The sequence below is a fragment of the Thamnophis elegans genome, chromosome 5, assembly GCF_009769535.1.
Source record: "Thamnophis elegans isolate rThaEle1 chromosome 5, rThaEle1.pri, whole genome shotgun sequence".
NCBI lineage: Eukaryota > Metazoa > Chordata > Lepidosauria > Squamata > Colubridae > Thamnophis > Thamnophis elegans.
In genome coordinates this window covers 100,634,315-100,736,607 of record NC_045545.1, presented here as the reverse complement: position 1 = coordinate 100,736,607, position 102,293 = coordinate 100,634,315, and the positions used below count along the sequence as shown (strand labels likewise).

The 102,293-nt window shown below is 58.6% G+C and overlaps 8 protein-coding genes across 9 annotated transcripts; 6 read left to right on the top strand and 2 right to left on the bottom strand.

Annotated features, from left to right (window-relative positions):
- The first annotated feature begins 948 nt into the window (after positions 1-948).
- LOC116509300 (protein-glutamine gamma-glutamyltransferase E-like) lies at positions 949-12,767 on the top strand. Its single transcript, XM_032218412.1, has 13 exons — positions 949-999; positions 2,471-2,629; positions 3,016-3,237; positions 3,593-3,711; positions 4,314-4,442; positions 5,967-6,144; positions 6,883-7,018; positions 7,957-8,060; positions 8,950-9,195; positions 9,782-10,078; positions 11,026-11,183; positions 11,359-11,492; positions 12,545-12,767. The coding sequence occupies exons 1-13, from the start codon at positions 993-995 to the stop codon at positions 12,693-12,695; spliced, it is 2,040 nt and encodes a 679-aa protein (XP_032074303.1). The 5' UTR covers positions 949-992; the 3' UTR covers positions 12,696-12,767.
- An 11,668-nt stretch (positions 12,768-24,435) lies between these two features.
- Positions 24,436-33,205, top strand: LOC116509506 (protein-glutamine gamma-glutamyltransferase E-like). The gene is made up of 13 exons (XM_032218656.1): positions 24,436-24,442; positions 26,554-26,727; positions 27,174-27,416; positions 27,702-27,820; positions 28,233-28,361; positions 28,446-28,626; positions 28,738-28,873; positions 29,941-30,044; positions 30,155-30,397; positions 31,079-31,375; positions 31,650-31,807; positions 32,677-32,801; positions 33,043-33,205. Exons 1-13 carry the CDS (start codon positions 24,436-24,438, stop codon positions 33,203-33,205), a joined length of 2,079 nt encoding a protein of 692 aa, XP_032074547.1.
- An 11,118-nt stretch (positions 33,206-44,323) lies between these two features.
- TGM5 (transglutaminase 5) lies at positions 44,324-51,588 on the top strand. Its single transcript, XM_032218655.1, has 13 exons — positions 44,324-44,333; positions 44,430-44,609; positions 46,292-46,528; positions 46,851-46,969; positions 47,121-47,249; positions 47,370-47,547; positions 48,055-48,193; positions 48,855-48,958; positions 49,047-49,286; positions 49,969-50,298; positions 50,379-50,539; positions 50,671-50,804; positions 51,252-51,588. Exons 1-13 carry the CDS (start codon positions 44,324-44,326, stop codon positions 51,586-51,588), a joined length of 2,298 nt encoding a protein of 765 aa, XP_032074546.1.
- A 665-nt stretch (positions 51,589-52,253) lies between these two features.
- CCNDBP1 (cyclin D1 binding protein 1) lies at positions 52,254-57,205 on the bottom strand. The gene is made up of 10 exons (XM_032217946.1): positions 56,877-57,205; positions 56,709-56,773; positions 55,251-55,332; positions 54,946-55,042; positions 54,708-54,781; positions 54,482-54,558; positions 53,757-54,010; positions 53,456-53,516; positions 53,277-53,323; positions 52,254-53,093 (listed from the first exon to the last, which is right to left on the bottom strand). The coding sequence occupies exons 1-10, from the start codon at positions 57,148-57,150 to the stop codon at positions 52,922-52,924; spliced, it is 1,203 nt and encodes a 400-aa protein (XP_032073837.1). The 5' UTR covers positions 57,151-57,205; the 3' UTR covers positions 52,254-52,921.
- A 448-nt stretch (positions 57,206-57,653) lies between these two features.
- On the top strand, positions 57,654-64,763 carry DDX27 (DEAD-box helicase 27). Its single transcript, XM_032217944.1, has 21 exons — positions 57,654-58,160; positions 58,249-58,371; positions 58,469-58,528; positions 58,678-58,822; positions 59,995-60,044; positions 60,359-60,448; positions 60,872-60,977; positions 61,062-61,235; positions 61,331-61,481; positions 61,610-61,709; positions 61,907-62,048; positions 62,138-62,291; positions 62,372-62,453; positions 62,539-62,716; positions 62,824-62,930; positions 63,314-63,416; positions 63,508-63,602; positions 63,690-63,819; positions 63,923-64,013; positions 64,301-64,375; positions 64,459-64,763. The coding sequence occupies exons 1-21, from the start codon at positions 57,753-57,755 to the stop codon at positions 64,472-64,474; spliced, it is 2,580 nt and encodes an 859-aa protein (XP_032073835.1). The 5' UTR covers positions 57,654-57,752; the 3' UTR covers positions 64,475-64,763.
- Positions 64,764-67,076: 2,313 nt separating this feature from the next.
- On the bottom strand, positions 67,077-69,099 carry SNRPB (small nuclear ribonucleoprotein polypeptides B and B1). The gene is made up of 7 exons (XM_032218154.1): positions 68,987-69,099; positions 68,745-68,896; positions 68,521-68,632; positions 68,059-68,211; positions 67,784-67,922; positions 67,461-67,586; positions 67,077-67,251 (listed from the first exon to the last, which is right to left on the bottom strand). The coding sequence occupies exons 1-7, from the start codon at positions 68,987-68,989 to the stop codon at positions 67,214-67,216; spliced, it is 723 nt and encodes a 240-aa protein (XP_032074045.1). The 5' UTR covers positions 68,990-69,099; the 3' UTR covers positions 67,077-67,213.
- Positions 69,100-69,258: 159 nt separating this feature from the next.
- Positions 69,259-78,523, top strand: ELMO2 (engulfment and cell motility 2). 2 transcript variants are annotated; one of them, XM_032217605.1, is made up of 22 exons: positions 69,259-69,384; positions 71,142-71,272; positions 71,431-71,471; positions 72,162-72,234; positions 72,331-72,381; positions 72,535-72,716; positions 73,330-73,429; positions 73,518-73,669; positions 73,760-73,838; positions 74,031-74,066; positions 74,315-74,365; positions 74,559-74,681; positions 74,770-74,889; positions 74,970-75,074; positions 75,173-75,281; positions 75,739-75,875; positions 75,982-76,145; positions 76,231-76,343; positions 76,440-76,547; positions 76,676-76,758; positions 76,873-76,950; positions 78,251-78,523. In XM_032217605.1, exons 2-22 carry the CDS (start codon positions 71,192-71,194, stop codon positions 78,449-78,451), a joined length of 2,187 nt encoding a protein of 728 aa, XP_032073496.1. In that variant the 5' UTR covers positions 69,259-69,384; positions 71,142-71,191; the 3' UTR covers positions 78,452-78,523. The 2 variants fall into 2 exon arrangements, with proteins under 2 accessions (XP_032073496.1, XP_032073497.1); XM_032217606.1 differs by lacking the exon at positions 76,440-76,547.
- A 119-nt stretch (positions 78,524-78,642) lies between these two features.
- SLC35C2 (solute carrier family 35 member C2) lies at positions 78,643-82,326 on the top strand. Its single transcript, XM_032217607.1, is given in 11 exon segments — positions 78,643-78,743; positions 78,822-78,981; positions 79,075-79,138; positions 79,234-79,306; positions 79,412-79,504; positions 79,506-79,580; positions 79,669-79,717; positions 79,720-79,752; positions 80,833-81,008; positions 81,355-81,478; positions 81,574-82,326. Coding segments are annotated over 11 exon segments (1,077 nt in total). The 5' UTR covers positions 78,643-78,644; the 3' UTR covers positions 81,705-82,326.
- Positions 82,327-102,293: the final 19,967 nt, after the last annotated feature.

Here is a 102,293-nt window from a genome sequence, read left to right as displayed (position 1 = left end):
TAAGCCAGCTAGGCGACCGTGGGCCAGCCACCTCTCTCAGCCCTGTGCAGGAGGCAATGGCCAACCACTTTGGAGAAACCTTGCCAAGGAGACTGCAGTCACAAGGACTCTCACAGGCAGACAGACAGACCGCTAACAAAGGAGTCCATAAGCGGCTAAAATGTTAAATGGATTTCTTCACCCCTCAGAGAAAGCCAAGAGATGAACTGACGTTATAACGGGGGGGGGGGGGGATTTTGAGAGAGAGCCAAATCCGAGGATGGGCTCCTCTCCCAGCTTGGCCTAAGGTGGCCGCCCGCTGGCTGGTCCACGCCGAGAGGCAGTTGGGTGGCTCTGCCACTTGGCCTGCAAACAGCTGCTCCTCCCCCATCTGGCTTGTGATCCGGGGTGGGGGGTGGGGGGGTGTTGCAGAGGGTCCGCTTCAGAAGATCAGCTGCCACAGCCCTGGGGCCGGAAGGATCATGGTGCCAGGAACTGGGCAGGGGGCTTCTTGGCCCCAGACTCAGAAGGGAGCCCTTGTGCACCACCTCGTCTGCCCCACACAGCGGCGGCGGCTGCCAGGGGGAGAGCAGGATGCCCCTGGATCAGGCTGGCCACGCGCTCTCTGGGAGCCCCTTCTGCCTGGAAGGCCAGTGAGGCTGCCCGGAGCCTCCTCTGCCAAGGCGATCGGTGCAGCTGGCTGACTCACCCTCCCCGTTCCTCCTTGGCAAGTGACTCCCTACTTGCACCCTTTCTCAGCCTCTCACTCATCGGTGAGAAGAAGAGCCGCCCGTGTCTCCCCTGCCCTCCTCTTGCATCAGGGCAAGACAGACGTTGCAGCACCACTGAGGTGACCCAGCAGCCTCACCCCCTGGGCAGGAGGAGAGGGGGGAGGGGGGGGAGGAGCTGCCAGTCGCCCTATATAAGGTTGTTCCCAAATCCCTGGAGCTTCATCTGATCCCAGAACGTTGTCCAGAGACGTCCGGAGAGCAGCTGGGAGAGCGCCAGAGACCATGGCTGGTGAGTAGCAGGCAGGCTGAGCCCGGGGACCCCCAAAAGGGCTCTTAGGACGCAAGGCCTCTTTCCAAGGACTGGAGAGCCCCTCACCCAGCAGACCCGATGCTAGGCTTGTCCGGCGCACCCCCGGCCCCCTGCCCTTCCCCACCTGGGGGCCTGGAGGGCCTTTTCTATTGCCCCTGCACTGCTGGCACAGAAGGGAGGGGAGCAGGCGGGGGGCACCCTTTGGGCAGCACAGCCCACCCTGGAAGGAAAGGGGCTCGGGCAGAGCGGTTTCAGCACCCACCTGTCTTCCCTGAGCTCCGTTCCGCAAGGGCTGCCAGCCAGCCTGAGCACTCGAAGGAGCTCCAGGAGCTGAAGGGAAGGAGCCCCATGCCACCACTTCCTGCAGGACTTTGACCGGGCTGGTTCTCTATGCAGGACATTTTGCCCGGGGCGGGGCATGCTCGCCAGTCCAGAGCGAAGGGGACACCTGCAAAAGGCCCGCAGTAGCTGGGAGGAAAGCAGTGGCAGCCGGGCACAGCACCCTCCAGCATGCCAGCGCTTGCAGGATGGGTTGGGCTCGGCTCTCAAGACTGAGTCTCCTTCCTTTGGGGCGCCTTCCTGGCCCGGTCTAAGTTGAGAGGAGTCTGGAGAAGACTGTGGGGAAAAGGCTCCTGCCTCAGCAGGGCTTGGGGGGGGGCCCTTGGGGGCCTGCCATCCCATCCCCCCTCGGATTTATCTCCAGCTTTTAGTGGGCAGGTCCAGAGGGCTCTTAACGGGGCCTGGAGGATTCTCCGGACCGATTCACCAGGGCTGGGGAGTTGTGACTGATGGTGCCGGAGACTGCGGGGACTCCGTGGCCCCCAGCGTCACGAGCAGCCAGTGCCAAGGGAACCGGCAGACAAGCCCCGTCCCGGGTCCAGAGGCTGCTGGTGTTTGTCTGTGGGTCTCCTCCTCTTCCCCCCCTCCTCCCCCTCCTGCCTGGGAAGGTGTTTCTCTTCCCAGACAGCCCCGGGCTCTTCCTGCGTGGCCCTTCCGGGACCCTTCAATGCTGCTCTCCGGGTTTGCTTTTGGGCCACTGCCTGCCTGTCTTCCGCCAGGATTTCTCCACAACCATCCTGAGCATCAGCAAAGGCGACTCGGATCAGATAGCCAGTGGTGCCCAGAGCAAGGTCCAGGGGACTCCTGCCGCCCATGGGAGGCCCCGGCAGCCAGGCTCCTCGGGGTTCAGCAAGTCCCTGAGCAAGAGAGGCCCTGATTCTTTGGGAGGGATGGGGGAGGTCGTCCTTAATTCCTCTGGCTGGAGTGCTGCAGGTTCCTGTGGGGACCAAAGCAGTGACTAGCTCCACCCCCAGTTCACACACACACACACACACACTCACACACACACACACACACACACACTCACACCGCTCCTATCGGTGGCCGCTCGGTGAGGGGGGGGAGGGGGCAGCAGCAGCCCAGCCGTCTCTTTTTCTCTCCTTCTTGACAGCATCAAGCAACATCGACTGGAGGCAGAGCGAGAACGCCCGCGAGCACCGCACCAACTCCTATTCTGGCACCGAGCTGGTGGTGCGGCGGGGCCAGGGCTTCTTCGTGACGCTGAGGTCGCCTCCAGCCACCACCGGCCTCACCTTCACCGTGGACAGAGGTAGGGAGCTCCTCCTTTAGCCGCCCTGAGTCTCTCGGGAGTAGGGCGGCATACAAGTAGAATAAACTACTAAAACTACTACTAACTCATTTCCCGGCTGCTTACCGTTTCGCCCTCGGCGCCCCCGCCCCTCACCAGGCTGACGGGGACTCCCGGAGGTTGCCTGCCCAGCCAGGCGAGTCCCTCTCAGGCTCTGCGGGGCGCCCACCCGCCCGCACCTGGCCCCTCTGCAGCCCCACCACCCCCGCCGCCGCCGCCGCCGCCGCCTTCTGCGGGATCCGCGCTCCCCGGCCGAGTGCCGTCTGCAGCTGCAGCTGCCGCCACAAGGGGCAGCCCCCCCCCCCGCCCCGCTGCCTCCCCTGAGCGGTGGCCGCTTTCCCTTCCAGGCTCGACCGCTGCCCTGCAGGCCAAGACCCGCGTGGACTTTGGGGTCTCCACTGCCCCCAGCAGAGGCTCCTGGAGCGCGGTGCAGGTCTCCGGATCGTCGGTCTTCGCCATCACCAGCCTAGCGAACGCTGCCATCGGGCGCTACCGGCTGGGCATCAAGAGCAGTTCCGGCGTCTCCGTCCTGGGCACTTTCGTGCTACTGTTCAACCCTTGGCTGCCAGGTACCGAAGCAGCCTGGCAAGGGGCAGAAAGGGCAAAGCTCAAAGCTCTGCCAGCCTGGGCAAGGGGCAGCCTCTATTCTAATGGGCATAGCAAAAATGGAACCTTCTCCTGCACCCTTTTGCCCCTCCTCACTTTAAAAGAGAAGGGGGGCTGCCCCCTCGGTCTCTCCCGGTGGCCTCTGGCACCCCCTGAATGCCCAGGTCTTGCCTCTCAATCAACGAGGCGCTTCTCAATGCTTTGGGGCAGGATTTGACCACGGGTGTGGGGATGCTGTCCAAAGACTCCGCAGTCCCCACCTGCCCCCTGGGGGAGAAACCTCCCACCCCCAGTCACTGTGTCTGCCTTGGTTTTCAGAGGATGAAGTGTTCATGCCAGACAATGCGCAGCGCCAGGAATACGTCCTCTCGGAGTTTGGGGTCCTCTTTGCAGGGAGTGCGAACCGCATCTCTCAGTTCGGATGGAACTATGGCCAGGTAAGGAGAAAGGAGGCCTCGTTGGGCTGTAATTTCACATGGGATCCTGGAATCCTTTCCTGAATGGAGCCACTCAATTATTTCCTCCGTCTTGGTTGGTCAGCCCTTCTGCACTGGCCGCCCTTCCCACAGCCTCTCCTGGTGCCCCCCCCCCCCCCAGTCTTGGGCTGGAGGGAATCTTACAACAGCTGGGAAGCACTGTGGGAAAACAGTGAATCCACCTCCCCCCCCCCTGCCGACTAGGAAGAAAGGACATCCCCCCCCCAGCACCTAAAAGGGCCCTCCCCACACCACCCCAAAATCTCCATTCAGGGAGCTGGCAGGGGGAAGAGATGCAGGCTTGGGTGGCAGAGGAATTTCTGAGAAGATCCCCCCCCCCCCCCCAAAGGAAGGCCGGGCTGAAATGAGAATCCTGCCCATCAAAGCTGGAAGACTGGAACTCCACCTGAAGGTGGTTCCAGATGACCTTCCCCACCTCAGGAATCAGCCAGTGGCATCCAAGCTGCCACAGCCACTGTTGCCACTAATTGTGTGTGTGTGTGTGTGTGTGTGTGTGTGTAGGGGAGGGGAATTGCCCGCCTGATAGCCTCCTCTGCCAACAGTTCCAAGCCGAGATCCTGGACATTTGCCTCTTCGCTCTGGACCGGAGCTTGAGCCACCGCAAGGATCCCACGGCTGATCTGCGTCGCCGGAATGACCCCAAATACGTTGGACGGGTGCTCAGCGCCATGGTATGAACGTCCTTGCATCCAGCCGAGATCATGAGAAAGCCCCTTCAGCTCCCCCCTCCCCTGTAGCCCAAGGGACGGGGCAAAAACGATGCCTCCTTTTGGAGGTGAAGGGCAAACTGAATGCTTTGCAGAGCCCCCCCTCCTCTTTCCCCCACATCCCCCAATTTCTCCAGCTGGGATTTTAGCAGAATACCATGGGTGTGTTGTGCCAACTTAAGATATCCTTTCCCCCCAAAGCGAAGGGAACTTTTGACCCACAGAGCCTCTGGCAGTACCATTCACAGCCATCGGCTGGCATCTTCACATGCTGAATCGGGGATGACCCAGCTGGATGCCAAGATCCCTTTCAGCTCAGATCCCATTTTCAGATCCAGGGGACCTTGCTTGGCATTGAACTGCAGCTCCCCCCCCCTCTATTTACCACCCTGAAAACAGGCTCTGCAAGCCCAGCCACACCAGAGGAGGGTTGCTCCTGGTTCGGCCCAGTTTGGATGAACCGGTAGTGGCAGCTGGACGCTTCTGCGCGTGTTCAGAAGCGTCGCTCGCCTGCACGAGAGAACCAATGGTGGAACTGGTACAAACCCGCCACTGAGCCACCCCACTGCTTAGACAGCGCCTCAGAGTCACGTGTTGAGGCCCTGCTTGCTGTGGGCTTCCTTGGGGGGCGTTGGGATGGCCACATCGGGACCAAACGGCCGAATTCTGAATCTGCCCCCGGGGGCATCCCCCAAGGGGAATCCAGAGAGGAGGAAACCAGCCTTCCGGTGTGTCTCACACTCCCTCGGGGGGGGGGAGGCTCCTTTGAGCACTCCCCCCTCCATCTCCAGCCCCCAATGTCGGCCAAGGGAGGCTGAAAAGTCCAGGTGGCCCTTTGAGTTTCAGGTCGTTCTGGTGGCTCACCTGTCAGGCTTCCACTGCAGGAGTCCCGCCCTGGTGGTAGAAACCAGAAGAGAGCTTGTTCCCCTGTTCATTCAGTTGGGGCCCCTCAGAAGTGAATGTGGCTTTGGGTGGCAATGAATGTTGGAGAAATATAGGAAAAGCAGAAAGACCCCCCCACACACACACAAAAAAGGCCTTGCACATAAAATAGCAGCTGGGTAAAAACAGATCCCTCCACAACCATCAAACTGGCCAACAGAAAGGGTCGACCCCCCCCCCCCTGAAGGACCAGGCCTTGGACACCTGACAGAAGACCAGCAAGATTAGGACAAATCTCATCTCGGGGAGGATGGCACCTCCCTTTGGATAGCAAGATGGCAGCGTGTAAATGTAATTATGAAATGAAACAAATATCTGGAGCCATGCCAGAGGACGCCCCTGGGCAGACAGAACCCGGGGCGTCCCTCCTCTGCTGGACCTCGCGGGCGATCGGACGTGGCTGGGCAGAAGCAGTCCCCCCAGAAACCTGGCCCCGGCCACGAAGGGCAGCCCGGAGCTGTGCCAGGAGACAGACGGGCCACCCGTGCAGCTGGTGAGGCGGAGCGGCTTCCCCACAGCGGCTTCTCTTGGTGTCCCCTCCCCCAGGTGAACAGCAACGATGACAGCGGCATCCTGCAAGGAAACTGGAGTGGGAATTACGAAGGGGGGGAGAGCCCCAGCAGCTGGACGGGCAGCGTGGACATCTTGCGCAAGTGGAAGAGCTCTGGCTTCAGGCCCGTCCGCTACGGGCAGTGCTGGGTCTTTGCGGGGGTGCTGAACACAGGTAGGCCTCCTGAGAAGCGGGGAGACTCGGGGAGTCTCTCCCGGCAGACGCTGGATCTGAGGCGGAGGAAAGGCCACGTGGTCTCAGACCCAGGGTGGTCTGGAAGGGCTGAATCAACCCCACGGTCCTGCGGTCCCCTTTGGCTGCCCCAGGGTGGGGTGGGGGGCAGTGGAGCCTTTCCCACTAGATGTCCAAGGGGGGGAGCTCGGATGGGGGAAGAAAGAGCTGCTGCTTCCACCTCTCTGGTTGCCCCCCTCGGGATGTGCGGCCGGTGGGCCTGGCTGCGGAAAACCTTTAACTCCCATCCTGGCCCATCCCGTGGAGAGAAGGTGGGCAGGGCCTCCCCTGGCCTGGCCTGGCGGAAGAAGGGCAGAGGAGATGGGCAGGAAGCCACGTCCAGAGGGGGCATGGAGAGGAGCTGTGGAGGGACGGGGGGAAGGCTGCCCTCTTCACTTCTTCTGATGCCCAGGTGGGGTGGGGAGCGATGAGCAGTGGGAATAGTGGACCGTCGTTCCTCTCCTGCCCCCTGCCCCCCAGGAGCCAAACCCTTTAACTCTGGCCAGGCCATCCTCAGGCACCTCCAGAGCCCTGACCGGTGGAAGCTGAGAGGCCGTAGCAAGGAGTCCATCCTATGCCCGCCCTCTGCCTCATGGCACCCAGCTCGGCCTCTGTGGAGGCTGTCCGAGAAAGTGCGCCTGCCGTGGAGACAGTCTCCGTCTTGTCTCCCTCTGCCCGCAGTCCTCCGATGCCTGGGAATCCCCAGCCGAGCCATCTCCAACTTCAACTCTGCCCACGACACCGACATGAGCCTCACGGTGGACGTTTACTACGATCCTGAGGGGAACCCTCTGAAGATCGCCTCCGACAGCATCTGGTAAACTTCCCCCCCTCTGGGCTCCCCCCTCTCGTTCCTAGGCCCCAGGTGGCCACAGCTGGCAGGGGGGACGGCCAGCCACCCAACCCCCTCCTCCCATGGCTTCGTTCCTACCTGGGGGGCAGCTCTGGAAGAGGAGCGCCTGATTCTCTCTGCCACGGTTGGCAACCGGCTTTCCAGGAGTGGGGCGGGCAAGGGAGGAAAGCCCTTTGCCAGAACAAAGCAGGGGAGCTGCCTCGGCTGGCAGTGAGCCCAGGTAATGTGGCATGGCAGGGCTCTGTGTGGTATGAAGGCCCCGCTTACTGCAGCCGCCATCGGGGACAAACCCTGCAGAGGGACCCAGAGCCATACGGTCTTTCAAGAGCCTCCCCCCGCCCCCCCCAGCCTCCTCCCCCCCCCGTAAGCCTCATTCGATCATCCTAAGATTTCCTCCCTGATCAAAGGCAGGCTGAGGCCTCCTCCCACCCCCATGCCAGCACAGGTATCCCCAGAGAACACCTGCCCTCCTCCTCCCCCTCCCCCTCCCCTCAATGGTGGGAAAGAGGCACCCACTTCAGAAAGAATAATGGCCACTAGGGGGCAGTAAAAGGAGATGAGAGGGAGGGAGGGAGGGAGGGAGCGCTCCCCCTCCCCTCCTCTCAGGTCATCCTTTGCCCAGGGGTCTTGACTCTGTGTGGAAGCAACCTGGACAGGCCACCACCACCCCCTTTTCCTCACTTCTCCCCCCCCCCCGGCCATGCCCCCTACAGACTTCCTTCTGGCCTGTTTTCTGCACCCGGTGGCGCCTGGGCAAGAAAGCTCCAGTTAGAGGCTGGCGGTCTCTGTGGGGAGGCAGCCCTGAGCGACCCTCCCAGGGAGCCCATCCTGCCTCTCTGGGGAAATGGGGGAGGGGCCGCCTGCGCTCATCCCTCTCCTCTCTCCCTCCCGCTGGCTGGCAGGAACTTCCACGTGTGGAACGAGGGATGGTTTGCCCGATCTGACCTTGGGCGCACCTACAACGGCTGGCAAATCCTGGATGCCACCCCCCAGGAGAGGAGCTCAGGTACGAGGGGGGAGGATGGCCCCGCCTGGCTCTCCCTGGCAGGGCGGGGTCAGCAGCAACAAGGAACCCGGGAAGGAAGGGGCCTGGGAGGTCTTCTAGTCCAACCCCTCCTCGCTCATGGTAGCAGCCAGGGGTTAACAGAGGGGAGGCCTAGGTGGGAGCCGCACCCACTCCCCCCCCCCAGATGTTGAAATGTCCTAGAAAGAGGGCTTGGGGCAGCAGGTCCGGCCCAGGGGGAATGCGCAATGGGTCAGTCTGTGGGACTCCCCCCCCCACTGGTTCCCCCCAAATAACCAGCCATCAGGCCACGGCACTAGGTTCTCCTTAGTTGTTTTGAGGGGGGTCCCCTAAGCCCCCTTTTCTGTCATCCTTTTGTACTCCCTGGCTCTGTAAACCATCCTTGGCGATCCTGCCCCCTGGTGGGCAGAAGGCAGCATCCCGCATCTACGCGCAGGACGGCCCTTTATGCTATTATTCATTAGTTCTGTTTGGATGGCTGCTTATGGCTCCCCCTGGCGACGCTGCACAGCTAACCACTTTTAAAACCCTCGATTCAAAGCACCTGGGTGGATATCCTGGCAGCTGAACCAAAGCCAACCTCGGCTAATGAACTTCGGAGGCTTCCTGCAGAGCCAGAGCCGAGCAGGATGCGGCCGCAGGGAATCCTTCATTCCCAGATGCCGTATTTGCATTCCTGTAAGGAGAGGCTATTCCCTGACGGAGCCACCTAAGCGAGTAGCTGGCAGCGCCACCGCCTGGAGTTGCCGAGGGGTTTTCTGCTGCCCGGCTCCTGAGGACGCCAGCGCTCACCAGGCGCTCTGCACCCAGCTCCACCATGGGCATCCCTCCCTCCCTCCCTCCCCTTAACCCTAATGGTCTCCTTCCCCAGGCATCTTCCAGTGCGGCCCAGCTTCCCTGATGGCCGTCAAGGAGGGAGACGTGGACCTGGTGTATGACACCCCGTTTGTCTTTGGGGAGGTCAATGCTGACCGTGTCACCTGGCTCTACAATCCCAGGACCGGAGAAAAAAAATTGATTTACTCAGAGACCAAATCCATCGGCCAGAACACCAGCACAAAAGCTGTGGGCAGCTACTCCCGCCGGGACGTCACCGGCGAATATAAATACGCAGAAGGTAAGGCCGATGAAGGGGGCGCCTTCCTTCCAGCTTCACATAAATTGGGTGCTGAATCTGGGGGTCTGAAGGCTGCAGGGTTAATGCCGGGCATAGAGATCACACCTGCTGCAATCTATTCGTGCATTTATTACATTTATATGCTGTAGCCCTCATTGATGAGGCAACTCCGGGTGCCTTGCACGGAATAATTAATAAAGATTGAGTAATTAAAGGGGTGATTAATGTTCTTGGTGAGTCACCAAATCTTTGCATTGTGGATTTTGCCACTGAAGCTGACAGAGGGCCGAAGGGCAAGCCGAAACCCAGCCAGTGGCGGCAGAAGCAGCCGCAGAGCGAAAGCTTCCCAGTCACGCTGCCTTCTGCTCACGAGAAGCTGGCGGAGCTGCCAGGGCAGGAGGGCCTCTTTAGGCAGCGGTGGAAGCCAGGGCCGGCTTGTCCCAGCCGGGAACAAGTGATCCTCAGCCCCCTTTCCTCCCCTGGCCCAGACGGGCAGCTGGGTGGTTCAGACCCCCGGAAATCGAGGCCTCTTGGCACAACGCAGCCTCTCCTGGCACACCCAGACACCGCTGTGGTTCCCTCTCAGGCTCGGCCAAGGAGAGGGAAGTCTTCAGGAAGGCCCGTAGCAAGCTGAACCTGGACATCCTCTCGGCCACGTCTACCAAGCTGCCCGAAGCAGAGAAGCCCATCTCGGGGAAGTTCAAGCTGGAGAGCCCCCCAGAGGTCGGCAAGGACGTCAGCTTGGTCTTCCAGGTGACCAACTTGGCTTCGGAGCAGAGGAAGCTGACGGCCAACATGACCGCCTGGTCCATCATCTACACCGGGAAACCCATCGGCGAGGTCTGGAAGGACACCCTCAAGATGGACCTGGGCCCCCAAGAAGGTAAGTCCCAGGGAGAGCGGCAGGCTTGACCCCCAGCTGCAAGAGGGCGGAGCCCACGCCTGACCCCCTTCCTCCACCCACCCCCATAGTGGACCAAGAGGAGAGAGGTGGGTGAGTAAGGTGGCCAGAGGCCTTCGAGGGCTGGCCCTTGTGCCCGGTGGCAGCAGTGGCTCGGTTGGCATCCAGCCCACGACCAGAAGGGAGGCAGCATCCCAGCCGGGACCAGCATGGCGCTCTTCCCCTCTTCCTTTGGGTCGCGGCCTGCCCCACCCACCGATGGCCACAACGAGGTGGACTGCTGAGCGTTTGTCCCCCACCTGCGGTTGTGGGCAGGGGCGCAGTGGCCAGGAAAAAGGGCCCAGAGCTTGAGAGCCCCAGGACCTTCGCGGGGCATCAGGCGCCTTGCTGGGTCAGGCCTTCCTCCTTTCGACAAGGGGCTGCCTCGGCACGCAAAGGCGCAAAGGTCGTCCCGGGGGGGAGGGGCGCAGCGGGGCCGGGCAAGGTCTTTGGGCCGGGAGGTTGGCAGCTGCTGGGCTTGAGATTCAGGACTGCCCTCGGTGCCCCTTTCCTGTAGGTGGGCATCCTCCCTTCTGCCCTGAAGGAGAAATGCACCTGATCCGGAAGGGAAGATCTTTTGAGTTTTGGGGCTTCAAGAATTGCAGGCAGAGAAAAAAAAGGACTTGAGCCCTGAATGACTAAACCCTCCAAGGGGGGCTTCGCGCAGACTTCACCCTCCCCACCTCAGCAGCCGCCTTGTGGCAGCTCGAATAAGCAGAGGCGGCATGGCGCACGCACGCAGCCGAGCAGCTCCTTTCAAAGGCAGCTCTGGGGCACCCCTGTGCGTGGGCTCACTCCCCAGCAGAGGGGCACTGGGGAGGCGGAGAGTGGGGAGGGGCTGCCAGGCGGGTCCAGCTGAGAGACAGACACGGACGGACTTTTCCTTTCAGAGAAAAGCTTTCCTATCAAGATTTCCTACACCGAATACCAGCGGCACCTCACCGCAGACAACATGCTCCGTGCCACTGCCCTGTGCCAGCTGGAAGAGGGGCAGGACACCGTGGTGGAAAGAGATATCACCCTGGACAACCCCTCCATTGCCATAAAGGTGGGCTGGCTCAGTGGGGGAGGGATGGCCTTGGCCAACAGCCCCCTCTGGCTGGGCAACGGCCAAAGCCGGCCACGGCCAGGGGTGGGGGGTGGGCGAGCCACGCCTGTGGCTCCTGGGCTCCCGCCAGGCCTTCAGGGGGGCTGGACTCACCGGGCTCTCTGCTCCGGGGCAGGTGCTGGGCCAGGCCAAGGTGGGGCAGGTGACGAAAGTGGAAGCCAACTTCACCAACCCTCTGGATGAGGAGCTGAAGGAGTGCGTCCTGCAGGTGGAGGGCAGCGACCTGCTGGCAGAGAAACTCAAGATGGAGTAAGTGCCGGGAGGGTCCGGGGGGGGGGGTTGCGGGGGGCAGGGGTGAGCGGGGTCCAGGTGACGGCTCTGCTCTGCCAGAGAGGAATTTCCAATTACACACCCCTGACTGTTATTGGGGAGCTTTGGGGGCTTTGCTGAGGGTGGAAGACGAGGTCAAACTGAGCGCTCTGCCTTTTTCAACCGTGCCACAAAGGTTGTGGAGGGAAGGTGCGCTGCGGACGGGGAGCCTTCCATCCACTTCTGCCCAGTGAGCCCATAAGCAAGTTGTGCCTGCTGGGGCTTCAGTGGGCAGGAAGCCGGCTTGGGAACAGAACAAAAACGCCTGGAGGATAATGGGCTCCGTCTGAAGAGGCCCAAGTCCTCCTCTCTTTGCCCCTGAGGTCACAGGTTGCTAGGCCAGGTTTGGCTTCAGCCGCCCATTGTCTCTGGTGCTGGTTTCCATGGCGATGGGCAGCTTCCACGTGGCACCCTTTCATCTCCCCCCCCACACACACACTTCCAGGTCCCCTTTTCCCAGGCTGAGCCGTCCGCTCCTCCTGTGGAACAGACCGGGGGGGGGGGCTCTTTTTTGCTGGAGGTGCCTTAGCGGAGGCCGGATGGCCCTCTGTCGGGGATGCTGCCAAGCTGGGCAGGGAGGTGGACTAGTTGGTCTCCAAGGTCCCTCCCTTCTAGGAGGCCGTTGCCCCTGAGGGGGAGCTTCCCAGCTGAGAGTCCACTGCTTGGGCTGCAGGGTTGAGGCATGTGAAGAGCTGGGCCTGGCCATCAGGTGGCTCTCCCTCTCGGGCGGAGAGGCCTTCCCCAGGTCCTTCCTGCGTCTGTGTGGATGAGGGCTCCTTGGCTCTCGGCTGACCCTCGCACACTCTTGCCCACACCCCCTTTGGCTTTGGCCTGCCTCCAGGCCCTTCCTCAAACAGTGGTGCTTGTGATACAGAGAGTAACCAGCTCCTAGGGAAGGAAAGGCATGGGTGGAGGGCCCCTGCCCGGTGCTCCAAGCCCTTGGATGCTTCTCAAGTGCAAAACTGACCAGTTCCCTTGCTGCTGCTTTGCAGGGTGCCCCCCTTAAAGGCCAAGCAGAGCTCACAGATGCACTTTGAGGTCAGTCCCAGCAAGAGCGGGACGAAGCAGCTGCTCGTCAACTTCTCCTGCAACATATTCCAAGACATCAAGGCCTTCGAGACCGTCACGGTGTCCCCCAACTGAGCTGTGAGGGGGAAGAAGGAGGCCGTGATGCCGAGGGAGAGCCTCCCGGTGCAACCAAGTGCCGTTTTGTCTGATTAGCATACACCAAATAAACGTTTTCTCCCTGTATCTGAAATATCTTGACTCCTCAATGCAGGTAAAACCTCACTGTGGGGGCCTCACAGCCATCCTTCCTTTTCTTGCCAGAAAGTTCCCAGCTTGGCCAGGAGGAGGCCTGGACTCTGTACATGGGTAATCTTAGACGGCAGGTTGATGGCTGTGGCATCCCTGCTCTCTCTTCTAAGAGAGAGGCTGTGCAGGACTCCTTCCTAAGTGTGTCCCTTGCTCAGATTTGACATGGAATTTGGCAGCCTTATAAATCTGACAGAAAAATAATCCTGAAGCAAGCTGGCGTGCTTCTATTATCCTGGTAGCACTAGGAGGAGAAGGCACATTTTCTATTGGACAACTAGCTGAATACCCATGCTCCGCTAAAAAAACTATGTGATCGGAGTTGATAAATTGACACTTACAGCTTGAAAATTAATGAGAAGTTATGATTGGCCTCTCCCCTTCTCTCCCTCAGCCTTGCTCCACAGAAGCCTCCCCTATCTGATCCCCTTCTCTCCCTCAGGCTCCTCTCCACAAACTCCCACCCAGCAGGCCAGATGAGTCACAGGCTGGCCATGCCCACCTCCAAGTGGCTGTCGGAACAGAGCTACTTTCAGGCTGAGAGGGGGAGTAGAACACCTAACTCCTTAGCATCCAAGCATGTTAATAATAATATAAAAAATACTAATGATCTGATGGTCATTTTAAAAAATCCCTTCTAAGCGAGCACCTAAAAGCCAAGAGCAACATACGAGGTGGCGCAGTGGTTAAATGCAGCACTGCAGGCTACTGCTAGATCAGCAGTTCAGCGGTTCAAATCTCACCGGCTCAGGGTTGACTCAGCCTTCCATCCTTCCGAGGTGGGTAAAATGAGGACCCGGATTGTTGGGGGCAATATGCTGACTCTCTGTAAACCGCTTAGAGAGGGCTGAAAGCCCTATGAAGCGGTATATAAGTCTACTGCTATTGCTATTGCTATACGTGCCACATTTCATGTTTGCAGGCTTTACGATTCTGGAGATTTCGTGATGCGGCGTGAGTGGTTTTTGCTTTTATATATAAAGATAAAAGCCCACTCCCTAAAACTGGAGACAAATGAGCAAAGCCCTTGTTAAGTATCCGTCCCCTTAATCCGTACCTCTCTTCCCCCTGCCCACGTGGAAGATTAGGGTTGGGGCACAAGACATTTCTTAGGAAACATCTCTTTATTTGCCTGGCTTAACTCCAGCAACTTCCAGAGGTATCCAGGTGTCCTAGTGGAACCCACTTAAATATGAGCCAGCAGTGTGTTGCAGCTATCAAAAAGGCCAATGCAACCCCAGCCTGCGTTAAGAGAGGGATAACACCGAAACCACACAAAGTACTAGTACCGCTTTATACTGCAATTGTAAGACCACACTTGAAATGCTCCACCAGGTTAAAAAAATGCCGAGACCATAAAAGTGTGCAGAGGAGAGCATCAGAGATAATAAAGGGTCTGGGGGCTAAACAGATGAACGGTTGAGGGGACAAGGTCTGTGTAGCCTAAGAGAAAAATGGGGGAGGGAAGAGGGGAGCTGTCCTGCAGAGGCGGTTGAGCTATTCTCCAGGGCATCGGAGGCAGGACAAGAAGTAGGGGAAGAAGCTTCTTAGAGAGAGGTCCAACCTGGAAGTGAGGAGAAATTTTCTGACAGTGAGAACAATTTATCAATGGAAGAGAAGTTGCCTCCTGGGCTGGTGGGTTTTCCATCACTGGAAGTTTTCAAGAACAGAGTTGACAACCATTTGACCAGGATGGTACAAGGCCGCCTTCCTTGAGCAGGAGGCTGGACTACAAGACCTCCGAGGTCCCTTCCAACCCCAGGATTCTATCTTCTATTTGGAAATAAAAAGCCTTCTGCAGGTGCACCACCCACTGCCTGGAAAGTGGCACGCTAGGTAGCAAAAATACAGAGACCACCCACAAAATGTAGCCTAACCCTCTCCTTGTATCCCTCCCGGTACAGCCCTCACCAAAGCCCCTACAAACCCACAGACAGAACTGAAGCCTTTTCTCAGAGTCTTCAAGCCCCCCAGAGGACAAGCTGTGAGATGGAGCGTCCTGTGAGGAGAGTGTCCAGTCCTTGGCCTCCCCCAGGCGAAGCCAGGCCCACCATGTGTAGGTCACTTCCCCAGGCAGCAAAGTCCGTAGACCCTCCGTCACCTGGGACCCAGGCATTTCTTCCTGGCGTCAGACCTCGGCTGGAGGGAGACCTGTGGACAGAGGCAAAGGTCACACCATACTGCCTCCCACATCTGGAGGACAAGGAGCAGCCGCAGGTGGGCCGTTGACCAGGAAGGGGCCGGTGTGGCTGCTGCTGGCCTTCCAGAGGCCACTTAATTCTTCTGGGATGACAGGAGAGACTCTGCCAGATTCACACATCAACAGCTTTCCTTTCAGATTTTGGAGCTCCCCACAAACTGCTTCTCAGTCCCCTTACTCCGTGGTGAAATCTACCAACCTTTGCCACCGGTTTGCAAACGTGAGCACGCTGGGCTGGATTGAAACTGATTTCAGTTACTGGGTACAAGAAGGGGGGAGGAGGGGGGAAATGTTTGGGAAAGGGTTCCTATAGGCTCCCCCTGTTTGGTGCAGGCGAGACCAGTCCAGGGAGCCCTGAGTGGGTGAAAGGAGGGAGGCCACCTGAGAACAGAACCAGCAGCCGGGGAGCAGGAGAGTCTGGGGTGACAGGGGGCAAAGCTTTAAAGGGAGAGGCCTCTTGTCGCTGGTGGGCGAGGGCAGAGAAGGCCGAAAGGGGGCTTGGGGAGAGCAGCAGCTCCAGGATGAGCTCAGAGACCCTCCTCCTCCTCTGGGTCTCCCACTGGTTCAAGGCAGGGGGATCAGCTGACAGGACCTCCCCCTCCCCCCCCCAGAGAGCCCGGTGGGGACGGCTGGGAGTTTCCCTTGGGGACAGGTCATCGAATTCAGGTGTGGCGCAGCCAAGAAGCCGCCCGGCTGTGCTTTCGCAACGCTTGCCTTGTTATGGCAGCATTTGGAGGTGGATGACTGGGGCAACCTCTCCACCTGGATGCCGGTTACGAGGCTACTCCAAAAGAAATTATCTTGGTCTTGGGAAATTTAATGGTAATTTGGGCAATTGCGAGTGGCCTTTCCTGGGAAGTGGCGGAGTGGGAGGTTGCCTGCAATCCTGAGCTTCCTTGAAGGAAAATGATGATCTCAGCCCTTCAAACAGGTTCCACAGCTGGTTCCTGCAGAAAGGTGACGGATTAGAGGAAGAAGGGAGACGCATTTTGCCTGCTTCCCTCAGCTCTTGGGTGCACTCCTCCCACAGCCTTAATCCCACTGGCTCCTTCATCCCCTAATTGGTGTGCAAGGTCAACGGGAACGTGGGGCTGCGGAGGCTCTCCGGAATGAGATGCAGCAAGAGCCCCTTTCAAGAGGCAGGGACAGACGGGGTGGAGATGCTGGCGGGGAGCAGCAGACGCCCCAAGAGCAGCCCGCCCGGCGGGAGAGGCCCCAGGTGTCTTTCTCCAACTCGACTGAAACTGGGCTGCCAGACCAGATGAGCTGCACCAAAGGACACTGTGGTCAGCGTTCCAGGACAATTGTTAGGGAAGTGCCCCCCCCCCCCGAACCCTCTTTTCTTCAGGACACCAGTCAGCCGAAGAGGAACTAAGCAGCCTCTTGATGAGGGGCATGGAAAGGTTGGCTTGAAGCTCAGCATTAAGAAAGCGAAGGTCCCATCACTTCCTGGAAGATAGAAGGAGAAGAAATGGAAGCAGTGACAAATTTTATTTTCTGGGCCCCCAAGATCATTGCAGGTGGTGACAGCAGTTATGAAAAGATGTTTCTCCTTGGGAGGGAAGCCATGGCAAACTTAAGACAGCACGTCACAAAGCCAAGTCCTCACCTTCCCAGCAACCTTCTCTCTAGTCAAAGCAAGCCCCGGTTTCCCCAGGAGTCACGTGTGGCTGTGACTGTTGGGCCACAAGGAAGGCTGAGCGCCAAGAATGGATGCTTCCCAATTGTGGTGCTGGAGAAACGGGCCCCCAGAGCCCTTTGGAAGGGCAGGTCCTGGAGCTGAGGCTCAAATGCTTTGGCCACCTAAGATCTTAATCCTTTCTTTCTTTATTTTCAGACCTGCCATTTCACCAACAATTTAGGCCCTGTTTCTTTTGATTCTTCTAAAATAAAGACTAAGTCACCTGCATATGTTATGGAAAAGCAAAAATGAGAACTAATCAACAGGCTAGACATTCAGATTACAAAGAAAGTAAAATATCTAGGGATTCAATCAACAGCAAGATGTGTAACAATAAAGGAAGATAATTATTAGAAGTTGATACAACAAATTAAGGCAGATTTGAAGAAATGGAAAAACTATTGTTAATAGGAAGAATAGCTACACTCAAGATGGATATACTACCAAGGCTATTATATCTATTTCAAACAATTCCAATAAGGCTGGGGAAAAATACTTTGAAGACCTGAATAAACTAATTATAAAATATATTGTATTTTTCGGAGTATAAGACGTACCGGAGTATAAGACGCAACAAGAGGCAAATTTTAAAAAATGTTTTTGCACTCTGCAAACCTCCCCAAAATGGCCCATTTTTCACAAAAACAGGCCCGTCTTTTTTTTCTCAAAAAAAGCCCTTAGGAGGCTTGTAGAGTGCTCCTGGGTGTGTATGGCAAAAATGAGCAAAAAACAGCTGGTTTTTGCAAAAATGGGCTCATTGTTTTCCCAAAAAAAAGGGCATGGATAGCCTTTAGGAAGCTTATAGGGTGCTCCTAGGGGCTGGGGGGCAAAAATGAGCAAAAAAACAGCCCGTTTTTCATTCATTTCTGCCCTCCCCAACCCCCAGGAGCTCTTTGAAAGCCTCCTAAAGGCTATGCACAGCCATTTTGGTGAAGAGGGCAGGGTTTTGGGAGGCAAAAAATGCTGTATTCAGTGTATAAGACGCACCCAGATTTTCAGCCTCTATTTTTGCAGGGAAAAGGTACATCTTATACTTCGAAAAATATGGTATCTGGTAAGGGGAAAAAAAGCAAGAATTAAGTAAAAACTGTTACAGGATGCAAGAATGAGAGGAGGCTTTGGATACCAACTTAGGAACTATATTACCAGGCAGCGGTGTTAATGTGCATGAAAGAATGGATTGCATTGAGAAATACAAGATTATTGACATTGGAGGGACATGACCTGCAATTGGGTTGGCCTTTTTATGGTATGGGAAAAATAAGATACATAGGTACTTTCAAATACATTATATAAGAAATGCTTTACTGTTTATTTGGGAGATAGTTAGAGAACAACATTACTTAAAGAAATCAGTCTGGCTTTCAATGATGGCAGCGTTAATACAATACAATAGCAGAGTTGGAAGGGACCTTGGAGGTCTTCTAGTCCAACCCGCTGCCTAGACAGGAAACCCTATACCATTTCAGACAAATGGCTATCCAACATCTTCTTAAAGACTTCCAATGTTGGGGCATTCACAACTTCTGGAGGCAACTTCTGTTCCACTGGTTAATTGTTCTCACTGTCAGGAAATTTCTCCTCAGTTCTAAGTTGATTCTCTCCTTAATTGGTTTCCACCCATTGCTTCTTGTTCTACCCTCAGATGCCTTGGAAAATAGTTTGGCTCCCTCTTCTTCGTGGCAACCCCTGAGATATTGGAAGACTGCTATCATGTCTCCCATGGTCCTTCTTTCTGTTAAACTAGACATCCCCAGTTCCTGCAACCGTTCTTCATATGTTTTAGCCTCCAGTCCCCTAATCCTCTTTGTTGCTCTTCTCTGCACTCTTTCTAGAGTCTCCACATCTTTTCTACGTCATGGTGACCAAAACTGAATGCAGTATTCCAAGTGTGGCCTTACCAAGGCATTATAAAGTGGTATTAACCCTTCACGTGATCTTGATTCTGTCCCTCTGTTGATGCAGCCTAGAAGTGTGTTGGCTTTTTTGGCAGCTGCTGCACACGGCTGGCTCCTATTTAAATGGTTTACCCACTAGGACTCCAAGATCCCTTTCACAGTTACTACTGTTGAGCCAGGTACCACCTATACTGTCCCTGTGCATTTCGTTTTTCTTGCCTAAATGTAGAACCTTTCTCTTTTCACCATTGCATTTCATTTTATTAGATAGTGCCCAATGTTCAAGTTTGTCCAGATCCTTCTGTATCTTAAACCTATCTTCTGGAGTGTTGCCTATTCCTGCCAGCTTGGTGTCATCTGCAAATTTGATGAGTTCCCCAAACTCATTTGATGAGTTTGATGAGTTCCCCATTTATTCCCTCATCCAAATCATTGATGAAGATGTTGAGGAGTCCTGGGCCCAAAACAGAGCCTTGGGGTCCTCCACTGCATACTTCCCTCCATGTAGATGCAGTTCCATTGAGGACTCCACGTTGAGTGCGGTTGGTCAGCCAGTTACGAATCCATCTGGTGGTGATGCTGTCTAACCCACATTCTTCTACTTTATCTAGTAGTAGGTTATTAATAGGGGAAATATTGTAAGATATAAAGATATCATGACTGAAAAAGGGGAACTTAAAACTAAACAAAATCTAGAAAAACAAGGAATAAATATAGATTGGTATACACAATTGCAAATGCAATCTAGATATGCAAAATAAGCTAAATTACATGTTTTCTATACAGAATTGACAGAATAAGATAAGATATTAACAGGAACAGAAGAGAGGATGATAAAAAAAACTATCTACTGAGTATTAAATTAGAGGAAAAAGAAGTGAAAGAAACAATGGTAGGTTGGGCTAAAAACTTTGGTTATACGATAGAAATAACTAAATGGCAGCAACTATAGGATAGAAATTATAAATTAACAATGTCAACTGCATATAAAGAGAATTTGTATAAGATGTTTTAAAAATGGCATTGGCCACTGGCAAGACTGGCGAAGATGTTTAAAGACAAATCAGCTAAATGTTGGAAATGCCACCAGACACTGGGCTCGTACTATCACATGTGGTGGACCTGAGCAGAAGCCAAAAAAAATTGGACTAAAATGCATGCGTGCCTGGAAAAGATGATAGAACATTGACTTAAAACCTGAATGAATGTTTGCTGGGGATTTTACCAGAAAATTATAGTAAAGAAAATGTATATTTGATTATTCTTGATAAAACAGCAGCTAGGGTTGTATTTCCACAAAATTGGAAAAGTGAAGAGATCCCTACAGAAGAGAATATGATTAGGAAAATATTGGAATGTGCAGAAATGAACAGATTGACACTGGCTATCAAAGAGAAAGAACAAACCGATTACTATACAATTTGGGAATCTTTTTACTGGTGGTTAGAGAATAGACATAAGAATTAATAAAAGAATTAACAAAAGAATTAATAAAATAAAAGTAAAAGAAGTTATCTAAAATAGAAAATGTATTAATAGTCACTATAACTAATAGAGTTTAATAAATTACAATGGGATTGTTATTAGATACTTAAGGAATTGGAAATTAAGCTGATGAGATTAAATAATGAATAAGATTGTATATTTTAATGTTGGCACAAAATATTTATACCCAGATGACATACTGGTTAATGGAAAATGTATTGTTTATATAAAAATCAAATAAAAAATTTTAAAAATAAAATGCTTTGGCCACCTAATGAGAAGAGAGGACCCCTCGGAGAAGACCCCGATTTTTGGGAAGACGGAAGGCAGAAGGGGAGGGGGAGGGCAGAGGAGGAGGAGGAGGAGATGGTTAGATGAAAGTGGAGGACGGGGGGGGGGGGGAGCGTGCTGTGGTCCAGGGGGTCCTGAAGAATTAGAACCTCCATGAAGTTTTATATTGTTCATTGACCTCCCCGCCCAAACAGTTATTGTATAAAATAGTAATAATAATAATAATAAATCCTACTTTAACTAAATAGTACTAAGAACACTGTTCACTATTTCTTCTATTCAGGCCTGTTCAATTCTCAGAAACTGCCCGGATGAGTCCCTGCAATTTTCTTGGCCAGGTTTTCAGAAGCGTTTTGCCTCCTTTCTAGGGCTAGGAGAGAGTGACTGGCCCCAAGTCCCCCACCTCACCTCATGCTCAAGGTGGGACTAGAACTCACGGTGCCTCCTGGTTTCTAGGCAGACACCTTAACCACGACGCCACACTGGCCGTCTTGCCAAGGGCCGTAACAGCTGATCAAGACAACTATGGCTGCTGGCTGTCCCTCCATCGCGGCTCAGGATGCCTGGCTGCCAACCCCCTCCCTTCGGACGAAGCCCTGCCAGGGAGCTAGACACAAAGCCCCAGACTTAATTGCCCTCGACCAGCCTTTCCTCACTTGACCACCGCCTACTGACCCCCCAGACATCCAGGGGCCCCTTTGGACTCCCAGACTTTTACAGCAGTCTTCCAATATTTGAGGGTCTGTCACCGAGGGTGGGGTGGGTGGGCAAAGAAGGCAGGACAAAGAGCAAGAGGATAGGAAACCGTCAAGGAGGGGAGCAGCCTAGGAACAAGGAGCAATTTCCTGACAGTGTGGACCATTAATCCGTGGAACGGCTTCCCTCCAGAAGCTGCAGGTCCTTCACCATTGGAGGTTTTGAAGAAGAGATCGGACAGCCACCTGTCTGCAGTGGTTGAGGGCCATGATGGCAAACCTTTGGCACATGTGACAGAAATTGCATGCAGAGCCATCTCTCTGGGCATGCCAGCCGTCGCCCGTTGCTCTTCTGGGTTCTGGCGCACCAGCCGGCTGGTCTTCATGTGTGCGGGAACGCAGGGAACCGGAAGAGCAGCCACTGGTGTGCATGAACACGCAGGGAAGATGATCCTCCGGTTTCCGGCACACGCATCATGCCTACTGGTCAGCTGGTCTTTGCGCATGCATGCATGCCAAAAACTGGAAGAACAGGTGGGCGGTGCTCATGCGCACGCCAGAAACCAGAAGATCATCTTCCTAGCGCCCACATGCGCACCAGGCAGCTGCTCTTCCTGTTTCCTGCACGTATGCGCGCCCCTGTCTCAGCACTCAGTGCTGAAAAGGTTCTCCAGCGCTGGTATAGGGTCTCCTGCTTGAGCAGTAGATTGGACTAGCGGACCTCCAAGGTCCCTTCTAAGGCTGCTATTCTGTTAAATCAACTCCTTGGGTAGCCCCTTCAACTCTTGGGGGTCGATATTGACCACTTTGGGGGACCCTCATATAGAGGAAGACCGAGGAAGTGGTATACTTGGACCTCGCCTGCTTTGTCTTCCGCCTGACAGCCTGCCAGGTAGCTGTGTCAGGCCTCCCCAGGCCCTGCCTGGAGGCTTCAGTGGTAATAGACTTAGGGGGCTAGAAGAGGCCCCTCCAAAGGATCCCACTTGTCCTACTCATCCTTGGAGAGATTTTGGATGCCCCCCCACCCCCATAAGGGAGATGATGGGTGCTGGGAGAGAGGGAGCAATTGGGAAGAGGGCCTGGATTTCGGGGCGTCTTTGGGGCTGGGTGACCTACCAAAGGGAAACTCTGGATTCTGGCGTTCCAGGCCCCTGGCGGCTCTGCCTCGTGGCCCCCAGAGGCAGGTGGAGCCCTGGGCCGCTCTGGATGCCCCAACCAGGCTTGCAATGGAAGGAGGCCATAGCTGTCAGCATCCAAGTATTGGGAAGAAGGTCGTGGCAGCTCTGCTGCTTGTCTGGAAGCCGAGGGAGGGGAGGAAGATGGCTGGGCTCTGGGGGCAGAGGATGGGGCACAGGGGAGCAGAGGGCAGGGGGACGGAGGGGGTGACTATTGGAGATGGCATTTCCAGGAGAGGAATCGCCCAGCCTCCCACAGTGACTCAGAAAGCAAGGCAGGGCAGATGCCAACTTCCTTCCCAGAAGGACCCAGATCCGCATCGGACCCATTAAGTGGGGTGTGGAAGGAGGTTTGGGTTGCCCAACTGTGGCAGACTTCCAGGAACCAGCCTGATGTTTAGGTGAAGCCAAAGTGTTTTCCTGTGAAGTTGGCAGGAAATAAACAAGGACGAAGCCACAGCTCGGCGGCTGAATTCCCAAACTGGAAAGTCAAGCCAGGCAGATACCAAGGAGAAACACCCTCGGGAGGGGAGGGCATGGCCAGCTGAGGCAAGCAGGTCTACCGGCAACAAAGGGGTGTGTACGTGTGTGTGTGTGTGTGTGTGTTTTGAGGCGGGTGGGGGCAGGGGGGAAAAGTCCCGGGACTTTGCAGCACAAAGGTGCAGCTTATGGCTCGAAGGAGCCCTAGAGTGGGAAGGAATTACTGGGGCTGAGCACCCCACAACGGTGCAGATAATGTGGGGGTGGAGTGAACTGGCATCAAAACAACACCCAAAACTGCCTAAGCACCAGCTGGAGGAGGAGGAGGAGGAAGGGGAAGGTGTTTCCTAGAGGATCCCACCTGCAAGAGCACAGCTGGGTCCACTGCAGAAAGCGGTGAGTGTCCAAGAGGCAGTTGGGGGGCAGAGGGCATGTGGGGCCAGCACCCCTCCTGTCTCTCCCTCACCTCAGATGGCTTGGTGTGAGAAGCCAGTGGGAGAAATCAGCTGATGCTGGAAGCAGCTCTAGACTGAATGGACACAGGAGAACCCAGTGGAGTAGAGGGGAGAGAGAGAAGAGGGGGGGTGGGGAAGGAAGGAAGGAAGGAAGGAAGGAGAAAGAGAGAGGGGGCGGGAGGGAGGAGAGAGAATGAAAGAAAGAAAGAAAGGGAAGGGAAGGGAAGAAAAACTCACCTCTGTTTGGGTGAAGGTTGGAAGAGAACTTCTTTCTGGTAGAAGTCAACCAGGAAAGGGCCAAATCAAAACGAGGACCTGGAGGACTTTGTGGGCAGGGAGAAGTTCCCTCAAGCTGCCAGGAGAGAAAAGTCACCCGTGCTCAGGCCCCGCAGCCTGCAAGGGACTCTTGGACCCTCCAGTCCACCCCTCAAGCCCCCCCTGCCCCGCTCCCCCCCCACCCCAGGCTTTCAGCTCAGCCAGCTCTTCCCGTTCCTCCCAAGGCCACGGAAGCCCCTTCCATGAGAAGGCCAGGCTGAGGGGACAAGGGAAATTGGGTGGGGGGAGGGGGGGAGAATGAGAGGGGGAGCCGTAGAAGGGTATTCGTGAGCCAGGGGAATCCTGAGGCCCGCTGAGTGACCTTTGGCCTCTCGTCCTGGCCTGGAGCAGGGCTAATCACAGTACGACTCGGACCCCCCTGAGGCTCTCCTGGGACGGGGAAGAGGGGCGGCCTCCTGAGCCCCCAGGGGAGAGGAGGACGGGAGGGTGTGGGAATGAGAAGAGGCCCCAGAGCAGAAGGATAATTGGGTAAATGCAGCCTCTGCGAAGTGGCCGCCGTGCGAATGGGCGCACCTGGGCAGGTGCCCCTCCGCACTTCCTCCTGCAGCCTCTTCCTACTCACCTGCTTCCTTGTCCTGTGCGGGGGAAGGGTGACTCTTGGCCTTGGAATCCCGCAGAGGGAATCCAGTTCGGCATTCCCGCAGCAGCCGAGAATGCGCTTCCTCTGAGTAAAAAGGACGACCTCGCCTCCCCCGGCTGCACCTCCCACTGGAGAGGAAAATTGGTGTTGCGCCTATTAGAGGAACCGGCTAATTACCCTTGGGTCGTTTTATAGGCATCAGCAGGAGCTGCCTGGCATCTCACTCGGGCCGGTGGATCGCCAAAGGAATGCGCCAGCGTCTCTGGCTGAAGTGCTGAAGAGAAGAGGCAGCCATGGCAGGTGAGTGTGGCTGGTGGCCTCCCTTCGCGTGGCTGGCCAGGAGAGAGAGAGAGACAGGGAGCCGTGGTTTTGCCCAGGGAGTCTTCCTGGCACCTCTGGCTTTGACGGCCGGTGAAGGGGCAGCGCTCCCTTAGCAGATCCGAGCCCCAAGGGAGTTTTTCCAGCCATACCGGAGGCTGAAGCTGCATCAAGTCTGGACAATCAAGGAGACCCCGGGAAGACAATAGGACGGGACGGCATTAGGAGAAGGAAGGGATCTTGGGGGTCCTCTAGTCCAATTCCCTGCTCAAGCCGGAGAACCTATAGTGCCATTTCAGACAAGGGCCTGTCACGAAATCCTTCTAGCCCCCATGGGACATGAAGCCAGGCTGGCTCGTGGCACTGCCTTCTTCCCGAAAAGGGACTCTAGCCGCCCAGGGTGCCCTTGTGCCATGGGTGGTTTGGCACTGCAGGCCCGGGATGGTTCTCTCCTCCAGTGTCTGTCCCCCCCACCAGCCTCTCCAGGGACCCCTTTGGGGCAGAGGAGCATCCCAGCCACTCAGCGGGGCACGTGCCAGGAGAGGCGGGGGAGAGCTGCCCTTCCTCCGGGCTGCTGCAGCAGTCAGTCTCCTGCTCCCTCCGGGGAGAGCTGCCTCAGTGGGAGGTCAATTCCTACCTTCCCTGCTTTTGGCTTTCCTTGCCTGGGGAGCGCTGGGGGGGGGGGGGGGAGGTCAGAGCAGGGGCAGCAGGCAAGGGTCTTGTGGAGACACACAAACACACAGCCGGCTTCTGGACCGCTTTCTGGCGGGGTCTTCTTGCCAGTTGCTGCCTGCCCCCTGCCAGATGCCCATGCCCCCCCACCCCCACCGCAAAGGGCCCTGAAGATGCCTCTGGGGGGGATTTTCCATGCCAATTCCGCCTTTCTCTGGAACGTCCCCAGGCAGGAGGGGTGGGTGGGCCACGTGCCTTCAGCCCCTGCTGCTCTGGGGAGCCGATGCTCTGGTGGGCAAACGTTCACCAGCATCTCAGCCTCCTGCCCCTCACCAGGGTCTCCTTAACGCCACGGGACCCGTCATGTCTGGGGCCAGAAAACCCGAGGGCTGCCCTTGGGAGAGACGCCGTTCAGGGACAAGCCAGAAGCAGGCCAGGCAATTGCTGGAATTGATGATACGTTGCCTTATCTGCTAATTGGTTTCTGTTACAGCTTTTCCTATCTTCTATATCATTTACCGCAATTATATTAAATTTCTATACGCCACTGGACTCCCGGTGGCAACTTTTAACAATTGTTAAAACATATTAACAAGCAAAAAATGCAAAACAAAGCCAGCAGAAGGCAAAGGAACCACGCGGGCAAAGAAATCCAGAGGAGAAGGAAAAGGAAGGAAGGGACCCCCAGATTTTGTGTCTGTCAAAGGTTGTGTATTTAGGACACCATAAGAGGGGGACCTCGGAGGTCTTCTAGTCCAACCCCCTGCTTGAGCAGGACACTATATCTTATTATTATTCTTGTAAGTTTTGTATACATGTCTGAGCAAAATACAGGCGGTCCTCGACTTACGAAAGTCCATTTAGTGATCATTTGAAGTTACAACGGGACTGGGAAAAAAGGGACACGACCATTTTTCACATTTACAACCATTGTAGGTCACATGATCAAAATTCAGAGCGCTTGGGGCCTGACTCGCATTTACGACGCTGGCAGTGTCCCAGGGTCACGTGATCCCTTTTGTGACCTTCTGACAAAGTCAATGGGGGAAGCCGGGTTCACTTAACAACCATGTTAATAACTTCACAACTGCAGTGATTCAATTAACAACTGTGGCAAAGAAGTTCATAAAATGGGGCAAAGCTCACTTAACAACTATCTCGCTTGCCAACAGAACATTTGGCTCAGTTGTGTCATAAGTTGAGGACTACGGTGCAAATAAGAACGATTACACTCGGCTTGTCCGCTCCCCTTCCTCAGGAGGTTTTATCCCCCAGGCCACGGGAGGGAGGGGGGCTCAGAGGGGAGTCTCAGCACACGCACGCACACGCACGGCCCACAGAACCACAAGGCAAGGCCTGGAGGCAGCCAGCAGGCGGCTCTACTGATCTCCTGGTGGTCTCTTCTTCTTCTTGCTGCCCAGAGTTGGTCCCAACGCAAATCAACTGGCTGGTGCCCAGCAATTCTCAGGCGCATAACTCCAGCTGCTTTGCTACCACGGAGCTCTGTGTCCGCCGCGGACAGAAGTTCGACTTCAAGCTGTACTTCAACAGGGCTCCGAACGCAGGGGAGAGCCTGGCCTTCGTGGCAGAAACAGGTAACGGTCCTGGGCCCTCCCCAGCCCCTCCTCGGAGAGCTCGAGGCCACCGGCAGCACAATTGGGAGCGGGCGCAGTTCTGGGCCGGGAAGCTTACCAGCTCTGGGCTGCCCTGGGGACCTCCAGTGGCCTCCCCCCCAGGGGGATTCCCCGGCCCACCTGCAGATCCCTCAGGTTGGCCGGGACCATCAGGTCCCACCCCTTGCTCGCCATGGACGTCTCCCCCCTGGATTCCCCAGTCCCCGTCCGTTGCCCATTGGAACCCAGCGGAGAAAGCTCCCCACCCCAGCGGCCCCATGTGGAAAGGATGGGGAGGCCTCCTTGGCAGGGTGGGGCTCTTCACTGGGCACCAACTGGACCTTGATGGTGTCCGGCTGTTGATCGTGGGAGGTGGCCTGCTTGACCTGCGTTTTTTCCCACCATGTTGTCTCTCTTGCCCCCGGCAGGTCCAGGCCCTTCTGAGGCCCAACACACCAGGTGTGGGTTTGCCCTCTCCAATGCCCTGACCGGAGGGACCTGGTGTGCGGTACAGACGTCGGGCGACGGCAACTGCATCAACTTCTCCATGTGCAGCTCCTGCAGGGCGGCCATCGGTCGCTATAAGCTGAGCCTGCAAGTGACCTGCGGCAACCACGTGGCGACCAAGTTCCTGGGGAAGTTTGTTCTCCTCTTCAACCCGTGGTGCACAGGTGAGGAGGAGGAGGAGGAGGGGCGCGTGCACCTGCCACCTCTGCCTGCGCAGCCCTTCCTAGGCGGCCGCCCAGCCATCCCCGGCCTCCTTCGGCCTTGAGCTGCCCACAGCAGCGGCCCTGCAGTGGCCGCGGGCCAGGGGAGGCCGGAGCCAGGAGAGCTGAAGGGAGGGTCGGAGGCTCTCCTGGCCCCCGCCTGGGCCGAAAAGAATGGGAAGGGCTTGGCACTCAGGGAGGGGAGGCACAGCAGAGGTGGGGGCCTTTCACCCCCTTTCTCCCTTGCAGGGGATCTGGTCTTTATGGCCAACGAGGCAGAGAGGCAGGAATACGTGCTGAATGAAAACGGGATTATCTTTGTGGGCAATGCCAACTACATTGAAGCTCGAGGATGGTACTATGGCCAGGTCAGCGACTGAGGTAGCCCTCAGGGGTACCAAGGGGCCATCAGTGCCTATGGGGCCCCTGCGATGCGGGCCCTCTACTCCTTTACCCCAGGTGAAGGCTGGGGGGCATCGGCTGGACACTCATGGTGGGATTGCAGCAGGTGTGGCCCAGGGGGCGATGCCACAGAGGCCATGGGCTGCCTTCCCCAGTGAAGGCCTTTCCCCAGGACCTCAGGCTCCCCTGTGGCCCTCAGGGGGCTGCTCTGCATCTGGGGCCCTCAGGGCATCCGAGGAAACCTCCCCAGGGACCTCCGGTGAGGCTAGGGCTCCCTCTGGGGCAGGGGGCAGCACGGAGTGGCTCCTGCCGTGGCTCTCTTGGGGCTGTTTCCCTTGTGGGGGGGGGGGCTGAGTGGTGAATTTTTCTGGGTTCCAGTTTCAGGAGAACATCCTCAACATCTGCCTTCACCTGCTCAACCTCAGCCTCTACCACCGCCAGGACCCGGCGGGTGATGCCTCGCGGCGGAGCGACCCCCGGTATGTGGGACGTGTCGTCAGCTCCATGGTACGAGCAAAGGGGGCACCGGGGGCACCGGGGGCTCGGCCTGCCCACCTCCGTCTCTTCCTGACTGCTTCTGCTGCCCCTTAGGTCAACGGCAACGACGGGGACAACGGGGTGCTGGAGGGCAAGTGGAGCGAGGATTTCGCCCACCACGAGAACCCTTCCCGGTGGGACGGCAGCGTGGCCATCCTGAGGAAGTGGGCACAGGGCAACTACAGCCCTGTCCAGTACGGGCAGTGCTGGGTCTTTGCTGGCGTGGCAGGCACCGGTACGTAAGCCCTGGCAAAGGGAGTGGCCACAGGCCAACCTGGCGGGTGGCATCTGCTGGGCGGAGACAGCTCAGCTTCCCTGGCACATTCTGCGTTCCTCTCCTTTGCAGTCTTGAGGTGCTTGGGGATCCCGACGCGTCTGGTCACAAACTTCAATTCTGCCCACGATTCGAACTCAAACCTGAGTATCGATAAATACTATGATCCTGCCGGAAAGAGCCTCAAAATGGGACAAGACTCCGTGTGGTAGGGACTGGCCGCCTGAGAAGGGCAAGAGGGGAGCTTGTGGGCATTGGAAAGTCCCACACAACCGGGCAGGAACTGGAGTCTCCAGCCGGGAAGATGCTTTCATTTGGCTCTGGGCCGGGCGTGGTCAGCCCACTGGTGGCCCCGGGTCTTGGAGGCTCCACACTAGAGATGTGGGCCCGAAGCACATGGGGCGGCCTTGCATCCGAGTGCCAGGAGAGCGGCTTTGGTCTCCCGTCTCCCTATGGTGGGAGGGGGACTTGCCCCGTCTTTCCTAAGGGCCCCCCAGCCCAGGGCCTTCATACGGCAGCTGGAAGCCCAGAGCCCCCGTCTCTTCTTGAACACCTGAAGTGTTGGAGCAGCCACAACTTCTGGAGGGAAGCCGTCCCACGGAAAGATTGTTCTGCTTCTCCCCTTCATTGCTTCCCTCCTGCCCTCGGGTGCCTTGGAGAATAGGTTGGGCCCCCTCCTCTTCAGGGCAGCAGGGGAGGGGGAGGGGAGGGAGGAAATAAAACTAAAATGAATCAGGAAATACCTGGCGACTCTTCCGCACCGTTTCTTTCAGCCGAGTGCTGGGGGACTTGCGGGGGGGGGGGCTCGGTTTGTGGCTGGGAGGGGTTTCCAGTCCTAAAACCATGGGGGGGGGGCAGAGGGGAGGGCAGCACCCGGCCAGCAGGGAGTGGAGTGGGGTCACTGCTATCCCCCTCCCTGAACTCCCTGGACCATCCAAGCGTGGCCTGCTGTGTGCCAACCCCATTGCCCCTCCCACGCCTACTGGTTCTTCAGGGGGGAGGTTGCTCTCTCCCAAGTGGGCCTTGGGACCAGAGACCGGGGGGGGGGAGCTACACTGACCACCCCCTGAAGCCACTTCCCAGCAAGCAGGCCTGCCTCACCCACCTCCAGCTCTCTTCAGAGAGGCCGGGGCACCCCAGAGGCAGCTCCCTCATTGGGAAGCAGAGGGGAGGGCTGTGGGGAGGGGCTCCTGGACGAAATCCTTCCTCCGGGTCAGAGGCCGCCAGGGCTACCAGGTGTCCAGCCTGGCCTCTCTTCTGCCCTTCCACCCTCAGGGATTACCATGTCTGGAATGAAAGCTGGTTTGTCCGGAGGGACCTGGGCAACCCCTACTGTGGCTGGCAAGTGATCGACGCCACCCCGCAAGAGAGGAGCCAAGGTAAGTCTAGGTGGACGGCCCTCCCCGCCACTGGCTGGAGCCCCAGTGCAACTCCCGTCCTCCTAGCGCCCCTCCTCCTCCTCCTCCTCCTCCTCCTCCTCCTCCTGCAGGGATGTACCAGTGCGGGCCAGCCTCGGTCTTGGCGGTCAAGCAAGGAGATGTGAGGCTGAACTACGACACGGCCTTCGTCTTCACCGAGGTGAACGCCGATATCAACCGCTGGGTCGTGCAGAGCAACGGGAAGCGTGTGAAGGCCTACTGCGACACCTCCTCCATCGGCAGAGCCCTCAGCACCAAAGCCGTGGGCAGCAACCAGCGGGTGGACGTCACCAACTGCTACAAATTTCCTGAAGGTGGGCTGCAGAACGGTGGTTGTAGAGTTGGGGTTAGAAGGAGCACGGTGGTCATCTGGCCCACCTCCTGTTTGGGGGGAGGGATCCAGCAGCCTCTCTTGCAAGACTTCCAGTGAAACAGAGGATGGGGGTCCCCCGACAGGCAAACCCCCCGCCCCCACCCCTCACAGGAAGGGGAGGCTCTGTCCAGCTCCCGCAGGGATCCCACCTGCTTCTCAGGGGTCCAGGGGGGGGGGTGTCCTTGCCGCTCTCCTGCTCAGGCCACAAGATGAACCACTAGTTGGGGGTTGCCATTCTGTCAATATAATTTCCTTAGTTCTATGAAATCATTGCAAGGAAACGGTTGTGTTTTATTCGGGGGTGGCAGCCTTTAGGGCGGGAGCCTCGCTGGGCCTGCAAGCGCTCAGTCTACTTCCGTACCTCCGGCAGGTGGGAGAAGAGTCGGCGGGTTTCGCCCTGCTTCAGTTGCCAGCCTCGGGGCCTGAGCCGCCAGCCTTTCCCCGGAGGCAGCTAGAGGGCCTCGCCGTTTGGGGCCTCTTGGCTCCACCCAATGAGCTTCTGGCCCTGAGCGAGCAAAGTGGGGAGGAAAGAGCCGCGGCTCTCAAAGGCTCCCAGCCCATTTGGAGCATTTGGAGGGAGCTACTGAGCGAGTCCCCCGCCCTCCTGCCCCCCCCCCCCCAGGCTCCACCGAGGAAAGAAGCGTCTATCGGAAAGCCTGCATGGAGCTGTCGGGCTCCAGCCACGCAGAAGTGGCGGCCTCGGAGCTGATGGCCCACCCGGAGCTCTTCGGGAAATTCAAGCTGACTCGGCCGCCGGTGCTCGGCAAGGACGTCAACCTGATCCTCTCTCTCTCCAACCTGTCCGCCTCCCCCAAGACGGTCACCGTCAACCTGAGCGTCTCCAGCGTCCTCTACACCCGCAGGGCCGTCAAGGAGATCCTGAAGGAAACTACCACCCTCCACCTGGGTGGCAAGGAAGGTACCCGGCCAGCCGACGGCACAGTGGGGCATGGGGTCTGCTGTCTCTCTCTCTCTCTCTCTCACTCACATACACCTGGGGCTGAAGAGGGCAGCAGGGCAGGCAGCAGGGCAGGCAGCAGCTTCAGGTGGCCCAGTCTGCGGAGGGGTCCTGGGGAGAACTGGGAGCAGTGGGTGGGTGGGTGGCCTTTGAGTGGTCTGATGCAGAGAAGAGGAGGAAGAGGGCGAGAGCTTGTCCCTGGCCAGGCCTGTGACTGGGCTCTCCTGGCTTCCAGAGAAGCACCTTCCCCTGCGGATCAGCTACGGCCACTACGGCAACTCCCTGACTGATGACAAGAAGCTCCTGGTGACCGCGCTGTGCGATGTGTCCGAAGGCGTGAAGCTGCTGGTGGAAAAGGCTATCACTCTGGAGAGCCCAAACCTCTCCATTGCGGTAAGCACACACACACACACAACCTCTCCACTGTGGTAAGCACGTCTTGGACACACACAACCCATGTTGGGAGGCCGTCTGCAGCCAGAGCTTCACGCCCTGAGCCCGGCTGTGCCCGTCGGTCCATCTCCTGCGCCCCCCTCCCACCCCGGTCTCTGCTTCCAAAGACCCTTCGGGGCCACGTTTCCACCGCCTGGCGTTTCCCAAGGGAGATGCTAGAACTGCTGCTCCGGCTCTCTTCCCGGCAGCCCAAGGAATTCCTTGAGCGCAGCAGACTCGGGCCCTTTGAGCTGCACTGCTCCCCAGCTTGATCTGGCCTGAGCCCTGTCCATGCAGAAGAACAGGCCTCTCTTCCTCCCGAGGAGACCAAGGAAAGAGGCTGAGGCTGCCCGGCTCACCTCATGGCCCCGGGTGAGGCAGCCGACTGGCCAGGGGTTCGGCTGCTTGGCAATTCCTCTGGCTTCCCATAGCCAAACTGCTTCCACTTCCGTCCTTAGCTGGCCCCTTCTCTGACAGGGTCTCATATTTTGGGTCATTTAGAGGCATTTCGGCACATTTCAAAGATGAGAAAAGGGATCGTTTGGCTGCCCTCAGTTTCTGACTCCCCTCTTCAAACCCATTTCCTCCCACTGTGGATCGAGGGGGGGAGGGCTTCCTTTTTTGGGCCCACGCTGTGGTCATGATCAAAGGGCTCCAGACGCAGGAAACGTCACCTCCAACGAATGAAGATTTCCTCCCCCCGCCCCTCAACCCCTCCGCCCTGCCTGGCATCAGAGAGGGCAAGGGGGGGGGGGGCGGGTGCCCCCAAGATCCCTGCTCTGTGGCCCTGAGAAGAGGCACCGGGCTGACCCGCTGCTTTCCCCCGAAAGGTTCCTCCAAAGGTGTTTGCCAACACCCCAGCCACGCTGGAAATCTCCTACGCCAACCCGCTCCCTGAGCCTGTCAAGGACTGCGTGCTGCTGGTGACCCTGATGGGCCAGGCAATCAAGATCAAGTATGTGGGCCTGGGCAGGGGCGGGAGGGGGCAGCGGAGCCTTGCCTGGCAGTTGCCCGAACAGGGCAAAGGGGGGAACACGGCTGGTGACTGGGGGGCTGAGCCCAGCGCCACTCTCTCTCAGCCGACGGGGCCCTGAGCTCTTCGCCTGCAGCAGGTGGCGAGAAGCTCTCACTATCCCAGGGCGACCCCTCCCTCTATCCCTCACTGCCCTCCCCCCTCCCCCCCTCTCTTGCTCCAGCGTGGCAGATCTGGCAGCCGGGGAGCGGTCGAAGATCTACTTTGAGTTCACTCCTCGCCGCACAGGAGCCATGCAGCTGCACGTGGACTTCTCCTGCAGCAAATTCCACCACGTCAAGAGCTTTGTGCTTATGGACGTGGCCCCCGCCGCCGGCACTGCTTAACCGGGGGTCGGGGGGAGAGGGGAGGGGGGAGAAGCGTCTCAGGCTGCCATTAAAGCTTTGTCCAAGCAGAAGAGCTGCTGCTGTGCGTTTATTCCGGAGCCGAGAGAAGGCAGGCAGTCAAGAGCAGGGTGGGGTGGGGGCGCTGGTGCCCTCCCTTCCAGGGCTGAGACCTCAGGCTGGGTTCTGTCCCGTCTGCTCTGCCCCCTCTGTGAGCGACGTTTTTCCTTCCACTTCGGCCAGCTTCCTCGGGTGCTGCTGGAAGATGCTCGGCAGGGAAGCGTGGCTTTATCTCCGGGGCCCTTTCCTTTGGCGTCTCGGCAAATGCTTGCTGTGCAGCCACGAGTGCTGCTCCTAGGTCCACGCCTGCCCCCTCCCTCTCCGGGCCCCCTTCTGCGCCTGGGGTGGAGGGGGAAGGTGGGCTCACACGGAGGAGGGCTCATTGGCAGGGGAGCCTTTAACCTGAGTCCCTGCCTGCCAGGGCCCACCTGCCGCTGCACACGAGGCCCTCAAATCCACCCGCCTTCTGAAGTTCCTCGCTGACCCAAAGCAGGATGGAAAGCGCCCATCACCGCCAGTGTGCTCCTGGTGGGCTTGGGGACGGGGTGCTGCTGAGCCTTAGAGCGGTGACCCCCCCCCCCCCTCGAGGCAACCCCAAGGCTGGTGCAGAGGCTGCTGCTTCTTCTGGACTTTCCTGGCCTCTGGCCAGGAAGATTTGTCCCCAGGCCCTGCAGGGGTCAGGTGAGGTTCAAGAGCTGGGAGCCCGTGGAAGGGCAGACAATACAGGGTCGGCCGAAGTCTTGGCTCAGGGGCCCCACCCCTGGCCTCCAGAGAGCCCCTTCCCTCAACTGCCACAGCCCCCCTTCTGGGCTCCTTGTCCAGCTGAGTTTTTCAACAAATCCTTCATGAAGAACACGAACGGGCCTCCCGCAAAGGCCGAAGGGTCCTTGGTGCCCTCGGACTCTGGTGGTTTTCTTGCAGAAGTTTCATGACCCAAACTAGGTAACATCATCAGCTCAGAGAGCACCTGGGAGCCCCCCCCCCCCGAGCTACAGATATTCCCCTTTATTGGTCCCACAACCGTTACTGAGAAGTAGAAACGGTGGGCAGCCCCACTGCTGAGCTTGCTTGGAAATCTTCCCATCACCCAGGAAAAACAAGAACAGGGTGTTAAGTTTAAGGAGAGCATCCTAGTGGGAAGAAGCTTCCAGTGAGCCGCCCTGGATGCCCTCTTGGCCTGGCTCTCCTCTTCTGCCAAATCCTCTTTGGTCCAAATCCCCATAGGTTCAAGCCAGTTGGGTCAGCAATTCATTATGTAGACGATGTGTACCAGGGTGACAGAGACCAAATTGCACACCGGTATCCGGTCATTTGGAACCTCTTCTGCTTTTTTGGTCCTTTTCTGTGTAACGGAGGAATGGATAAGGACTCTGGGCAGAGTCCTCAGGCTCCCGAGGGGCCTTCACGGTCCATGCAATACTGAACCACCGCAGCTGTTCTTCATAGCCTCGTTTCTCCCAGGAAGAATCAGCAGACAGGTGAGAAGAAAGTCCCCCGGCACATCTGGCCAGCAGCCTGATCTCTCGGGGCCCAACCAACCGCCCAGGGAAGCCCCCTGGTCTCCTAGGAGATGGTACCAGTGGACCCGGCCAGCTTTAGAAGTCAGCCTATCCCACCCCTGGTCCTTGATCCTGGCTTCGCAGGTGGATCGGTGGGATCAGTGCACAGTTGCTTGGACCCCCCTAGCAGTGAATTAGCAACTGGCAGGGCTACAGGCTGCCTGCCACTCGAAGACCCCCTGACCCCCACCCCATTTTCCATTCCAGAGTCTGTCCTTCTCTTCCTCTGAGAGTTCACGCCCTGCTTTATTTTTCCTCTTTCCCCTTCCTATTGCGGCATCTGATAAATCTTCACCCTCCCTTCTCAGCCACAGGGCGGCCTCTCACGGCTCCAACCCTTTTCTTCCCGTCTGCCACGATCTGCCACAAATATGCCCTATTGTTCCCAGACAAGAATGCAGACCTTCAAGGATGGTTTCCTGTTCACCCCCAGGACAAGACCTCCGTGGGTCTCCAGTCCAAGCCGCTGTTCAGGGCAGGGATCCTCAGATCACCCCAGCTGCCCAACCGTGGCTAGAAACCTCCCACCCACCATGACAGACCAGCCGTCATTGCGGGGGGCAGCCTGCCCCACTGCTTCGCAGCCCCCCCTGACCGGAAAGTCCTTATATCAAGTCTGAATCCCTCTCTATAAAGTCTCGGCGGGCGGCTGGTTATTTCCTGCCACCTTCCTGCAGGGGGCCTGTGGAGGGGCTGCAACGGGAGGGGCTGGCTTCCTCTCTTCCTCCCGCTCCTCATAGGAAAGCGGGGAGGGGAAGTGGGCCTCCCGACTGCCTCAAAGGCATCAACTGGCTCGGCTCCCAGGCAAAGAGAGGCATCTTGCAGGACCGGGTGCGCAAGGCAGCCAGGAGCATCTGGAGGAGGAACTATGGGGTTTGAGTGGGCTTCAAAAACTTTTAGCAGGGGCTTCTTTGCCCTGTTGCTGGGTGGGCGTGGCTTCCACCACACGGGGGGGGGGCATTTTGCCCTCCCCGGAGCCTCCGTGCGCACCCTGCACTTACCTGCACCCAAATCAGGCTGCGTGGGGACTCCTGGGAGGGGCAGGGCGGGGTGGGCGGGGCCAGCCAGGTGTGGGATTTGGGGGTTCTCCGAACTGCACAGAATCTTAGCGAGAGGTTCTCCCAAACCCCTGTGAATCCTCAGCAGCCCCCACCCCCAGGCCCATTCCCGGCTGAGCCCACCCAGCACCTCCTGGAGCCGGTTGCTCTCTGCAGCCCCGGGCAGCCACCGAGGGCAGCTGCTGCACGACCCCAACCAAAGAGGGCTTGGCCAGCAGCGTCATGCCAGCCGCCCCCCCCCCTGCCCGTGTGTGTGCCACAAGAAGGACGCCTCTCGCTTAAGCAGCAGCTTTCATTCACCTGCGAACGGCAGCCCCAAGTCCCAGAAGTGGGTCAGTCTCTGCCCTCCGACTGAGGAGCCAGGCTCCTTTCTCTGCCAGCCTCCCTGCGAAGTCTTGCATGGCACAGGCTGGGCAGTTGTGCTTGCACTGGCAGGCAGGCGGCCAGACCGGATGCCCAACCTCTCTGCTGTGCCCCTTAATTAGCAACCTGCCAAATTGCTGCCTGGCTGCCAGTCTCACTGCGGGGCCAAACGAGGCCTCTCCCCCCCCCCCCCACCCCGGTCTTCCCGGGCTTTGCGCCTTCTCCACAGGCACCTTGTGCGCCTGTAGCTGAAGAGCCCCTTTCTCTCCATTCCCAAATGTCTCAAGCTCACCAAGACCCTCTTTTCTGTCTGCTGGATGGCAGCTCTCGCGGTGTGGCTGGGGAAAGACCCTCCCGGACCAAGCAGGGCCCCCGAGGCAGCCCCAGGGGAGCCCCCCCGAGGCATCCAAGAGGCAGAAGGACAAGCACAGAGGTTAGGCGAGTTCCAACACTGTCTCCTCCAGGCCTAACAAGTTCGTCACGTTTTGGGACCTCATTAAGGACCTTTTTCCATTCAGGAGCTCTGAATCAGCCGGAAGAGAAGTCGCCTCCCTTGCTGCTCTCTAACTCTGAAGCTTTAAGCAGCTGCATCTGTTTAACTGGCAGGAAGCCGCCAGAGGCCGACAGCTGCCCTGCGCACAGCTGGGCTCGTTCTTGGGCTGCCTGGAACATGGACTGTGCACACCACCAAAGCAGCCCAGACATTTATTTTGTTCATTTATGTGTTGGATTTCTATCTCCCCTTTGTAACTTTAAGGAAAGCAGGCAACCACAGGTGGCTGGACACCATCAAAGCTGACCCCAGCCAGAGCACAGAACAACTCACAGAAGCAGAGCGATACCAGAAGGCGTGGAGAGACCGCCTGGCCCATGGAGGAGCCAAGAGTCAGACACATCGAACCCTCCTCCTCCTCCTCCGTAACTCAAGGCGGCAACACACCGTATATCCTCCCACTTCCAGTTCGGAACAAGGGAAGGTAGCTTTGGCTGCACTGCCACGGCTGAGGACCAGTGGGCCCAGGGTCCTCCCCTCACGGCAAGCAGGGGCCGAGGCCCGAAAGGAAGAGCTGCGACCTCTGGGCTCCTCAGTCTGGAGCAAAGCGGGTGGGCGGCTACAGCAGGGGTGTGTTCCGCCCGGATCGGGCAAACCGGCAGGAGTGGCAGCAGGGGGCTCCACCCACCCACCCAGACGCTTCTGCACGTGCACAGAAGCATCACGCAAGCACGAGCGAACCGGTAGCAAAATAATTAGACACACACCGTGGGCTACCGTGACCCCTACCCCTCCATAGTTGCTCTCTCTCTCAGCCCAACCCACCTCACAGGGTTGTTGTTGTGGGGAAAACAGGGGGAGGGAGGAAGATTGCATGTTTGCCACCTTGAGTTGTTTATGAAAAAATAAAGGCAGGATAAGAATGAACAGTTTAACCCCGTCTTCACCCTCCCAGGGGAATCCTATGTCTTGCTCTGCCCATCCCTCGAAGTAGCCCAGCCTCAGGAAGGAAGCCACAGCCGGGGGTTGGGGCCAGCAGGCAGGCTGAGGGCCAAGCTCTCTGCACCTTTAGGGGGCCAATCTGCCCGTAGCGATGCGCCAAGAGCAGTGCCACCCCCACCCCCAGGGCCAGAGGCTCCCCCCCCTTCTTGCCAGCCAGCCATGGATCTTTGGTGGGATGAGGCCGATGGAGTTTCCACCCCACCGCCCCTCCCCCCTTTCCTCTAGGTTCTCTTAGCAGCTGCATGGGGGGGGAGGGGGCTTTCTAAGCAAAGCTAAAGAAAGTAAAGAAGCTGCTACCAAGGGATCCCTTTGAGCTGCCTGGCAAGAGGGGAGAAGCACTTTGCATGATCCAGCCAAGGGCTCCAGGGTCTCCTGTGCCCGGTGAACCTTTGTGCCATCCATACAGTGTCAGGGAACCTGCTCTCAACCCTTCCTGGGCACCCAATTTCCTCTGGCTCCGGGATGCAGCCCTCCGTTCCAGCCTGAGGCCCCGGGCTACTCTCTGGTTCCCTTGGGGCCCTGGCTGGCTGTGGGTCTGGGGGCTGGGGAGGGGCTCTCTTCTCAGACTAAGCCACTCAGCTGGCCAGATCCCTTGGTCGGGACTGACATGGGTCTGACTGAGTCCCATTGTCTGGGAGGGGGTTAAGCTTGAGGGAGGGGACAATCTGGCAGTGAGACTGGTCATCTGTGGTGTGGACCCCTGGCTCCCTGCTTGGTCAAGGCCCCCCGTGAGTGTCCAAACAGCGGTCAAGGCCCTTGCAGGAGAGGGCACTCCCACCTGTCTTGCAGGAGGCACCTCCTCCTTCTCTAGAGGCTGCCTTGGGACCCAACAGTGCTGGGCAACCTTTGTCTGGTCCCCAATCTCCCCCTTCAGCCACCGAGGTCCCTGGAGAAGCGGATTCTCTTTTCAGGCGGAGTTCAGGCCGGGGCAGAGCACCCAAGCAGCTTCAGTTCAATCTGCCCCCCCCCCCATGACATGTCATCGTTGACTCTGGATGCAGTGGGTGGTCTCTTGGACGTGGGTGGAGTGGGGGTCTCCTGCTGCATTAGTTGGGGTCCTGCTAGACTCACAGAGCCCTCAAAGAGCAGGTGGCAGTCATGGCCTGGAGGGTCTTTGCACGGGTTCCTCCTGTGGGCCAACTTCATCCTTTCCCAGACCAGGAAGACTTGCTCAGGGCCACTCGTGTCTTGGTTACTACAACACTCTCTCCATGGGATTTCCCCTGAAGGCCACCCAGAAATTACCATTGAAGCAGTAGGTGGCAGGAAACGCAATGCCTGGAGCCCTTAGAATCACCGATGTTATATGCATATTATACCTGTGTAGCATGACCTACAATGGCTCCACCTTTCTTTCTCAGTGCTATTCTAGTGGCTGGTTCTATTCATTCATTCATTCATTCATTCATTCATTCATTCATTCATTCATTGAAAACATTTATACAGCTTCCTGTTTTATAACAAAGCCTGGCTTTTCCGTAGATGGCACGAGGGGGGGGGGCTAGTGATTTGCAGGACTGTTTCTTCCTAAGGACATCCACCTGTATCTGGACCCTACCAGATCAGATTTAGGGTGGGGTGGGGAAGCAAACGTCTGGTCCCTGCCCTTAAATGTTGCCCTCCGATGGGACCCAGGAACCCCACCTTTTACCTGACAGCCCCTGCCCTATGGAGCACCCCTCCACCCTGGATTTCGGCAGACCCCCACTCTTTTAGTCTTCCAGAAAGCACCTGAGCCTTGCCCCCCCCCAAATGTGAGGAAAGGGCGAGATAACCTTAATTATGTGGGCGAGGGGGGGGGGTTTGTAAATACTTTTGGTTCCAGTATTTTTTATTGTATATAAACGTGTTTATCTTTCGTTGTGAGCCGCCCGGAGCGATGATAGGAAAAGTCTTAAATAAACTCCCAGCCGAAGGGAAGGGAAGGGAAGGGGGGGCGGTGGTTCTGTTAGGCGCGCAGCCTCCTTGCCGCCTGTAGAAACCCGAGTTCCCCGAGTGAGTGAAGCTTCCTGGGCAGCCCCGGTTCCTTTCGGCGCCCACGCTGCGTCTCCCGGTGAATCAGCGGCGCTTCCTGGGAATTTCCCCGTCCCGCTGGTGGGCGCGCGCCCGTGTCTGTGTGCGCGTGTCTGTGTGCGCGTGTCTGTGTGCGCGGGGGGGGGGGCGCCTCCCCAAAGAGAAGGTTGGGGAGCGCTGGCAGAAGCCTCGTGGGGGGCCGAGAAGCCCACCAGCCGCTTCCTCGGGATGCGGGAAAAGAGCCGGAGGAGCCGGGCTGAGGAAAGGAAGGGCGGGAGGCGGAGGCGGGGCTCGCAGGGGGACAAGCTCAGCCCCGGGGACAAGAGGGGGCCGGGGAACCTCAAACCGCAAAGGCCCCCGGAGGCTGCTGCGGGGACCGAGAGGGAGCGACCACCAAGCTCCCCCGATTTCCGAAAGTCCCAGGAAGCCTCTCGGGGCAGCTGAGGCGGCCCTGATTATGCGCCGATGGGCTCCTTGCGGAGGCCGCTGAGCCGGCGCTCCGTTTCCTGCCTCTCCAGCAGTTTCTTAATTACCACCCTCCGCAGGACCGGCCCTCCGGCCGCCTCAGCCCCGGGGCTGGCGCTGCAGGCCGCTCGGGCTGCTCCCCTGAGAGGTCCCGTGACTAAGCCCCCTCCTCCACCCAGGGCCACGGCTTGGGCCGTTCCCGGGGTTTCCACGCCGGACGGAGACCCACTCCAGCCCCTCTCAGCTCCTGCCCACCTGGCCGCCCGCTGCACTCCCCCCTCCCACTCCCGACCCAGGATCACGACGCGCAACCGCCTCCCGGGGGCTTCCAGGTCCATGGGAAAGGGGCGCCGGGATCTCGGCTGGTGGACGGTACTTGATCCCCTGAGGGCTCCAAGAAGGGCTCCGGGAGCTCCGTCTCAGGCCCCGCTCAGCCTGGTCCCTTCTGCTTGGCCCACGCCCGGCCAGAACCTGCTGTGCCTTCCTCCTCCTCCTCCTCCTCCTCCTCCAGAGGGACCAGACCAGGGTTCTGTGGCGTTCCGCGTGACTGTAAAATAAAATTGCCCTGAAGTATGACTACCCAGATCACCCTCCCCTTCCTGCTCTGCAAATTTAGCAGCGCCTGGGTACCAGGTTGATCCCTCCTTGCCCTTGCCCCCTCCCAGGCTGGAGCCCCCTACCCTTGTCCGCCCCCTGCAGCTAGAAGGGCAAAGCCGGAGCCACGAGGAGGAGGAGGAAAGCAGGGCCGCTCTTGGTCACCTGGCGTTGTTTGGGACGGGTGCTGGCATTTTGCTTTTGGCCCAGGCCAGCTTTCTCCCAACCACACTCCCCCCTCCCCCCCCCGGTGTAATTCCGTGACCATGGGGCACTGCCCACAGCGGCCCCCATTTCCCTTCTCAAGAGGGCAAACGCAGAAGGGCAGGGAAGCCGCCCGTCAGCACCCTGGACGGCTGCACCACTTTGTCCAGGCAGAGCAACCTTTTGGGTTCCCCTGGCGGAGCCTTGTTTGCGCACCGCCTGCTGAGGCCGCCCATCTCACTCAGGAGCGACCCTGGGCGTCGGTGTGCAATTAAAAGGGAGTCGGCTCCCTCGGCTTTCCTTTTCGCCTCCTGGCCTATTTTGGGACTCCCGGCCTGAGCGTCTCTGGCGCTCCTGGCCTTGGCTCCCTTCCCTCCGCTGGGGAACGTGGCTTTAGGCAGCTCTGGGGGTCCAGACCAGGGGAGGGGCCAACCCCGGTTTCTGCTGGCCTGCTCAGAGCCCACCTGGACTTGTGTGTCCAGCCCTCGTCACCACGAAGCAGAAGGGAGGCTGAGGAGCCGGACGTTGCCAGGCGCAGTGGGGCAACCAAAGGGCTTAAGCCCCACGAACACAGGCAGAGATTATGGGAGGGGGAGACATGGCAGCTCTGCCCCCCCCCTCCCAGGGTCTGTGGTCATTCTCTATGGTGGCTGAGGGCATTAGGAGCCCCCACCTCTCAATAAGGAGAAGCGCCTGTCCTGGAGAGCGGTGAGGCGGAAGCTCAGGAGTCCAGGTGGGGGCAGGGGTCTCTGGGGGCCCCCAAGAAAGACTGGCCAGTCATTGGTCTGAGGTGGATTAAAGACGCCTGACTTCAGTCCCAGGGGACACTCATGCTCGGTAGGTGTGTCTGTGTGGAGGGGGGGGGGGGCACTAGAAGACCTCTAGGATTCAGTGTGACTTCACACTGGCTTCTTGGCTTCTTTCTCCAGGGAATCCTGAAAAACAGGAGGAAGGGGACAGGACCCCCACTTTCTGCACCTTCCTAGGAGCCTCCCCTCTCCTCCCTGCCAGCCAAGAGCCCTTTCACAGCAAGCCCAGCCTGCCCAGGAGGATCTTGTGGCACCGGCTGCTCCCACAGCAAAGGCCGCTGAGGGATGCTGCCGGCAGGGGCATTTTCACCCAGGCCAAGGAGAGCAACGGGGCCCCTTAGACTGGCCCCTCCGGCCCCTCTTCATACCAGACGCCGCTTGCAGGGCTGGACTCCTCTGAGGCCTCGCCCAGCCCCCCCCCCCCCCCCAAGAATGCTGGAGAGGAGAAGGGAAGGCCCGGCCAGCCAGGGGGAGCAGAGCGGAGGGTGACTCACCAGCCAGCCCAGGGATCCAGGGCTGCTGCTGCTGCCATCCGCCTTGGCCCATGTCTGGGCTGGCAGGGGAAGAGCCTGAGGGAGGAGGAGCTGGGCTGCCTCCCTGCAGAAGTCCCAGGAGATGCCAGCAGCCCCTGCTTTGCTGCCCCCATGCCTGCTCTCCGTCTCCCCCTCTGCCCTGTGCTGGAGGAGCTATACGCAGGACTGCACCCAGCAGCACGGATCCCCATGCAGGGGTGTGCCCAGCCCCTTCCCCCAATTTCTTCAGCCAGGAAGGGGTCCAGCAATCCCTGCTTTGTCCTCGCCTGCAGGGCACTGGTCCCAGCCTGCCCTGGCAGTGCCAGTGATGGTCCCCCAGTGACAGACAGTGGCCTGTTCCTCACCCCCACCAACCCCAGCACACCTGTCCCGTCCCTTCCCCTTTTGAGGGAGCACGTGTGGGCCTCCAGCCCAGACCTCATCAGGAGAGAAGACCTGGAAGGGGGATTCCCCTGCCACCAGAGACCTCCCCTCCTGCAGCCTAGCCAAGATCATTCCCCAATCACCTGAGGGGGGGCTCCCCTGCCCACAACCCTGCAAATTTCTTCCTTTGGCACCAGAAGAACAGCCCCACCCACCCTGGCCAGGAATGGGGAGCAAAGGCCACCCTGCCCGACACTAATGACTGCCCCTTCCTGTGCTGAGGGGGAAGGGTCTTCTCTCCCCCTCCCCTCCTCTGGCTGGGAAAGGCTCCTGCTCAGAGCATCCTGCCCGGCTGCCCAGGGAGGATGAAGGTTTTCTGGAGGGGGGGAGTGATGAGATGTAAGACTTTGCTTGCTTGCTATCCGCTGCCATAGTAATAGGGAGGGGGGGCTCATGGTATTTGGGGGGGGGATTACTATGTGCTGGAGGAGTTATGAGAAGGGAGTTTTGTTCTCACCATCTTCTGCGCATTGCTGATGGCTCATGGTTGGGGTTGGTCAAGGTCAACCGTCTCTGCCTACCAGCCGAATGAGGCCTCCTGAAGATGCGCCCCACATGACACCCTTGGGAGTTGCAGATTGGACGTTGGGTTGGGGTAACTGGGGGAGGGTCCTGAGTAAACGTTTGATATGTTGGCGCTTCTTTGCCTCAGATTTTGCTTCACTTTAGCTGTTTTCATGTAAAAGTACCTTTATCTCTACTCAAATGGAGTTGGGGGCTTCCTTTCTTGCATACTGAACGGGGCTGAAATGAGGGCAGGCAGATGGAGCAGAGTCGAGAGCCAGAGGAGGCAGGATGGAGGGGCCCTTGGAAAGCACCCCCAGGCTAGTCTGAGGGGCTGGTGGTGGGGAAATGAGGCTCCTTTTTTAAAAAAAAGGCTGATATTTTATCCCTTGCATTTGTTTTGATCTGTTCCTTCCTCAAGATGGCAGGGCCAGAAGGACCGGCTCCTGCAGGGGCCACTCGGGGCCTGACCTTCCTTGAGCAGCAGAGGAAGTGGGTTAAAGATGCCCCCAGGGGAGCAGTGGGGGTGGAGGGGAGGGACGGGGCCTGGCAGATGGTTGTGGGTCCAGTACCTCAGGCTGTCTGGGGGGGGGGGGGGGACCAAGCAAGCCAAGGTGTCCCCAGCACCAAAAGGGCCCCAAGCATCTCCAGGCTCCTGAGGCCCAGGGACTGCGTGCCCGCTCCAGGGACCGTGGCCCAAAGGCCACAGGGAGCCACGGACGTGCAGAGAGGCTCCTGGCCAGGCTGCTTCGCCCGCAGGGAGGGAGGATGGGCACACACCGCTCAATTGTGCCCCCACCTTCCCTGGGGGCCTGACCTTCCTCTCTCTCACACAGAGGGTGTTGACGTGCCTTTTCAGCAAGTGTGAACTGTGCCCACGCCCAGGCGGTTCTTGGGTGGGAGCTGCTGTGCCAGCAAGTTGGTGACGGAGCAGGAAGGTGAATCGGCCATGCCTGAGTGCCACGCCTGGAGCCTCCTTGGCTCCTGCCAGATGCCACCTGCAGGCATTCGCCAGAAGAGCCCGGCGGCGGCAGGAGCAGCATGGCTGGAGGTAGGGAGGCTCGGCACAGACGGGGGGGGGGGCAGCAGTGGGGAAGGGAAGCCAGTTGTGCCCCATGGCCCCTCATTCCCCACTCTGCCCCCACAGAGCTGCAGCTGGCCTTTGTGGATTGGCATGGCCCGGAGAACACCAATGGGCACCACACGGCTGAGACGAGCAGCGGGCAGCTGGTCGTGCGGAGGGGGCAGCCCTTCACCCTCACCCTCCACTTCCACTCCAGGAACTATGAGCCGGGGTTCGATTCCATGCACCTGGTTGCAGAGACAGGTAAGGGGGGGAGGGGAGAACCCCAGGCCAGGCACCCCTGCTTGTGTTCCAGCCCAAGAGAGCTGCCGCTTGCACACCCGGCCCTGCCAGGAGCAGCTTCTCCTCACCGCAGGGCACTCCTCCTGGGGAACCGGGTCTCCCCCCCACCCCCCCGCAGACCAAGCAGCACAAAGGCTGCTTCCACTCATGGCTGCCTGGTCCAGAAACGGGAGGGGGGCTGTTGAGAGGGGCAGCAGGTGGGTGGTGCCTGCCGCCACATTAATCCCCTGGGCAGAGTCCTCCAGGAGCAGGGAGCAGCGGCTGGGCTCTGCCCGGGGGGGGGGGGGCAGGGAAAACGGCAGTCAAGCTGAGTGGCTGCACCAGAGCTGCCGTAAAGCTTCTAACTACCTGGGACCAGGTGTGTGGCCGAGGGGGAGCGTGGAAGGCTGCTCAGGAACAGGCAGAAGGGGCTGCCGGGGGGGGGGGGCGGCGTAGTGGGGGCTTCTCCCTGTGCACCGAAGGTGAGAATCAAAGGGCCGCGTGAGCTGAAGCTCTGAGGAAGGGCTGGCCGGATCAGCCAGGCAGAAGCCCTCGCAGGAGGGAGGCAGGGAAGGGTCTGGTCCCCTTGGGGGAGAAAGGACAGGATGTCACGGAGGGCCAAACGGGGTTCAAGCTTGATGGACTCGCTAGCCAACAGCCGCCCCAAAGAGTCCTCCACTGGAGTCCCTTGTCACCCTGAATGACCCCCCCCGCCCTCCCCCCGCCCGGCCGAAGGAGCTCCTGGCGCTCAGGGCAACTGTGGGAGTCTTGCTGCTCCCTGGGCGCCTTGTTTGCAGATGCTTTGTTCCCCCGTCAGGCAGCGTCTCCAGCGCTTCTCCCGTGGAACAAATAAACCCTCCTGTGCAAATACGGCTGCTTTGTCTCGCTCACCCCTCCCTCTGCGGAGCCCCAACTGGCTGTTGATGCATTCATGCTTTTATCCTGATGGTGGGCAGTCGCTTGGCAAAGCCATCAAGCTGCTGATTGGGGAATTCCGTCAGGCGGCTGTGAGTTTGGCGGGGGGGGGGGAGCTTGGCCCACTCCCTGCAGTGATCGTCCCTGGGCCATGGCCCCCATGGGCCCCCCCTGCCCTCTTTCTGTGGCTCTTGGCATGGCTCTTACTTCTCCCTGGGGCCTGTAGCGCTGCTCTCCTGAGGCTGAGGAGGGGGACGTGTCCGCTTGGGCCAGCCATCCTGGGGCCACGGAAGGAATTTCCCAATTTCGGCCCTGGCAGAGCTGCCACCTCAGAGTGGGGGCTGCTCAGTTCAAGGGCCAAGGAGGGGAAGGAGACCAGAGGGCAGCTGGGGGCTCACTGACTATCCTTGGGAGTAGCTAGAACCTCCCCCTCCCCCCCATCTGCAAGAGGCAGAGCCGGTCAACGGAATGTTGCCCATCCGGCTGGGCCACTCTGGTTGACTGGCCGCCCACAGCACAAAGGCCCCTCCCTGGGCATGAAATGACCTTAGGGGATGCTGCAAGCCCCTCTTTGCTTAACAGTTCCTGGGCTCCCCCCCCCCACGCTTCTACTGACCCAAGGGCTTCCCTCAAATGAAATGACAAGCTTGGCCCACAGGAGCAGTGAGAGAGATGCGTCCAGGCGCTGCCCGGCCCAAGAGGGCTCCCTCGCCCGACTCCACTGGTGCCCCCTTCTCCCCCCTCCACAGGGCCAGGGCCAGACAGGGCCATCTTCCTGGTGAGTCTGAGCCAGCCGCACAGCAGGGAGGTCTGGAGAGCCAGCGCAGTGCCCAGCGGCCCCCAGTCCACAGACGTCATCGTCTCTGCCCCCGCAGAGGCCCCCATTGGGCAGTACCAGCTGAACGTCCACTTTGACTCTGGCCGGGGCGAGGCGGCGTCCTACCAGCTGGGCGAGATCCTCCTCCTCTTCAATGCTTGGTGTCCAGGTACCAGGAGTGCTTCTCCCACCCTTTCAAGGCCAGAGCTGGCCTCCAACACCCAAACTGAACTGAGCAGGCTGGGCCTGATTGGTCCTCAGAAGGAAGACCACAAGGAGATCTCAGGAGCACCCAGAGCTCTCTCCCAGATGGGCCCTGCGTGCTGCATGGGCAGCTTTGATTCCAGAGGCTCTTGAGAGGCTGTGGTTCGGGGGGGGTTCCCCCCAAAAGGAGGGGGCTTATTTGGTCCTTTCGGGAACCTTAAACTGTCCGGGAGGGCAGGAGAGGAAACGTGAGGAGGACCAACCGCTCTTCTCCCTCCACTGCGCAGAAGACGACGTGTACCTGGAGAGTGAGGCCGAGAGGCAGGAATACGTGATGAGTGAGCACGGCGTCATCTTCCACGGAAACAAGAACTGGATCCACCCGGTTGCCTGGAACTACGGCCAGGTACTAGGAGCCCCTCCTCCCCCCCCCCCCCCGGGCCGTGGCATCACAGTTTAGTGGGAGGCCCACCTTGCTTCCCTCCGCCAGAGAGTCGGCCAGTGGTGCCAGCCGAACTGCCGGATATGCTGGCTCCATCCTGGTTTGTCTCCTGCAGTTCGACGAAGAGACGGTCGGCATCTGCCTGAAGCTGCTGGACAGCAACTTGCAGTTCCGGCACCACCCGGTGCAGGACTCTGCCCTGCGCAGCAGCCCGGTCTATGTCAGCCGGGTGCTGAGCGCCATGGTAAGAGCTGCGCCCTGGGCATCCTGTCCACTGGCAGGGGCACCCGTGTGCCAACTTAGAAGGGGTCCCCCTTCTCCCTCGGGGCTGCAGACTCCCACCTCTTTCCTCTCCCCCCCCCAGGTCAACAGCAATGACGACTCCGGGGTCCTCCTGGGCAACTGGGGCGAGGATTATTCCGGGGGCACCCGCCCCAGCGAGTGGAACAGCAGCATCCCCATCCTCAAGCAGTGGGCGCGCTCCGGAGGGCAGCCTGTCAAGTACGGGCAGTGCTGGGTCTTTGCAGCTGTGATGTGCACAGGTAGGGCCGGGGAACTCACCGCTTGCACGCCGCACCTAGCCAGCCAGGTGGTGGGAGGGTGGCACTCTCCCTTGGTGAGTGCCCTTAACCAATTTCTTTGGGCAAATCCCGGGAGGAGGAAGCGAATCTCGAGATCTTCGCCTTGCCTCCCCGCTGAAAGCCTCGGATGCTGGGACGCAGGCCGGCTGTGCTCACCCAGAAGCTCTTAACCTAGGCCGGCTTCCCAGAGTCTTCCCACCTTGGGCTAAGATGGCTCCCTCGTGCAAGGAGGACTGAGGCTGGCGCTACTGTGGGAACCACTTGGGCACCCAGGGCCCTGTGGCCATCTCCTGGAGTCCCTGCGGCCTCAAACGATGATTGCAAACACTGCAGGGTTCTGTGTTGCAGAGAGCAACGGAGGCGGTGGGAGGGGGACAGAACCCCTTGCAGACACACAAAACAGGCTGGGAGGACGGAGGGAGCTTTGCCCTTCCGTCCGGATGGCTCACGGAGCCCCCCTCTCCCCAGTGATGCGCAGCCTTGGGATCCCAACGCGTGTGGTGACGAACTTCGACTCTGGTCACGAGAAGGATGGCAACCTGGTTATCGACGTCTTCTATGACAGCAGCGGGCAGCTGCTGCCCCGGGATAGCAAGGACAGCATCTGGTGGGTGGCCCCTCGGCCCCATGGCTTTGGGCAGAGCTCCAGGGTCAGGCTGGTCTCTGTGCGGCTGGGCTACCCTGCCGGCACTTAGAGAAGCTGGTGAGGCCTTCAGAGGCGCAGGAGGGTGGGTGGCTCAGAGGAGACCCCTTCCTTGCAGTGGGGAGAAGAGTAGATAAACCTACGGAAAGAGGGGGGAAGAACCGGGGGTGGGGGATTCCGGTGGGTGGCTTTGCCTTCCCTGCAGTATCGCAAGAGCCCTGCCTGCCCAGCCCATAGCCAGAAGATCGCTGGATTCTTGAGCTTCTTGAGAACCACGGAGGGGGCCCTGATGGCAAAAGGAGGGTGGCTGGAGGGCCTTTGGCCGGACACAGCTCCCAAGGCCCCTCCTGCTAGCCCCCAAAGAGCTGCCCCAGGGCCATTCTGCACGGGAGCTCAGAAGCTGCTGCCTGTGTGCTTGAGGCTGAGTTTATGGAGCCCGTTCTGGTTGCTGTGGCCCTCCCTGGTGGCCAGCATGCCCCCCCCCCGCAATGTCTGTCTTGGCTGGGACGGCTGGCTTTTTAGGCTGGCCCAGCACCTCCCCTCATCTCTCCCCCGGCAGGGTTGGGTTTGCAAGAGGGCCGCTGGCTGCTTGAGACGGCTCCCTCCCTCTCTACTTGTATGGCAGGAACTTCCACGTCTGGAACGAGTGCTGGATGCTGCGCAGGGATCTGCCTCCCGGGTATGATGGCTGGCAGGTCTTGGATGCCACACCGCAGGAGTCCAGCAACGGTAAGCGATGTGGTTCCGCTCTGTGCTCTGGCCAGGCCCGGGCAGGCTGGCAGGCATCTCGATCCTTCCTCTCTCTCCCCTTTGGCAGGGCTCTACCGCTGTGGCCCAGCGCCTGTCAAAGCCATCCGGAACGGTGATATCCACCTGCGCTACGACACCCCCTTCGTGTTCTCCATGGTGAATGCAGACCGGGTGGTTTGGCTGCTCTCCGGGACAAGAAGAGAAAAGCTCCAGTGGAATCCAAGCGCCGTGGGGAACTACATCAGCACCAAGGCCATCGGAAGCGAGGAGCGAGAAGACATCACACACACCTACAAGCACCAGGAAGGTAGCTCCGGCCCCTGGAGGTTTACACAACCCCCCACCCCCCCCAGGCCCTGATTTAAGCAAGACCTAACGCCTGGCTCTTTCCCCAGGCCTTGGGCTGGAGTGGGTGACAGAGCTGGAAGGGACCCCCGAGGCCTTCTAGCCCAGCCCCCTGCTCGAGCAGGAGACACTATGCTATTCTGCACAAACGGTTGTTCAAACACTTGAAACCCTCCAGGGATGGAGCATCCACAACTTCCACCGATGAACTATTCTCGCTGCCAGGAAATTCCTCCTTCGTTCTAGGTCGGGCCCCTTTCAGAGCCTCCTGTCCGTGGCTTCTTGCCCTGCCTTCGGGGGCCTTGGAGAACGGGTTGACCCCCAGGCCTTCTCCCGGGTTGCTCTTCTCAGACCGTGGCGCTTTGTAGCCGGCCCTGTAGGCCGCCCAGGGCGGTCACGGAGTTGGGTGACCTATACATAAACCAGATCTGTAGCTGCCAGCCACCCTGAACCATCACCGGGTCACTTGGCAGGGCTAGAACAGGAGGGAAACCCCTCAATCAAGGTTTCAGGATGAAGTGGGGCCGGGGGCAGCTGCTTAGGGCCCCTCAATCAGTCTGCTGGCCTTTCGGAGGCATCCATGCTGGGGACCCCCCCCTCCTCCTCCTGGGCCACCACTTCAGGCAGCTCCTCTCCCTCGGCAGGGTCCCTGGGCGAGCGCCAGGTGTTCCTGAAGGCCCTCACGCGCAGCCAGCCCTTCGGGTCCATCAGAACCAGCACCAGCGCCTTTCCGGCTCTCCAAGACGGCCGGCGCCCAGAACCCCCCATGGGGGCTCAGACCTTTCTCCACCTTCAGCTGGTGGAGAGTCCGGAGGTCGGCCAGGACATCCACCTCACCCTCCTGGCCCGCAACCTGGAGTTTGCCTCCAAGGAGCTGAAGCTCAGCCTGAGTGCCCAGTCGGTGCTGCACAACGGGCACCCCTTGGCGCCCTTCTGGCAAGACACCCTGTACCTGTCCTTCGGCCCCAAGGAAGGTAAGCAGGGGTGGCGGTGGGCGCGGGTGGCTGCGGGGGTGGCCCTGCTCTCTCCCCTGCTACCTGCCCTCCTTCCACAGAAAAGCGCATCCCCTGGGACATCTCCTACCGACAGTACGGCCGGCACCTGCAGGAGGACAAGCAGATCCGGGTGGTGGCCATGGGGGAGGAGAACACCTCCTGGCAGAAGGCCCTGGCAGAGAAGACCATCACGGTGGCCACGGCCCCCATCCTGATTCACGTAGGTGACCTCAAGCTCACTCCCCCCTCCCACCCGCTTCCAGGAGGGCACACGGCTGCCAAGCAATTCTTTGGGGTGGGGTGAGGCCGCTCCTGGCTCTCTAAGCCTTCTCCCCCCCCCCCACGGCGCAGGTGTTGTCTCCCGTGGTGCTGGACCAGCCCTTCCAGTTCCGAGTGGAGTTTACCAACCCCCTGGCCGACGCCGTCAGCGATGGTCTCCTGACCGTGGAGGGGGCCGGCCTGGTCCGAGGCCAAGCCCAGATAGAGTGAGTGGGGATGGGCAACATGGCTCCCGAGGAAGGCTGCGCTGGGGGAGGGGGCTGTTCTTCCCTTTCTGCACCACACAATCCCATGCGCGGGTTGAGTTTGTGTGCGAGCAGCCATGTCTGGACTTGCCCCCCAGCAGATGAGGGGGGGAACTCCACACCCCTTTGGATGCCAGAGAAGGAGTGGCGGAAGCCCCTGGGTTGCCCATCGAGCCTCCCTGGGCCCGGCAGGGAGAGCACAGCCAGCCTGGGCCCAGCCCCAGCCCATTACGGAGGGCAGCCGAGGGAGCGGGTGGAGCACTTCCTCTGGAAGGTGCCAGAGGCTCCTTGGCTGCTGGCGGATTCTGGCCAGGCCTGTTTTGTGCCTCCGAAGGCTCTCCCTCCCTCCCTCCCTCCCTCCTGGGGAGAGCCAGACAGGGCAAGTGGCCCACAGCGGCTGCCCTGGAGGGAGGGAGGGAGGGAGGGAGGGGACGCTCTCGTGTGGGAGGCCTGCTCTTTCCGATGCTGGGGCTGGGGAGTTCCAGGGGGAGAGGGAGAGGTGGCCACCTCTGCCGGAGGGATGGAGGAGACCAGGAGACCGGCACCGAGCCTCTGCCTTTGCCTCCCCAGGTTGGGCTTCCTGCCTGCCGGACAGCAGGCCAGCCTCACCCTCCAGCTGATCCCCTACAAAAGTGGGACGCGGCAGCTGCACCTCACACTCAGGAGCAGCCTCTTCCCCGCCCTGAAAGGACACAGGCAGCTGCAGGTGGCCGAAGACGGCTGGAGGAGAGGCTGGCTGCCTTAGCCGGGGCTGCGGAATTGCTGCCTGGACTCCCCCCCTCCCCCCTTTCAATGCACAATAAACTGACTGTTGCACCGGTGGGGGTCTTTTCTCGGGAGCATCTCCTCCAGGATCCCCAGGCAGAGTCCATGTGAAGCGGGGGGCAAACCTCACCACTGTGCCAGCTGCAAATGAAGGCCCCCTCCCCCCCTCAAGCTTCTGGACCTTTAGCATCTTTGGGCGATGGGAAGGGAGCAAGCGGGGTGGGGGGGGAGATGGGAATGGGACTGGTTGGCGGGGAAACAGCACTGAAGCAAAGGCCGCAGGAGCTACGGGTCTCTCTCTCTCAGCCAGGGCTCCCCCTCCTCCAGAGCCAAGGCTGGGGGATCAGCGGGGGAGCTTGGGCTCCTAAGCCCCCAGGCAGACTCTTCAACCCCCCTCCCCCCAACTGAAAAGGTTGGAGCTGCTTGGCCTTTACTATCAGTATCAGCTTGGCCTGGCCCCTCCCTGTGAGGCTGATGCTGGCCTTGACCTCCTGGATCCCACCCTGGTGTAGCCCCCCCCCCTCCCTCGCCACTGGCTCAGCACTGACATCTGTGGAAAAAAATCAGGTGCTCAGGCATGAAAATGTGCCACTCAAACACTATGCTTTTCCGCGCACACTGAAAACAAATTGGAGGGAGCATTGCTGAGGGGGCTGCACTTTATCTTAGGCTTCATGCCCAACGCAGAAGGCTTCTGTTACAATGCATCAGATGTCAAAGCAGCTCAGGAATAAAGGGAGGGGGGCCCGCACAACAGCTGCCCCGAGCGGCCTCTCTTTGGGCGCAGCGGATCCTGCAGTGGAGCTCAAGGGGGGCATAACCTTAACCCGGGAACACCCCACGCCCTTGGCAGAGGCAGCCATTCCCCACGGACCCTCCCCTGTGGCCGGGGCTGCAGAAGGTTCAACCTACGCCTGGATTGCCCTCTCCTGGCCCCTGGGGGCTGCCTTCCCCGGGGAGCCGCCTAGCAAGGGCAGCCCCCCAGAAGGAACAGACCAGCGGGGAGTCATCCATGTACTCTGGTGGGCCAGAGCCACAACTGACCACCCCACTCGGCAGCTACCGCTGGCCGGCTAGAAAGGAGGGAGTGGGAGGGTGGGGTGGGGCAGGAAACCCGGGAACTGGGTCCTCTGCACGTACCCCGCCCTCCCCACACAGGTCACGGCCTCCGTGCCCCGGGTCAGAGTCTCTCTGGAACCGGAGCCGTGAGCGTGTGTGGGCTTGTGGTAGAAAAAATGAGCATCCTGCAAGCGTTCCGAGCTTCTGGCAAAGAGGCCAAGGGTCCTTTACTGCCCACAGTCGAGGCAAAAGCGCTACGGCTGCTCCTTCGGCCGGGTGTCGCTCGTGCACCGACCCTCCCCTGCTGGGCCAGGGTCTCGCAGCAGGCCTTGGGTGGAGTCCTTGATCTTGCCTAGGTTGTGGTCCACTGCTCCAGCCAGGAACCGCACCCAGCTCTCTTCGGAGGGAGGGCAGACGTGGCTCGTCCTGCAGGAGATGAGACGGCAGCCCTGAAGTCTCCCAGCCCGACAACTCAGGCTCCCCTGCCAGGGTGAAAAGTCAGGGCAGCTGCCTGCCAGCTCGGCCTTGAGGCAAAAGACCCAGAGAGAGGGACAGACAGACAGACAGACAGAGTGAGACCAAGGGCAAGTCCAGAACCGGTTCTCTCACCTGGTGGTTTCCAGCATCTTCATTAGCACCGAAGCCAGTTTCCCAGCCTAAAAAGGGAGGGGCAGGTGAGCAAGGAGGCCTGGCGACTGACACCCTCTCCCCAAAGGGGAAGCCCAAGGGGGCCTGGGGGCTTCAGCCATGATCAACAGGGCTCCTGGGTCCCTCCATGACCAACTTACGTTCAGCCGCAGAGCGAGCTGGTTCACGGGCGGGCAGAGGCTGAGCACCAGTTCGTCCACACTAAAATACAGAAGGCAAAACCAGCAAGGGATCAGCACAGAAGCAGCCAGCACGGGGCCAGCAAGTCTCAGGCAGGCTGGGTCCCGGAGGGGTGACGGCTGGGAAACAGACGCAGCAACGGCCTCCTGCCCTTCAGCGACCTCTTTGGAGGCGGGAGATGCCCCTCCACGCAATGTGGGTCCCACTGCTGCCAGGGATGCCAATGCTGCTCCGCCCGGCAGGGGCCTTGGTGACGCTCACCTGGGGCTGAGCTCAGCCGCAGCCTCGGCCAGGGCATCCAGTTGAGCCACCTGCTCCTCCGTGTCTGCTCCGCCGTGGCTTCTCATGGCCGCCAGCAATTTCCTCAGCCCAGCCTTGGTGGCCTTCACCAGCCCCTTGCAGGGGCCCAGCAGCTGCCGTTCAGCATCTGTCCAAGCGAAGCCGCCGTTCCCTGGGGAGCCCAGCAGTTCATCCTCCAGAGGGTCACCGGGAGAAGCCCCTCCCTCGGCCTCCATCTAACACAAACACAAACCCTTGGCAAGGAGGGCTCCGGCCCGAGGGAATCCGGGCGGCATCCGGGAAAGGGAGGGGGCCGGCCGGGGGAGCCCTTGCAGGAGAGACACTAAGCAGGGGCTGGAACCTTGAGCAAGCAGGGTGGGGAAAGCCAAGGGGGGCCCTTCTGGGCTCAGCCACCTCCGATGCTGGTGACGGCATGAGGAGGATGTGGAAGAGTCACCCTGCACATCCTGAAGAAACCGAGAGGGGCCCCTCTGGGTGAAGGCTTGGGGGAAATCAGCCAGGGCCCCAAGAGAGTGGGAAGCCCTGGGCTCTCAGGGATCCAAGCCTCAAGGCCTCCAACACGCACAGCTGCCCCCTCCCTGCCTCTTGCCAATGGAGGAGGCCTCTCCTGACTTCGCTCTTCCAAGCTCGGGCACTGGCAATCGCTGGGCCCCTGGGCACCCGAGGCGGCTCTCTCTTCTCCCCACCTGCTCCATCTCCTCCAAGGCATCCTTGATAAGTTCCAGGCAGGAGGAAATGGCCAACGTGACGGCTGCCAGGTTGTCTGGGCAGAGAGAACACCGGGTGAGGGGGAGGGCACTCTCTGGGTGGCAGCGAGAGCCGCCCCCCCCCCCCAAGCTCCAACTCAAGCTAGGCCCATTCTCTGGCCACGCACAGCTGCCTTCTGGCCCTGGCTTCTCTCCCGCCACTTACCATGAGGCAGGCGGGAAACCCGGTCGCAGGCCTCCCAGACGCCTCCGGTTGAGATAAGCTGCTCCTGAGACAGACTGCAAGAGGGACAACGGGACAGGGACCAGTGCAGCCAGCAGGCAGCTGGGAAGGCCGAGGCCAGAAAAAGATAGTTGAGGACCCCCCCCCCATGCACTCGGCCCGCTGGGGGCTTTTCTGGGGAGGGAAAGCAGAGGGGCAGCCATGGCGGGAGAAGGCTCACCTCTCCTGGGGGGTCCGAAGGATAACCTCTACGAGCTGAATCATCCCTTCCACCAACTGTATTGTGGCACAGCGGACAGCGTTGTTCAGGGCCCTTCCTGGGAGGGGCAAAGGGAGCTCTAGCCAACTGGAGCAAGAGTCCTCATAACGAGGAGCAACGTTAAGTAAAAGCAGGAGCCTTCAGCCACCACTGAGGAGCTCCAGGCCTCTCCCCAGCTTGAGAGAAGAGGCTGGAAGGGCAACTGCCAGAGCTGATGGCCCAAAGGCTCTTTGCACTGCTCACACGGGGCCCCTCCTCCTGCTCACCTTGGCTCTCTGGGAGCTGGTGATAGACCAAGACAGCTCCGATGGTGGCATCGCGCACCTCTTGGCTCAGCCTCTCGCAAATCTGAGAAGGAACCGACCACAAAGGTTAAACTGGTGCCCCCAACAAGATTGTACCTCTGTCCTTCAAGCCCTGGAGAGGCCCCACTGGGGGCGCCAGTGAAAGATATTCCGTTTCTTCCTTCTGTCCCACCCGAACAAGCAAGATAATTTTAAAATGTAGGATTGATTGGGGGACAATCTCCCTCAAGAGGAAAAGTACGACATCCTCTGTCTCCAGTCTACAAAGCAGTCCTTTCAACAGTTCCAAGAAGGCTCCACGCCCATTTGCACCACTCAGGGGAGCCTGAGGACACAAACCTCCTGCTGGCCTCAACAGCCCTCTCAAAGGATGGAAATGGCCAGCTGCCTGCAAGGAGCATAGATCCTTCCCCTCCATCCAGTCAGAGCTGAAGAAGCTTCTTGGATGAGAAGCAAAACGTCTTGAAAGAAAAACCATAAAGTCCAGTTGCCTCTTGAAAAACAGCCCCTTTGGGACAACCGGGGCCTGGATAAAGGAGAATCTCCATAGACACCAAGATGAAAAACTTCCTCCAACTCAAAGCACAGGGTGAGCACAAAGTGTGACCAACCACCCTGGGCGGCCATTATAAATAAGGATTCTGACATAGGGCTCCCCACAATTGTCTGCACAATAGGTTTGCCTTCTCCTTAACTACGTATCTAGACGCCCTCTGAGGAAGGGCAAGTCCTCCCGCACCGCTCAACACTTCCGAAGGAAGCAAATCCAGCCACCTGCCAGTCTTCACAGTCTCCAAATCCCAGGTCCAATTGGCCCCTACGGGAGGCCACAAGGCCGCCTCGCACCCGGAGTTTGATTTCAGGAGGAGAACTAGGCACCCTTGTGGTCACCATCATCTAAACTTTGCTATGAAAAGATGAACTTGCGGTGCTTGAACAGCTGCCGAATATCCAAAATGATCAGGAACCTAAGCAGGGGATTCCAGAAAAAGCTTTGGCGCAACTAAAAACGCTTCCTACGGTTGGAATACGGAATATTGGCCGGAAATAACGCGGGAAAAGGTGTCCCGAGAACGACCAACTCGAGCGGGCGGAGGGGCGGAGGGGGAAGCCTTCAGCCCAGACCAAGAGCAGCGCCAGCCCCGAGGCAAGCAGGGCTCTTCCGCCGGCACAGCCGCCCCTCGGGAGGACCGCAGCCTTCCCTCCACCGGCTCTTATTAGCCCCGAACACCGCCAGACGCTGCCCGGAGAGCGGCCGCCGAGGCTCCACGGGACTGGGGGGGGGGGGAGGAGGAGGAGGAGGAGCGGGGGCCTCGCTCGCACCACCCGCCGGCCGCAACCGGACTCCTCTGCCCTCCCCTGCGCGCCCCCCCCCCGTCCCCCGGGAAGCCAGCCGGGCGCGGCGGGAGCGGGACCCACCTGGGCTCGGGGGGCGGCTAGGCTGAGCCGCGTGGCTTCCCGCGAGGCGGCCCCGAAGGCTCCGGCTGCCAGGGGAGGAGAGCGAGGCCCGCGTCAGGGAGGCCGGGCACAGGCGGGGGCCGCCCCGACCCTCCCTCCCTCCCTCCGCCGCCGCCGCCGAGCCCGCACCCAGCGCCTCCCAGAAGCGGCCCCGGTCGAAGGCCTCCCCGCCTCCGCCTCCGCCCCGCAGCCCCGCCAGCGCCTCCCGCAGCGCCTCCCGCAGCGCCTCCATGGCCGGCCAGCCCGGGGCGGAAGGAGGCCGGAGGTCCGTCCCCGGGAGAGTCCGGGCGGAGGCGCTTCCGGCCGCTCCGCTTGCCCGGCCCTCCTTCAACTGTAGCCCAGCCTCAACGCCGCGTGATGAGCGGGGCTGACCGGCTCCCCTCGGCCTTTGGGGCTCCCGCATCCCCCGCTGCCAGAGAGGCTCCCTTCTCGGCCACCCTCGGCCGCCTGTTCAGGTCGGTTCGCTGCCGAGTGTGAGGCGAACCCTTTGCGGCTTCCAGAGTTTCACGTTTGGTTTCACGGCGCAGAGAAATCTCACAAAATTCCCCTCTGCCGATGGGCCGCATCGCCCTCGCGGGGTCGAGTTATTCCCGGCTTCAGAAGGCGGCGAAGGCGCGCAAGCGGGGGCTCCGCTTTCCTCTGCCTGCTTTCCCGACTTTCCCCCCGGAAAACCTCCGGTCCGTTTGCCAAACTTTCTTCCCTCGGGACCCTTTTCCCACTTTTGAAGATGGAAACACCCCCCCCCCAAAAGGGGGGCTTTCGTTTGCACGGGGGACGTTTCCGCCCTGAGCGTGTTTGAAGCGGGCGCGTTGTTCTCTGCTCCAGGTTGCCTGGAGGCCCTTTAACTTCCTGGCCTTGTTTCTCAGCGCACAATTCTTACTTCGCGCCCCGAGAGGGTCGCCCACATCCCTTAATTTCCCCCCCCCCCCCCCAATTGAGGAGCACCGGCGAGGCCGCGCGCAAACTCCTCCCCTGCGCCGGTCAGCGCTGGGGATCTGGAAGCGCATGTGGGGTCCTTGTGGGAGCAGGAACCCCGCCCCGAGGGCGCCCACGGCAACCCCGCCGCCCTTCTCGCCTGCCCCTCGGCCGGGGACGCCGGAGAGCCTCGCCCGCCCTGCTCGAGAGCGGGAAGGCGCCCTTCCCAGCGCTGCTCCCCCTCCCCGCCCGCCCGCAAGCCCCTTGAGGGCCCGGAGCTCCGCCCCCGCCCTGCCCGAGCGCTTCCCGGGGCTGCCGCTGGGGGCGCTGGAAGCGCGGGAACCCTTTCGGCGCGTTCGACGTTTCCGGCCGGAGCGAGGGGCCAGAGCACCGGAAGTCGCCTACTTCTCCGCAGCCACGATGGAGGCCGGCGCCGGAGCGAAGCGGAGCCTGGAGGAGCCGGACGCGGAGCCGGAGCAGACGGACTCGGAGTCGGAGGTGAGGGCCGGGCCGGGCCGGGCGAGTCGGTGGGAGGTGAGGGTCGGGCCGTCCACCGACCCTTCCCGCCTCGCCTTCCCTGCTGCAGGAGGAGCCAGCGGCCGCGGGCCGTGGAGACTTCGCGGCGGGCTTCGCGTTCTCCGAGAAGGAAGCCGCAGCAGGAGCGGGCAGCGGGGCCTGGGCGGAGGCGCTGGGGCAGATCAAGCGCAAGGTAGGCACCCGGGAACCCAGGCGGGAGCGGGGAGGGCGGGGGGGGGGCGGTGGAGGCCGCGTCAGCCTCACCTCTCGGCCCTCTTTTGCCTCGGCAGCGCTGCGCCACCAGCTTGGATGAGAAGATCGCGACGGTGAGGAGGCAGCGCAGAGCTCAGGTCAGAAGCCGCTCGCTGCGTCGCCCCAGAAGGGCCTGCCCTTGCGGCGCTTCGCTCCGGGAGGAGGAGGAGGAGGAGGAGGAGGGGGCGCTTTGGGCGCAGGGCTCTGGCGCGGGTGGTTGAGCAGGAGGCCTTTCGCTCTTCCGCAGGAGAAAGCGACCACAGATGGAGAAGCAAAGAGAGAGGGCGGAGAGACCACCCAGGAAAATGAGGCAAAGGCCGGGGACAGCGAGGAGGAAGAGGAGCTGCGGTCGGAGCATTCCTCAGCGGATGAGAGCGTCTTTGCAAAAGCTGGTAACTGACCTTGGCATTGAGGGAGGCCCTGCCAGGAGAGACTCCTCGGTGGCCGGTCTTGGAGGAAAGCGATCTGCTGATTTTTATAAGCTGAGCAATTGCCAGAGATCAAGTATAAGATGCACCGGAGTATAAAACGCACCAAGGTTTTGAAGAGGCAATTTTTTAAAAAAAAGTAGGTAGGTAGGTAAAGGGATAGAGAAAGAGAGAAACAAAGATAGAGAAATACATTAGGTAGGTAGGGGGGGAGAGAGAGAAATACAGTAGGTAAGTAGGGAGACAGAGTAGGTAGGTATGCAGGTAGATAGAGGGGGGAGTAGGTAGGTAGGTAGGTAGATGTTTCCAGGTGTATCTATGTGCTGGAGAAGGAAATCGCTAACAATCTGCAGCACCTAAGACTTTGTTTCTGCTGGCACAGCATTTGATGAATGTAATTCTCATCAATCAGTTAAAGAGCTTTCCAAAAGGGAAAAAAAAAGTTTTTGCACTCTGCTCAACAATGGCCCATTTTTGTTTTTTTAAAAAGGCATGAATAGCCTTAGGGGGGCTTGCAGAATGCTCCTGGGAGGGTGGGGGGCGTTTTCGTGAAAACGGGCCCATTTTTTGTCAAAAAGGTTGCATGCATAGGTTTATGGAGGCTTATAGAGTGCTGCGGGGGCAGGGGGGGAGACAGCTGGTATTTTGCTCATTTCTGCCCTCCCCAGCCCCCAGGAGCTCTCCGAAAGCCTCCATAAGGGTATGCATGGCCATTTTGGTGAAGAGGTGGGGCTTCAGGAGGCAAAAAACGCTGTATTCGACGTATAAGACGCACTCAGATTTTCAGCCTCTTTTTTGAGGAAAAGGTGTGTCTTATACTCTGAAAAATACGGTATATTGTAGGGCATAAAGGACAAAGTCATGATGAAATAGGATTAGGAAATTTGTGGTTCAAAATATTGTACGTTATGTTTGAAGCCATGAGTTATTTGTTCGGGGAATTGCATAATGCATAAGCATCAACTTAAACTGAATTTGGATTTAACAGATGCAGTACAAAGACAATCAGCTAGTACTTGGTATTATTTCATAAACGGTAGATTAATTATATGATCAATAGCTCAATTTCATTTGTTGCGTACAAAATTGCTCTTGTATTTTCTAACGGAAGTACTCAGCAATTGCTTTTTTTATAGATACCCTAAAGCTGAAGCAGCGGTGGAAACGGAAGCATGGCGAAAAGGAGGTGAGCATTAGTGGGGTGAAATCAGAGTAAGTTGGAGGCCTTTGCTCTGTGCAGCCTGTCAGTTAGATAGCCGTTGGCCATTTTTTTTTTGTATCACAAATTAGCTTGGTTTTGAGCTACTGTGCATGTGCTTGATCATTGTGACTTGTTTATAGCTTCAGTGTTGCGCATGTGCCAGAACCACTGATTTGATGGCAAAGAATAGTTAAACTTTGTGCAAAGTGTACGAAGCAGGGCTACTAGCAGAGATCTGCTTCTGTGGAATATGAATGGAGGTTCACATTCTTGTTTTTTTCCTCCGGCCTGGTTTTTAGGAAGCCACACAATTCTTTCAAGAAGACGCTTCGCAGTACGATGATAGTTTGTCCTTCCAAGACATGAACCTCTCTCGGCCCTTGCTGAAGGTATCCTTTTGAAATGTGGGCTTGAGGTGTCTTGTATGAATAAAGCTCTAATCTGAGGTGTGTTGTCTGAAGATCCAGCATTGGGATACGTTGCTTGGTGGGGAAAAAGTCTGCCAGCAGCATAGAAAAGGTGGCTGCTTGGAGTAGAGTGAAGTTCTGGGCCCTTCCCAAGGCCTTCCAGCAGAATAAATCAGGAAAGTGGAAGGGGTTGGAATGGCTATTTTTCAGCCACTTTCCTCTTGGGCAGAGTGCATTCCTCCGATAGAAATGGGAAATGTTAAGTAATTAAAAGATACAAATGTTTAATATGATGCTTAAGCACGAAAGCACTTTGGCATAAGCGCTTTCTAGTGATCTAACCAGGTCTCTACCGGGAGTCTCTGCTTCAGGCGTCTGCCTACTGACCTGCGTCTCTGTTCTCAGGCCATAACCGCCCTGGGCTTCAAGCAGCCTACCCCCATCCAGAAGGCCTGCATCCCCGTAGGACTGCTGGGGAAGGACCTGTGTGCGTGTGCTGCCACAGGAACAGGTGTGTTGCGCCTAGCCAGTGATGGGAATGGGTTTGAAACGACTTCTGGCCTCCTGTGGATCTTAACTTTTGCCTGCCATTCAGGAAAGACTGCAGCCTTCATCCTTCCTGTCCTGGAGCGCCTGATCTACAAACCTCGCCAGGCCCCTGTCAGTCGGGTGTTAGTGCTGGTGCCAACCCGGGAGCTGGGCATCCAGGTGCACTCGGTTACAAAGCAGCTGGCTCAGTTCAGCAGCATCACGGTGTGCCTGGCAGTGGGTGAGTGACCCAGCGGTGGGCGTTTCCATGGGCAGCTTACTGATCTGCTTGTTGTTTGGGAATCGTTGGGCTGCCCGTCGTTTGCATTGTTGTAGGTGGCTTGGACCTGAAGACCCAGGAGGCAGCCCTGCGCTGTGGCCCCGACATTCTCATCGCCACTCCTGGCCGCCTCATCGACCATCTGCACAACTGTCCCTCCTTCCACCTGGGCAGCATTGAGGTCCTCATTCTGGATGAAGCCGATCGGTGAGAGGATGGCCGAGATGCGGGGGCGACTCTCCTCTGGCCCTCAGAGCCCCCTGGCCTGAGCTTTGTGCGGTGGGCCAGGGAGAGGGCTGGCCCAACCTTTGCCTCTTGTTCCCCTTGCACGCCAGGATGTTGGATGAGTATTTTGAGGAGCAGATGAAAGAGATTATCCGGATGTGTGCTCGGCATCGCCAGACCATGCTCTTTTCTGCAACCATGACGGATGAGGTACCTCAGGCGCCTGGCATGGAGGGGGGCGGACGGGGAGAAGTGGGGTGTCCGGTGGGGGCAGGAGAATCCCTCGCCTTGCCTGGCAGGGCTGCCCTGGAGCGGCATCTTCTTCCTGTCACATCTGGAGGGGAGCCTTGGGGCCGCTATTCCTGGGAAGGGGCCAAGGCTGAGGAGCCCTTTCTCCCCTTTGCCAGGTCAAGGATTTGGCTTCGGTGTCTTTGAAGAACCCCGTCCGGATCTTTGTGAACAGCAACACGGAGGTGGCCCCCTTTCTGCGCCAGGAGTTCATCCGCATCCGTCCCAGCCGTGAGGGGGACAGGGAGGCCATTGTGGCAGGTGGGGCTGCTGCTGGTGGTGGTGGTGGTGGAGGCGGCCTCTGGTGGCGGGAGGGAGGCGGCAGTGATGAGTCTCCCTCTGCTCTCCAGCTCTGCTCACTCGGACGTTCCCGGACCACGTGATGCTCTTCACCCAGACCAAGAAGCAGGCCCACCGCCTGCATATCCTCCTGGGCCTGATGGGCCTCCGTGTTGGGGAGCTGCACGGCAACCTTTCCCAGGCCCAGCGGTTGGAGGCTCTCCGGTAGGCAGAGAGTGAGGGAGCGGGGGGGCCGGGGGGGTCGCGTTGGGGGCAGGCCTTTTCAGGGGCTCCGTTCTTTGCAGGCAATTCAAGGACGAGCAGATCGACGTGCTGGTGGCCACCGACGTTGCCGCCCGAGGCCTCGATATCGAAGGTGTCAAAACAGTAAGGCCCCTGCTGCCCCCTCCCCCCCCCAGCCCCCTCCTCCCCATGGGCCTGATGCTCTTTCCTGCCTCCCTTGTACTTGCAGGTGATCAACTTCACCATGCCCAACACCACCAAGCACTACGTCCACCGGGTGGGGCGCACAGCGCGGGCAGGACGCGTGGGGCGCTCCGTGTCCTTAGTGGGCGAGGAAGAGCGCAAGATGCTGAAGGAAATTGTCAAGGCTGCCAAGGCCCCCGTGAAGGCCAGGATTCTCCCCCAAGGTAACAGCCGTGGGGAGGGTTGGGGGGGGGGGCAGGCTAGACTGCCGCTTTGCCCTGAGGGAGTCTGTGGCGGCAGCAGCCTTCCTGTGCCCCACCCCCCCTCCCAGACGTGATTCTGCGCTTCCGGGAGAAGATTGAGAAGCTGGAGCCAGATGTGTACGCTGTGCTGCGCTTGGAGCGGGAAGAACGGGAGCTGCAGTGCTCGGAGGCCCAGGTGAGGGGGGGGGCTCCTGGGCAGAGCGCTCTGCCCACCCAGCGAGGGGGGGAGGGGGGGGCTAGTCTCAGTTTCCAGTTGGGGTTTCTCTACAGGGCTTAATTTAGGAGAAATTCATTCAAAAGAGCGGGGAGAGACCAAGTCCAGGCAGAGAACGACTGCCTTTCAACGCCTGCAGGATCTACCATGAGCAGGGTGGGGGGGTGGGTGGGTGGGGGAGGACTGCCTCAGCTGCTCCACTGGGGGATCAGTAACTTCTTCCCTTTCCTTCCTCCCCCGCTCGCCACGGGCAGGCGAGTCCCAAGGTCCCACCGGTGCTTTGCTTGTCGGGTGAAGACTTTTCCTTCTCCCGCGGCCGCTGACCAGGTCTGCTCTCCTTCCAGATCAACACTGCCAAGCGGAAGCTGGACAGCGGTTCCCAGCAAGCAGCTGGAGGCCCTCCCCGCAGCTGGTTCCAGAGCCAGGAGGAGAGGAAGAAGGAGAAGCGTAAGGGTTGGCTCTGGGGAAGGGCTTGGATCTGTCCATCCAGGCCTGGCCCTGACAACCCCCTCCCCCCCCCCGCTTGCTTTCCCCCCAGTTGCCAAGGCTCTCCAGGAGTTTGACCTGGCGCTTCGAGGCAAGAAGAAGAGGACAAAGTTTGTGAGGGATTCTCAGAAGAAGGTTCAGCCGACGGTGAGCCTGGAGGAGGGAAGGAGGGGTGGCGCTTGGGCCCCTGGCCTCCCCCCACTCACCCTTGCGGGGCGTCTCTCTTGTCGGCAGCCAGAGGAACGTTCCCAGTTTGAGATCTTGAAGGCCCAGATGTATGCCGAGCGGCTGTCCAAGAGGAGCCGCCGGCCCAAGCGAGCCCGGGCCATGCCGGAGGAAACGCCACTGGCGGAAACAAAGGCTGGTGAGAAGAAAACCTCCCTTCCCCTTCTCTAGGTCCAAGGGGGTGCAGAGGGGGGGGGGGGGCTTATATAACCTGGCTTCCTGGCTCTTCTCTCCCCTGGAAGGGCCCAAGCAGCAGCGCAAGAGGACCACATCGGCCTTTGACACGGAGCTCACCAGCACCACCAAGAAAGCCCTCAAGCAGTATCGAGCGGGGCGAGTATTGCTGTCCCGCCCTTGCGATTCCCTCCCTGCGGTGGGGGAGTTCAGGGGGCTCCGGCTGGATGATGCTTCCCCTTCAGTGTGTGGGCCCAGAAGCCCCGCCTGGTGGGTCAGAAAGGGGCCTGGCTGGGAAGTGGAGACAAAAACGCCCAGAAGGCGGCAACAGAGGGAAGGAGGTCTCCTCCTGCCCCTCCCCTCTCCCCAAAGACCCTGGGCGGTTCGGAGGAAATGGCCCCCTCGTCCCCTTGAGGCTCCACTGAGGGCCACACTCTTCTCTGCAGGCCTTCCTTTGAAGACCGCAAGCGCCTGGGCTTCCCAGATAGAAGGAAAGGAGGAAAGTTTAAAACCAAGTCCAGGTGAGGCTCCTGTACACCCACCGGTCCTTCCTTCCTGGAGTCTTCTCTGGCTCTGAGACGCGGCTTGCTTGGTCTTCCTGCAGGTACAGGCGGAAGTGAGCGCACCTGTGAGCCTCCACACAGCAGCCCTGGTGGAATTTGGGAGCCCTTCACATTCGGCCCCCCTGCAGCAGCCTAGCAGTTGGAAACAAGCAGCGGCTGCCGCTTTAGGACTCGGCTGGGGGACTGGACCTCGGGAGGGATGTCAGTTGGGTCTCTGAAGCTTCCCAGGAAGACCTTGAGACCAAATAAACCGTCGTTGACTCACCTGCCTTGCTATGGAGCCCGAGGCTTTTGTGTGATCTTTGCCTAACAGCTATTAAAGGAAGCTCTCTTCATTCTCCTGAAATTTCCAAGAATTTTCAATAGTAACAATGAGGTATTTTGGTAAAATCAGCAGGGGGAAGCTTAGAACTGCTCTCAACAGGTCCGGGCATTGGAGCCACATCCGTTGCCCTGGGATTATTGTGCCCGACTATGGTTTGCAGCTCACCACAAACCGGGCCAGTTTCTTAAGGTTCCTGAGGTCCTTCCCGCCTTAATGGAGCAGCTGGCGCTGTGGGCTTCCACACTTCTTGAGCCCCCAGGATCAGGGCTCTGGCTGGGACGGAGCTCTTTTTGTCACAACACTTGGGGCAGGCCTCTGTATAGGACCCACCCAAAGAGCCGGGGGGGGGCCCTCCCTTCGCACCAGCCCAGCCACGGTCTCCTTTTCGTAGCCAAAGTGGCGCAGTGGTTAAATGCAGCACTGCAGGCTGACTGCTAGATCAGCAGTTCGGCTGTTCAAATCTCACCGGCTCAGGGTTGACTCAGCCTTCCATCCTTCCGAGGTGGGTAAAATGAGGACCCGGATTGTTGTTGGGGGCGATATGCTGACTCTCTGTAAACCGCTTAGAGAGGCCTGAAAGCCCTATGAAGCGGTATATATAAGTCTAACCGCTGTTGCTATTCGTATTGTCTAGGGGCGTGGCCTACTGCCCAACTACCGGACCGGGCGGAGTACCAAAAGCCTATAGGACAATGAAGCAGACCACTAGCTGTCGCTGTCAGTTGCTGGAAATGTAATTCGGGCTGAAACATTTGCTGATATCCATAGGAGTCTTCACCTGACTTTATTGCAAGTCTTCTTCACTATTTTCTTCAGTATTTGGAATTGTTCAAGAATTGTGAACTTTCCAACTATGGCAGCGCTTCAAAATATTAACAACTGGAAAGATAAATCTATACCCAATTGTGGAATGTTCAATGATTGATGTAGGTTGCTTATTAAATGCTGCGGCTTTTAGAACAGCTAAGCAAGATGGGCTTTTGAGGAATTTGATCAGTGGGAGGGGCGTTTGGCTCAATTTAATTTCCCAGAGTTTATGGGGAATGTATCCCTCTGCCACCAGCTCTATAGCTAGTGTGGAATGTGTGCAGGGGGACAGCTGGAGGAGGATTGTGCACTGGCCATTGTTGGCCCAGGAAGTGGGCTGCGCTTGGATGTTACTTCCTGTAACAGAACCTAAAGGCTGAGCTGTAAAGAAACCTTGGTTCTCCCAACATAAACGGACCAATTAAGGATCAGCGCTTCAGCCAAGGCTTTTGTTAGCTACCCAACTAAGCGCCAAGGTCACATCTACAGTCTCTCGGATGAAAAGCTAGCCACTGTGGAAGGAGAGCTCTGACAGAGCTTGCGGGTGCTTAGCAGAAGCTGCTGGACCCTCAACCTGGGGCTCCCACAACATGAAAATTCTGCTTATTTTGACCCCATGGAGTCCTTGTAGCTCTCTGGCCTTGGTTTTCTTGCAGTCATTTCATGTGCACTGAAGACGATGCCCAGTTGGGTCACAAAACATCTGCAAGAAAACCACCAAGAACAGAGAGCACCAAGGACCCCTCATTTCAACCCTGAGATTTTCTTCTATTAGTATTTCAACACTGCTAGCATGGGACCGGCAACCGTTCACCCCAGGCCCAACCCCTCCTTCAAGCTCTCGGGTATTTCAGTACCCAGAACTTCTTCAAGAGACAGATGAAAAATGTGACACAATTATCATGTAGTTTGTTAATTTACAGCCTTGTTGGTATTAAAGCGGGATATGTGCCTGATCTCCAGTGACAGCTTCCAAACATTCTGAGCCAGCAGAGACCCAAACTGCTAACGGTACGACGGGTGATGGCACTGAGAGCCAAAGAGCATTTGTTTTCACTTAAGGTGGTGAACATGCCCGTATTCACCAAGACACGTAGGCAAAGACCTTTTCTCCTAGCCTCTAACAGGAGTTGGGAGGGAGATCATCTCCCCAACCCTCAGTCCTGGCATGCCAGCAGCCGGACCGTGCAAACGAACAAACAGCCCCATCTGTGGGGTGCAGGCAGCACGCAAAACCACACCTGTTCGGTCCGTGGAAAAACCTTTATCCATAGAACCGGTCCCTGGTATCCCAAAGGTTGGGGGAACCACTGATTAGTCCAACCCCCTGCTCAAGCAGGAGGCCCTATACTACTTCAGACAAGTACCATGGAAGCAAGTCCTTCACCATCTTGGTATATGTGCCCTTGGTGGCTATTTGGAAGGCAGGGGATGAGCCCAGGAGGCCAAGATACCCAAAAACATCGTCCCCAAAACACTGTCCACATTTTCTTTCCCCAAACCCACGTCTTACATTGACACCGCAGAAAGAAACGGCAAAGTTTTATTAGAAAGGGCAACATGACATCAAAAAACAGCACATACATACACAGCTAATCCTGCTCCTTCCATCTTGTGATCAACAAGACCGGCCCCCGTGACTCCCACTGGGTTCGGCATGGGTATCAAGGCCTAGGTGGGCGCATGCCAGGAGGAGGGGGACCTGGAAACAAGAGTCACAATTACCTGCGGCCTTTAAGAATGCTGTAGCGCTACTGAGCAATTTGTTTTCACCCCGGCTGCTATCGCAATGGCCTCTCATACCGAGTCAAAATATAAGATAGCTTTGGCAGTTCATCTCAGAATCGAACTCTCTCCAACAAAAGAGGACTTACTATACAAAAGAGGACGTAACTATATTACAACACTTACCCCTCATGCCAGGAGGTGGCGGCCTCATTCCCGGTGGTGGCATTCCCATTGGTGAGCCACGGCCTGGTGGCATCCCCATCGGAGGGCCCATGGGCGGTCTCATACCAGGAGGGGGCCCCATCATTCCTGGAGCAGAGAAACAAAAGGGTCAGCAAGTGGCAGTCCCTTCCCTCCTCCTGCCTCCTCCTAGCCCAGCAGAGACCTCAGAGTAATCCTGCTTTGACAACAGATCCTCACAGCAACGCTCAGATACTATCATTCATCACAGGTCCCATCGGCTCTGTTAGCGAGAAGAGGTTGGGGGCAGCTTAGTCACAACTCACCTGGAGGGGGAGTGCCCCTTCCCATGGGCGGAGGAGGGCCTCCACGGCCTGGCGCGTATTGAGTCGGGGCTCCCGCTATACTGGCAGTGGCAGCAGCGGCTGCAGCAGCAACTGTCCCTCGGCTCTGAGGCGTCATTACCTGTAATGAAAAAACAGTCCACAGAACTTGAAGGTCAGATGACACTCATCTCTGTCCCGTCCACAAGGAGACTCATCAGCTCCAAAGCAGCGTTTGGGCCCGAGGCAGCTCGACAGATGAATGTAGCTCGGCTTACCTGTTGGGATGGTCCACCAACCCCACGCACAGGACCGGCCAAACCTGCAGGCGCTTGGGGCATGGGAGCTCCGGCTGGGACTCCTCGTCCAGCCGCTCTGCCGACACCAGGTCCCCCTGCTGCCCCAGCCAGCGGCACACGAGCAATCCCAGTCTGGAAAAGAGCCAAAGGGTCACCATGTAGCATCCTTCACAAGGCACTGGCCGTGCTCAAGAGCCAAAAGGGTTAGCTCAGCACAGCCGCTCTTCATGTGTCCCTCCCCGGATCGGTTCCTCCCAGGGAGTTTTTCCCTGCCAGGGACCCCCTCGGATCCATCTCTTAACAAACCAGGCCAATTCAAATAGGTCAGGTGTCCCTTGGCAGCCCCCCCCCCCCGGGCGCCCACAGCAGCAACGACCAGCAAGCCGGCCTTGAAGCTCGGGGACCCCGCCACAGCCCTCCTCCCTGCCCCGCCCGGCTTACGTCTTTGGGGGGCGGCCCCTCCACGGTCATGGAGACCAGGTTCTCGCCGCGGAGCAGCACCAGGCCTAGCACGCGCTTCTCCTCCCGCTCGGGCTGCTTGGAGTTCTTGGGCCTGCGGGCGAAGAAGAGGAAGAGGGACAAGGAGGGAGGGAGGGAGGCGCCGGTTGACGCGCGTCTCCCCCCGCCCTCCCCTCCCCCGGCGGCGGCGGCGGCGGCTTCCTTACTTGATCTTGCGGAACTCGTCGCAGTCGCAGAGGATGAGGTTCATGTGCTTGTCGAAGGCCTTGAAGGTGCCGATGAAGACGCGCCCGTCCTGCAGGATGCACCGCATGCGGTAGTCGATGTGCTGCAGCATCTTGCTGCTCTTGCCCACCGTCTGCGGGGAGAAGGAGGAAGGGGGGGGGGTCAGCGGGCGAGGGAGGCGGCCCGGCTTCCCCGTCGGGGCCCCCGCCGAGCCCGGACTCACCATGGTGGCGGCGTCGCGTCTCCTCTCTCGGCCGCCGCGTTTCCCGCTGCCTCGCGAACCGCCAACGCTCGCCCGCTTCCGCCGGAACCGGAAGAAAAGTGCAACTTCCGGCCCCGCCGCCCTCCCTCCCTCCCTCCCTCGTCTCGCGGCCGCCGGGCGCGAGCGACGCCGCGGTTTCCATGACAGCCAGTTCTTCGGTGACGACCTCGCCGATTCACCAATGGGAGAGGGCGCTGGGGGCGCCTGTCCCAATCCGCGGGAGAGGCGGGACCAAGGGGGGCGGAAGGTCGTGCGGGAGGGGAAGAGCCGAGGCCGGGAGGAGCGCGGAGCCCAGAGCGGTGGGAGAGGCCGCCCCGACCGCCTAGCCCAGCCCCACCCCGGGAGGCGCTCCCGGGCAGGTGAGGACGCGGCCAGAGAAGGTGCCGGCAGGCCTTCCGCGGAGGGCCCGCGGGTTGGCGCCCCGCCTCGCTCCAGCCTCCGCGGGGGGGCCCGGGCCCCGAGGGGTGGGGGGGGGGTGGAGGCCTCCTGGCCGCGCTATCCGGAGGGCCTGGGGGGGGGGGGGCTCGGGGGCGCCGCCCAGGCCCCGGAGGCTCTGAGGCTGGAGTGGGGGGGGGTCCGGGGGGGTCTGAAGGCCGCGTAAGGGAGCGCTGCAGCTGCAGCCCGGCTTTTCGGCATCGCTTGCAGGGCCGTCTCGGGGCTTCCCCGTTTCCCCCTGGCCGGTCTCAGAAGGCCCCCCCCCCCCCTCACCCTGGAGCGAGCCCGGGGCTCTCCTCCTCCTCCTCCTCCTCCTCCTCCTGGCATCCCGCCCCCCCCCCCCCATTTCCCTCTTCCCAGCCTCCGAGGGGATCCGAGCGCCTGAAAGCCGCCGAATCTCTGGCTGGATTCGGACCTCTTGGTCGATCCGTTTCACGCCCAGGAAGTGCAGCCGTGTAACCGCTAAGGCTCTTCTCTGGCTCCGCTTCGGTGGCTCATTGGAGGCGTCCCTGGTTCCTTGTGTTCCGCCTCGTGTGATGAGGGTCTTGAGTAGGAGCCCGAATAGCTGCCGTTCAGGCCCTTCTGGTGACTGGCTGGTTTTACTGCTTTCCATACCTGTCCAAAGTAGTTTGGAGACGGGAAGAGCAAGAGGCTGGCCCTCCCCCCTTCATTTTGCACCCTTCCTTCGCTCCGTCTCTCTCGGCTTCCCTCCTGGGGCTTCCAGCAATGGTCCCTGTTTATGAAGGGCTGACCAATTACTGCTGCTGGGCCCAAAGGAGCTTGTTCCGGAAGGGCCATCGGGGCTCCTTCCCCCTCAGCAGCCAGTAAGCTGCAGTCATTCGGCCAAGGATGGCCGGAAGGCATGTGCTGTCCTGCCAGTCCTGGGTCCTCTTGCTTGGGGGCCAGCTGTGCAGGTCAGCCCAGTTGGCTTCAGATTGATTTAGACTACGTCCACGCGTACCTGTGCTGCGGAGGGGTTGATGGGGAAGCATAGGCGGCAGACGGGCCTACGTCACGTACTCCCCCCCCACACACACACAAAAGCCTCGATGATGATGATGATGATGCCGTGCGTGGAGACGCGCTGATTGGTTGACCAGACTTCCTGTTGGGAGGCATGTGGAAAGTGGGGGCATTTGAGTGACCAAAAAGAGCAGCTGGAGGAGAAACCTGCCATTGGAGTGGGGAAGCATTGAGGCTGAATTTGTTTCACTGAGTGCCTCCCCTCCCCCCACCCGTCAACCTGGGGGTTTCTGACCGGGGTTGCCCTCCGCAGTGGGGGGGCAGGGGGATTCTCTGCGTGTTGTGCTTCTGAAGTCCAAGTCCCGGTCTGGCTCTCCTCGGCTTTAGTCACCCCTGGATTCCGGATGCTGCCATTTCCCCACAGCCCCTCAGGGTCAGGATCATTCAGGTCCACCTGCCTCCCTCTGGAGCTGAGAATTTCCTCATGGGGCCCAGCCGGTCAGATTGTATCCCCACCAATGCCCCCCTCCCCATTCTATGTGCCCCACTGAAAGGTCTGCAGTCCCATCACTTCGGCTGTACGTGGGAAGCTGCCAGTGCCAGGTGGGGCCCAGAGAGCGCAGCCGACCCAGGCCCTCGACTGATCCCTGGGCTGGAACCGGGAAAGGGCCTGCGGTGGAAAAGCGGCCCACCTGCTAACCCTTTTCTGCTATGACAGGTTTGGAGGGCGGTCCCCCTTTCTAACGAGAGAGCTGGATCTCCCTAGAGATGCCTCCTCCTCCTCCGGACATAGTCAAGGTGGCCGTGGAGTGGCCTGGTGCCAACGCCCAGTTGCTCGAGTTTGACCAGGTGAGAGACGGGGTGGGCTTTGAGTAAAGGCTGCCCAGGTATTGGCAGGGGGTGGGGCCTGGGCAGTGAGCCACAGCAGGGTGGCTGTGGATGATGGTGGGGACAGGCAGAGCTTGGTCCAGAGACGCCGCCTAGTTCACCGTTCTCGCACTTTTCAGAAGCGGCCCCTGGTCTCCATCATCAAGGAAGTCTGTGACGGGTGAGTGGCAGCCAGTCAGTCCAGCCGCCTTCTCCTCTTCCTCAGCTTCTCAGCTGGGACGAGCTGTTCTGACTGAGGCTTCCCGAGAGAAACTCCTTGTCCCGACAAAAACCCTTTTGTCACTGGGAATTCTGTTCATTCACATCCAGCAAAGTGTTTCGAGGGAGGATTTACAGTCACTCTGGCTTGGAGAGCTGCCAGGTTGATCTCTGCAAAACTTGGCCAGGAGCCTCAGAGGGTCACGAACCAATGAAGCGAACTAATTGTCTCTCCTGCAAACTCCACTCCCCTTTCGCTCCTCTTTTATTCCCTCTGGGAGGGGGCATTTATTGTTCACCTGGGGCCTTACTCCCAAGTGGACCCCTTGTTCTTTAGCTCTTCCCTTCGTCTGGCAGCTCTGCGCATGCGCACACTGGGAACAGGCTCCAGCTGTTCTTCTGCCTCACTGATCTCCGAAGGCAGCTGATAACTGGCATACGGCCCTGGCCCCCTCTCTGCCTCCGACACAGAGCCCTCCTCAGAGCCTTCCCCAGACTCCAGGACTGCCCCGTCTTCCTCCCCAACCTCCTCACTGTCCGAATCTGCTGCCAGCTCCACTGGCCACTGGTGGGCCACAGCACCTCCCTCCCACGTGAAGGAAGGCCCAGGCTGGGAGGCTCAAGTGCTTTTCCTGCCTTGCTCCCCTTGCAGATGGTCCCTGCCTAACCCTGAATACTACACACTACGCTATGCCGACGGAGCACAGCTCTACATAACGGAACAGGTAGGCGGGCGATCCTCCCTCTTTGCAGGCCTGGAGCCCAGCACACAGACACGCACGGAGCAGCGTTAAGCCCGCCTTTGTCTTTGTGCACTACAGACGCGAGGCGACATCAAGAACGGGACCATCCTCCAGTTGGCGGTTTCTCCAGTAGGTTTGGGCTGATGCGACTTGGGGGGGGGTGGGGCTCTTTTTCCTCCCCCCTCCCCTCCCCTTGCCAGTTGCAGTGTTGAGGACCTGCTCTGGCTCCCTACCCCCCCCCCCGAGCGAGAGGAGGAGGGGCTCCCGATGCCTCCTTTTCAGTCCAGGGCTGCCCGCCAACTGATGGATCGGACCCAGTCCTCTACCTTGGAGGGCCGCCTGGAGGCCATGAAGGAACTGGCCAAGCTCTCGGCAGACGTCACGTTCGCCACCGAGTTCATCAACATGGACGGCATTGCGGTGCTGACCCGGCTGGTGGAAGGCAGCTCCAAGCTCCTCTCTCAGTAAGCGCCCGGCTGCTCTTCCCCTTCCCCCCCCAAGGCCTTTACAGACACTCCCAGCATTTCAGAGGATTGAGCCTCCGGTTGCTCCCAGCCCTCACTGCTGTCGAGGAGCGGCTCTCTGAGTCCCTCGGGAATAGGGCGGCATACAAGTTGAATAAAACCTAAACCTAAACCTCTCCAGGGGATGCCAGGAGGGGCACGGAGGCAGTCAAGCCCGCTTAGTGCTTTCCCGTGGGGGAAAGGGTGGCAACAGGGTCCTAAGGCTTCTTCCTTTCCTAGAAGGCCCAGGAAAAGGCGAGAGAAGACGGGTGCCACCTAGTGGCCCCTGAGGCACCCGCTACCTTTAGCCAGCACTGCAGTCCGTGGAGGGTGAGCTCAGGGGCAGCTAGAGGAGCCCCCGAGGCTTCCATGGCTGAACTCACCAGCCTCCGCCAGGGCCCAGGTCCGCAGGAGCCCCCGGGCAGCAGGGTGACCTCCTCCTTGGCCTATTGTGGCTGGCGAGAGCGGGGGCAACGGGGCCGTGTCAGAGAAGAGCCGGAGGGGTTGAGGGAGGCTGAGAAAGAGCCGAGCAGCAGCCTGAAGACAGGCTGGTGGTTTGTGCCTTCCCCTCCAGCTACGGAGAGATGCTGGCCTTCTCCCTGACCGCCTTCTTGGAGCTCATGGACCACGGCCTCGTCTCCTGGGACACCGTCTCCATCGGCTTCATCAAGCAGGTGCCGCCCGCTGGGGGGAGAGAGAGAGAGAGCAGGGGTGTCCTGGGGAAGCGGGCTGGTGCTGACGGGGAGCTTGCTCTGCCGGCAGATCGCGGGGTATGTGAGCCAGCCGACGGTGGACGTCTCCATCCTGCAGCGCTCCCTGGCCATCCTGGAGAGCATGGTGCTGAACAGCCAGGCCCTTTATCAGAAGATCGCGGAGGAGATCACGGTGGGGCAGCTCCTCTCCCACCTCCAAGTGTGAGTCCCCCAGGGCTCGGGGCTCCCCCCTGTCCGCCCCCTGGCAGGGCGGAAGAGCTGGACCGGTTCTCTCTCTGGGTCTCCCTGCAGCTCCAACCAGGAGATCCAGACGTACGCGGTAGCCTTGATCAACGCCCTCTTCCTGAAGGCTCCCGAGGACAAGAGGCAGGTCAGTGGCCGGCAGAAACCGGGGAGAGGGACGGCGGAGGCAGGCTTTGCTCTCTTCCCCTGGGGGGGTGGGGGTGGGACGCAGGTTAGCCTGGGCGTGCATCCCCTCCCGTGAAAGGCTGTGTCCCCCTCCGCCTTAACCCCCCACCCCCTGCTGACTCAGTCATCAGCTGTTTCTGCCTTCTGCCCCCAGGAGCCGCTGGCCAGCCCCCTGGACCTGCCCTGCACCGTACGTCGATCCCTGTGCCAGGGAAGGGACGCCTGGCTGGCTCCGAATGTTCCCTTTCAGGATGTTGGGGTGCACGGAAGGCATTGGAGGAGCAGGGGGGGGCGCAGGGGAAGGCAGGAGGCTACTCCCGTTGTGGGGTCTTCCCTGGTGGGCTGGGGAGCGGCACAGGTGGGGGGGGGTCTGGAAGGTGCCCCCTCTGCCTCCCTTCCGCTCCCAATTTCCCAATTTCCCTTTTGCCTTCCTGGCAGGAGATGGCAGACGCCTCCGCCCAGAGACAGCTGCGTTCGGCCATATTGACGGTAAGGCCCGGGGTCCGAGAAGCCCCCCCTCGGTAGCCCTGCCCCCCATCGGCCTTCGCTTAGGCCTTGCCATCCTGCAAGGCCGCTTCCCCTTGCCAGCTGGCGGGCAGTGTGGCGCCCACAGCAGCCTGGGCCGGTTGATGGCTGCGAGGTGGTGGGAGCTGCTCCTCCTGACCGCCTTCTCCCTCCCCAGCACGTCATCCGAGGGAACCGCCCCATCAAGACCGAGATGGCTCACCAGCTGTACGTGCTTCAGGTCTTGACTCTCAACCTCCGGGAGGAGCGGATGATGACAAAAATGGACCCCAGCGACCAGGTGGGGGGCAGGGCAACCCTGGGCGGCCTTCCGGGAAGGGTCCGGCTGCCGCCGCCGGCCGGCTCAGCTTCCCCCCTGTCCCAAGCAGGCCCAACGGGACGCCCTCTTTGAGCTGCGCAGGATCGCCTTCGAGGTTGAGGCCGAAAGCGGCGGAGCAGAGAAGCGCAAGGCCATTTACTCCAGGGACTACAAGACCCTGGGCTTCACGGTCGGTTGGCAGTTGGCGGAGAGGGAAGGCCGGCTGGGCTGCCAGTCCAGGGGTCAAGAGAGACCCGTTTGTTTCCGCAGAACCCCGTCAATCCTGCCCTGGACTTCCTTCAGACCCCGCCAGGCATGTTGGCCTTGGACAACATGCTCTACCTGGCCAAACATCATCAGGATGCCTACACCCGAGTAAGGGGCCCGGCTCCCACCCCCACCCCCCCACGGAGGAGCTGCGCAGGCAGCCGCCCGGGCCCCACTCACTCCGGGCCTCTCTTCCTGCCCCACAGATCATCCTGGAGAACAGCAGCCCAGAGGACAAACATGCCTGCCCCTTTGGCCGCAGCGCCATTGAGCTCACCAAGATGCTGTGCGAGATCCTGCAGATTGGAGAACTTCGTAAGTGGAGTCTGGTGGCCCTCCCCCACTCCCAGGGGAGCCATTCGGGGCCAGAGCAGGCGCTGCTCTCTGGTCAAGCTCTCCCCTTCTGCTCTGGGCCCCGCAGGGCACCTTACCGGTGGCGGCCCTAGGGTGGGTAGGCGGGGTTTGTTTGCGCATGGAGGGCTGTTGGGCTGCCATCAGCTGGGGAAGGGTCCCAAGAGTCGGTGGGAAGACCAAAGCTCTGCTCTGCCACTCAGAGTCCTGGGGTGGCTGGGAGGATCCCTGTGTATCAGCCGGGAGGTTTTTGTGCCGTTTCTCACAGACACCAACTGCCCTTCCTGGTGGTTTTCTCCTGAGGCCCCCAGGCAGCCTGGGAGTCTTTGCCCCAGATCTCCCCCTCCCTCTCAAAAGCCTGGGGGGAAAGGGGGCCACCCCGGCCGCTCTGACAGCTCTCTTTCTCCCCGCCTCCGCAAAGCCAACGAGGGCCGGAACGACTACCACCCCATGTTCTTCACGCATGACCAGGCCCTGGAGGAGCTCTTCGTCATCGGCATCCAGCTGCTGAACAGGACCTGGAAGGAGATGCGGGCGACGGCCGAGGATTTCCACAAGGTGGGTGGGTGGTCTGTGTGGAGGGGCCCACCTGGCCTCCTCCTCCTCCTCCTCCCTCTGCAGCCCTGCAATGCCTCTGCCCCTCCTCCTCCTCCTCCTCCGCCAGGTGATGCAGGTGGTGCGGGAGCAGATCACCCGGGCGCTGCCCGCCAAGCCGCCCTCCCTGGACCAGTTCAAGGGCAGGCTGCGCAACCTGGCCTACTCAGAGGTCCTGCGCTTGCGCCAGTCGGAACGGATGAGCCAGGACGACATCCAGTCCCCGCCCATCGTGTGAGTGCCTCGGGGGTGGGGGCGGTGGAGGGAGACTCCCACCCACCCCAACCCTCTGATGCCCCTGCTGGCTGGCCTTCCCCAGGGAGCTGCGGGAGAAGATCCAGCCGGAGATCCTGGAGCTCATTAAGCAGCAGCGCCTGAACCGCCTCTGCGAGGGGAGCAGCTTCCGCAAAGTGGGCAACCGGAGGAGGCAAGGTGAGCCGTGGGGGGGGGGGGGGCTCTCATGGTGGGGGGAGGGAAGTGAGATGGGGGGGGGCCTTGCCGAGACCGTCTCCCCTGCCTTCCTTGCAGAGCGCTTCTGGTACTGCCGCCTGGCCCTGAACCACAAGACGCTCCACTACGGAGACCTGGAGGAGAACGCCCAGGGAGGGGCGACCCTGGAGTCGCTGCAGGAGAAGAGTAGGCCCGGGGGGGGGGGAATGGCTGGGAGGGGGGGGAGCTTGGCAGGGCTCCAGCCCCAGGGGTCTGTCCAGATGAGCCCTTGGGGGGAGGGAGGGAGGGCATGATTGCAGCCCCTCTTCCTTTAGTCCCCGTGGCAGACATCAAGGCCATCCTGACTGGGAAGGAGTGCCCGCACATGAAGGAGAAGGGGGCGCTGAAGCAGAACAAGGTACGGGAGCCCCCCCACCCCACCCCAGGGCCTCTGCCCAGGGACAGAGAGGAGGGAAGGGAGAGGCCTGCCCCCACCCTCACTTGGTCACTGGCTTCTCTCCCCATCCCCAAGGAGGCCCTGGAACTGGCTTTCTCCATCCTTTATGACCCGGACGAGGCCCTGAACTTTATTGCACCCAATAAATACGAGGTGAGCAAAAGAGAACGGACGGGGGAGCCCAGGGCTGCCCAGTCGCCCCCTGCTCTTCTACTGGCCCGGCCAACCTTCCCTGCCCAAGGGAGGGCCCCAGCGGCTGCTTCCCCAGGGCTGGGAGGGGGCAGCTGTGCGGAGAGGCCGCCTGGTCTGACCCTGCAGACAGAAGGAATTAAAGCTTCACCAGACACCCCCCTTGAAGAGGGGAGACTCCGCCCCCCGCGCCATTGGCTTCTCTGCTGGACGGCTCCACTTTCCGACCTTCGGCCGGTCGGTCCTTCCTGGAGAACTTACTCTGGAGCTTGGATTCCTGGCGAGGGAGCCTGGACAGCCTTCAGAGGCAGACGGACAGCTGGAGCCTGTTTCTTAGGAGGCCCCCAAAAGAGCTCTTCCTCCTGGGCTCCCTCCCTTCAGGCCCCTCAGAGGAGGAGCACCACGTTCGTGCCCACCCCCCTCCTCCAAACAGACTCAGAAGGCCCCCCTGGCAGTGGCGGCCTCTGCTTTCCTGGCAGAAGCAGCGCCTTAAATGCCCCCCTCCCCCGTCCTGGTAGCAAGCTGTGACCCAGGGGTTGGGCACCCCCGATTTAGAAGATGACTGTTTATCACCCCCCCTTGTGCCCCCCCAGAAGGCACAGCTCCTCTCCTGCTGAACTCTCGGGGTTCAGTCCCTGCGAGGGAGGCCTCCTGGCTCCATTTCAGAGGCTCCTCCGGGGACAGGAAGACTCGTTTGGGTAACGCTGCTCTTCCCTCCCTGCTGCAGACAATGGGGGGGGGGGGCAAGAGAGCATCAGCTGCCCCTCCCTCCAGGATGGCCCTTCAGAAATGCCAAGGCCCTTCAGAGAGCAGCCTTTTCAACCGCCCGCCTTCCTATCCCATCGCCCGCTGGGCTTGCTCCAGTCGGGATGGTGGTGTCCGGAATGGGACGTGGGCTCCCCGTGGGATTTGTCTGGGATTTGACCAGCCAAAACTGATGGAGCGAAAGCCCCCCTTCTCCCTCCTCCTCCTCCTCCCTGGTCTTTATAGCAGCAGCAGCAGCAGCTCTGCCCCATTGCTAGTTGAACCAGGGGAAGAAGATGCAGATCCCTCCCTCGGAGACCGGGCCAGCTCTGCCCCGTCCTGCCCTGGGGCCTTTCCCCTACTCGGCAGGGGCTGCTTCTCTGCTCCCGGCTTCTGTTTCCAAAGTGGGGAAACGTCCTGGGCTGCGCCGGGGCTTTTGCGGTGCTTGAAGCGGGCCGGCGGAAGGGCCGGGGCTGCCGCGCTCCCCGCCCAGCCTGAGATGCGCTTTCGGTGCCCGCAGTTCTGCATCTGGGTGGACGGCCTGAACGCGCTGCTGGGGAAGGAGATGGCGAGCGAGCTGACCAAGAGCGACCTGGAGACGCTGCTCAGCATGGAGATGAAGCTGCGCCTGCTGGACCTGGAGAACGTCCAGATCCCGGAGGAGCCGCCGCCCGTCCCCAAGGAGCCCAGCAGCTACGACTTCGCCTACCACTACGGCTGAGCCTCCCCGCACTGGCGTCGGCTGGACCTGGCGCGCTTCCCCCCATTAAAGCTCCTCCTCCCCACCCCTCCAGCCCGGCTCCGACCTCTTCTTTGCGCCGCCGTCGGCAGGGGGCGCTGGGGGGGGGGGGAAAGGGAGCGGGCGCTCTAGTCGCGCGGCCTCTATGGGCCGCGGGGCGCTTCCGGCCGGCGCGATGGCTGGGGCTGGGGCGGCGGGGCGGGCGGCGGCGCTGGTGCTGCTCTACTACGGCTTCTCCATCGGCATCACCTTCTACAACAAGTGGCTCATGCAGGTGGGGGCGGGGGGGGAGGGGCCCGGAGGGGAGGGGCGGGCGGGCGCCGGCTCACCGCGTGGCCTCCCTTCCGCGCAGAGCTTCGCCTTCCCGCTGTTCATGACGCTGCTGCACCTGCTGGTCATCTTCGTGCTCTCGGGGTTGGCCAGGCGCTGCTTCCGCCGCTGCTGCCACTCCGCCGCCGCCGGCCGCGCCCTCCTGCCCTGGCCCGCCTACCTGCGCCAGGTGGCCCCCACAGGTGAGCGCCAGCGCCGCCGGGGCGGGAAGCGGGCGGTCTCTCCCCGGGACCAAGCGGGGCACTCACGACGGCGCCTTTCCCCCTCGCGCGCAGCGCTCTCCACCGCCCTGGACGTGGGGCTGAGCAACTGGAGCTTCCTCTACATCACCGTCTCCCTGTGAGTGCCGGGGAGGGTGGCGGCGGTGGTGGGGGGAGGCCGGGCGGGCTCCAGGGGCGCCCCTCACGCCCCCTCCCTCCCTCCCCCTCCGGCAGCTACACCATGACCAAGTCCTCGGCCGTCCTCTTCATCCTCCTCTTCTCGCTGGTCTTCAAGCTGGAGGAGCCGGTGAGACGCCCCCCCCCCTCCCCCCCCCGTGGGCCCCCGTGGGGGTTTGAGCCCGGCGCCTCCGCCCGCGGGTGACGCTGCTGCTCCTCCTCCGCCTCTTGCCAGAGAGCCGCCCTGGTGCTGGTGGTGCTGCTCATCGCGGGGGGGCTCTTCCTGTTCACCTACAAAGCCACCCAGTTCGACACCGAAGGCTTCGCCATGGTGCTGGGCGCCTCCTTCCTGGGGGGCGTGCGCTGGACCCGGACCCAGATCCTCCTGCAGAAGGACGAGTTGGGTGAGTGGGTGAGAGAGGGGCTGCGGGAAGGCCTCCCCCTCCCTCCCTCCCCTCCCCTCCCCTGACCAGCCCTGCCCTTCCCTTGCAGGCCTCCAGAACCCCATCGACACCATGTTCCACCTGCAGCCGGCCATGTTCCTCAGCCTCTTCCCCCTCTTTGCCGTGTTTGAAGGTCAGCGGGGGGGGGGGGATGGACTCACTGGGGGAGCAGTGACCTCAGGCCACCTGGAGTGGGGAGCTGTTAGGAGGCGCCATGAAATGTCTTCTGAAACTATCCTGGGCGAGACGTCTGGGGAGAAGCCCCTTCAGCAGCCCCCCGTGGAGCTCAGCTACTTCAACCCCTGCACCCTCCCAGGCTCCCCGCTGCAGCTTTCCAGCCCCACGGCTACCCTTCCCTCCCCCACCCCCACCCCACCGCACAGCTCTTCCCAGCCTTCCTAGGATCTTCCCACTGAGGACGATCCTGTGCTTTGATCCCTTGTGACCTACTGGGGTGCCCAGGTCCTTTCTGCAGGCCCCCTGCCTCCCACAGTGCTTTGCCCGGCCTAAACCTTTGACTGCCTTTTTCCTGCCCGGCCAGAAGAGCCCGTCGGTCTTCCATGAAATTCGCCTTTATTGCAGCCCTCGAAAGCAAGGCCCCCCAACCCCCAGGCCATGGCCCACTGCCGGGCCACCCACTGGTCCCAACCGGTCCATGGGAGAAATGGCCAAGCTCCCCTTGCCTGAGCCGAGGGGGCTGGTGGTCGCTCGCACAGTCCCATTCGCACCAGGGGAGCTTCACGCGTGTCGGGCAGAAGGAGCCCCTGTCGTGTTTGTCTGGCTCTGCAGCTTAAAATATGTTTTCCTGGGGTTGCACAGCTACGGGGGGGGGGGGGGACGACCCAGGCAAGGGCCTCCCTTCCCAGAGGCTGTGACGGAGAAGCACCTAAAGAGCCCCCCCCCCCAACATGGTTCCCAACCTGCCAGCCTTTCAGGCGATCTGGCCTGTGCTGGGGGTGGGGGTGGGGGGCTTCTGCAGATCTGCTAAAGGGGGGGTTCCCCCTGGTGGGATCCCCTCGGGTCTTTCTTCCCTCCCCCCCCCTCTGAGGAAGGAGCAGCAGGGGAAAGGCCCTCCGGCTGACTGTAGGGCAGGAGGCCTTGCCTGCCCCCCCCCCCAACCCTCTGGGACCTGCTTCCGGATCAGCCGGTGGTGGATCTGGGTCTGCAAGCGAGCCCCCTCCCTCCCTCCCTCCCTCCCTCCCTGTTTCCCCAGGTCTCCCCTTGTCTGCGTCAGAGAAGCTGTTCCGCTTCCAGGAGGGGCGGCTGCTGCTGGAGCTGCTGGGGAAGCTGGTGCTGGGCGGGGTGCTGGCCTTCGGGCTGGGCTTCTCCGAGTTCCTCCTGGTCTCCAGGACCTCCAGCCTCACCTTCTCCATTTCGGGGATCTTCAAGGTATTTAGTGGAGGGGGGGGCTTCTCCAGCCCCTCCTCTCCTCAGTGGATCTGAGGGCCCCCAGAGGAGGAGGGGCCGGTTGCCTTGTGCGCTTCCTTCTCCCCACACAACAACGGCTGCCTGTGTGGCTGGGAGGCCCCCTGCCCCCCCCCCCTTTCTGTCCCCCCCAGGAGCTGCTCAGAATTCACAATTCCCCGTAAGCAGAAAGAGTGGGAACCGGAAGGGTGGGGGTTGTTTAAGGCTGTCAGGGGGACCCCCAGCGGAAGCGACCGAGCTTGCCCCCCCCCCCTCAGCCGCCTCTGGCAAAGGGACCTCGGGCCGAGTTGACGCGCTGCCTTGTCCCCAGGAAGTCTTCACCCTCTTCCTGGCCGCCCACCTGATGGGAGACCAGCTCTCTCCCCTGAACTGGCTGGGCTTTGTCGTCTGCCTGCTGGGCATCTCTCTGCACGTGTCCCTGAAGGCCCTCGGGGGTAAGGAGGGGGGGGCGCAGGGGAGGTGCAGGGGACGCTCTCTCCGTGGGGGCCTCGAAGGGCAGCTAACCCCTCCCTCCCTCCCTCCCCCGCAGGGCCAAGCGGCACAAAGCACCCCCAGGGGCCTGGCTCCGCTGCAGACCTGGAGCTTCTGCTGCTGCTGGATTCCCCGGAGGAGGAGGAGAAGCAGGAGGAGGAGGCGGCCGGGAGTGCCCCTCTGCTCTGAGCCACCCCTGGGGTGCTGCTGGGGGATGGGGGGGGATGGATTGCTGGCTGGGGCAGAGAGTTTGGGGAGGGAGGGGGCTGGGCAGCAGGGCTGCTTCCGCCCCTCTCCCAGCCTTTGGTCGGCCTCGTGCCCCAGACTGACCGGGCCAGAAGGGTCAGGCCCTGGGGAGGCCTCCCGTACTGAGCACGCCTTACTACCTGGCACCTCGGCAATGACTGCGGACGGCGAGGGCGGCTGCTTGGAAGGAGGGTTGGGCACCTGCCAGGAAAACCTGTGGCGGAGATGCTTCGACGGGTCGGAAGTGCCCCAGAAGAGGGCGGCCTCCCTTTCCCTCCGGTGACCCCCCCTGGGGGAGACGTTGCTGTGGCCCAGGCCAGGAGGGCACCTGCGCCAAGATGCCCCTGAGCATTCAAGAGGAAGAGGACTCCGGGAGTGATGGCCGGCCTGGAAAGGGGCAGCCAGGGGGCTGGACCTGCGTGCAGGGAAGAGCTCCCCTGGTACGACAGCCGGATGCCCGTCTCGGGTGGCCTAGACTGAAGTGCCCACCTTAGTGAGGGCCCAGGGCAGAGGGAGGCGGGGCCTTGGTGGGCTCCCCTGCTGCAGGAATCTATGGGGCCAAAAGAACGCAAGAGCCCCAAGCAGAGCAAGGGGGCAGCCTGTAAAGGACAGAGGGCGCTGTTGGCACAGCAAGATCCGCCAATAAATTGGCATCCAAATCCTTCCACCAAAAAGGAGTGTGTATCTGACGAACGTCTATGGGGGGGGGGACTGATCTGCCCCATGACAGGCGTCTGTGGGGTGGGGGAGGGTGCTGGGGCTTCCTGTGGCCAAAGGGCAGCTGGGACAGGAGCAGCAGGTAGAAAATCCCATCCAGTTAAACGCTCTGCTCCATTGCCCACCAAAACAGGGTTTCCCCCCTTCCCAAAGGAGCCACTTTGGCCGCACTGGCCCCTTAGGGACACCGAATGGTGGAGGGGCAAGTGGGGGCTCTGGGGGGGCTCTCTTGGGCGCTTCTGAGGCTCCGTCAGAAAGTCCTCGGGAGCCCAGTTTGCCCCAGTGAAAGCTCACCGGTTTTCCAGGGCCAGCGGTGCCACCCTTTCCTGCTGCGGGGTGAGGCTGGTCCGAGGGCTCTATGGGTGCCTGGGCAGCCCAGATCTGGCCCAGGGGCAGAACTGCCTAAAGCCAGCCCTGGCCTCCAGCACCCCCATTTCCTTGTGGGAGAAGGGAGGGGTTTTTTGTTCCTGCCTCCTCCCCTGAGCTTCGGCCACAGCGGTTCTGCTCGGGCCCGCAGGCAAACTGCCATTGATAGTTGAAAAATATTAGATTGATATTTAAGTTAAATATTTCAATTGATTGATAAATGATATTTGGGGAATGCTTCATAAGGATGCTCATCGCTTTCGTGACGCCAAGCACCTGCGGCTGTTTGGCCCCCAGCTGGGTTTTCCGGGTATGAAGATAACTTTGCAAAGGAGCCACGGCTGCCGTGGGAGGAATCTGGACCAGCCAGGCTGCCTCGCTCTGGGGCTGTTCACCACCCTACAACTGCCTTCGTTCTGCCCACGTGGGACGTTAAGCCTGGAAGGAGCCTCCTGCTCCTCACATTGGAACTTCCCAGGAGGAGTATTTGCGGGAGGGGGGGGGATATTGTGCCCCACTGAGCCTCCCTTCACGGCCACGGGACAGCTGCTGGCGGTTCCTCTCATGGTCCACCTGCTGGAGGGGAGGGGTGAAAAGAGGCTGGGGCACACAGTTCCAGCACATCAGCTTTGAAGGCACCCCCTTCTTCCGGTGGGTGGAGGTTTTGGGGTGCTCCTCGCAAGAGGGAGCTTCCTGGGGCTCTCAGGGCTTCTCCTGCAGGGTCCCAGCCTTCGCTTCCTCTTTCCTGAGAGGCACCCCTTGTACACACCTGTCTGGAGGGGGGGTGTTGTATGAGCACAACGACATGCACGGAAGAGACACCAACAAGCACTCCCTTGGCCACCACAGCCCTGTAAGGAGTCAGGGACCGGCTCTCCTCCCCCTCGCTTTGCCCAGAGATCACAGGGCATTTCAAACGGTGGAGAGGAGCGAATGCCCAGTCCTGGGGGCTGGAATACCTTCCGGACGGCCACTGGTTTGTTTTCTCCCAAAGCTGTTGGGCTCCCAAATTCTGTCTGGCCATTGGCTTGGCCAGTTCTGCTCCTCACTTTGTAGGGACGCTGCCGTTGGGCCCGGGGTCTGCGCTCTTTACCAGGCAGCAGTGGCAGGGTCTCCCACTTTAAGTCTCTTGGCCTTCGACCCTTCGAGTGCACGGGGACTTCTGGCTTCCTCTGGCGTTTGCGCTGGCTCAGTGTCCCTGGGCGAAGGACCTTCCACTTGCTCTTTCTCATCAGGACGTACCCCGTTCTTCTAGGTCTCCACACCAGCCTCCTTTAACGAAGTCTAAAACACCACAAGGCTGTCCTCCCTATAGTCCCTCAAGCGGGTTCCTTGCATGCCTGTAGAAACCCCCCCCATGCAAACAGGAGGGCAGGTAGCCGTGTTTGGGTCCTGCCCTGCGTATTTCCTAAGGAAGCTCCTTGGGGCTTGGTCCCTGCGTTTCGTAAGGCCCTTGTATGCTGCTGTGCGTTGTAAGGACGGCCCCAAAGGCGCTTTTCCCAAAGGCAACCGGACTTTTTCCTTGAAGATGTTTTGCTTCTCATCCAAGAAGCTTCTTCAGTTCTGACAATGGTGGGGAATGGAAGGATTTGTATTCTTTGCAGTTATCTGGTCCTTCGCACTCTTCCTGAGAACCATCGAGGCCACTTGGAGGTTATCTGTGCCCTCAGGGTCACCTGAGCAGTGCAAATCGGCGCGGAGCCTCCTTGGAACTGCTGAAAGGGCCGTGTTGTAAAGAGGAGATGGATGGTGTCGTCCCCGCCCCCCTTCTGCTGAGCGAGGGCCAGTCAGTCCAGACGGTCACTTGTCTGAAACGGTATAGGACCCTGATGGCGAAACTCTGTGGGCACATGCGCCATTGTCCCAGCTCAGCCAGCTGGCTATCGGGTTCCAGCGCCTTCTGGTTTGGGCATTCTATGCCTAAAAGGTTTGCCATCCCTGTAACAGGATTTCCTGCTTCAACAGCAGACTAGAAGACCTCCAAGGTACCTTCCAACTCGGTTCTGGTTCCTGTGCTACACATTTAGCGGTCCGGGCAGCGAGTGGCCCAGTGACAGACCGCCAGCAGATAGATACCACTAGATTGTGGTAACGGTCCTACGGTATCCATGGTGACTAGACAAGGAGGTGGGGGCTGCAGGTCCCCTTCCCATGGGGCTTTTCCTTCTCCCTGTGACGCACAGGGCAGGCTTTGGGCCTCTCCGCAGATCCCCAGCCAGCAGAGCCTCTCCAAGGTTCCACAAGTGGGCCTGGCCCTGCGTCCCTCTGGGGCCAGCCTGGCTTTGTCAGCCCTTCCTTCTCCTGCCTGGGACTCTGCTTCCCCGGCTGAGTCAGGGATGGAAGAACCCGGGGCTCCTTGTCTTGTGGCTGGGGGACCGTTAATTTCCTGGAGGCCTTTCTATGAAGCTTGTGGCTTTGCGATGTCTGCCGGCTACACGGGTTTCCTCTTCTTGAGAGCTGGAACTCCTGGCCTTTGGCACCCAGCTATCAATTCACGCCCCGGGTGCCCAGATTGACTCCCAATTACTTGGCTGCTCAGGGCATTAATCCCTGCTGGGCGGGGGGGGGGAAGCGCCAAGGAAGGGCAGCCGCTGCAGCTGCACAACCCCCTTTTTTAAATTTTAATTTTTTTGTTCTCTATATACAATTATAGGTATACATTCACATAGTTATTATTATTTTATTATTATTCTTTTTTTATTTTAAAAAATAACGGGTGTTGTAAAAGTCAACAAAAATTCCCACTTTAAAAAGGAAGAAAATAAAAACAACCCATTTGACTTTCTGGCCAAATCTTGCCACTTATCCACTTTCTGACTTCAACTTCAATTTTATTTTTAGTCTTTTCGGGTGTTCTCTCAGATGTTAATGGAAAAAAAATCTCACCAAAACGACACGCTTCTCTTCTGTTTCTCTTCCGTTCGGGAGTTGTCCTGATTTCAGCAGCTACATATATGGCTGCCTCGCTGTTGCCGGCAAGCAACGGCTACTCCTGGGTCAAACAGGGACTTTGCGATATCCCTGAGATCAACAGGATGTGCCCCTCTCTATCACCATCTCTTCGGGACCGTTTAGGTTCAAAAGAACCGTCCAGCAGCAGAGATATCCACAGCAATCTTGGAACTACTGTAGGAAGTTATCACCCAGCCCTCTCCCAGAAAAATGAAATATCCTAGGAAATATTGAAAAGGCAGAATATTTCTCAGGATGTGAAAAGAAAGAAACATGTTTTAAAAGACAAAATAGCTGCCTGCAGCTTCCTGCCCATCTTCCTTTGTCAATGAGCCATGAAAGCCTGAGCTAGTCTACTTTACATAATAAAGAGTTCTTCCCTTCAGCTCCAGAGTGATGGGATTAAGGCATGATAATATTGGCCCTTTTACCCAACTCCCTACATGGCATCTGAGAACTCGACCAAACCTGGATTCAAAACGCAGCCTAGAGAGTTGCCCCTGCATGGCCCCAAGGGAGTCTGACAACCAATCAGAATACGAGCTCAAGATCAAAGGCCAGAGAGGGCATAAAACCAGGGACTCATCTTCTCTCCCTTCCCTTCTCTTCTCCACCAACATCTGGAAGCCTCTGATCCCCCCCTTTTCTGTCCAGGAGCTCAAGCCACTTGGTCCTGTCCACCATCAAACCATCTTTCCAAGCATCCTCCGTGTCTCCAGTGTCTTTTCCCCCACTTGGAGCCGAACCCAGAAGGACGTTTCTTCCAACACTACAAGATTGCATGTCGTCTCATCCGGACGTCAGCCCCGCCCACCCCTTTCTTGGCAGACACACCGTGGCCCTGGCCTCTTTTCTGGGAGGGGGGTCTGGTGCCCGGGCCGCCTCTCGCCAAGGGAGGATACGCTCCAGCTGCCAGCAAGACTTCTGCCTTCGACCAGAGGGCCTGGGGAGGGGGACGGCAAGCGCTGCTCCAGCTCAAGGCTGGGGGGTTGAGAGGGGGCTCCACGGGCCCAGGAAAGGGGAGCAGGCTGAGGCCAGTTGGTGCCCGGGAGCCTCCTTGTGGCACCCCCACCCCCACCCCCCGTCCTCCTGCCATTGGGGAGTTTCCTGGGCCTGTTCAGCTGGAAGAGTCAAGGGGGGGCCTGGGGGCAGCCGGTGATTGTGCTTGAGCCACAAGGTGCCTGGCGTCTGGAAGGCCAGGTTAAGTGGCTCTCAAGGGGGAGGGAAGGGGCTCCCTGAACGGAGGAGGCAAGATGAACGGCCAAAGAACCTCTGGCCCAGAGCGGCCCACCACTTGACAGGCCTTCGGTCAAAAGCACCTGGCCCATAACTCCAGGGCTGGCCGGGAGGTGTCTGGGCTTGGGGGGGGGCACTCCCACGGAGTGAGCAAGCGGAGGCATGTTTGTCATGTCGCTCCAGAGCATCCATGGCCGCCTGGCAGTGCTGGCAATGGGCAAATGGTGCTGCTGGTGCCAGCTGTGGAAGGGATGCTGCCCTCCCACCGGTCAAGACTGGGCACCCCGTGGCCTGGGCCTGAGAGGAGCCTGGACCTCGAGTCTGAGGGAGAAACAGCACACCTTTGCAAAGCCCCCCCACCCCCACTTTGACAATGCGAGCCACAAGTCCTTCAGGCAAAGCAAATGGCATTTACTAAGGGGTGTGTGTGTGTGTGTGTGTGTGTGGTGTATTTTACTGTGTTGTATATTTGTTAGAAGCAACATGAAGCCACCAACCACACAATAGAAGTGGAAAATTCCTGGGTTGCGCCCATCCCTTTCTTAAGGCTTGCCAGCCCATTCAGGGGCTCCGGATGGGCTCCCCCATTGTTCCGCTGCTGAAAAGGCTCCTGGACTCTCCATGCTGGACTTCAAAGGAAAGGGCCTTGGCTGGGAAACTGGAGAGTTACAGGAGAGGCTCCAGGCTAAAATGCTAATATCACCTTTTTAAAATGCTAATAACGAAGCACCTGGTGGGCCGGAAGCAGCAAGTGGATCCCCTTCAGTGGAGGTATTTTAAAAAACCCACCCTGCTTGGAAGGACTTTGAGGGCGGGAAGGTTTAGCATCTGCTCTCAGCCTGGGGTCTAAGCTGGAAAGTGGAAGCAGCTTCAGTTTCCTGGGAGTAAAATTTAGCCCAGCAGTAACATCTGTTCGGAGGCTCTCTATTCTCTACGGAAAATCAGCTTCTTCGAGTTGGGCTGTTTAATTCCTTTTTCTTTTGCCTCTGCTGTTGGTGTTTAATACCAGGAATCGTATTTAGAGTTTGTGCTCTGTGTGTCATTTCAGCAAATTGTGTTTTACACAAATTGGCCTCTCTTTCCATCAGAGTCAATTCCGCCCTAACAGTAGATCTATCCTGCAGATCTATCGTCTGCAGCCTTCATCCTTTTGCAGGCTTTTCCTCTGTTTTCAGCAGCTTCATATTCTTATCTGCTTTGCCACAGAATGTTTTATGTAGGATTACTTAAAGAAACAAAAGGAGTAGAAAGGCAAGGAGATTGTAGTTTTGAAGCAAATACCAAGAAAAGTGAGAGAATCGAGAATATCAATTTTTGACTAAAATCCTACTAAAAAAATATGTGAATTACAGATGGTTGATACCAGAAGGTTTAATGTTTGTACGGCAAGGACAAAGATACAGAAAAGATTCAATCGAAAAAGCAAAATCATTTTTTGAAGAGCATTTTGGAGGGAAGGCTGAGGAGAATGGACATAAAGAATCAGTGACAGAACCACGAGCGGGGACTTCAGCTTCGACTGAAAAAGAAGAATGAGCGGTAGGCGGGATCGAGATAGAAGAAGGTGCTGTGGATGGCGTGGATATTAGAGAACTTCGAGACCCTTGAGCCACCAGAGCAATACATCCTCTGTGTAAAAACATAAATATAGAAGAGAAGAAAATGATTTCAATTAACTTAAATGGACTTCATTCAGCAAATAAAAGAAAGGAAATATTTCAAAACTGAGGGAAACTAAAATTGGATATAATTTGTCTACAAGAAGTGCATATTCAAAACCAACACGAATACTTATTAAGGCAACCAAAGCTGGGGGAAATGCTTACCTCATTGGCAACCTGTAGGAAAAGAGGAGTGGTCCTTGAAATCAAAGATACAATCCCAGTGGAACAAATTTATACAGATGACGATGGAAGAATTTTGAGGGTGGAAATTATGGACAATAATAAGAAAATGCTCCTAATAGCAATTTATGCACCTAATGATAAACAAGATGAATTTTACAGAAAATTACACAGGAAAATAATGGATTTGGACTACTTAAGTATTTGTATGATGGGAGATTTTGTGACCCGACAAAAGCGTGCCAACAAAACCGCAGCAAGAAAACCGCGTGGTCGAAATCGCGCCCACAAAAGAGCGCTGACAAAACCGCACCCACAAAAGCGCGATTAGGGTTAAGATAAGAGTTAGGGGTAGGGTTATTACGTTGTTTTCACGTTGTTTTCACGTTGTTTGTTGATTGCGCGCTTTCGTCGATGCGCATTTGTCGGTCCGCTTCTGTGGGCGCGATTTCGACCTCGCGGTTTTCTCGGCAAGCTTTTGTCGGTGAACCAGGAGATTTTAATGGAATTGTAGATAAAAATATGGACTATAACTCAAAAAACAACAAAGGTAAATAGAAAGATACTCCCTAAATCCTTCTTTAAAATGATTGATGAGAGACGTTTAAAGGATGCTTGGAGAGAAATCCTACTAAAAACAGTATACTTTTTATTCAAACAGACACTTGCTGCATCTTACTCTAGAATCGATATGATATGGGTAGCAATTGAATCGGCCTACAATATACAGGAAATTGAGATTGAAACAACTACTTGGGCAGACCAACCCAATGATAATTAAATGGAAAGGACAAAGAAAAAGATCTAGTGGATATTAAACAACACTATATTAAAAGAAAAAGACTTTGTACAGAAAATGGAAAAGGAATTGGCCCTTTTCTTTAAAGAAAATAGAAAAGAGGAGACATCAATGCAGAATATTTGGGACACAATGAAGGCCTATACCAGAGGCCTGATAATTGACTATACAAGGAAGAGAAATATAAAGAAAAAACAAACACTTAAAGGACTTGACAATGAATATAAGGGTCTTGAAAAAGAACTACAAAAATCCCCACAAAAAAAGGACATTAAAGTAAGAATGGATACGATTAAACACAAAATTGGGTTAATGGAAAAAGAGGAATTAGCCCAACAAATTAGGGGTGCTAAACAGAATTACTTTGAAAATGTTAATAAACCTGGCAGATGGCTGGCATATAAAATGAGAAAAGAGAGAGAATCAAAGAAGATACTGCAGTTAACAGATGAACAAAGGCAAACCTGTTATGGGAATGAAGAGACGAAAAAATTATACAAGACTACTACTGTGAACTATATGATCATGAGAATACAGAAGAGGCAGGCAGGAGTGAAAGAATATTTACAGGAAGCCAACTTACCCCTGATACCCAAAGAAACTGCAACAATGCTAGAAGGCAAAATAACTATGATGGAGCTAACCGAAGGACTTAAAAAGCAAAAGGACGGGAAGGCCCCGGACTCCAGCGGAATTTTATAAGACCCTGCGGGAATCCTTGTCCCTTCCATTATTAGAAGTTATGAATGAGGTGGTGTCAGAGAGGAGGATACCCAAATCATGGTCAGAAGCATATACTTTTACACTTTTACCAAAAGAGGAGGCCGATTTATTACAAATTAAGAATTATAGACCAATCTCCCTGTTGAATTCGGATTACAAGTTGTTCACCTCAATATTGGCAGAATGACTTAAAAAATACTTAGTTTCATCCACTCTGATCAAAATGGGTTTCTGCCAAAGAGACAAATTAAAGATAATATGAGGATAATTATAGATACTTTGGAATATTATGAGGCACACCCTGAACAATTAGCATTGATGTTTTTGGATAATCAGAAGGCATTTGACAACGTGAATTGGCGCTTTATGCTGTCACAACTGGAACAGATGGGCTTTGGTGAGAAATTTACTCAAGCCATACAAACTATATATTATAAACAAACAGCTGAGATAATGATAAATGGAGATTTGACAGAGCCCATTGAAATAAAGAAAGGGACGAGACAAGGCTGCCCACTATCACCATTACTTTTTGTCTTACCGTTAGAAGTCTTAAATAGAAATGTCAGAGAAGGAAAAGAAATAAAGGGAATGAAAATCAAAAAGGAAGAATACAAGCTACAAGCATTCGCAGATGACTGGGTCTTCATCCTAGAGGACCCATTAGAAACAGCACCTAAATTGATAGAAAGAATAGAAGAATATGGGAAAGTAGCAGGATTGAAAATAAAGACAAAACGAAGATCTTGAGAAAGAATATGTCAACAAGACGAAAAGAAGAGTTGGAGGAAACCTTGGAGATGCAAGTCATGAAAAAGGTTAAAGGGGATATATTTAACAGCAAGATGCAGCGCTCTTAAAGACAACAACTATAATAAACTCAAACAACAGATCGCGATGGACCTGAAGAAATGGGAAAATCTACAACTTTCAATGATAGGGAGAATATCTACAATTAAAATGAATATTTTACCTAGAATTTTATATCTGTTCCAAACGGTTCCAATTGGATTAAGGAAGGAATATTTTGATGACTTAAATAAAATAGTGTTGAAGTACATATGGCCGGGGGGTGGGGGGGTGGGGTGGGGAAGAATAAAACTAAAATTGCTACAAGACGCAAGAACAAGAGGAGGGTTGGGCCTGCCCAATTGGGAACCACATCACCAGGCAGAAAGTTTGATGTGGGTTAAAGAATGGATAACACTAAGGAAGACCAGACTATTGACCCTTGAAGGACATGATCTATTGCTGGGATGGCATGGCCTTTTTATGGTACAAGGGAACTAAAACAGAGGGGTATTTTAGAAGACATTACCTACGGGAGGCCTTGCTGCTAAATTGGGAGAAGATTAAAAGACAATACTATCTAAAAATTCCAGTCTGGCTATCAACCATTGAAGCCTTTCCATACGTAAAAATATACAAAAAGGAACAAACAGTTAGATATTGAATGCAGAGGGTGAACTTAAATCTATGCAAGAACTGGAAAAGGAAGATATAAAGATGAACTGGTTTTCATGTGTGCAAATATAATCTAGATATGACAAAGATCATAAAGAGAAAGGTTTTTATGATAAAATGACTGAGTTAGATAAAATGTTGATGGGTACTGATGAAAAAGTAATTTTAAAACTTTATGGACACTTACTAGAGGTTAAGTTAGAAGAACAAGTTAAAGGGACTATGATAGCTTGGGGGGGAAATTTTGGGCATGGGATTGAATTAAGAGATGTGGCAGAAATTGGGGTCTCAAAATTATAAAATGACAATGTCAACATTGCATATAAAGAAAATTTGTATAATGTTTTACAGGTGGCATCTACCCCCGACAAGAATAGCAAGAATGTTCAAGAATAAATCAGAAATGTGTTGGAAATATCATCAGACATCGGGTTCATATTACCGTATGTGGTGGACTTGCGCAAAAGCTAAAAAATATTGGACTAAGGTCCACACGTGGTTGGAGAAAATGACACAAAAACATATAGACTTAAAACCAGAGGTTTTTTTATTGGGAATTATACCAGAAACATATAATAGAGATTTGAAATACTTGATTGTAAATGTTGTAACAGCAGCTAGAATTGTATTTGCAAAAAACTTTGTTTTTCTAGATGATAATGGCTGCAAAAATTTTATATGTTCAAAGACGGAAGGACTTACAAAGAGCCACAATGGAAGAATGGCGGACGTGGAAGATCCTGGAATCTGGGGTGATCGGTGGATCCGGCGACATTGGCAGCACTGAGGAACCGAAAGACTTTGACAAATTTTATGGAAACCATTTTTTCCCTTTGTGAGAAACTGAAAGAAAAGTTGATTTTGGGATTTCAGGATTAGAATTATGTGGGATTATGGAAATAAGGTAGACCAATGTTAATCTTAAAGAGTAAGAATTTGCTATATTTTTTTACTCATATCTGCACCAAATAAATTCAGAAAAAATCATTCTTTTTCCATTCTTTTTCTTTCTTTCGCTTTCACTTTTTCTGCCCCAAGCTTTTTCTTTTTTCATTTTTTTTTATCTTTTAACATTTAGAATTTTTGTAAAAACCCAATAAACACATTTTAAATATATGAATATAAAATCTATGTATAAGTATATTTTAAAAACCTCTCTCTACATAATATGTAGATTTTTTTAAAAAAAAGGAAAACCTGGAAGCGGGGGGGGGGGCTCTCCTTCCCTGGCAGCGCTGAAGGAGAGTCCGTGTGGCCGCCTGGGAGCTCCACCCCGGGACGGCTGTCATCCATTCAAGCCTTGTGGTTTTCTTCTTCTTCTTCTGACGTCAACCTGTTCTTCCATTATTACAATTTACTAGAGAACACCCGTGCAATTATAATCACCCTCCGGATTCTCCTTTCACGAGCAGCCAGAAGAAGAGAACACCCGTTCATACATTCTGACATACGGTTTAGTCTTTCCTTTCAATAATTAAACCTCCACCTGAATGACTTCATCGACTCCGCAAAAACTCGGGCCACGTTTCTTCCCACCTGTTCCTCCCTGATCCCTTTCTCTCGCTCTTACACGGTCTCTGTTTTTCCTTCCCCTTCTTCATTCACGCTCCTGACCACGGATTGCCTTCCACATTGCAATCCTCCATCTGCTGGGCTCGTAAACAGAGGCACCTGGGAAGGCCGAGCTCTCCGTCACCCAAGTCGCCCACGAGAACTGGCCCTTTTGACAGCAGGCACATCACTGGCCCTTTAAACTGCCTTCAGAGGGCAGGGAAGGACGGCCAGGCCAAAGCTCAGGGGAGTCTGGCCCCGTAGCAGACTCTGACACCTCAGAGGAGGGAGGGAGGGAGGGAAAGGCCTAATGGGACTGAGGAAAGGCAGCTGGGGGGGGGGGCTTTCAGAACGGGTCAAGGCTCAGCAAGAGGGACCTGCATAGCCAGAAGAGTCCCATCCCAGAGAGCCCAGGAAATGGTCCATAACAGCTTGTCCAGCAGAGCGAAGATGGACGCCTAGACAAGAAGGCAACCAGGGCAGGTCCTAGCAGCGGGGGGGGGGGGGTGGGAGTCAAGAACAAGTTGCATCAGAGGAACCGTGCTCTCCTCCTCCTCCTCCCTTGCCAAGATTCAGCCCCACCAGATGGACCAGACCAGGAAACCAACCCCAAAGGGAGGCTACAAGTGCTTGGGCTGAGATTAGCTATAATAAGAGACGCTTGAAGTCTGATTGCGCCGGACTCCACCACCTCCTCCTCCTCCACCACCACTTCCACCACCACCACCTCCTCCTCCTCCTCCTCGTAGTCCAGTGAACTAAGGAGGTGTCTGCTTGAGCCATCTCTGCAGGGTATCACATTGGGGACTTGCAAAGGCTTTGGAAAGACACACACACACACACCCCCCTGGGATAGAATGGGAAAACTCCCCGGAGGAGGGAGGTTGGGCGATTCTTGGCTTGGGGGACAGTTTAAGGCAAGCAAAGGTCTTGCCTCAGGGTACGAGAGACCGGCTGGTCCGTCCAGGATTGGGCCCGGGCTTCGTGGCACTGTGTGGGAGGAGGATCCAGGGTGCCAATCCAGGGATGCCAATGGACCCCCAGCCAAGCCGCAGCCAAGCAGGAGATGTTGCGGTTCAAAGGCCATCTGGGGCTGCAGGGGGAATCGTGCTTCCATTGTGCTGGTGGGGCTGGATGAGAGTCCAGTTCTAGGCACCCCACTTTCAGGGGGCAGAGAGAAGCTGGAGCGGGTTCCCAGGGGAGCTGCCTGCAGGGCGAGGGAGAGCTCAAGGGGAGGGGCTCAAGGAGCCGGGCAGGGCCAGCTGGCCAATGGGAGGAGTCCGCATTCTGCAGGAAGAGGCTCTCCCTCTGCTGGAACTGGGCTGAAATTAAAATAAGGAGGTCCGCGCAGGAGGAGGGGGGCAGTGGGGGGGGGGGAGGCCTCAGGTGGTTCCTGTTGTGGTTTCCTGCTCAGGGGGTCCTGCCAAACCTGACTCTATTTCTGTTGCCCTGCAGGTGCGGCTGGTGTCTGTTCAAGGACCCACAAGGGCTGCAGCCCCTCCCCAGGTCACAGCTGGCTCTGAGCTCTGGCAAGCCTCGCACAGCCAGGTGCTGCGGGGCGGGGGGTCCACTCCTTGGAGACCCTCCCCTTCACGCACCGGCCAAGCCTGCTTTGCAGCACTTTCTCCCTTCAGGGGTTTCGGGAGGTGCCTGGAGCCTCTGCCTTGGCCCACCCTGGCCTCGGGGCCGAAGGGCTGTGATCAGGGACCCTTCAGGCTTCGGACGGGACGGCGGAGAGCTGCTGCTGCTGCTGCTGCGCCAGAGACCTCCCGGGCGTCTTCTGGCCAGTTTCTTCGGCCTAAACTCGCTCCTGGGCTGCTCTGCGACCCGCATTTCAGGGCCCTGTTCGCGCCGGCTCCGAAGCAGCGGGAAGAAGATGCCAGCCGCGCCCCATGCAGGCGCGCGCGGCGTTCGGGGTGGGATGGCCCCTGCGTGGGCAGCAGCCGGGCTTTGGAAGCTGCGGGCCGGCGCTGAACCACACAGGAGCCCCTCGACGCCCTCCCAGAGCAGCGCGCAGGAGCCGAGGCGAGGAGAAAAGGCGGCTCCTCGCTGAGGCCGCTGCCGCCCCGGCCCGCCCGGCTCATTTCGGGGCCGCGGCGCGTGCCTCCTCCTGCCACCTGCCGCTCCGGTGCCTGGGCGGGGGGGGGGGGCTCCCGGGGGGGGGGGGCGCTGCCTCGGTCCCTTCCGCCGCCGCCGCGCCGCGCCCTCGAAGCTGCGGCAGAGGCACCGCCCGGTTGGCATTGCCACCGCAACGGAGTGGACGTGGGCAAGGCTCGCTAGACACTCTGCCCTCAGTCCCTCACTGGGCTGCAGAAATGGGGTGCCCGGAATGTGAAACTATATTCCATAAAAATAAAACGAAGCATGTGGAGGGCCTTATAATACGTTCATATCCCCCCCACTTCCCCCAGTCTGAGAATTGCAAGAAACCCCAAAGTCTTAAAATCTGCTTCATGTATTTTATTTCTAAAGCACCAGGGAAAAGCACCCCGGAAGTCCCAGCGGTGCCACTCTTCTTGTGGCCTCATAGCTGGATGCGTTTTGTAAAATGTGACGCCCCCCCCACGCCGCCCCCCCCCCCGAATCAAATAGGCTGGGCTTGAGGCAGATAAAGACCCAGCCGGGGAAGGAAGGCATTTCCTATAGGTCCACAGTGAGCTCCCTGGGGTTGGAGGTGATAACAGAATAACAGAGTTGGAAGGGACCTTGTGGGTCATCTAGTCCAACCCTCCCACCCAAACAGGAGACCCTGCATCTTTTCTGACAGTGCAGTCTCTTCTTGAAAGCCTCCAGTGATGAAGCTTCCACAACCTCTGAAGGCAACTTCTGTTCCCTTGGTTGATGGTTCTGTCAGGAAATTTCTCCTCATTTCCAGGTTGAATCTCTTCTTCTTCAGTTTCCATCCGTTATTCCTTGCCTGGCCTTCTGGACCCCCTCCTGACTGAGGCAGCCCCCCAAATATTGGAAGACTGTTATCATGTCTCCCCTGGTCCTTCTCTTCTCCCATCCCATGTTTAGATGAAACCCCTCCAAGCCTTCCCTTAGCCGGAATGTGCCCTTACCAGGGGGCTCTGCGGGGACCCCAGGCAGACAGCTGAAACAGCCCCACCCCACCACACAGCTGCCTCTCTGGCTCCCGAATTGGCCAGGTGTGCTCAAAGCTGTGAGCAAAGGGCCAGGGGGGGCTCCCTGCCAGGTGCTGAGAGCCGCCGGAGGACCACTAATTCTTCCAATGTGAGCAGAGGCCGTAGATCAAGAGATGACGGCATTACAGGTTCAGAGAGAAGAGGCTGCTTGGGGGGGGGGGGGCTGCCTCTGGCAGAGGTGGCTGCTGCACAGACCAGGAGGGTGGCAGGTGGAGTGGGTGCAGGAATCCTCCGGGCTATGTGGGATGCCAGGACATCCTGGGGTGGGTGGAGGGCCTGGCACTCCCTTTTGGCCGGCTGAGCCCCTTTAGGAAGGGACAGGCTGGGGGAGGGGCGTCTGAGGGGCCTCTCTTGCCGCAGCCTCTGTGCGGCTCCTGGAGCAAAGCCTTGGAGCCAGGCACGTCTGGGTGATCTCATGGATGCCCTCCACGAAACTTTCCTCCAGCTGCCTGTCAGGCATTGCCCCCCAGGAGCAGAGGCAGGTAGGGGGGCTGGCAGGTGCCTGGCACGTCTCCCTCTCCGAAGCTGCAAGACTGCAGCACCAGCAGCACATTTTGCATAAAGTTCAATTAAATATTTGCTTTATAACTGCGCAACAAATTATTCATAAAGGCAGCAGAATCAAAGCACACATCTGCTCCACCACGGAGGCAGGAAATGGCTCGGTGCTCCCAGGGAACCGAGGGGAGTCCTTCGTGCAGGGTCCCTGGGGATCTTCTGCGGCCGGGCGTGGCCAGTGCCCACCAGGAATACGGCAACTCTGGCTGCCGCGACTGTTCCGGGCAACGTCAACCCTGGTTTGGGATTGAGGAGGATTACCAGGCTTCCGCTGTGCTGCCCCCTGCCCATGCGCAGAGTACTTTGTGGCCTAAGCCAAGCTTCCAGCCTCCCTCCAAACACACTTCTGGATGTGCACCCACAGCCGCTCCCCCCCCCCCCCCGCAAGCCTCTCAGTGTCCTGCTCTGCAATGAAGGGGACCTTTCACCCGCCCGGGGACCCCTCCTCTCCTCCGCCCTCCCTCGTGGCCTTCTCCGTCCGGGGGAAGCCAGAGGGGGCTCAGGAGGAGATGGTTCTTCCAGGCCTGCAGGCAAGAGGAGAGCAGCCTGAGAAAAGTTAGGGGAGGTTTCTGGAGGGCAAAGAAACGGGGAGGGGGCAGGAAGAGCCCAGCAAGGGTCCCCCAGGAGACCGGGCGGCTGTCGCCAGGCAGCGGGGGGGGCGCAGGAGCAGAGGGAGCCCCCAGTGGAGGGAGAAAGGCAGGAAGAGACCCCCGGAAGGGAGGCCAACCCTCAGGAATCCAGAGGCGAGCGGCCCGAGGAAGCGACTCGGCCCACGGGCAGCCGTCCTCGCGAGGCCCGCAGGGGGCGCTGCGACACTGCAAGTGAGTTGACCTCTCGCCGATTTCAGACATCGCGCTACCCCTGCTGGGAGTGGGGCGAGCCGGGCCGCTCACACGTTACGCAGCTTAACTCCGCCGCCCGAGCCCAGCGTGGCTCGCCTGCCCGGCCCCGCCCGCCTTCCACGCTGCCCGCCGCCGCCGCCGCCCTCTCCCGACACGTGCCCCGCCCGAGACCCGGCCCCGGCCGCTCGCCCCGTCCTGGCGGAGAGCTAGGCGGCAGACTCCTCGGCGGCGCTCCGGGGCGGTTGGAAGGGCGGCCCTCCGGCGAAGCAGCCCCGCTCCCCGCCATCTGCACTGGAGCCGCGGCGGGCCGGCGCCGGCCGCTCGCCTTGGCTTCAGACGGGCGGACCCGAAGGCAGCTCCGCGGACTCCGCCGGCCACCGCCCGAGGGAGACAAAGCGCCGCGGCTGGAAGATCGCCGCGGCCGCCAGAGGGGGGTAGCGAGCGCCGGGAGTCCTCGGGGTGGGGGCCCTCCGGCGGCGGCGGCGGCGGCGGCGGGAAAGCCCGGTCTGGGCTCGCGCACGTGAGCAGGCGAGTCGGACCCTGGCCGCGCCGGCCCATCCCCGCGCCTGTCCGCCGGGGCTCCCGAGCGCGCACGCCGGCCGCCAGACTCCCATCGCCGGGGCCGCGTGCGAGGCTGGGCTCCGCCGGCTCGCTCCCCGCCTCGGCCCGGTGCCCGGCGCGGTCCAGTCACGGCTGTCCGCGCACCGGCGAGGGAGGGCGCGCCCGCCCGCCCAGTGGGAAGCTCTGAACCGCCGGGAGATGCGCCTTTGGCCCGCGGGAGCCCCGCCGCCGCCGCCGCCTCCGATCCAGGTAAGGAGCCTTGCATCGCGCCGGCTGGGAGTGCCGCGCCCGCCGTGTCAGCCCGCCGAGGAGCCGCTCAACTTCGCAAACTTTGTCTCCGGCTTCCTCGCCGGGGCCGCCGCGGGCCGGTGGCTGCCCTGCGCCGGGAAGAGGCACCTCACCCTCCCGGGCGGAGAGCTCCCGCTGGCCTCGCGGGTGCGGCCGTGCAGCCTCCTTTCGCCGGACGCCGCTGGGTTAGCCTTCCGTTCGCGCGCTGGGAATTCGGGGCGGGCCCGGCGGGGTCCGTGTCTTGCCGGGCTCGAGCCGGTCCCCCGGCGGGAGCGCTCCGCGTGGGCGCCCAGGGCGGCGAATCACGTGTAAAGGGATCTGGATCTCTCTGGATCGAGGGGCGTCCCTTTTCGGCCTCCTCCCGGGAAGGCGAGCCCGCCTCCTGCCCACGACCAGTCCCCCGGCGAAGTGGGTGTTAATTCTGCTGGGTGCCCGCCCAGGGGTCATCACTGCCAAGGTCCAAGAGGGCAGCGGGTGACACTTCCGTTCCAGAGGCTCCCCTTGTCCCACCAATTTCGTTGTATTTAAGTACAATGACAATAAAGATTATTCTGGCTGCCAACTGCCCTTCCATCAGCTCGGCCTGTGGAGGGCAGCAGTGGGTGTATATGGGGCAGAATCCCTTTATTTCCCAGGCATTCTTTGAATCCTAATCCGCCTCCAAATGCCTTTCTGGGGCATCGGAGCTGCACCTCTGTTGCCCTCGGCTGATGCTCCCAATGGCTGGGGAAGGGGCTTGTGGGGTTCCACCCATGTATGTAGCTATGCAGTGGCCTCCCAAGGGAAGGGGAGTCTGAGTGGGGAAGGCTTCCTGGCTGAAGACTCAGCACCTGCCTACTCTGGCTGCATGTGCCCCCCCCCCCCCCCAAAAAAGTCCTTTCTGTTCTGGGTGGAAAAACGGGTGTGTGTGTGCATGTGAGCCTTTTTGTTCCTTCTGCCAGCTGCGGTGCCCCAAAGAGCCCTCCTTGGGTCACAAAAGCCACGTCTCTTTTCTTAGCTGGTGGCACGGGTGGGGGGGCGCTTTCACAGGGCAGACTCAGAGGCCCCAGAGGGAGAGGCTGACCAAGGCTGCCCTGAGAGGAACCCTGTGGGCAAGTCTCCTGCCCTGCCCTCCAGGTTTGTCTTGGCCCTGGGACGTCCGTCTCTGCCCTTCTGGCGATGCAGAGCCAACGTTCACAAGGGAAGGGCAGGAGTTCCTTTTTACAAGCCTCGGATTGGCAGGCCTGGGGGTGGGGTAGAGCGTCCCTGAGCTGCAGTGGGGGTCCTGGGAGCCAGCGGGGCAGGAGTGGGGATGGCTGTGTGCACCAGGCTGCCCCTCCAGAAATGCCCCCTGGCTATTGGGAAGGCCAGGCCAGGGTGGCCCAGGGTGAACCGGAAGCTCCTCTGGCTGCTGCTTGTCCCAGAACGTTGGTGCCTCTGGGAGGGCAGCTCCCCCCCCGGGGGGGGGGGAGTTTGTGCTGAACGCGCAGCTCATCTGTGAAAAGCAGCAGAGCCCCATTGGCTCATCTGGGTAGCAAGAGAGCCTCCCCCCCCCCCGGCGACCCCCCTCTTTGGGGTGAGCAGGAGGGCCAGGGAAGGAGTGGGAGCTCTCTGTGGGGGGCTTCTTTTGGTGGTGGGAATGTTGATTACTGGTGTGGGGGGGGGGTGTCTCGGTTTGGGCTCTTCTCTGCCTCACTTTGGACGTCTGGACAAGGCCTCTGGCTGCCCAGGATTAATTTTGGGGGAGCTGAACTCTTGCCCCGTTTGAGGCAGCTGTTGGTGCCCTCCCACTTGGGCAGAATCTGTCTGGCACTGGTGCAGGTGTGTGCAGGCGTGGAAGCCGATGCTGTTTGCCAGCGAGATTTGATGGGAAGGTGCAAGAAGAGGGGGGTCTGCCTGAAGGAGCTAAACTCTGGGGGAGGGGAGGAAGAGGTAGGAGGCCAGGCCAGGGAGGGGGGAAGTGAAGTTCCCCCCCCTCCCAACAAACTGCCTGGCACCTTGAGGGCTGAGACCCTGCAGGTGGGGCAGGCATGGTGCTGGACACGGGCACCATCTTGGCCTGCCACTTCTTCCTGGGGCGACCCAGAGACACCCTTCCTCGGCCTGCCTGCTGCCTGCAGGGTTTGCTCATGGCTCTGCCTCCCTTGCAGGAGGGGCTGAACTGTCTCCCCAGCTGTTGGCACTGCAGAGCCTCTTGAGAGCAGCACAGCTGGCAGACAAAGTGGGGGCCCAGGATGGGCAGAGGGGCTCTGGGAAAACTTTGACACTCAGACACGGGGCTGGATTTCTAGTTCCGGGTGGCCAGGTGGAAGTGGGATGCCTGTGTCAGGAATTGGGGAGGGGGCTCCTCCTTATTCTCCGTCGAGGCAGGCACCTCCTCTCTGGGGCTTCTGGCCTTCAGGAGACGGGGGGACGTTCTGCTTTAGACGTCGTCTGCTCTGGGGGTCTCTGGACCTTTCAGGTAACAGAGCTGCTGGCCTCTGAATGAACTTTTGAGAAGAGAAAAAGACCCCCAGGCCTCCGGGCTGCCAGTTTCACTCCCCCCCACCCCACCCAAAAGTAACCCTGGGAAGGTTTGGGTGCCCGAGAACTGCTGTAAGAAGCACCAGACAGCCTGGCTTTCCCTCATTGGGGAAGAGGTGTTGTTGTTGTTGTTGTTGTTGTTGTTGTTGTGTATCACTTGAGGCTTGGCTATAGGGCTGTTGTGGTGCCTCTTCCTCACTATAGACTTCTTTTTGGTGTCCTTCTGCCACCTTTATTTTTTATTTTTTTTTTAAAGAAACACTGACTAACGTGGTGTCCTTCTCAAGCTTGGCCCTGGCCTCTTATACCTTCACTGATGAAGGTGACAGCAAGGAGTGATTTCACTTCCAACTGTTTGTGGGGGATTGATACTTTTCTCAGTGGGTTTTTGTTTTGTTTTAATCTCATTTGACTTTTACTTAGTAACTGAACTTAGCAAAGTTTGCTAGAAGTTTGAGGAAGGAATTTTCAAAAGTCTTTGGAAACAATTCTGTTCCAGTAGTTGTTGACGGTCTCAAAAGCTCTAAAATGTGGAGGGGCAAGGATTATTATTTCTTTTTTTGAAACCCCTCTGGTTATCCTTCCTCATAGCTAAGCAAAGCCCACTAACCTCTTGCTGGCCGGGGCGAATGGGAATCAACCAGCGGAGATGTGACTCCCAGTTCTGAAGCCTTCGCTCTTATGCTTCTTTCCACCAGTTTAACAAGAACTATCTGGGAACTGGCCCTACCCCTAGCACGCCAGGCTAGAACCAGGAGATGGCGAGTTCTAGTCCCACGTAGGCCCGAACGCCAGCCGGATGACCTGGGGCCAGTCCCTCTCCCTCAGCCCTAGGAAGAAAGCAATGGCCAACCGCAGTGGAAACCTTGCCAAGAAGACAGCAGGGACTGAAGGGAGCCTTTCTAAAAGGTGGCTAATTTTATTGGCTAATTTTCTGTTTCCTGGAAGGGAAGCTGGTTTTAAGGCCACAGCAACCTCTGAAT

Bases quoted from the DNA above. Each gene is read 5' to 3' on its own strand.
- LOC116509300 (XM_032218412.1), top strand. The intron at 2,630-3,015 runs GTAGGGAGCTCC...TTTCCCTTCCAG, and splicing joins CACCTTCACCGTGGACAGAG to GCTCGACCGCTGCCCTGCAG. The intron at 6,145-6,882 runs GTAGGCCTCCTG...CTCTGCCCGCAG, and splicing joins TGCGGGGGTGCTGAACACAG to TCCTCCGATGCCTGGGAATC.
- LOC116509506 (XM_032218656.1), top strand. The intron at 28,362-28,445 runs GTACGAGCAAAG...GCTGCCCCTTAG, and splicing joins GACGTGTCGTCAGCTCCATG to GTCAACGGCAACGACGGGGA. The intron at 31,808-32,676 runs GTAAGCACACAC...TTCCCCCGAAAG, and splicing joins GCCCAAACCTCTCCATTGCG to GTTCCTCCAAAGGTGTTTGC.
- TGM5 (XM_032218655.1), top strand. The intron at 47,548-48,054 runs GTAGGGCCGGGG...CCCTCTCCCCAG, and splicing joins TGCAGCTGTGATGTGCACAG to TGATGCGCAGCCTTGGGATC. The intron at 48,959-49,046 runs GTAAGCGATGTG...CCCCTTTGGCAG, and splicing joins ACCGCAGGAGTCCAGCAACG to GGCTCTACCGCTGTGGCCCA.
- CCNDBP1 (XM_032217946.1), bottom strand. From the start codon at position 57,150: ATGCGGGAGCCCCAAAGGCCGAGGGGAGCCGGTCAGCCCCGCTCATCA. The intron at 54,782-54,945 runs GTGAGCCTTCTC...TCCCTCTTGCAG, and splicing joins CTTCGGACCCCCCAGGAGAG to TCTGTCTCAGGAGCAGCTTA. The intron at 53,517-53,756 runs GTGAGCGTCACC...TCTGTATTTTAG, and splicing joins GCGGCTGAGCTCAGCCCCAG to TGTGGACGAACTGGTGCTCA.
- DDX27 (XM_032217944.1), top strand. From the start codon at position 57,753: ATGTGGGGTCCTTGTGGGAGCAGGAACCCCGCCCCGAGGGCGCCCACG. The intron at 60,978-61,061 runs GTGTGTTGCGCC...CCTGCCATTCAG, and splicing joins GTGTGCTGCCACAGGAACAG to GAAAGACTGCAGCCTTCATC. The intron at 62,717-62,823 runs GTAACAGCCGTG...CCCCCCTCCCAG, and splicing joins GGCCAGGATTCTCCCCCAAG to ACGTGATTCTGCGCTTCCGG.
- SNRPB (XM_032218154.1), bottom strand. The intron at 68,633-68,744 runs GTAAGGAAGCCG...CTTCGCCCGCAG, and splicing joins GACGAGTTCCGCAAGATCAA to GCCCAAGAACTCCAAGCAGC. The intron at 67,587-67,783 runs GTGAGTTGTGAC...TCTCTGCTCCAG, and splicing joins AAGGGGCACTCCCCCTCCAG to GAATGATGGGGCCCCCTCCT.
- ELMO2 (XM_032217605.1), top strand. From the start codon at position 71,192: ATGCCTCCTCCTCCTCCGGACATAGTCAAGGTGGCCGTGGAGTGGCCT. The intron at 72,382-72,534 runs GTAGGTTTGGGC...CCTCCTTTTCAG, and splicing joins TCCAGTTGGCGGTTTCTCCA to TCCAGGGCTGCCCGCCAACT. The intron at 73,839-74,030 runs GTCAGTGGCCGG...TTCTGCCCCCAG, and splicing joins CTCCCGAGGACAAGAGGCAG to GAGCCGCTGGCCAGCCCCCT.